Source organism: Chenopodium quinoa, unplaced genomic scaffold, assembly GCF_001683475.1.
Source record: "Chenopodium quinoa cultivar QQ74 unplaced genomic scaffold, ASM168347v1, whole genome shotgun sequence".
Lineage (NCBI taxonomy): Eukaryota > Viridiplantae > Streptophyta > Magnoliopsida > Caryophyllales > Amaranthaceae > Chenopodium > Chenopodium quinoa.
This window is the reverse complement of record NW_018742244.1, coordinates 2,205,974-2,342,073: the sequence shown is the minus strand read 5'-3', so window position 1 is coordinate 2,342,073 and position 136,100 is coordinate 2,205,974. Positions and strand designations below refer to the sequence as shown.

Sequence of the window (136,100 nt, the reverse complement as noted above, 5' to 3'; positions counted from 1 at the left end):
CTTCTTTTTGCCTTTTTTTTTAATCCATACTTTTTGCGTTTTTGACTTTGTCAGACAGTTCCTTAGGACGTTAGCCAACCCCATATCATTTTGGGACTAAGGCTTTATTGTTGTTGTACTTCTGTTTGCATTGCGTGTCTCTTGCATTTCATGTTAGTCTGTGTATGTTATTATAATGTTGTTTAATGTATTGTATACCTGTTTCATTACCCCATTGTTAACTCTGGGAGGGTAGAAGTGCTTGCGGGAAATAACATGACTGATTGGTTGTCCACTGTGTCTATCTGAGTTTTAGTTGCCACCACATGTACCATGATTAGCTTTCTTGGAATCTGTTGTAAATATAGAAAATAAGCATCTATTGTGTGTTAACAACTCCTTGGAAAGGCTAGTAAATGCATTTCTAATTTTTGATATATTTGTCAAAGGTCCTACTTACTGAGTTGAGTACTGCTTTTTTTTTGCTGAAACTGTCTACAACATTCTATTTCCTTCATATTTGACGTGTTTAGTTGTGTTTTTCTTATCCTGAACATGTTGCTCTTTTTGTTTAATTTTCTCCTAGGCATTCTCCATGCCTGTAATTTTGGTTGAGAACAGTGGGCGATGCAATAAAAATGAAAGTGGTGAAAAGGTCAGTTGCTTACCTATTCAGTCCTGGTACCATTCTTAGAATTTGCGATCAGCTTCTTCTAGTACTTTTACAACTTGGCATAAGCTCACTGGTAATTGCTGCCATCATGATAGGTTCTTCCAAACGGAATTTCATGGATACCAAAGTTGGTGAAAACTATCATAGATGTTGTTTCAAATGGAAGTAACGGTATCTTGGTTGACAAGAAGTTGATTGAGGGACCTAACCCAAATGAACAACACAAATGGTGGATACCCTTGATTGCAGCAGCTCAAGTAAGTTTCTAAATCTACAAGATTAGCTAACATATATGTGGCTCTGTTATTGTAGTGGTTTGACATAATTGCTTTCAGGAAAATTCTTTAACTGAGTTATCTCGTGAAATGAAACATGCAAAATTTGAAAAAAAAAATAATAAAAATTAATAAAAGTATAAAACATGCAAAATTTGTTGGCTGTGGAAGGCAATAGTAATGTGTAGATCGTTCCTTGTAGTGTTGAGGAAGTACATTTTGTTAGCTATATTTCCATCTTCTCGATATCCAAATATAGTTTCTTTCCCTTTTACTCGAAGTCTATAACTTGTCAAAGCCTTTAGGTTGATTTTTGTTGTTTTGGGGAGGGGGGTGGGTTGTGACTTGTGAGGTGGGGGTCAAAAACTATTCCGTCCTATTAAATAACTCATATTCTGGATAGTCTTCACTGGAATTGCTAGCCACTACAGAAGTTTTTGACTGGATACTCATTCTGATAATTTCAGCAGCATCTCAACAATGTGATGGTTTGTTATCAGAATGAGTATACAGACTATTTTGTCTCCTGGCAACTTTCCTACCCTATAAGGCAGTTCATTAGTTTGCTGAAATTGAAGGGCCCAGACAGAACATTTATGCTGTGATTTGACCTTTTTTTTTTTTGCTGCAGTATCTTTTGGTACAGAAGATTCGTGGTTTGATCAAAGATGATATCGCCAAGGAAAGTAAAGCTGCATGGGAACTTCGAGATATTGGTGCAGCCAAGCGCAAGTTCTAATGGGCTCTCAACTGTGTTTCTCATTACTTCTATAGAGGTTGTTACAGTCAGCGTAGTGGTAACCTTCGGCAACTTGAGCGATTTTGAGTATCTAAGAGTGCTGGCTCTTTTATCTATCTATTCATTGTTTTTTTAGTATTTGAGCAATGAATCACGCTATATTATTTTTTATTTCAACCTGGCTTGATAGAACTACTATTGTATCTAATGAAGTACTGAATAATTTTCACTTAATGAGGAAGCTGTTTTTGTAAAAAAAAAATGCAGTATTGCTGTGGCATCTGTTATCTCTGTTTTTGTGGTTGGATCTTGGATGTGCTTGCAAAAAGGGAAAAAAAGAAGGTATCATATTTCACAGAATCCCCTTATTTATAAAGAAATACATTTAAGTTCGCGCTTAAATAAATTCGTTTAAGGGTAATTATTTGGTTGAACTAATTTCCTCATAAGCATATAGTATCCAAGTTAGGGAAATAAATCAAATAATTGGCATTGAAGGAAATAATTAATAAAAATTCATGATTATACAGAGAATTAGAGAGATAAGTTAGGCCCATTGCTATACCATGGACCAAACATGATACTAGTAATTGAGTTATTGCGTCAAAAGGCAGTCCTTTTGATCCTCAGTAGGGTGGGTAAGATTGTGTCATAAACTACTCATAATGTCATTCTCAACCAACATTAGCAATGCTAGTAAATTAACAACTAGTCTCTCACGCCGTCACCAGTCGGATTATATGGTTCGTTTTAGTAGAATTTTAGTATAGTTAAATTGGATTTTAGTATAGTTAAATTGGAATGCACTCTTTTATTTGATTATAAATATCGCATGTTGAGATACACTTCATATAATATAGTCGTAACTATATGAAATAAGTTTCGGTCATATATGAAATAAGTTTCTGTCATTAGCAGTTTAGTCGTAAAAATTGGACGTGACAAAGAAATATGGACAAAAAGAGATAGATTAGGTTGAGTTGCTATCCATTTCATCCTTGGAAGACTCTACACAGTGCTTATAATTTTTGGCTATGTGAATCAGATTCATTGATAATTGTCATCTTCTTTTTTTTAAGTGGAGTATCCTTCTTGTTATTGTCAATTTTATCTATATTGCTTACATTTGTTATATTCTACAAAAAAAAAAAAAAAAAAAAAAAAAAAAAAAAAGAACTTATCCCATTTACATCCTAGGAAACCTTTTTTCTAAAGCATTATATCTTTATAGTAAGTCTTGTCAATCCATCCAAGTAATCTCAAAGATCATATTTCTATTATGTCGTTTCATGTATAAAAAATTATGTAACTATCATATAAGGTCATACAACTGCAATAGCATAATCATTGTGAAATGGTCATTGCTTTGTATTTGTTTGGAGGACTTTCCTATAAAATGACTGTGAGCAGTTCTTTGTAAACCACCCTCACAAGCTTCTAGCCCAGACCCTCACACTTCCATGGGATCTCCAAGTCAAGGTTTCGAGTTTTGGATAAATGTATCACACTCACCCAATCATCCACACCTCACATTTTATGTAGCTTATTGTCACGGGACAAGTGCAAATCATCTATGCAGCGCCTGAATCCCCGAGGCTGATGTAGGCCAACCTTCTCCATATGCGTAACAAGCTAATAAATAAAGGAAACCACACGGGATGACACTAACCTGCACCACAAATACATGCATCCGTAAGACACACAGATAAAAGGAGGTTGTCTCATATGGGACTTGTTGTGTGAAGGCATCGGGGAAACTGTCAGCACGTGACATTATGCTTAATAAAACTTATCTAAATGTTATTTTATGTCAATGATTAATGCTTGAACTAGTAACTTTTATATTTTGTATTAGACAAATTTAAATCAATAGTTCAATCACTTGAAAACCGTCAATGATTCGACCCTTAACCAATATGAACAATCCATTTAACAAATTCAAATATACCACTCAACCAACTAAAAACAATCACTATCTAATCAAATTGACCCAATTCACCCACACCCAATCTAACAATCCATTTAACAAATCCAAATACTACGACACTACGTATAATGACCAACAATGAGATCACTCCATTGTCAACCCTAAAACATAGAATCTCCACCATAAAATTTGGTGGTAGTCTAAATTACCCCTTTTGAAATTCCACATCCACGTGTCTCATCCTCAGACACTTTCGTGTCAAAACACTTCTCTTTCTCTCTCCTCCTCTGTTCAGCGTTTCACAATCAAATCACCCACATTCATAGTATTATAAAAGCAGGTCGTAAGTAAGAGCACGAGGATTAGCTGAGAGTTTCGCAAAAAAAAATAAAAAAAATATCACAAGTTACACTCTCTAAAGTTAGCTCTTCATTAAAAAAGTTTGCAAATTGGGCAATTAATTGACCAAAATTAAAAAAAACTAAATTCTGGGTTTTTCTGGGATTTCTTAAAAAAATTTGTGGGTGTGAATTAATTTTTAAAAAGAATAAAAATTGATCAACCAATGGAAGGAAAGAAAAAGGTGTTGGAAGGAGGACAGGTAATGGACGGTTCAGATATAATGGAGTTGGTTGAAAATAAGGAGGTGTTCAGTAAATATGTGGATCACAAGTTCAAAGAACTTGATGTTGATAATGATGGTAAGTTATCTGTGAAAGAACTTCAACCTGCTGTTGCTGATATTGGTGTTGCTCTTGGTCTTCCTCCTAAAGGCTCTTCTTCTGATTCTGATCACATCTATTCCGAGGTCAGTTCGTCTTTTCTACCTTTTGAGTACATGTTAATATGTTATTGATAGATTATATAAATCGAGAGCTTTAACTATTGTTAATTTGTTATGTTATATTAACTGGTCTGGCCGTCAGGCTAACACATGTATATGTGTGTGTTAATAATGTTATAACCGTATGATGAGTAAGTTACAAAGGGTGGTTTTATAATTGTCGTTATTAGGTGTACGTCTAGTATCTAATTTGTACTTGTATTGTGTTCTTATCCGTTTTCATGCAACAAAGGTTATATGAAAATCTAATACCAAAGAAGTGAACAATTTAGGAAATGACCCAAATGGGTGTGATTGTGTGATTCTCATTCTGTCCACAAATAATCTTTGTGTATTTCTTATTGGATGTCCACAAAAAAAACTTCTAAATCGTCATGTTATTTGTGGACGGAGGGTGTATGTTATTGGTATAGTTGGATTATGTTATCAATTCTAGTTTTATTGACTTTGGACTAGGTAGTGGAATGGTGAAAAACGTGGGATATTATTTCACACTGGTGAATTATTAGATAAGATAAAGATTGTCTATTGTACAATTGAAGCTCACAAATTCTTCAATGTGGACAAATTTTTGGTCCCACAGTGTAGTAAAACTAAGTGGTTTTGAAGAATTGAAAAAGATTGTAAAAAAAAAAAGAATTGAAAAAGAGGGGCCATAAATTTTCGTTTTTATTGCTTGGTATGTGAAAAGATCCAATTTTTGATAGTTTAGGTAGTTTAATTAGTTACTTCTTGATAAGATACTGAAAATTGGTTGAAAAAAATCTGTTTGAGTTCCTTTTCTAGATAATTAGATGCTATCTTTCTTTCAAAAAAAAAAAAAGATAATTAGATGCTATAGTCTTTAAGAGTTTTTACACCTATATGTCAATTTTTTTGCATCGTCATGGACCCAATAGGAAAAGTAATTTGAAGGATGATTGTCTAGAAATTGTACTAGAGATTTGGATTTGAAAATGTCGTAACAAAATCAATTGTCGGTGCCTTTTTAGCTAACAAAGTTTGAAAACCATGAGTATATGAACGATTTTGAGCGGTCTCATCATGCATCCAAAAAGGATACAAACGAGGGTCTACACGGTGGGCAGGACCCTGTAGGGTGTCTACAGCCCATGTTTATCATGGTTTTCATCACATTGCCTGTTTTAGAGAGGTTTTAAGAAGATTGCGAAATATATAGGGATTGTACTATTGTGCGATTGTGTCATTTGTTTCTTCTTCGTGTCTTCCTCTCAAGTGACTAGGGACTTTTATCTGTGTGTTTCTACTAGGAAGTTATATTTCTCTGGTGGTAGCTGGTGTGGGCTATTTAGCATTTTAGCAGCAACATTTTAACATATTTGGAGGCGTAGTTGTTACTTAGTTCATCAAGGAAAACCGTATTTAAGAATGGCTCTAGCTAGATCATTCTACCAAGTACCGGACTTTGACATTAGGAAACTCATTTTAAAATTGGCTTTAGCTGGATCATTCTATCAAGTACCAATCTTGACGTTAGTAAATGTTAGCAAATTGGTCCTACATGTCACTCATACTTAATTCATAGCACTTATTATAGATTCTGACTTTATGGTTACTCATTAGGATGAAGTTTCATGTCCTAATAAGTAAATTTAGAGAAAAAGTTAAGTTCTTGAAATAATTCTCAAATAGCTATAAACCTTATGCCGAAAGGGGGATAGTATTATTGTGATTGATGAAATTGGTTGACTTAAGTTGTTGATAGAAAGGGATGAAGTTGATTGAGCAGAAAAGTATAAAATCGTTTTTAAAATTTTTTTTTGGACAGCATTGCTTAATTGTTAAAAAAGGTCTGCATAATTGTTTAAACCTTAGCTTTGTAGATTGATAGTTGCTTAATACATATTAAATGGCAAAAAAAGACAGAAAAGTGACCGGCCTTAATATCCTGCTTTTTCTTTTGATCTTTTGGAGTCTCTTTCTGAAAATAACTGCTACACTGGCTAAAGAAATTACCACAAATACAAATTTTCTGTGGTTTTGAATAAATCGGAAATTGATGATCCTTTGAGCTTTGAAGCTTAATTTTGTACTAGTATATTTTTTGTTACTGTCAGTTTCCAATTTATGCTTCAAGAAGCATGATTCTGCTACTTGATTGATTCAAAAATTTTAATGCAGAAGATTGCAAATCATAGCTATTTAGCTTCCTCTAGAAATATTGTAGGCTCCTACTCAACATGTCATGAACATTTCTCCAGCCGGCTAGACCTTTCTCTTAATAGAAGAAGTCTCTAGTAAACTTGATGCTCAAAAGAATCTTATGTTTGTTTATGCAGAAAATTAAAGATTAAGTAGTTAGATAACCGCGAATAGTGGCAGACCATCCTACCAAATGATCCCTATAATGACCTAATTTATTTTTAATGAGTTCAATATAATATCCTGCAGACCAGCCAAAAAGTGGGCCGCCAGAAGCCTTTTTATGTTGATAAGAAAAAGAGCATTTTTTATATCATACCCACATCACCTTTTCAGCACTAAGTTTCCCAGAATTTGGGATTGTGGGAATGGGGGAGGAAAAGTTGGAAGGGGTTTGGCTCTTCCTTTTCACCTTTTGTAGGTAATAAGGTAAAGCATAAGCTGTGCAAGAGAACCAACTTGATCCTGTCTCTAATACATAGTTTTGAAATTTCCCAAGTCGATTATTTGTAATTCATAATGTTTGATCTATCGTAGTATATTAATTGACAAGAGACCTAAATAGGATCGGTCTATCAATCTATCATGACTAAATTGTATACCTCATCTTTCAAATATGACTAGATCCAAACAACCGATTTGACACCTCTATTATGTAGTGTGAAGAGTGGTCCTGTACTCCTGTGTTTATCATAGTTATTTTAGGCAACTTGCAAGTGCTTATGTAATGATTAAGACTTCAAGCAAATAGCGCATGAGGCATTTGAAACTATCCTGCTTTGGCCGAAAGTGCTCTTTGGAGTGGGGACCTCCAAGAGAGTTGGTAGTCAATTATCACTGGTTGAAGAGGCAAGCTGAAAGTCTAACTGGCTAATACAAGAGGGGGGGTGAATTGTATTTGAGGTGAAATCTAAAAACTTTTTGCGGAATTTAACTAAATGAAATAGTGACGAGAGAAGATATAGGCTTTTCTAAATTTCCACTAAGTAATCAAACTCTTTACAAGTGAAGATTCAAACCCGTTAACAAGTTCCACAAATTAGGAACTTGTTCCCAACTCTCACAGAAGACTTCAGCAACGAAGCTTCCTTGACCTCACTTTACAAACTCACAATCCCAACCCCTAAGTACTTGAATACAATCTGTGATTACAAATACCTATTGCACTCAAGAATATATGAAGGAAAATAACTCTCTTTATGTTATTAGATGACTACTGGAATTTTTATGCTCAAGAGTTATGTTTTTCTGAGATAGTTTGCATGAGTATTTATAGAGAAGGCTTAGTCATTAACCTCCACCATAATCACGTCCACATGTCAACAACCCACTAACAACTTGTGGAGTTATCTTGACAGATTGTGATCATGAAGAGGTTTCCTAGCCTTATCTAATTAAACCACTATCCTAACAACTTGATAACCATTAGCCGTATAAAAGATTTTCTCACAGAAAAACCACTTGCTAACTTTATCAAATATTTATTTAAAAGATTATCAAAAGTTTGTTTAAAAAGATTTTATTTGAAAAGATAAATTTATTATTTATTAAAACAACTAGATAATTATCTTCGATAATTATCTTTATTAAAACTTTTACAAATTATCTTTTCTTTAAGAAATTATCTTTTAAAACTAACTTTTATTCCAGTAGTCTTTAACATAAGTCATTGAGTTCCTTTCCGACTTTATATTATTGAGTGCTCACAATTAAAACTAGAACGTGAGATTTGCACGAGGCTTTTTAAAGAATGCTACTCCGCATCCAAGTTCCTACTCCGGAACGAACTTTGCTTGAACCCTTTATTCACCAAAGACTCAAAACATTCATTAGTCGAGTTTGTCAATTTGTCCATCAAAATCAAAAGGCTCAACAAATTCCCCCTTTTTGATGATGACAAACATTGACAAACTTAAGTAAATAAAATCATCCAGGCATGCAACAGAAATTTAAAGTAAGACATGAAAACAAAAAAAACAGAGTAATTAAAGAACTTAAAAAAAAGCTAAAAAGTATTTATTTTAAAAAGACTGAGCAAAAGAGAAAAAATTAACAAAGACTTTAAAATCTTAGAAAAAGTTTAAAAACTTAGATTACTAGGACTTTATTAACTTAGAAAAGTTTGTACCTTCGATGTGTGAGTTCCTTGGTAAACACTTTAGCCGCCATGAAGTTTGTCTTTTCCCCCTTTTGGCATTATCAAAAGATTGAAAAAAAAACATTTTGCTATACTCCCACTAGACTACGTAGGGAATAGTGAGCTCAAATAATGCAAGGCAAAAATAAGTTAGGTACTAAATCATCAGCAACCTCACACAATCATATGAAAAATACGAGCCAAGTTCCGATTTAGGAAATAGAAGAGGAACATAGAGAATGTAGCAAAGGATAAAGGCGTACAAACCAAAGTTCAGAGAGATTAAACAAGACCAAAATAAAATTGTTCAACATATGAAATTAGAATAAGTGCAATCAAGGATTTAAAAGGCTGCATTGGTAGGATCAAGGGTTGGATTTGTGGGATCAATAGAGTCTTCCTCGACTTCCTCAAAGGCTACTCTGTTGATAGTTTCCAAGATCTCCTTGTTGCCTTCACTAAACTTGCCTTCAGCCTGGGCAAGCTTTGCCTCTACGCCTGCAAATCCGGTTGCTTGAGAATCTGCCAGAGCCTGCACCTGGCCTTTAAGAGAAAGCAGTTCCGAGGCCATTTCCTCCAGTTTCTTGCTCACCAGAGTAGTCAACTTCTCCATATCTGCTTGAACCTGTTGAAAATCATAAACAGACACACGAGTTCCAGAGAAAGCAGCAAAGCCAGTAGGCTGAAATGGAGGAGGAGAAGGTGAATGAGAAGGCTGCCTAGTAGGTGAGACAGGAATAGAAGAGGGTTCAGTGGAAGAGGGAACTTGGGTAGGTTTGAAGGTGGAATCAGATTTGTCTGAGGAGCTGATGGTTTCTACAGTCACAGGGTGTGTAGTAGAAAGGACAGGCTTGACCACATTCCTCTTACTCCTTCTAAGGCCCCCTGTAAACACAGGAATGACAGGTGGTCCAGCTGTGCTCTCAGAGTCTGTGGTATGTTCCCTCTCACTTTGATCAGTTCCCTCCCCCTCATGTAAGTCAGATTGTCGAGCTTCCCCCTCAGAAACTTCCATATGTTCCCCCTCAGAATCTTCCTGTTTTTCTCCTTGCACATCTCCCTCAAGTATTTTTTCTTTGTTTTTCTCTCCGTTAGAACTTTTTTCTTCTTCCTTATCTCCCTCAGAATCACTGGAGGTGGTAGCACCCTCACTAGCCTCCTCACTACCCTGGTCACTGCTTGCATCACATTCTTCCTTAGCTTCTTTCCCTTTCCCTTTCTTTTTCTCCCCTCCTTTCCGAGGCACAAAACATACTTTGCCATTTGTAAGCCTAAGACTCAGTCTAAGTAATGATTGTTCAGAGAGGATATTATCGGGTTTGAGATATGTTGGGGATTCACATTCAACATCAATACCAAAAGATTTGAACAACACAGTAAGGAAAGAGCCATATGGAATTGTGGTCTTTTGAGCATAAAAATTCAAGTGTTCAATCATTAGAGCAGGGAAATTAATCTGTATTTTGCATGCAAGACAGAATATGAGGGAGGCATCCAAGAGTGATACGGTACTCCGTTTTTGTAAACGGGGTACTATACCCTTCCAGGTGAAGGTAAACAGTAGCTTATGAAGGGGTGTTAGGGCATGATGGTGAGTAGTTTTCACTTTCGGATTTCCTCCAATAAATTGAAGGATTTTGCATTCATCATTATGGCCAATGTTTACAGATTGTTTGTGCTTTAAATAAGAACAATAGCCTTTAACAGGAACTTGAAATAGATTTCCAAGATAATTGGCATCAAACGAAATTGGAATATCATTAACTACGGCCGAGCACACACCATTATCACATTGAAAGGTATTTTTGAACTCATAAATAAATTTAGGATAAACAGGGTAATGAGAACAATTCTGGAACAAGTGAGTCCATTTTTGATAATCAATTAAAGAAGTAAATTCAGTGAACTTACTCGCCACACACCAATCATAGTTGATGTGATATCCGAGAGTGTAATTCCATGATGGGAATTTGGTGGTTGCGCGCCGTTTCCTGTCGCCGCCCTTCACAGCCTTAGCCTTCCTCTTTGGCTGAGCAGATGGATGCACCACCGCAATTGGCACCGGTTGTGGAGACCCCGTGTTTGAGGAGGGTTTGAATGGTGGTGATCGGGTTTTTGGGGTGGTGTTTCGGTTGGTTTTCATGGTGTTGAAGATAAAATGAAGGGAAGGAGAAGATGAATAGTGTGAATAGGAAGGAGAGAGAGTGAGGCCGGTTATGGGAGTGTATGGGGAATTTAATTGATTTGATAGGTGAAGGTGGAGTGAAAAGAAGAAAAAGAGTTTAATGGGGAGGAGTGAGAAAGAAAAGTGACGGTTTAAACTGTGAGGTAGTGGGGTAGTTTTAGAGGTAGTAGGATTTAATTTGGTGAAATAATTGCACTCATCTAATTCAATGTTGATAAAATAAAATCGTAAGTTAAGAAGTTGATATACATGCTTCTTATCTTACGTAGCAAATAAGATCTTTTTGTATTTTTGAATTCTATGAGGAATAGAAAAATTCATCATGAAAAAATAAGGAAGGAAAAAGATAAGAATAAAAAATAAGATAGAAATAAAAGATAAGAAAGAAAATAACAAGAAGAAAAATAAAAAAAACGAAAAAGATAAATGAGAGCAGATTGATTGTAAATTATGATGATAATTTACGTGATCATGATACAGAGAGTAAAGAATGATGAAAAAGGAACTTGAAACAACATGGCTCAATACTTTTAACATATTAAAAGTATGTATAAGTGACTTTTCAATACTTCACAAATCTTTCCCCTGGGTAATTTCAGCTGTGTTATTCACACAAGATTGAGCGTAGCATTGTTAGTTACATCCGATTTTACCTTAGGGGTTCCAAACAAAAATCACTTGAGCCGTAGCATCCCCAATTCCACACGCATCTTTTCAAACTTGTCTCTGCTTAAAGGCTTAGTTAAAATGTCAGCAATTTGAAATTCAGTAGAAATAAAATCTAGCTTAATTAAGCCCTTTTCAACATTATCTTTCAAAAAGTGATGCCTTATATGTATATGCTTAACTTTAGAGTGTTGTACTGGATCTTTAGAAATGCAAATGGCACTTGTGTTATCACAATGAATAGGAACGCACTCTAAAATAATGCCATAGTCACGCAACTGTTGTTTTATCCATAGCAATTGAGAGCAACATGCAGCAGCAGCCACATATTCTGCTTCGGCAGTGGATAGAGCAACAGTGTTTTGTTTCTTGGAACTCCAAGAAACCATGCAAGAGCCTAAGAATTGGACTATACCTGATGTGCTTTTACGATTGACCAAATCTCCTGCATAGTCAGCATCAGCATATCCTTTTAGGTCAAACGAGTCACTTTTTGGATAAAACAGACACAAGTCTTCCGTCCCTTTCAAGTATCGTAGAATTCTTTTGACGGCTGTTAGATGCGATTCCTTTGGATCCGATTGAAATCTAGCACAAAGACCTACACTAAACGAAATGTCAGGTCTGCTGGCAGTTAAATATAACAAGGAACCAATCATACCTCTGTATTTTGTTTGATCCACACGAGTTCCCTTGGGGTCTTGGTCCAACCTTGTGGTTGTTCCCATGGGAGTGTGGTTTATCTTTGTGCTTTCCATACCGTATTTTTTTAATAACTCCTTCACATATTTCTGCTGATGGATCATTATTCCTTCGTTAGTTTGCTTAATTTGGAGCCCAAGGAAGAAGTTGAGTTCCCCCATCATGCTCATCTCAAACTCACTGCTCATTAAATCAGCAAAGTACTTGCACAAGGATTCATTAGTTGCACCAAAAATAATATCATCAACATAAATTTGTACAATTAATAAATGAGTTCCTTTTGATTTTAAGAACAAAGTTTTGTCAACTTTTCCTCTTTTAAAATCATTTTGTAAAAGGAATTTTGAAAGTCTTTCATACCATGCTCTTGGAGCTTGTTTTAATCCATACAGTGCTTTATCAAGTTTAAAAATATGGTTAGGAAAGTTTGGATCCTCAAATCCAGGTGGTTGTTCAACATAGACGTCTTCCTTTAAAAAACCATTTAAAAAAGCACATTTGACGTCCATTTGATAAAGTTTAAAACCCATAAATGCAGCAAATGCAATTAAAATACGAATTGCTTCTAATCTAGCTACAGGAGCAAAAGTCTCCTCAAAATCGATACCTTCCTGCTGATTGTAGCCTTTAACAACTAATCTTGCCTTGTTCCTTACAATTGTGCCATGTTCATCTAGCTTATTCCTGTATACCCATTTGAGACCAATAACCTTTTGATTTGTTGGTTTGGGTTCAAGGTGCCACACTTTGTTTCTTTCGAATTCATTTAATTCCTCTTGCATGGCAACAATCCAATCAGCATCTTCCAAGGCTTCTTTGTGATTTCGAGGTTCCAGTGTTGATAAGAAGGCGTTGAATGCACAGAAGTTTCTCAGTTGGGATCTCGTCTGAGTTCCCTTGCTTAGGTCACTTATAATTTTATCCAGGGGGTGTGACCTTTGATGTTTCCATGGCTTTGGTTGGAATGATTGAGCTGGTATAAAAGTGTTATTTTGAGTTGCTCTTTCTTCCATTTCTTCATGGTGTTCTGCTTCTGCATTTGCTTCGCCTTCTGTATTTTCTGTTTCTTCTGTATTTTGATCAGAGGCTTCAGTATTATTTGGAACTTCAGTAGGTTCCTTATTAGTATTTTCAGTAATTCGAACATGCTGCTTTCTGGGAATTAATTCTTCATCTTGGTCTGTTGAACGAGTGAGACCAATTTCAAAATCTCCATCTTCATATTCCTGTATACAACCATAATTATTAGTTTCATCAAAAATCACATGTATACTTTCTTCTACACACATAGTCCTCTTATTGTAAACTCTATAAGCTTTACTATTAGATGCATATCCTAAAAAGACTGCTTCATCACTCCTTTCATCAAATTTTCCAAGATTTCTTTTATCATTATTGTGAACAAAACATTTGCATCCAAAAGCTCTTAAATGAGCAATATTAGGTTTTCTCCCTTTTAACAGTTCATAAGGTGTCTTGTCCAACATTGGTCTGAGCATGGCTCGGTTGACGATATAGCATGCTGTGTTGACGGCTTCTGCCCAAAAATTTCTTGGAAGCCCACTTGCTATTAGCATTGTTCTTGCCATGTCTTCCAATGTTCGGTTCTTCCTCTCAACCACACCATTTTGTTGTGGTGTTCTTGGCGCTGAGAAATTGTGACTTATTCCCTGTTCTCTGCAAAATTCATCAAACTTGGAATTTTCGAATTCCGTACCATGGTCAGTTCTCATATGAATAAGTTGATTACCTATTGATTTTTGTGTCTTTTTCAAGAAAGTCATAAACATATCAAAAGTTTCATCTTTACTATGTAAGAATATGACCCATGTAAATCTAGAATAATCATCCACAAGAACTAAGACATATCTTTTTCCACTTCTACTTTGAATTCTAACGGGGCCACACAAATCCATATGAATGAGTTCCAATGGTTTTGTGGTGCTTACCATTTTCTTTGATTTAAATGATGATCGAACATGCTTTCCTTTGATGCAGGCTTCACAAATTTTGTCATTTAGGAATTAGATAGAAGGTAATCCGATTACCAAGTCCTTTGACCTTAATTTGTCAAGCAATGAAAGACTAGCATGTCCAAAACGTTTATGCCATAGAAGTGGATCATCCTCAATAACACTTAAACAAGATAGATTGTATTTTGGAACTTTGTTAAGGTCCACGGTATATGTGTTCCCTTTACGAGTTCCTTCCAAAACGATTTTACCAGTGTTATTGTTGATGATTTTGCATTTTTCAGAAGAAAAGCTTACAAAGTTTCCTTTATCACAAAACTGAGAAATACTGAGTAGATTATGCTTCAAACCCTCGACTAAAAATACATTGTCAATTGCATGGGAACTTGACCTTCCTACTTTGCCAACAGCAACAATGTTGCCTTTCTTATTGTCTCCAAAGGTCACTGTTCCCCCTGTATAGGCCGTCAGTGAGAGAAATCTGGATTCATCTCCTGTCATGTGCTTAGAACAACCGCTATCGAGGTACCACTGGTTGTTCCCCCTCACTTCGACCTGCAAAAGAAATTAAGAGTTAGTAGTAGGAACCCTTTCATTCATGGGTTCCTGTGTTGACACATTTAAATCAGATTTCTTCTGCCAAACATAATTCACATTCTTATTGTACAGATTTGCTTTCTTAGTACATTCTTCACTGCGATGTTCCTTTTTACCACAGAAAGAACAAACGGTCTCACTAGGTAAGTTCACATATTTCTTTTTCTTTCCAGTGGACTTCTTCTTATGAACATAGCCTAGACCTTCTGTTCTTTTTGTCTGAGCTTCCTTTACCCACTTGGGAACACCCGTGCTTGCTGTATTTTTACTTTTTCTTGCAATTTCTAGGTCCTTTTCTAGTTTCTCATTTTTATCATTGGTTTCCTTTATCTCTTTCTTAACATGCTCTAGTTCATTATTAAACATGATTAAAGGAACTTCAGTAGACCTGCAAGAATCAATGTTAGTACACAACATTTTATATTGAGTCAATTCAATATTCAGCATGATATTCTCACTCTTGACTCTTTCAAGGGATTCTTTTAGCATAATATTTTTATCTAACAATTCAAAGAATCTGCCTTGAACATCATTTCTTAAGCTATTCAGATACTTAACATGATCTCTACAAATTCCAGTTGCCTTTTCGGCTTGCCTTAGTTTTGCACATAATTCTTTATATTCATCTAAGGTTTCTAACAATAAAGAGATTAATTTATCCTTTGAGAGAGATTTCAAATAATTAGGTTGAATGACTACCTCATCATCATGCTTTGCCATTAGACAGAGATTGGCTACTTCATCGTCTGTGTGTTCCTGTTCCTCTTCTTCGGAACTTGATTCTCCCCACGTGGAAATCATTGCTTTCCTGAAATTTGTTTTAGAAAAGTTAGGCTTGGAATTTCTGCTTTGATCAGCTTCTTTTCCCTTGCCTTTCTCAGATTCCCATAATGGACACTCTTTGATGAAGTGGTTGGTGCTTCCACATTTGTGACAAGAAGACTTGGCTTTGGGTTCCTGATTTCTTTTACTGTATCCTTTCTTCTTGTCTAAAAACTTGTTGTTACGGTAGAATTTTTTCAGCCTTCTCACCAACATTGCAGCTTCTTCTTCATCGATGTCAGACTTCTCTTCGGATTCTTCATTAGCTCTTAATGCTAGCCCTTGACTTTTGACAGTCTCCTGAGTCCGATTGTTCGACTGGATCTCGTGAGTAATGAGGGAACCCGCAAGATGTTCCAGATTGAACTTGGTGAAGTCTTTTGATTCCTGCACCGCTGCAACCTTTGCTCTCCATCTGTCATTGTCTGGAAGACTTCTTAAGACTTTTCTGACCTGCTCATCTATAGGAATTATCTTGCCAAGACACGTTAGTTCGTTAGTAATACCTTTAAATCGAGTAAACATGTCTTTAATGGATTCTTTGTTTCCCATTTCAAAGCGCTCATACTGAGACAAAAGAATGTCTATTTTGGAACGTTTAACATCTGACGTTCCTTCATGTGTAACTTCCAGAAGATCCCAAATTTCCTTTGCGGACTTGCACCCTTTGACACGAGTATGTTCATCGGGTCCAAGTCCCCAAATTAAAAACTTTTTGGCAGTAGCATTCATTTCAAGTTTTTCAAAATCAGTTTTTTCATACTCATCCATAGGTTTAGGGATTACCTCATTATTAGCATTCGTTTTCGTAATTTCGTAATCTCCTACTTGTATAATTCGCCATACCTGATAATTCTCTGCTTGGATAAAGATTTCCATCTTATCCTTCCAATAAGGATAAAATTTGCCGTTGAAGTATGGAGGCCTTTGAATGGATGTACTCCCGAATTCCTTTTCCTCTGTGTAAGCCATTTTCCAGGAACTTACTCAACAGGGTTGCCTGCGTGTTCTGAGTTCCTGCTCTGATACCAACTGAAAGTCTAACTGGCTAATACAAGAGGGGGGGTGAATTGTATTTGAGGTGAAATCTAAAAACTTTTTGCGGAATTTAACTAAATGAAATAGTGACGAGAGAAGATATAGGCTTTTCTAAATTTCCACTAAGTAATCAAACTCTTTACAAGTGAAGATTCAAACCCGTTAACAAGTTCCACAAATTAGGAACTTGTTCCCAACTCTCACAGAAGACTTCAGCAACGAAGCTTCCTTGACCTCACTTTACAAACTCACAATCCCAACCCCTAAGTACTTGAATACAATCTGTGATTACAAATACCTATTGCACTCAAGAATATATGAAGGAAAATAACTCTCTTTATGTTATTAGATGACTACTGGAATTTTTATGCTCAAGAGTTATGTTTTTCTGAGATAGTTTGCATGAGTATTTATAGAGAAGGCTTAGTCATTAACCTCCACCATAATCACGTCCACATGTCAACAACCCACTAACAACTTGTGGAGTTATCTTGACAGATTGTGATCATGAAGAGGTTTCCTAGCCTTATCTAATTAAACCACTATCCTAACAACTTGATAACCATTAGCCGTATAAAAGATTTTCTCACAGAAAAACCACTTGCTAACTTTATCAAATATTTATTTAAAAGATTATCAAAAGTTTGTTTAAAAAGATTTTATTTGAAAAGATAAATTTATTATTTATTAAAACAACTAGATAATTATCTTCGATAATTATCTTTATTAAAACTTTTACAAATTATCTTTTCTTTAAGAAATTATCTTTTAAAACTAACTTTTATTCCAGTAGTCTTTAACATAAGTCATTGAGTTCCTTTCCGACTTTATATTATTGAGTGCTCACAATTAAAACTAGAACGTGAGATTTGCACGAGGCTTTTTAAAGAATGCTACTCCGCATCCAAGTTCCTACTCCGGAACGAACTTTGCTTGAACCCTTTATTCACCAAAGACTCAAAACATTCATTAGTCGAGTTTGTCAATTTGTCCATCAAAATCAAAAGGCTCAACACAAGCTAACCTTTTGGATCACAATTTTTATGAGGATCTTAATTAATCTCATAGTTTAGGCAATAAATATGGACAAGGACCACAATTTAGGAAAATATATTAAGATAAGTACACCTAAAGTTATGGAGTATACCAATAGGATGGTTTGGTCGGTTTGGGAAATGTCTCTATCTGCCAATTGAAACTGCAGATCATATAGAGCTCCAAAAAATGGCAGGTCTGTGAGCTGTTTGGGTTAAAAGAGGTCAACAACTAACATATTAGTTGTGAGATTCACGATTTTAAAGGATGGTGAAAGGTGATATTAAGGTACAAGTCATCTGATAGTTCAAAGATGTTAAAAATGAGAAATTTATTAACCATGTAATCCATGACTTTACTTGTTTGATGGCAAAGAGGGTGGCTTGTATTGAGTGTTTGGGGAACTAAAATATACAAATAGCACTAGATACAGATAATGATGCTGTAATAATTTATTTATTTCTGGTGTCTATTATAGGTTCTGAATGAATTTACTCATGGTAAAGAGGAGAAAGTAAGCAAGAGCGAGTTTAAAGAAGTTCTCTCAGACATCCTTATAGGCATGGCTGCTGGATTAAAACGGGACCCCATTGTCATCCTCCGCATTGATGGTGAAGAACTTCATGAATATATTAGTAGTCCTGCTTTTGAGACGGATATGGTGTTAATTTTTTCTGAGACTGCAACTCCAAATGCAACTATGTGTGATCACATTGTCAAAGCTTTGCAAAAGCTTGGTGTTGATCAGGGGTTGCCCCCTATTTCAGATTCTTGGGTAATATAATATTTTCCCTTACTCCTCGTCTCATCAATTATTTCAAGTGCATCATTGACTATACTCTTACAGTCATGTGTGATGTTGTAGGTTATGAGCAATATTGTGGAACCAGCTTTGGAGTTGTGTACTCAGGACTGTAGTAACGATCAGCAACTGATATCATCTCAGGAGATTTTCCTGGAGGAACTCAAGAAAGTACTTGAAAAAATAGTTGAGCGTCTTAGAGAGCAACCGGTGATTGTTGCACACACTGAGAACACTTATGATGGAAGTGCCATCAAGACTCTTTTAGCTAATAAGTTTGAAACAGACAAGGTAAATCCGTCATCTTTTGACTTATCAGTAATCACTTGTCACACATATGACATATCAAACCTCATAATTGTCATACTGGCTAGATAACATCTCTTACAATATTACTCAGACTCTTGTGACTTATTACACGTGTCAAACCTCATACCTTTGTTGGATCCTTGATATCCGATAGCTGAGTCTGACGCTCTGCCATAAACCTGTCAAATATTTGTTCCCAGGTCCATGAACAAAGTTAAAAATCTTAGAATCATTGTGGAAAATTTTGGCTTCAGACACTAATGTTATTGTATGTGGATGATATAACTAGGTACTGAATGCTGTGCTGGAAGATATACCTAGAGATAAGAACGGAAGATTGTCGAAGGAGTATCTTCGCTTGGCATTAGATTCATTGGCCCCGTCTGCTGGTTTGCCTCCCTATGGTGCTATTGCTGAGGTATATCTAAGCTCTTTTGAAGTTATGCTAGTTATGTCTCTGTAATCTTTAAAGTTCTAATACTTAAGTTCTTAAGTGTAGACAAAATTGTTATGGAAGCTGTCTCTCTGTCTTTCATTATGTTTATATAATACTTTACCGTTAGTCATAGCTGACATAGTTAAAAATACTATGAACAGATGGACAAGGTTACTGATGAAGTGTTTAAGATGGTAGATGCTGATGATGGAAAGCTAGTAAAAGAAGAAGATTTCAAGAAGCTCTTGCTGGAGATCTTAGGGAGTATGATGTTACAATTAGAAGGTAACCCTGTATCAGTTTCAACTAACTCGGTTGTTCATGAGCCCCTTGCCGATCCTACTTCATTTTTGCAGACGGCCTCATGATCTTATCCCACATCACTGATATTGCATATAAAAAATAAACGAAAGCCTATATCCTAATGTGTCTTAAATCACTTCTGTATTGGAAGCAATTTCAGTTCATGGTGTTAGTAAATCTTGTGTTGTTCGGCTTCCTATATATGTTTTTGTATTTCCATGTAGCTATTGTAATACAGTAATGTATCCCTGGTACTGGGAAGGATTACTTTGCATAGTGTTATCTGCTTGAGAAATGTTGATCAATCCATTTGTTACGCCTCGTTCACACCAATGTCCTTGAGGATCATGACGGTGTATATGCCAATGTCCTTGAGGACCATGACAGTGTAAAACTGTAAAATGGTAGGTAATCCTTCATTTACTAGTTTTTTTTATGCAAAAAAAATTCTTCATTATGTAAAATTTGAAATGCTAAGTTATGTGGCAAAGCAATTCATGTTAATATAGTTATATCTTATTTGGACTTATGGAGAGCTTATAAGATGTACAGGATAAGGAACATATGATGTCAAATGATGTACCGATAATACTACAATCGAATCTGTTATTTTCATCCTAATATGGTTTATTTATACATCATTTGAAAGTTTTTGCTCCCACATACATGTAATAAAATTTAATCTTATAAGATAAATGCATCTAATAATTTTCAAATCATCATATTACAAATCTTGTTTAGAAAGCAAACATTACAAAACTGTTTGCTTTCTCATAATATAATTTATTTATCAACAACATCTTAGTATGTATTACAAACTTGCATATGCTTGAATGCTTGATACAGTATATTCCAAATACAAATTTTAGGCTTATTCTTTAGCTATCCTTGCTTTGAAATGCTCAAGTGGAAGGACCATACTATACAGATAAAATGCAAAGCAAGCTAGTATAGGCCCAACCCAAAAAACCCAATGATCATTCCAAAGATGCCCCCCTCTCACAACTGCAGGCCCAATACATCTTGCTGGGTTGATAACTGCTCCAGTGTAGCCCTTCTTGGTTGTCACTGTGGTGGACAGGTACATAGTCAGCCCAACCACGACACCGGTAATCGAGCACATCACAAGTTGACCCAAGGCCTTCGCTCGTTGTTGATCAAAGGCCATCCACACCGAGAATAGGAAAATGAATGTGTAGATGATCTCGGCCCAAAGACCTTGTGCTGTCTCAATCCCGATTGTGGTGAGGCCTTCTGGGCCGGGGGTGGCCACCGCGAGTGTACACCCCCCTAACAAGTAACTATTTGTTATAGAGTCTTTAACCATTGCCTGAAGTGCCCATGCGCCGAGTATAGACCCTATGCATTGGGCTATAAGATAGATCATGGCTCTCGATAAGGATATGAGGCCCATAAAGGCCGCGGAGATGGTGATCGTTGGGTTGCTATGGCCACCGGAGATGGGATGTGTAGCAAGGCGAAGAAATGCTACTATGAGAGCAACAAAACAAGCAAATACAATGTTGGGTGTTTCATGACTTATCTTAGAGGATATAAAAATTGTATCTAACATGAATACTAAAATGGCTGTGCTTAGGAGTTCTGCCACGGATGCTCTCCATACCTAAAAATTGGTCGCACGTTATAGTTATTAGCATTAAACCATTAATATAAATACATATAACAAAATACCAAAAACAATTAGCTTCAAGCGTCATTTGATTAATTGATTTGCTACATGTGACAGCCATTACGAGTATTCGATTTATGATCAGCGCGTGAGGACGGAACTTTAAACTCTAAAATTAGAAACCATGTTTGTACTTTTGAATTTCAAATTATGCAATAATATCTTTGAAAAGGATTTCATAATAGAAGTTTTTTTTTTTTAACTTGATTTCACATTATGTAGGAACACAAAATTAATTTAAAATTACAAAAACAATTCGCGTATTAGAACGTTAAAATGGTGACAATACCTGTGAAGAGAAAATTTCTTCGTAGCCTATCCAATGAAGGAATTTTGCACTCCTCCCAACTCTTTTCTCCTCCATAGTTTCCTCCTTTTGGTACCTAAAAAATGTTGTGTTAATATTAGTGACGCAAATTTAAAGCCCTTATAATTTGAGTCGAGTTTTGACCGAGTGAGTTGCTCAACTCAATTAGCAACCCTATGTTTTTTTTCATCAATTTTCGAGTACCTTCCCAATTCGAAAAAGGAAAAAAAAATGATAAAGAATAGTAAATTACCAGGGAGTTGAAGCCTTTGAAGGGGGAGTAGCTGAAACTGGAAGAATTCTAGTATTTGTTGCTCCCTCATATCTATTACTTTGATTTTCATTATCTCTATCAACAACAATACTATCAACCATTATTGGAGCAACCAAATTTATGCTAAAATACTACGTATATATGTATGTAGAAGCTGCTATTTGTTCTATTATATGCTATTTAATTTTTTTTTTAAGAGGATTTGATCTATGGTGCTATTACTACAACTATTTGTTACATTTAGACTTGTATATATATAGGGCTTCCTATGTCCCACTTGCTAAGAGTGATAGATATGATAGATATATACTTCGTATTTGTATGATATTTTATTTTACTAAATTTAAAAAGTCGAAAATGATACTTAAAAATTGGGGAAAAAAATGATTAATTTAGTTATAATTAATAAAAGAAGAATTCTTATGGCCTGGTACAAACAATGTACAGAACTACATGCATAAGAGATATATAGTCCCTTCACATATAATTAGTTGTTCGTTCACTAATCAAACATGTTTAAGTATAAATTAATGTTGTACGAACTATTTTTATGTAGTAAGTAGGAAGAGTTGTATAATAGATCCGGAATAATCTCTCATAAGTAGTCCATCTGCTCTAGGTTATTTAAGACATTTGTATTATTTAGACCTTGAAAATTATGTCAATGAGATAGTATGAGTCTAATTTCAGTACTACGACTCTACAAGTAGTAACAATTTAACAAGTTTTATTTGTTACGTATTTTTAAAATACACTTATACACATTAAATAACATAGGGTGTCCTTAATTGTCTCTTTCCGAGTCTATATAGATTGTGGATTACGTAAAATCTTTATAAGTACTTGGACTTAACAATTGGGTTGTCATGACTATGACAAGGAATGAAGATCTCTATTGTTGTTAGCCATTGCCCTTGGGCACTGGTTCATATAGCATTTAATGAGATATGTTGTTAATGAGATATTTAGCAATAGTATGTTGTAAACATGATTTTTCTGTTTCATGATATTTTTAAGATATTATTTACTATGATCAAAACGTAATTAAATATACTAAGACTAATAATCAATTGTTAATGTGTAACTTTAAAATTTGCGTGTTTAAAAAATCTTATTTGTGTCATCTTAATGGTATATTGTATTGTTTTAAGAAGATTTAATTGATATGTAGATGAATCAAATTGAATGGAGTACACATATATTTTATTATTAATGTTGTCTGATCCATGCATGAACAAAATAGGATACTATTACTTGACATCTTTTCACGTCTTAAACGAATCAAAATGAAGACTTAATTGGTCAAGTAGTAATTCATTTTCAAAAGTGGGGTAATATAGATCGAACATTTTCCTGCTACAAAACTTAGGGTTCATGACTTAAGGCTATATACCAACAATATTTTGGCCAACAAAATAATGCAATAAATAGATGTCCTCTCATAAATCTCTTTCCTTTATCCAATTATTAATTGTACATATTCCATGCACGAAGGGCAAGCTATTTCGTCCACAATGACAAATTCTTTGTGTGATGGAAATTACTTTGCATATTCTTTAATATTATTCATATTTATGACCAAAAAAAGAGACTAGTGTGTTCTAGGAATGACTCGTGGAAATGGTTCGACATCATGACAATAATTTTGTAAAAAAATTACAAAGGACAAAAATGGATCGAATTTAAGTATCATACTAAAACGAAACTTGGCCAGTGTAATATTATGCAATTGTAAGGTTTTTGATTGTGATCGACCAGATAGGCCATAACCAAAATTGATCTCTATTAGGTGGCAAGTGTTTGCAAGGTAAGGGTGCCGAAGTTGGATAATCTGGATTTGATTTGAATGTTTAATATTTTGAATTACATATCTGGTTCATCTTACTTCATAAATAATGATCCAGTTAATAATTTAGTCCATCCACTTCGGACAAAAATAAATAAATATTAAATTGAAGTATCATATCATAATGAAACCTCACTAGGGAAGTATGCAATTTTGATCTTTCTAATTTGATTCTACATGTAGTGATTGTGGTCGATTGGCTAACACTTATGGCCTTATTCAGAATTGATCAGTAGTAGTCATCCAAGTGGCAAGTGATGGCAAGCTACAGTAGTTCAAGTTGGATAATTTGGATCTAATTTGAATGTCCAGTATTTTGAGTTGGATTCTTGGATACCTAGCTAGTTCATCTAACTTCATATATAATTGATTTAGTTCAACATTTTGGTTCATTCCTAATTAGTACTATGTAAGATATGATTTACATTTTAAAATACAATGTTATTATTATTTATTTATTATTTTTTTTTGACAAAAGAACTAACAAGAAAAAAACAAACTACAACATAAAGAAACAAACTAGAACTGAAAAAACAACAACTGTCGTCGCAGAGCGCAACCAGCTAACCAGTGAGCTGGAGAAACCCATGACCGAGGAACCTTACGAATTTGGCATACCAAAAATGACTCTACAACCGCCCGCAATTCTAGAATGAGCCACCAAACCGAAATGTCCATTGGACCTGAATTCAGAATCATAGAAAGGAGGGTCGCACAATCAGAATGAATCCGAATCTTCAAGAAACCTTTACGAACCGCCGCTTGAAGTCCCCACAAACAAGCTTGTAGCTCAGACTGTAAGGCCGACCCGGACAAAAAGGCCCTACTACCTCCACCCAAAACCTCCGAAGAACAAAGGTCACGGATAACCCAACCTGCCCCAGCCCTACAAGTGGAGCAATCCCTACCTCCATCAACGATCAAACAAACTGTGGGGGATATGTCAGGTAATCCCCTCAAACACAACCATGGATCCCCTGAAAGCACATGCGAACTAGGCGAACAAGATCCCAATACAGATTTCTTCCAATCTTGAGATTGGACACAACGATGGAACCAATCCTCAGCCAAACCTTCAATTGTCTGGGTGACCAAACCGCATGTCTGAATCTTAACTGGTTCCGAGAAAGCCAAATAGCCCAAAGGATAGCAAATAAAGACATGATACCCTTCCAAAATTTTTGAGAATAGAACCGAGAAATGGTGTCAGCCAGCCACTCCCCGAACTGGGGGAACTGCCAAAGATCCCAACAAACCCCTAACGTTCCCGATTGCCATAAAGATCGCACAGCAGGGCAGTCTCTAAAGGTGTGCGACACCTCCTCCCACTCTTGATGGCAAAAAGCACATACCGGGTCAACCGGAAAACCACGGGAATGTAGAAGGGATGCCATTGGAAGAGCACCATGTAATATTTTCCAGCCAAACACTTTCCACCGAGGGAGAATAGGAAGCCACCAAACCTCCGCCACCAAGTTGGAGTCAACCGGCTACCAAAACCAGGGGTCATAGGGGACTGGCAAAGAAAGGCATAAGCCGATTTGGTGGAGAAAACACCATCTCTAGTGAACTTTCAGTATACAAAATCATCCATTTGCCTCCCCGGCCGATCTAAAGAAAGAATCCTAGTAGCCGATAAAGAGTCAAAGAACCTATGAACAATCGAAGTATCCCACGCGTAAGAACGCGGATCAAGTAAAGAAGATACAAAAGTCGGTCTAACCGCCTCTGACGGAAAATCCTTAAACTGAACCTGTCCACCAGGAGCCCAAGAATCCTCCAAAATACGAACCCGAGAACCGAACCAACCTTCCAAACCAAACCCTTAGACAAAACAAAAAGTCCTGAGAGAAGACCCCGACAACCCCAAGAAGGGCAAGAAACCGAGGACGTAACACCCCTTGCTAAAGAAGGGCATTTAGCAAACAGAAGACGAGAAACCAACAGCTGCGGGGATTGAATGAGACGCCAACTCTGTTTTGCTAATAAGGAAGAATTAAACGGAGTAAGACTACGAATACCCAAACCCCCTAGTCCCTTCGGGAGGTGCAGTAACTTAGAAGAACGAAGAGCCATCCCGCGACTCGATTGCGAAGATTTCCACCAAAACTTGGCTAGCAAATTGTCCACCCTAGAGCAAATAGAATCTGGAATCTGGAAAACAGATAAAATATGATTGAACGAGGCAAGGATCACCGAGTTAATGATGATCAACTTCGCCGCAGGGGAGATGTGTAATGCAGCAAACACCTCAAGGCGTTTAGCCACCTTATCTACAAGAAAACCAAACTCGGAACACTTACTACGACCTAAATCGACAGGAAGCCCTAGATAAGTACCAAATCGTGATTCAGAACGTAGCTGTAAACATTTAGACAAATATGCCCGATAATCCTCCGGAGTATTCGGGCTAAACTTTACAAACGATTTCTGCATATTAAGCATTTGTCCCGAGATAGCACAGAACTCAGAAATAATATTCATCACCTGTTCACAAGAAGTAGGAGAAACTTGAAAGAACAATAAAGAGTCATCCGCGAAGAACAGATGTGATATAGATGGTGCTCCCCTCGAAATTTTAATACCATGAAACAACTCCTCCATCTCAGATTTCCTCAGCATCGCAGAGAGCACTTCCATGCAAAGAACAAACAAGTAGGGAGAAAGAGGATCCTCTTGACGTAAACCACACTGAGGACGGAAAGACTCGGAAGGAGCACCATTAACAAGCACTTGATATGACACCGTTGAAACACACTGCATAATTAAATGAATCCAATAGGGAGGAAAACCAAAGACTTGAAGCACCTGGGATAAAAACTCCCAACTAACACTATCATAGGCTTTGTTCATATCTAGTTTGAGGGCTGCATAAAAACGTTTCCTAGCTTTGGAGGCATTCATGAAAGAAATCAACTCATGCACCATCAAGCAGTTATCTAACATTAGCCTACCAGGAATAAAGGCATTCTGGTAGTCTGAGACTAAATCCAGAAGTACACCGCGCAATCGATGAGAAAGACATTTAGTAATGCATTTATAGACGACATTACAAAGGCCAATAGGACGGAATTGAGAAATAAACTCAAGATGATCAACCTTTGAGATTAAAACCAAGAACGTACGATTCCAGTCCTTTAGTAAATACCCATGAGCAAAAAAGAATTGAACAGGCGTGATCACGTGATTTCCTACCTCATGCCAATAGGTCTTGAAAAATGTCGAAGAAAAACCGTCTGGACCTGGAGATTTGTCATCTGCAATGCTAAACAGAGCCCGCTTAATATCGTCAGCTGAGAAAGGAGCTAGTAAGAACTGGCGATGCGTATCAGATAAAGATGGCAAATGAAGAGAATCCCAAGAAAACCGAGAAACAGAGGATTGAACCGAGGAAGGACATTGTGAGTCCCCACTATAAAGAACCTTGTAGAAATTCAAAGCAATCGAACGAATACCCCCCACATCTGATACCCAAGACCCATCAGTATCTCGCAAACCCAGAATATAGTTTTTCCTTCGCCGAACCTGAACAGTTGAAAAAAGTAGTCGGGTATGCTCATCACCAAACGCATCCCATTTCAATTTGGCTCTATGTTTCCAAAAGAGAAAAGCCGCCTGGGCCTCAGCAATCTTCTCCTTTTGCATTGTATGGAAAAGGCAACGGTCGTAACGGGAGTTAAGAACAACATACGCTTGAGAAACATCAGCAACCAAAGATTTCCAATCAATACCCCACATCTTCTTGTGAGTAACACACCAGGCTAACAAACGATGACGAAGAATACAAAGCCTTCGAGATAATGAAAACATATGAGAACACGGAACATGAATTGCAAAAACAGACCTCACCATGTCTGCCACAACAGCAGATCTGAGACACCAGTTCTCAATTCGGTATGGCCGTTTACAACAATGAATTACAATGTTATTTTTTGTTTTGCCTATTGTTGTAGGTACTAATTAAACTAGCATTTAAAACTATTTCAAATATATGCATATGAGCATATATATTATTGACCAAAAAGGTAAATGTTTCATAATTCGTTGTAGACCTACTACACAAAAAACTATTCCTTTTATAAATAAGCTTAATGCTTATTATAGAAAAAAAAAATAGAAACAAAGGGGAAAAAACTTATATTTACGTAGATTTTTCAATGTTGGAAGGTACAATAATAGGTTTTAGACTTTAGTGCTTTATCCCTCTCTTATACTAAAAAAAAATGTTTAATGCACTAAAAAGTTCTCTATATCTGTTTTCGAAAAAAAAAAGTTCTCTATATCTTCTTCTTTTTTTTTAAACTACATTCTCTATATTGTATCTTTTAAATCACAAAAAAAACTTGCGTGGACCTGATCCACAATAATGTTATTGTGGATTATTGTGGACCCAAGGTTTATACACACGCAACTGACTTTATATTGAACATAGTGACCCTTAGTTTTACATAGTAACCTTATTTTTAACATAGTAACATTTATCAAAACTAGTATAACGTTTAATATTATTGTGAACTTAAAGTACAACGTTATGACCCTAATTTTAACATAGTAACCTTTATTATTCATATTAACCAGTATATAAAATATTTCATTAAAAAAATTAACCTCTTATAGCCTATATATTACCAAAAATGACTTTTATTTCAACATAGGGACTTTTTTTCTATTATAGTGACCCTTTTTTTACTAATAAAACAACCATAATTTCTTTAATGTTAGTGGTTTATAATAAATTAGTGTGAATCAGGTCCATTTAAGAATTTATATTTAAATCAATGTTAGATTTAGAAAGAAAAAGAAAAGGGTGTAAAAATAAAATCAATCGATGAGTGTTTAAAAAAAAATCAATAGAAGAGTTTATGGGCCCAATTCCTAGCATGAAGTGATTGGACCAAAGATTTGGGCTGCCCAATTTCATTATTGGGCTAGTACTAGCTACAAAACCTACCTTTCGTTGTAACAGAAAGGCCTTTTAGGCTGTTTGTTACTACACAAAACACAATTCACACTAGGTCACTCGGTCCTATCAGTCCTATGAGGCTATGAGTCCTATGACCTTAAAAAAATATGATGGTTAGAAAATGGGTAATTAATGAATAATGATACACATCAAGTGATCAAGGTGATTAACATAGTATTTCTCACTTGCCACACTTTCTCTTTCACACAAAATTGGTCCTATTCAATTCAATTGACTTATCTTAATGTGCACTTTGTATTAAAAATATTAACATATTAATACAAGTACAATATTTTTTTTTTTTTTATTGGAGAAGATATCTTGACAAATCTGAATCTAATCTCTCGTGGCGTTTAGGTCAACTTAGTTTGGGTTTGTGCTTTAGCATACAATGTTAAACACAAGTACAATACAAACCTATTTACTTACTCTCTCTATATCCTTTTTTTTTTTTTTTACTATTATTATTTTGTAAAACCGTGTTCATTGTTTTTAGAAATAAAACAAAATTATGCAAATGGGTCTATGAGTAAGATTGTAGATATAAGAGATATAGAGAGTAATAAGTGCGAAAAAAAGTTACCATATAAGATAATAAAACCAAAAAAAAAAAAAAAACAAAACAAAAACAAGACAAACAAAAGGGATGAAAGGAGTTGGAAAAATCTGGATGACCCTTCAATTCCTAACCTGTTGCAAAATTGACTCATTTATCATACTTACCTCCGTTTTCTTAATTGACACTTATTCATTTTTAGGAAGTTTATTTTTAGTTGACGCATTTTGTTTACTATGTTTATACATTGCATTTATTAATACACTCCAGTTGCTTTATTATCCTCTCTCGCCTTCTTATTATGAGTGCATTTTTTTTACAAAATATAATCGAAGGAAGGATTTTATAATGATTCAAACATTCAAAATTCCAAACCACTCGAATTAAATGACCCGAAATCTAACACGAATCCGACTAATCAACGTGGATTAATTAATAGATCTAGGAACTCATCCCTAAAGACTTGAAATTCGTGTGTCTTGAAAGTACATAAAAAAAAAAAAAAACACTAAAATGACAAAAATACCCTTGATATTAAACCTCTCAAGTCTCTTCATTCTTACGCAGCGCCTCCACTAGATAATTACAGTTGCCGTCTTTTATTCTCCCTTCAATCTCTTCAACTTTCCTCTCCGGCGAACTCCCCGTCTCTCCGCCGACGACGGCCGGAAAATCGACGTCGTCTTCAAACTTTTTGCGAAATTTAAGGTTAAAAAAGAATATTGGCACTAGTTTTACTCTAATAACTGTGACGGGATTAGAGATCCATAGAATTGGTCTCTCTGAGATTAGTGAGATATCCATTGAAGCGCAGTTGGCGTGAATCTAGTTGTTGTATCCCCCATTGAAGCAACTTCTGAGGTAAGTTGTTTGTATTTGTTATCATCATATCAAATATCCCTATAATTATGAATCAAATTTGGTTGCTAATGTATTGTACAACACTTTGATTTTAGGATTTAACTATGAAATCATAAAGAATATTACTATTTTGAAGTTTAATTTCCTATTATTTTGCAACTGTTGAGTTAATGTTGTGATCTTATTATTTAATTTTTATAATAGGGTTGCTTGTGATTGATAATTGAATGTAAAAAGGATTATAATTTGGTTTATGTCACTATCTACATTTATATAATTTCCTGGAAATTTCTAGAGTGTCAATTTATGGTGGTTAATTTATAATTTTATGATTTTTTGGGGGAAAAAGATTTGATGTGTTCAACCTTGACTATGTATTGTATAGTTGATTATTGTGGTTATTCATTATTGTAGAGTGTAAACACATTGATTGCAATTGCATTAACCAAAAACCTCAAGATGAAGGTGGTTGCTTTGGTCAGCGGCGGCAAAGACAGTTGCTATGCCATGATGCAATGCATCCATTATGGCCATGAGGTGCTTTAACACTTTTATTTATTTATCTTAAGATACCTTATATCTGTTATGATTATGAATAACTGAGGAGTTATAATGATCAGATAATATGTATGTCGGGTTTAAATTTCTTGTCACTTTTATGTAGATCGTGGCCTTGGCTAATTTGATGCCCGTGGATGACTCAATCGATGAATTGGACAGCTATATGTATCAAACTGTATGTCTCCTCTTTCATTCTGTACTTGGGTTTTATGTTTTGTATTGAGACTTCATGCCACTGGATAAGCGGATTTGTATTCTCTTCCTAGGTTGGGTTTCACTTGGGTTTCACTTGGGTTTTATCTTTTGGATTAGATTAGGCCGGTTTGCTAACCTAGAATCTAAAAGGCCTAAAAGTTGAGGTCAATACAGTTATATTACTTTGTATATGGTCAAGATGATATATACTTCATGTATCATATGATTTTTAAGGCAGGGGATTGCTTTGGAGTTCGTTCAACTATATTTTTAGTTTATTGGTATACAATATATTGTTTAGGATCTCTCTCTCTCTCTCTTTCCTTTTTTGTTTGTTTGTGTGTGTGTGTGTAGGGTTGGGGGGTTGGGTTGGTGTAGTAGAAGTGTTTTTCGATTTGACTACAAAGAATAAGGAATTGAGCTACTTTTCCTCCCTTCTTCTGTGCCCCCTTCTTTCATCCTCTCTCTTTTTCGTGCTTTATATCCTTATTCTTTCTTTGTTCCCTGGATAAGATTGGATTACCTGGTTTGCATTAATTTTGTGGTAGAACCTTTGTTTCGTAATCACTAGCGTGAGTTCCATCATCACCGAAGAATATACTTCTATGATTTTTCCAAATGTCATAAGATTCTTTAATTTTCTAACATGGAATCCTCTTTCTTAGTTGGTTCTTATAGAATCAGAATTTACTAAAAGGTTGTTATCTAATTCCTGACATCTCTTTGATTCTTGGATAAATGGTTGTAGGTGGGTCATCAAATTGTTGTCAGCTATGCAAAATGCATGGGATTACCACTATTCAGAAGGCGATTACAAGGATCCACCAGGCAAGCTCTTTAAACAGGATTGCTTTTGGTAACTTAATCATCTTTTTTCTTCGTGCTCTTAGCTAAAGTACTCTCTTCGTTGGCTAATAGGCAATGTTTTACTTTGTTTTATTTGAGAATCTTGAAAATGGCCTTATTATCATTTAATTATCCTCTTTCCATGTGAAAATCTATGTGTATACCTGTATATCTGCAGTTCTGCATGTTTATAAAAGGGGTATCAATCAACAAACACGCAAACAAAAGGGGTGCTTGTGTGTGCAAGATTCCCATTTCTGCTCCATGTATCCACTGTGCCGTTTTGATTTTTTTTTTTTGGACAGAAACGCTGTTAATCGTGTCTCACTGTCTCGGAGGCTTCTAGAATCTAGAATATAGACTTTGTTTTAGCTATTCTATTACTCCGTTCATATATATCTGTATATATAAATTGAACTCTGGATGTACAACTTAAGTAGAAAAATCTTTTTGTTACTTTTTACTTGTACTTTCTCTTATAATGCATTGTTTCTGACAGTTGTGGATCCATTCTGGGTTGCTGTTTTTCTTGGTGATTGAACATTGGTGTTTCTTTTTCTTGTGAAATGCTGAAAGTCAATATTGAGGTTTCAGATGAATATTTTGCACTTACTGTGAGTTTGGAGTAACTTGTTTCTCTCTGAAAGGTGTTTTTATTTTTCAAACAAACATTATATGACTCTGTGTATCATGTAGATCATTCTTGTAACTTCAATAAAGCACCATTGTCTGTCTTACGTGAAACCAAGAAATATAAAGGATAAATAAATTTTTTTAATTACTGCAGTGGTTGATAGATGATGGAAGCAACTCTAAATTGCTATAGTTTGTGACTTAGACAGGCACCATGAACTTAGTTACAAAATGACTCCTGGCGATGAAGTTGAAGATATGTTTCTTTTATTAAACGAAGTGAAGAGGCAAATACCCGCTATTGCAGCAGTTTCTTCAGGTGCAATAGCATCAGACTATCAGAGGCTACGAGTTGAAAGCGTGTGTTCACGATTAGGACTTGTGTCTTTATCTTATTTGTGGAAACAAGAGCAGTCACTGCTCTTTCAAGAAATGGTAACTTGAGATAGCCGAAACATTTTGAATTTTTTTCATAAATCTCAGCTCTGTTCTACCACTAATTTTTGTTTTGTGGTCCAATAGATATCAAGTGGGATCGTTGCTATCATAGTGAAGGTATGGTTTGCATATTCAAGTCTTTCTGAATAATGTCATCTTGTAACATACTGGAAACAGTTGGAATATTTTGGATTCAGAGTGCTAAGAATTTTTGTTCTGTTTCAAATTATAGCTATCAATGAGAGTATTAGTTGAAATGTCATTATTTAATATCTTGTCGGAAATGTTCCATAACTGATTCAATTGATGATGTTTCATACAAAGATGACGTTAGTTCTAACATACTAGTGTACATCATTAATGATACTAGTCATTGAAAAGTACATATGCATTAGCTATTACCTGTAAGTACCCAAAGAGGTTTGATTCTTTTGGCAAGCAAATTGATCACAGATTTACAGTAGTCCTTGTCGAGGGTCTAGGTTAAATTACGATTTCATTATCAGGGTTTCATTACTTCTAAAAATGAGATTTATGACTATATGTTGTGAGAAACTTTCACTTATTTCACAATATTGTGAGAATTTGTTGAAAGTGATCTCCGATTGAAGTGCTATGTTTACATACTTTATTTAAGCCTTTTTTGTGGTTTTATGATTCTGACTCTGTTGCCTTGACTCAAAGGCATCAAAGCTTTATGGCCCTTTGCCTCCAAATACAAAGCTTGTCAATCTGTTTATTTTGGAAATACAAGGAAAAGTTTGGCGCGTATGTAATGCTAGTTCGATCTGTTCACATTTGTAGGTTGCAGCTATTGGATTGCACCCTGCAAAGCACTTGGGAAAGGAGCTAGCTGAGTTGCAGTCCCATCTTCATCATTTGAATGGGTATATATTCAACTTGACAACTTTTCTCATATTTTTTTCTTGATTGTACTAATATAAACTATGATTCACAACTTCACTGTACATTTTGGTAGCTTGTATGGATCTAATGTATGTGGTGAAGGAGGGGAGTATGAAACGTTGACCCTTGATTGTCCCCTATTTAAGGTAATATGGTATTTTCCACAATTCTTTTTGTCAATAACGATAATTACTACTTGGCAGTATGCAGTACAGCATCATTTAAACAGGAATTTATTCCCCTACTTTGAATTAGTGCCATCTATGCTTACTACCTAGTATATTCATTGCCTGAAGACTGGCAATTGGTTTGCATTTGTGTCTTATACATTGCTTTCGGAGCATTCCTCTTGTCTTTTCCTTTTCCTTTGCCATTGCCATTATCTTGATTTATAACATCCTTGACTTAATAAAATTCAAGTATGCAAAACTTATGGGCTTTCTTGTTTTTGAAATTTACAGTTTGCTCGAATTGTGCTGGATGATTTTCAAGTTATATTGCACTCTCCAGATTCCATAGCTCCTGTTGGGGTTCTTCATCCTTTGGCTTTTCATTTAGAACCAAAGGGATTGTCTACAGATTCAAGTGACAGCAATCTTAGTAATGGGATATCTTTGGAGGATATGGATGGTGTCTATGAAATTCAGGGAGATAACACATTGTTACCTGCAGACCCAAGCCAGTTTTCTGACTCTCTTTCTGATCTGATTGCAAATACTTCTTATCATCTGCAAATGTCAAAAATAGACAGGGGGGATACTTTCTCCATCTGTTGCTGGTTGCAAGATTTGCACAGATTATCGACTGGTAAATGATGCTGTGCATATGATAAGATGGTCCTGTTTTTTAAAAAAATTGTGTAGGACATTTTTGTCGTGAAATTTAATTATTCTCCTATTGCATTTCCAATGTTAGGTTTGCAGACTGATCTCAAAGTTGTTTTATCTCATCTTGAATCACAACTCATGCAATGTGGTTTTAGTTGGGAGGATGTGCTCTATATTCATATGTATATTGCTGATATGAATGAGTTTGCTGTGGCAAATGAAACATATGTGAGCTATATCACCCAAGAAAAATGCCGATTTGGTGTTCCATCACGCAGCACAGTAGAGTTGCCTTTATTGCAAGCAGGGCTAGGGAAAGCGTATGTTGAAGTTTTGGTGTCACGGGACAAAACTAAAAATGTTCTACATGTACAAAGCATTTCACGATGGGCACCTAGTTGTATAGGGCCCTACAGTCAGGTAAAGTGTTTATATGTATTCCTGTATTCAGGTTATTTCTAAAGAGAGATTGATTTTATAACTGAGAGGACCTAAGTAGACCTAAAATAGAGCTGAATTGATCTGGGTTTGTTTCTTTTTTTGAACTACTCTTGTGGCTTGCCCAATCTGTCTATAAAGATTTTTTTTTTTTTTTAGATTTGGGAATTATGACTTTGACTGCTTATTTATACCAGTGGCTGTTATAAAATCATGATATTCATGGTTTGGAATTTAGGATTATTAACCAACTTCATATTTTATGTTCCCAAAACTATTGTGTATCCCATTTTGACAAATTAAAAGATTTGCCTCAAGATATCCTAACAAGTAACCACTGAAAACCCTTGTTGATTGTAATTTGTATTAGACATGTCTGATGCTTGGTCACTGTTCAATTCATTCTTTCTAGTTCCCTTTATTTAATTACACTTGAGGATTTTAATATTCTGGTAGATAAATTAAATAGCTAATTGCTTTCAGTTACCATTCTGAACGTGCTTCGTGTAGATGTGTAACACTTGTAGAGAGTGTCAGTCTGTCAGATTTGAACACTGGTTGTTTAGAATTGGTCCCAACTCCCAAGGACTCCCAACCAATGATCTATAGTTAGAAAGCATGAAATTCTCAAGAGATGTCATTTTCAGTTTGGTACACGCTCAACCTTTTTTTTTTCCCCTCAATCCTTGTGGGATGTAATGACTTGTTCTAGGTAGTTTCCATCGCATTTGAAATTTAATCCTTTTCAATTATCTGAAGAGCAACACAAACCCAGTTTCCCATCGCTTCCCCCCCCCCCCCCCCCCCTTTTTCCTTCCACTCTTCCCCTTCTCTCTCCCTTTCCCTCCTTTTCTGTCTAAATACTTAGATATATCTTCTATGAGCTTTCTGCCCATGATGAACAATTGTGTTTTATGTTCTGATCTCTTTTAGGCAACCTTACATCATGGAATACTTCATATGGCTGGGCAACTTGGTCTTGACCCTCCAACAATGACCCTTTGTGATGATGGCATTATTTCAGAGCTGGATCAGGCATTGTTGAATAGCGAAGCGATTGCTGATAGCTTTCGTTGTTCAATATCTTCCTCTGCAATTTCATTCGTTGTTTACTGTTCAATACAAACTGTATCCTTGAATAGGGTTGATATGCAGGACAAGTGGGAAGGATTTCTTGAGCAGTTAAAGAAACTTCATTCAGCTAAAAGAAGTGGATTTAAAGTATTTGATCCAATTCTTTTGTTTGTCCTCGTCCCTCAATTGCCGAAGAGGTGCTTTCCCTATATCATTGTCTGGTCCTACATTCATTTTGAGCTGTTTCAAATTGGCTATACTATATATGTCGAATATCACTGTCATCAATGTATTGCTCTACTAATTATCTGTACTCACTAGATGTTTGTTATTCTTCTTTATCTGTTTTAAATTCAACCTGATTTCAGCATATGGAGTATGTAGTTACTCACTATTGCATCTCTGTCGACTTTCTATATAGTCCTGGTCTTCATGTTCTAAAGTTTGTTTTTCTTAAACGCCATTGGTCAAAGATATGGCTGTGGTTGTCAATGAACAGAGAACGGCCTGGGACCTGGGGAACGTGGGAGGCCTAATCAGTGCTCTCGCTGAACCTATTTGGTATGTGTCCCAATTTAGGAGTAAAGGATTCTTATTTAGCTACTTAAGTTGGTCTTTACAGAGTTGCAATGTCCTTCATAAAGTGTGCAATTTTCTTGCTTTTGCTCTGCCATATTCTTAGAGATTCCGGGTTATGCACTTATGCCTGAGACCAATTTTCATTGGAAAACTGGTCAGTTTTAATTTATTTAAGTTTATGCCTTCAATGTAGTACAGGTTAATATGCAAACATAGTTCTTGTTTTTTTATTTTTTTTAACAGTAAAACTCTGCTCTTTCGATGTGCATGTAATAGCATCTATTTTCCTTTTTCGTTTCTGTGGGTGCGTATTTTATTCAATAACTCTGAAAAGACAGGAGTCCATGATGATAGCAAATGAAATAGCTTAACAATGCTGTGCAAGACTTGGCTCCACAAATTTTGGAATACTGATATATATACCTCTATTTTTTTAATATTGTAGAGCACTTGTTGAGGTAAAACCAACACTTTTCATTGTGGAGGATGATTCTGATACAGCAAGTGACACAGATCAACCAGATGCCAGTGATGCTACTCCACAAAGTTACTGGGGGTTTCAGGAGGATCCGTGGCATGAATCTTGCCTTCAAAAATGCGTTATGCTGAAACATATATGTGCAGTTATGCTAAGCATTACAAGTGAAAATATTGCAAAGATTTGCGATGACTCCCTGGTTTCCGAGCATTCCCTTTCCGAAGGACAAACTGAAAAGGTTGCAAAGTTCTGCATTTATCTTATCAACAAAATCCTCACCGAAAACATGTTTTCCTGGGAACATGCAATGGTAAGTCGATTCCCTATATTTTGGTTTCTTGTTTTCAGCTCTTTATTCTATTTTAGTGATGGTTTTTTTTTTTTTTTTTTTTTTTTTTTTTTTTTTTTTTTTCGGGACTGTTTCTATGTTATATTTATACATCTCCTCTAATCCAGTACTTGAGGATTTACTTTCAAACTGGTTCTTTGGTGCAAATGGAGATGTTATCACTTACATTCAGCCAAGCATTCAAAGAATTCGGAAAGATCAACCCAAAGTTTAATAGTGGCCAAGCCGATCCCATTTTTAACCTCATTCCTGTCCTCGGCTCTGGGAGGTCAGCATTGTCTATAGATGCAGTATTGACATGTGAGTTGCTAGCTCAGAAGCTTTCATCTTAGATTGGTGTAATCCTTATTTTCTAGAAAGACACAAGGTTTGGTTAATGAAATTGTAGATTAGTAGAAACAGAAAAACGAAATTGTTAGCCAGTTATTTTTTGTTCTTATTACTATCTCCATATTGTCTTTAATTTGTATGATTGTCTGAGAGATAGAACCATTATTAGCGTGGAGTTCCTCGTGGGCGCGCAGGCGGCAGCCAGCAGGCCTGGGTGGCGCTTGCATTTCATATCTTATTTTCAAAAGATTTTATTTTGTAATTTAAATTTAAACACGTAGACAATAAGACATTACGTGTCTTGCTTAAATGAATCAAAATTAATTGTAGTTATGTTGGGTATGAAGCATTTATTCATTTGTTTAATTTAATACAGTATAAGGTATGTGAGATTCATGCAGACCTATATTATAAGGTATGTGACTATGTGAGATTCATGCATAAATATAAGTTCATCATTGTTAAAGTAAAACTAAGAAAGCAAAAGATAATGGAGTTGCAAGTAGAAATATGATCAAGGGAAACAATAAAACCAGCAATTTCAACACCTTCTCATTTAAAACACCACAAATTATCTCTACTAGACCAACTTTGCCCATTATATTATGTGGTTACCAATACATGTTATGCTCCTATTGAGTAATGTAATGAAGATCATAACATCATTATGTCCATTAATGATACTTTTGCTGCGCTAAAAGAGTCTCTAACCAAAGCATTGTCTCTATACTACCCTCTTGCCGGTAGACTTGCTCCTGATGAATCTTCCATCAACTGCAACGACGAAGGCATACCCTTTGTCGAAGCTCGTTGTGATTGCACTCTTTCGGCCTTCCTCAACGCTCTAAACCGCGTTGAATTTGTTTGGCGTTTCGTACCTAGCATCATCCCGCCTTCCGCTGATCTTTATCCGCAAACTACTTTCAGGTTCGTTTCACTATTTCATGCTTTCTTTGGTTAGGCCTTAGGCCTAGTTATTTACGCAGTATTCAGCTTAATCATTGGCTCGTACTTCCTCCGTTTCATTTCATATTAGTTGCCACATTTTTTTAACATGTTTGCAACACATACTTTTAAGTTTAATATCTTTAATTATGTAATTGCAAAATTTATTAAATTTGATGTTTGAAAAATAGACATTTAGACTAACATAATATGACTCGTTACAAATTTTTTTTTTCCTTGATACTAAATCACAAAGAGAAGTCAAAGTAATGCAAACTGTATATAAAGTCAAAAGTTGTCAAATAAAAAAAAAATGAATTACTCCTTCCATCCTTAAATATAGTTTCAATTTGACGGCTGTAGAGCTAGTTCCACTGGTGGTACAACGTATAAATGTATAAATATAGCTTGTATAATTTATAAATGTATAATGTATGTAGGTCATTGATGGCTGTAGAGCTAGTTCCACTGGCGGTACAAGTAACGGTCTTCAAATGTGGCGGGGTGTTAATTGGGACCAAGGGAATACACAAAATCCTTGATGCAACCTCATGTGGTAGTTTCTTGAAATGTTGGTCCGACTTTGCAAGAGGACATCAAGTAGTCAGTAAGCCGGAATTCGCCTCATCCGTGTCTCTATTTCCTCCGTGTACTTGGGCTGCTATATCGCCACCTAGGGAACCCATGCCGTTATGGATATTGGATGGCAACAAGATGGATGGCACAGGATGGATCGTTAAGGTGTTTCACTTATTTTTTATTTGCTGTAGTAGGATTGTTTTTACGGAATTATAATTATTTTTGTTAAATTTAAATTATTTTATTGAATCGAAATTATTTATACTAAACTTAAATCATTTAAACTAATTCTTTATTTTCCCCTTACAAAAGTTGATTGTTTGACATCGGTTTTTGTTATAAGTTTGTTATAAGCTGATATTAAAAATAAGATGTTTCCACTTTTTTTGCTGTCACTTTTCAAAATTATCACGATTTTAATACAGTAATGTCAAACAAATCAGGGTTTTGATTTTGATTATTGCAGGCCACAAGCTTCTAAACATGTTATTTTACCAATAATACCCGTATTATTTACACAAACTTTGAGTTATTTTCTTAGATTCTGTTTTTTTTTTTTTTTTTTTTTTTTGGGTAAATAAGAGAGTTTTATTGCACCAAAAATGGAATACACTCAAGTTTTCCAAAAAATACAAGCTACATAGGCGGAGCAAACAGCCTAAAACAAACTCATACAGACAAAACATCTATACAACTCCCTATATAAGTAGATTTTCCAGCCACTCTCTATTCAGTACACTAAGCTTTACACTATTAAAACTAAGAAGCCTAGCTTTCAGATTCTGTGTTAGGGTCTGTTCTCATTGACCGAACTCAACTAAACTGAGCTGAACTGAACTGAACTGAACTGAATATTTTATAAGAGAAGGAAATTAGGAGCTGAGCTGAACAGAACTGAACTAAACTGAGCTGAACTGAACTGAACTGAACTGAACTAAACTGAACTGAACTGAACAGAACAGAATTTCAACGTAAGATAACAGGCCCTTAGTTTGCTTTAAATTGATCATTTTTGTACTCAAAACCAATTTATGTGTATTCTCACTCCTGTGGAGAGAATTAAATATTACATAAAAATTATTGTTAAGTGTATGAAATGTTCAAATTAACACAAGAGAGCTTTATATAACTAAATGATTGATGTTGAATATAAAATACAGCATGCATGTATAAAATAATTAACATGTGATTACTTAAAAATAACATATACGTAGTATATAAATTGATATATATATATAATAAGTTCACATCAAATAACATGAACAAATATAAAAAAACAATATTCATGTATAAATTAACATGTACTTATTTAAAAAGGAAAATGCTAACGAACGCTCCGGGGTTTTGGATAAGATAATTAAAAGTAGAAATATTAAATTAAAATTAACATTAATTACACAGATCGATGCGTGATTTTGTCATGATTTCCCAAATTAATATCACTTTAGGTAAGATTTTAAATGTTTATCCAACGCCCCAGGGACGTTCATTAATTCTCTCAACACATTAAAAAGTTTTCATCATACACCCTCCTCCCTATCCTATGCGTCGCTTACACTTTAAAAAATTTCCCGCCACTTTGTTGTATGAAGTCATCAATTCTTTTTCTTTTTTTTTAAAAAAAAAATACAAGTTGCATATCAAATCTATAATTATACTAACGTAATTACCGCTGACATTTCTACTGTCATACGTCAGCTTATTAAAAAATTTCCCTCCAAACATTTAAATGACATTATTTTTTTCATTTCAATATAAAAGCTAATGTTTGAAAAAGGTAAGTTAGTTATAAATTTTCCTAACAGCTTTATGACTAAGTTTATTAATAAGTTGATATAATGCTAACATTTCATATATTTTATTATAATTATGAGGTTAATAAGAATATTTAACATCATTTTTTTAGCTCAATTTATCAAACACCATTATTTACTATTTTTTTTTTATAAATTATTTAATTTATATTGCGCTTATAAAAGCAGAAGTTTTAATTTATTGCTAAAACAGTGCATCGCACGGGACTAACCTAGTAAACAACTAAAAGCGCGGTTACACACGCAAAAATACAAAATGTTGCTAAAAAAAGCTTGTTTTTTAAATTATGTCTTGTGACTTTCTATTATCTTATGATTGGAAAATTTTAGCTTAGTGGACTTTATTAATTGAAAGCCTTAATAGTACTTTTATGTTTTCCTAAGTGCGCAATTTTAATACATCTCCTCTAATCCAGTACTTGAGGATTTTCTTTCAAACATTCAAAGAATTTGGCCTGGAAAGGCAATCCGAAGTTCAAGAATGGCCATGCCGATCCCATTTTCAACCTCATTCCAGCATTCCTGTCCTCCGAGCCAAGGACAAGAATGAGGTTGAGCATGCATTTCGTACACTAGTACTACCTCCGTTTCATATTTTTTGCAATTCATCCTAGATGTCAGGGAGTATCAAATTCCTTAGCGGAAAGAAATAGGTATAGGCTAATGCTAATAATCCGTATTTTAGGATACTCAGCATCCACAATCCACATGGTTAACTCGACAATGCTAATGCTCACGGGGCCACTCTATGTACCTAGTAACTAAAAATAACGTGGAGTTTATTATCATTATCCAACGGCTGAGTTGGATATCCATTATTAACCGTAAATGGTTAAATCAGGAATTCATCAGTGTTTGGACTGGTTAATTGCAGCCATTGCAGGCATGTTTGTTCTTTTCGTATAAATCAAACCACTTTTCTCTCATTATTTATATTCTATGTCGCGTATTATTTTGACCTATACGCAAACATAGTACAGAGTATTACAGTACTACCTCCATTTTTTTTTAATTGATGCGTTTTGACGTTAGTTCTATTCACACATTTTTCGAGATGTTTTGTGTTTTATATGTAACGAAAAATATAGTCATGTGTGATCTTATTAAATTTGTCACAATATATATTTTCAAAATATCAATTTTTCATAATTTTTGTTTATTGATAATTAAAGATATGAATGGTTGAAGTTGTGCATTGAGAAACGTAATTAAAGAATTGTGTCAACTAAAAATAAACAAATGAAGTATATGATTAAGTGATTGGCATTTTAATGCCCCGATCCCACAGTTTCCCAATAATCAACAATGTTCTTGGTTATGTAGACGAACATATCTTACCACCAACAGTTTAATTTCCCAAGCTGTATTTATCTTTTTATCATGATTTTACTTCCTTAGTTACAACACTTTCTTTATCATTCATTTCTTAATATATAATTGCAACATTTTCTTATTTAATACGTATAAAACCATTAATATTTAATTATTTATCTCTCTTTAACCTTGCTTGTATTTTTTTTTTTAGAAAAATATTATACATAGCCTTAAGGGCTACATATATTTAGAGGCGGAGGTAATGAAGGACCGTACAAAATCAGCTGCATTCATCTATCGCTAAAAATATAATTATATTTGCAGATATGCTGATACCCCAAACAAAGAAAGAAGTCGAAAATGGAGTTGCCGGTGGAAATATTGTCAAGGGAAATAATAAAGCCAGCAACTCCTACACCACCTCATCTCAAATGCCATAAATTGTCTCTCATGGACCAACTTAACCCATTAAAGTACGTTATTTCCATAACATGTTATGCTCCTACTCCTACCGAGGATCATAGCACCATCACTGTTGCTAGGCTAAAGCAGTCTCTATCCAAAGCGTTATCTCTATTCTACCCTCTCGCTGGTAGGCTCGCTCCTGACGAATCTTCCATCGATTGCAACGACCAAGGCATACTCTTCGTTGAAGCTTGATGCGATTGCCCACTCTCGTCTTTTCTCCTTAATCCAATTCACTATGAGGCTTGGCGTTTTGTACCCAGCAGCAACATCCCACTTGTCGGAGAACTTACGGAGCAAAGTACCAATAGGTTAGTATATATAACTTTTCTCATCAACCATAAAACATATTCTTTGAGAGTGAGGGATATATAGCTCAAGTGGTTAGAGCTTCCTTCATATTCCAAGAGATCCTGGGATCGATTCTCACTCCTGCCTAGACCTGGTTATTGGGCGGGTCGGGTCAAGGTCAAAGAGGGTCACATTTTATAGGGTCAATATAGGGTTGGGACAATACGGGTCGCGGGTTGATAATGGGCGAGCCTATAAAATATTAATTAAAATAAATATTGGACAAAGCCATTATTAAGTGCATATGAATACAAATTAATCTATATAATTATTTTTATATTATGTATTTTCTTTATCAACTAAATTGGAAAAACATGTTGGTCCTATATTGACCCTGTCCATTAATAGTCTTGTCCATTAAAAGTCCTATAAGCTTGGCCCTGATTGGGCTACCCTGCCCAATAACCACCTCTACTCCTGATTAATGATTACCTTTTATAATACAGGATGTTGAAAGCAGAAGAATTAGTTCTGGTAGCGACACAAGTAACAATCTTCACATGCGGCGGGGTAATGATTGGGAAAAAGGGAATACACAAGATCATGGATGGGACATCAGGTGGTAGTTTCGTGAAATGTTGGTCCGACTTTGCAAGAGGAGGAGATCAAGTAGACAATAATAATAAGCCCGACTTCACCACGGCCGCCATCTTGTTTCCTCCCCGTCCATGGGCAGCATTAGTGCCACCTAGGGCACCTCTACCATTTTCGAAATTGGATGGAAACAAATTGCCTACCGGCTGCGTTGTTAAGGTGTTCCGCTTTAGCCCTCAATGTGTATTAACTCTCCAGGCTAATGCAAGGAGTAGTGACCGCCTACTCAAGCCTACCCGCCTTGAAGCTGTGTTCGGGTTCATATGGAAGCATGCCATGGTTGCTGCGGCCAAATCCAAAAATGCGCCATCTATTGGTGAGTTTAATTTGCTACGAGGTTTTATTCTACTACATCTGCTAAGTGTTAAGTGCAACTTTGGAATATTTATTTTATTATATATACTTAATACTAATATAACCAAAGATTATTTAATTGCTACATTAAACTTATGGGTCATCCTATAACTTTTTTTTTTTTAATTTTTTTAATCTTAACCCTTTATTTATAGAGAAAATCTTATCCATTTATTTATTAAACTAGTGACGGAGTCACATAGAATAGATTTGGGGACAACTTTTACCATCCATTCATTCGTTTCTCACCCTAAACAAGTGGGATCCCTAATTTCCCCTTACTAGTAAGGGGATTCTATTTACAATTTAATACAATTTTTAGAAAGACTATTCAATGACACATTTTTAATGTAGCCACTGTAACTAAATTTAATCCCAATTGTTTAAATATTAACCATTAATTGTATCCATTAAAAAAATTATCAGTTGTCACTGTTATTGATGAACTTCTAATAATTCAACCTTCAACCTAATCTCCATTAATGAACAATCAACATGGATAGGATTAAAGTATAGCAAAAATCAATGGAAAAGTGCCAAAAAGCAATAGATCTTATACGACATTGGATAAGTTAATACGAAGCACATGGATAATTAGATAGGATCAATTTTACTCTTGCACTAATTGATAAATTTCTTTTTATAAGTGATTCTCTCTTCTCTCAACAACACCCCACACTTCTATCAAATTTTCCCCATAAATCTCATGAATTAGGTATGTGATGCTCATTTTCGATAGCAATGTCAATGTTCAATGATAAATGCAAATTCGTCGGAAAACATTAAGTGTCGGAAAGTTCTTCAATTGCAAAATTTGCAATATCTTCCTTTTAGTTGACAATGGTGCGTAATCTTTCAAGTGGATTGCGTTGGTTAATCATACATTGCAAAAAATCATTAATGGAAGATTGGAAGTTGTCGTAATAGTTTCGTTTTTAGAGGAATAAGGAAAAATAGTTATTGAAAACTTAAATCAATTGGCCTTATTTACATATTATAATCAACATTGTAGATTTCGTTTTTATAATGGCTACAATTTTATTAATAATATGAGGGTCATGAGTTTTTAAAATAAAATGTGAGGATCATGAGTCTAGAGCGGAGGGGAAAAACAATGCATTTTTTAAAAAAAAAAATTAAAGAAAAAACAATACTCTCTTCGTTTCCTAATAATCGTAATAAATTGACTGACACACATGTTATTGTACAAATTTCATCATTAATATTTGTAATTACATATATCATTGATGATAAGCAGGACCGTCAGTTATGACACACGCTGTAAACATACGGCCTTGGATTCGTCCAGAACTACCACCAACTACCTTTGGAAACATGGTCATCCATGCCTTCGCTTAATACAAAGGGCAGGACGAGGACAACGAAGCTAAGATATCATCAGTGCCTGAGCTATCGGACTTGATTAGCGAAATTTCAAGAGCCTTGGCCTCGGCTAAGGATGTCGAATTCTTAAACAAGTTAAAGGGAGAAAAGGGGAGCGAAAAAATACGTGAAAACAAGCAAAAGCTAGCAGACTATAGCAAGGATGATGCTAATATAAACGTATATAGGTGTACTAGTTGGAGTAAGGTTGGTTTGGATTATCCTGATTTCGGATTCTTGGGGAAGTCCGTTTGGAGTGGGCATAGTGGTGTTCTTAAGAATCAAATATTATTTATCATGAATTCGAATCAAGGAATTGAAGTCTCATTGACATTGGATGAAAAAGAGATGGAATGTTTGCAGTCGAATTCTGAGTTCCTTCAATTCGCTTGCCCAACGTAGTATTAAAAATCACAATATGGTGCACGTAAAATGCTGTAATTTAGAAATAGACCGGTTGACGGTCATATCATTTACTGCACCGTGTGAGCCTCGCTCGGTTTCATCATTTGCGCATTGTATCTTTATGATGAAAACATGTACTACGTATATGTTAAATATTGGTAGTGGGAACGTTGTTGCCCATAATTTAGCTCGCTTTTGGTTGTGAACAAATTTGGGAGAACCAAATTTCTTGTGAGGTTACTGCGTATGTTTTGATGGATAATTTATCAATATAAGACTCCGTTAACTTGGTTTAAAAAAAAAGAAAAAGAAATACATATGATGGTCATATCATTTGCTGGACCTCACAGGTCTCGGAAACATCATTTACGCCTTGTATCTTTATAATATTTCTTTTCGTATTATAGCGCTTGTATTATTTTCCTTTAGGTAAAAAGAAATTAGTGTACTTTACCTGAATTGGTTGAAAAAATATAAAAGCATTATCATCAATAATTAGAGTATGTACTTGATTACTAGTACATGTTTTATTTATTTATTTTAAAAATTTGTGTGTACAAATAATCTAAGTGTACTTTTTCATAAACCCATTTACAAACCAACCTGGACCGTTTACGACCCAAATTGATTTAATTTGAAGCCCAACCCGCATTAACCTAGCTAAGTAAACCCTCTCCCGCAAATCAGTCTGTTTCAAATCAATTTAATTATATTATAATCCGAATTGTTTATTGTCAAAACCGTCTATAATCCAAATTGATATGAATCCAAACCCATTTGAATCCAGGTAAACCCATTCCAAATCGACCAGTTTCAATCTAAATTGTTTATAAGTCAAACCATTTACTAGCCAAACCGAATTAAAACCGTACAAAAATAAATCAAAACCAAATCGATAATAATTTAAACCGAGCCGAAACTGATTTGTTGGCCAATTGCACCGATTTAATTATCATAACCTTTTTAAAATGCAAAGAAGATAAAAATAGGAGTGTTATTAGTTGTCTACAAATCAACCTTTTAATTCGAAATTAACCCGATTCAAGTTAACGGACTAGACGCACAGACACACATTATTTTTCGGAATATTTAGTCCGCTTTCCTTCTTTTCAGAACTAGAAATTTTGAGTAGACGCTTACTTTTTCCTCTCTCTCTTTCCTCTTTGGGCAATCAGAGAAAACCTCCGACAGACGTCAATGGCGCCACAAGATGATCAACCAATTGACGCCGCCATAGATTCCGAAGCTCAGAAAAAACCTATTTCAACCATTGTTATCTTCATCGGTAATATCCTCTTTCTTCTTCGTCTTCGTCTTCAATTTTGCATTTCCAGCTTCATATATTTTGCGATTGATTGAAATTCTGACTGTTGAATTTTGGTGGTTTCTTTAGCTATGCATACCGAAGCTATGCCTCTGGTTATGCGGTTTCAACTCAAAGAAGAACACGATTCTTTGTTAGTTTTTTCGCCTCTTTTTATCTCTCTTCAATTCATTTGTGTTTTCGATTTCGATTTGCTTAATTGTACGTAATTTATCGCTGATTTTTCGGAATTGTAATCTGATTTGATTCTGAAATTGTTGTATTGTTTGCATTTGTTTTGGTCATTTTGCTGATAATTCCATAAAAATTAAGAAGAACACGATTCTTTGTTAGTTTTTTCGCCTCATTTATCTCGCTTCAATTCATTTATGTTTTCGATTACGATTTTGATTTGCTTAATTGTTCGTAATGAATTGCTGTTTTTGCGTAATTTTAATTTGATTTGCTCCTGAATTTGTTGTACTGTTTGCCAATTTTTGGTCATTTTGCTGATAATTCCAGAAAAAATTTAAAATAAAATTGTAGGTTTCCGAAAGGAGTTCCTTGGGTGCGCTATCATGGAATGTACAAGAATTTGCATATTAACATCGTGCAACCTGGAAAAGATCCTGCCCTAGGTGAGAGCTATCTTTCTTGATTGAAGATTTTTTTGATGTTCATGTTTCCCAGGCTTTATATTATGTTATCTGTATTTTTGTTCGTGATCACTAATTCAAGAAGTTGCTTAGAGAAACTAAAGAGGTTTGATGATTTCATATGAGTTACTACGTATATATCTTGTGTTGTACATATAATTACTCTGGTGGTAGAAAAGGTTGAAGGAAACGAAGATTTATTGGGCATCTGTGTTATAGCTGATATGTTACTCATTTGATAATAGGCTATTCATTTCATCTAATTACCGAATGAAGACTAATTGAGATTTACATTTGTATCACACGGTCTAGATTATTACTCGTATGTAGCTATGAATGTATCCGTTTCACAGTATTCTGGTGGTCTCTTTAAGGATTTTTTTTTTTTTTTGGGGGGTGGGGTGTCTTACTAGAGGACTCTTATTCTGTATTATTAGTGTATTACTGTTCTTATTACTTTATATACTACGTATAATCATATCTTTAGCACTATAATAATATCTTCTTTACTAATATTAGGGAGACTTAACCACAAAAAGTCAGATTTAATTACATTTGTAAATCTGTCTTTTAGCTTTGTTATCTTTTTGGTTATTTGTTGCTCATTTTTTTTTTAAAAAAAACTAAGCAAAGTCACCAGAGAAAAATTTAAAATAATTAACTCTGAACATTTGGTCTTTAGGTGTTGCCCACCTTTAGTAGTTATAGATAATATTCATACCTGGCTTGACTTGGATGTGGTTATGATACTTCTTTCTTAGCATTATGGGTTCATCAGCATATGTAGATGTTCCTTCATTTCTATCATGGTATTTTTAAATTTATTTCCTATAGTTTGATGACTATGTACATTGTTCCTGCTGAGTAGGGAATGCTGACCTTTTGCTATTCACGAACTTTTACATTCTAGGTGTTGATAGTGTTGGTACAGTCTCTGCGTCGCTTGTGACCTATGCAACTATTCAGGCATTGAAGCCAGACCTTATCATAAATGCAGGAACTGCTGGTGGTTTCAAGGTACATTGTGATTTTCTTTAGAATAAACTCACTGCATGCGAAGACTTGGGATTATGTTACTCAGTATTTCACTGCTTCCTAACTGCTATGAACATACTCAACATTGCTGTCAAACTTATATATATGAAGGCCTAACTCTTCTTTAAAGTGGGGATTTTATGCTTAGGATTTATGTTTATTGAGAAATTAGTATTTTCCCTCTAACAACTAATTTGAAAATATTTGTGTTCTAAAACTGCATCTCTTGACTGGTATAACTTTATTGATTAATAATTCTATTCTGTGCATTACACTATGTGAAAAAAGGAGCAACTGATATATTATTCATTACTTCTTGAAGATCAAACCCTTATTTCTTATTCTTTCAGGCAAAAGGAGCAGCCATTGGGGATGTCTTCCTTGCATCGGAGGTTGCTTTTCATGACAGAAGAATACCTATACCTGTAAGTGTCCAGTCTCTTGCACTTGACACTTTTTCAGTAACTTGCTGTTAAGGACATCTTTCATACTATTAGCAATTGGCCTGCACTGACAAAGTTTTCCTGGAACATAAAAAAGCCAGTGTTCGAGGCTGTGGCTTTTCACTTATGAGTTAGGTTGTAGTTTTTGTCGAGCTTCTTTGTGAACTAATTGCTTAGTGAGAATTTGTCTCTTACACACCATACCCTAACATTGAGACTAACCTCCTAGCTGCCATCATAAAACAAGCATAACCAAAATTTGAAGTACCAATTATAAAGTCATAGTTACTACTATTCTCCTAGCTACCATCATAAATCTAGGAGACCAAAATATATGTACAAACCATTTAAGTCATAGTATTTGCTATCCTCTTTGAATTCATTATCCTGCAACTCATGTGAAACTACCACTATGAACTATGAAGTCTTCCCTCTAGTGCTTAATGATGTAAACTTACCTGCAATCTGTGTATACGCATGATGTAATGGTTGGAGAACGCTGAGGGGCCTTTTTACAGGATCTGTTCTCATATCCCATTCATTGTAATTGTCTACACCAATACACTACACTCAGCTGATCTATTATGTTCTCCTTATTTCTCTATTTTGTTTCTTACAGGCATTAGGCATATTGTGGTTATATATTTATCACTGTCATCTTTTGGTCCAGTTGAAATGAAAATGAATTGTTCAAACAGCACCTAGACATGCTTTTCAAACAATGTGTTTAAGTATAAAAGCAGAAAGTGCTTTAGTTTATTTTTTGATGCAAAGTATCCTGTCGGGTTCAAATGTCCTGGTTGCGTTTCACATCACTGCTTGATTTTTTAACCAAAATTCTGTATACATATGCAGGTTTTTGATCTATATGGGGTTGGTCTGCGACAAGCCTTCTCTGCATCTAACATCTTGAAGGAGTTAAATTTGAAGGTAATAATTGATATTATTAGTTCTGAAGGATCAAACTAAGTATTAAGACAATTAGACAATAATGGATTTAAGATCTAATTGAAATCTTCTGTTCCTTACTGGCTAATAATTTATAGTTTTGCAGAAAATTTGCTCTTCAACTTGTCATTCTATTGTCATATTTTATAGGATTCTTGACACTTAGATATCACCATATAGCTCTGTGCTCACTTTTGCTGTTATAAATCTTTGCAAAGGGCTGCATTTTGGGAAGCAGGGGGTCAGATTTACTGTGTATCGGAAAATTTACCTTCCAACTTTTGTTTCAATATGTAGCATTTATCTATCTACTTTTGGGTTTGACTTGTCCAAGTATTGTAGCAAATGGATTTGGAGTTTACCTGCTTGGACACTGTATCATGCTAAGAATAGAGTTTACTTTTGCTTTGAATCCATCCATGTAGGCAAGGATGTAGTGTACTAGTGTAAAATACAAAATAATAATAAGTAAATAAGTAAATAAATAAGAGCAGTAAATTTTACATTGCTATGCGAGATAGGAGAGGGACCAAATTTTATGTCACATTCATACTTGTCTTGTTGAATATGTACAAGGTGGCTTTAGCTCCCCTACTGTCCTCCAAATTTGGAATTTTTTCCATTTTTTAGTTTTCCCAAGGTGCTGTTAATAATTCCCTAAAATGAAAATCCTATATGCATGTCAAATAGGCTTTGCAATAAATATGTAATCCTGTACATTTCATGTATTTTCAATGTTTTACTGTTAAAACTTATTTGAAACAAGGAAGTATGACTTGCATCAATCATTAACTTTTTAACACTGTGGATTATGCTCTGGCATAATTTGTCAGGCTAAAGTCACCAGGCACAAGGCCATCTAATGTGCAAAGGATACCCTTACCATTTGTTATGTACTCTGTATATAACAGTTGTGTTTGTGATCATTAGGATTTTAGAAATTATAATACTTGAGATGATTTCAGAAAAACTTCTAATGGGATCTTTCCTGATGTTTCAGCTTGGAAGACTGTCAACTGGTGATTCGCTAGACATGTCCCCACAAGATGAAGCTTCAATCACCGCAAATGATGCCACACTGAAGGACATGGAGGTAATCTCTCCTTGAAATTATTGATGTGTTATTCTAAATGGCACGATTTTTTAAAAAATACGCCTGATTATTAGATAATATAGATGAATTAGAAGACAGATTTCAATGACTTCTATTATCCCCCATCAGTATCTTTTATGCTTTCACGATTACAAATTGCAGAATCTGTGGTTGATATCATAATAATTATCCATTATCACCCTAGTAGCTTTGTAACTGGCTGCCCACAAATAGACAGTATGAAATTATGCAACCAGATCTTGAAAAGATTTAGGATTGATGATGGAGTAGGGAGGGACGTGAACATGGCTGTGGGATCACAGGACAATGACTGAAGCATCAAAAGCAGCCAATCTATACCTTTATTCAGTTTTTTCTGGATTGCAATTTCTATTTATAAGGCGTTCTCGTCAGTATTACTGAACTCTTGATGCTGGTTACAGGGTGCTGCTGTTGCATATGTGGCTGAGCTCCTAAAAGTGCCAGCTATATTTCTGAAGGCAGTGACAGATATTGTTGATGGTGATAAGCCTACTGCAGAGGAGTTCTTGCAAAATTTGGCTGGCGTCACTGCTGCTCTTGATGATACTATCGCTAAAATGGTTGATTTTATCAATGGGAAGAGTCTATTGGAACTCTGAGGTTTCCCTTCATCGCCATTCTTTGCAATTCCTTGACAGAAACACGAAGTTTGTATGAGCTCTCGTGGTAATTGTCCTATTAAGACAGCACAACTCAAAGGTGCATTAACTTCTAGTTTTTAGTGTTGGGGTTTAGGGGTTTGCTGGTCTTCAGAGGTGTTTTTACAGAAACTTTTCACCACACATAGATAAAGTAAAGTATACTCTTTTAGATGGTCCTGCAATTCAGATTGTAGTATTCAAAGTACATTCTCAGTTTTTACCACTATTACCAGTATGATGTTTAGTTGGTTTACTCGTTACAATATGATAAATCAAAAATGACATTGAACAATTTTTTAATATTGTCATACTCTATGGCCTTTGTTGTAATCAGTAATTGTCACTGGGCATCGCAGTGGGTTCTTCCTGTCAGTTCAACGTCTGGCTGGCACTGCCACATGTAGTGGTCAAGGCACCGAGCCTAGGCTGAGGTCAAACACATTTGTTTTAGACTTGAAAACAAATTTTGAAAATTATAATTTTTTTTTAAGAAGAATTAAGTTATTATCATTTAGTCAAAGGAAATTTTTTAGGCTTAATTGAAACAAATTTCTCATTTCTTATTGCTTCTCTCTCTTTCGGCCTATTTTATGTATGACCGGTTGTACTTTGAGTATGGCATAATTGTTGTTTTTTCTTTGTCCATGACTTATATCTTGCGGGCACATCCGTACATATTGGTCATAGGGCTAAACTTCCTCTGTACAAATAATACTACCTTCGTTACAGTTACAGGTTATGATCGTTGTACATAACCTGTAACGGAGGTAGTAGTTTAAAAAAAATTGTCCACCTTCAACTACAAAATTTTTGCAGAACCTAACTGCTTCACCAAAATCATACCTTCAAAGACACAATAAAGGATTAATTTGAAAGAGCACGAAGTTTATGCTGCTTAACCACTTTTTATATGATAATTACAAGAATGCAGACCTAAAAATCTTTCTACACCTCTCTCACAATAATTGCTTTACAAGAATTATTTACTTTATTTTATATTCTGAAGCCTACTATATATGCTAACTTTCGATATATAAATGCCCAGAACTCTTTCAAGAGATCAATACATTTTTCTAGAGCTTATTTATCAATTTTCAGATCACCTAGAGCTTATTTATCAAAAGCCGAAAATTCATAAGTTTGTGGTACTTGGTTAATTGAAGTATGGGAATACAAGATATCAAAATTGATGCAATGTCAAAGAAGGCTACCCCAGGAAAAGCAACCATTCTTGCCCTTGGTAAAGGTTTCCCTCACCAACTTGTAATGCAGGAGTTTCTGGTTGATGGATACTTCAGGAACACCAATTGTGATGATCCTGAACTCAAAGAGAAGCTTAATCGCCTTTGTAACTCTCTCCCTCCCTCTCTATCTCTTTCGACGTTACCATTTAATGAATGAAATAGTCGAATTATCAACAATAACTTAAAGAATTAGAATCAACCATAAAAAAAATGCCAACATAAATATTTCTTACGTCTGTCAATTCCATTTTTTTTTTTTTTTTTTAAAAAAATCACCGAATTTTCAAATTTGTATACTTAGATTACTTTTTAGCTGATTAACAGGGTTGAACTTGGTATATTGTAGGCAAAACAACAACAGTGAAAACAAGGTATGTTGTAATGTCAGAAGAGATCCTAGATAAGTATCCAGAGTTAGCAATTGAAGGCCGGCCCACTGTAACACAAAGGCTTGACATTTGTAATGAGGCTGTGACCCAAATGGCAATTGAGGCCTCTCAGGCCTGTATTGCAAAATGGGGCAGGCCCGTTTCTGACATAACCCACTTGGTATATGTGTCCTCTAGTGAGGCCCGTTTACCCGGTGGGGACATCTACCTTGCTAAAGGGCTCGGGCTCAAGCCCGAAACAAATCGGGTTATGCTTTATTTTGCGGGTTGCTCCGGTGGTGTTGCGGGGCTCCGAGTGGCCAAGGATATAGCTGAAAATAACCCAGGTAACTTTTTACTTTAAAGTTTGTCATACAGTATGTGCCTAAAGTTTAGCTATATAGCCATATAGGTGTAATGTTTAGTTAGGAAAAAATTGTAACATTTTTAACTATGTTTTGAGTCTTGACACGTTAATTTAACATAAGTTATAACACTTTTTATCGTCTGAACCTAAAACATCTACTGAGTAGTATTATGTGTTATTATGGATATAACATGATTTAAACAACGAATTTCATTGATAGGTAGCAGGGTCTTACTTGCAACTTCAGAAACAACAATTATAGGGTTTAAGCCACCAAGTGCTACTAGACCATATGATCTAGTTGGGGTGGCATTATTTGGAGATGGAGCCGGGGCAATGCTAATCGGATCAGACCCAGATCCTATCATCGAAAGACCACTTTTCGAGCTCCACACAGCCATCCAGCATTTCTTACCTGATACTGAGAAGATCATTGATGGTAGGCTAACAGAGGAGGGCATAAGTTTCAAGCTAGACAGAGCATTACCTCAAATAATTGAAGATAATATCGAAGATTTTTGTGGTAAGTTAATGGACACTATAGGATTGTCTAACAAGGACTACAACAAAATATTTTGGGCAGTGCACCCTGGAGGACCGGCAATCTTAAACAGGCTCGAAAAAAGGCTAGATTTGTCACCGGAAAAATTAATTGCTAGTCGACGTGCTCTGGCTGATTATGGTAATGCTAGCAGCAATACAATTGTGTATGTGATGGAGTATATGATGGAAGAAAGCAAAAAATTGAAGAATGAACCTAAGAATGATGAAGAATGGGGCTTAATATTGGCTTTTGGTCCTGGTGTTACATTTGAGGGTATTGTTGCTAAGAATCTTACTATGTGAACAAATATTATGTAACACTTAATAATGTGCATCAAATGCTGGACTGTTTATTGTTATAATGTTAAAGTCTGAAACTGCTAAGTTTCTGTATTGGTTTAATGTTCAATTTGCATGACAGATTGAAGTTGACTATATTGTGACAATATTGATTATAAATCAGTTCTTTGTACCCTTCACAAATCTATATTACTCCAAATATTATGTTACAAGACTTAAAAAAGTGGTGGATCCAAGAAAATAATAATAATAATAATAATAATAATAATAATAATAATAATAATAATAGTTTGTCTAAAGTTTTCAAATTTTTATACTAGTAAGAAAAATTATATAAAGTTCAAAATGAAGGTAATTGACCGTACAAGGTCAGATGTCATAATTTATCAGTTTTATTAGATTTGTTCTTAATTTCAACGTTACATTTTAAAATAGGGAAAAGATATACACAAAATTTCCAAAAGAACCTCAAATTTAATATGAGTACATTATAATCAAAATTCAATTCTAAATCCGATACAATTTGAACACGATTATAATTCAAGCAAAAATAATAAATATGGAGCATGAAATTAAACAATGGGGCACATCAATTAGCTGTTAAAGATTTGATTTGTTGAAAAAATCTGGCTTCAATATTTTAAAATTTTGTCTTTCATGTATCCACTATTGGTCTATTACACTTGTAAATTTATTTTGTCCAAATTAAAGTGGTGGAAGCAAAATGGTCCCAATGACCCATATTTGCATGTTTTATTAGTCAAATGCAACGTTCTTTAGTAATCAGCAGTAAGTGAGTTAGAAAGTTAGAAAGAATATTCCATTCAAGCAATTAATGTAAAATTCAAGCAACTTCCTTTACTTTTCTTCAAGTTGACTTCATAAATTAATTTGATCACAGTGTAAATAATGTGTAATGAATCTAAGATGTTTTGAGTAATACGAGGATACATCAATACATAAAACGACCAGATATATACTCAATTATTAATCAGACATATTTCTATTATGATGTAGTACAATGCAATATAGATTTGGACTGTCTCATTAATCTAATACTATATGGTATTCTATAAATAGGTAAAAAAAATAAAAATAAAAAACACTGTTCAAGTTGATCAAGTTTATAAATCGACGACGATTATAATTTATATTTTATACTGTATGTCGCTGTTATTGTATTGGTGCGATCTGTTATACATTTTGTGAACCCTAATCCACGATCCAACAAGTATATATAATTTGATTTCTCATTCACAATTGCTTTGAAATTATTGAACCTCCAACAAAATGGTTAATGTTAACGTACACAGATCTAATATAAGTCTAGAACATAGTGTAGAAAAATAAATTTATCTCTCGGAACATATATTACCAAATACCAATGCAATCTAAGCAAGTAGCTAGAATTATCTGAATGAAAAATTAAAAATTGTAGGAGTATCAGGCTAGTCGTGTTAACTGACATTCAAGTATAAATAGATACTTTAATATAGTACAATGTAAGAATGTAGCCAATGAAATTAAGGGCCTGCTCACATTTACTTAATTTCAGTTCAGCTCCAATTAGTTTAGTTCAGTTCAGTTTAGTTCAGTTCAGTTCAGCTCAGTTCAGTAAATGTGAACAAGCCCTAAGTCAAATTCTTTCATTAATCTCTCCCTTCCCTTTGTTTACTTCACTAATATCAATCATCATTAAACAAACTAGATACAAAAAACTACCCTAGAATATAAAAATCCCATTTGTATTTCCACCTACTTTATAATCATTAAGAAATAAAATGAGTAACCACTATGTCAAAATTTGGTTGTGCAAATGCACTGATAGAGTATAAAAATATATTCTTAAACCTTAACCATCAATTTAGAATTTTGATTAAGTTGATCCGTTAACAGAATATCAAGAGCCAAATTGATATAAAGGTCACGAGTTCAAATCTGATTTGAATCGCCGCTTAAGTTTTTTTATTGAGTTGGTCAAAGAACACAAACAAATACAGCTTGTATTAAAATCATGAAACCTACATACAACGAAATGGATGGGCATATGCAATGCTGTATTTGAGTGGTCTACAACTTAAAAAAGAAAGCAATGTAACAATAATTAGATTTATATGATCTAAGTGCCTTTTATTTTTGTACTCGTAACTTTGTTTCAAAGATTCCATCACATTTCTCACATGCTATATGTCAGGCAACTAAGAATTTGTACAAATTGCTAGACAAAGTTAAATGGGGTTCAGAGATAAAAAGAAGTACGGAGTATTTGATCGACAACAAAAAGGCAAAAGAGATATTCACTCATATAATGCTGTCAAATTTCAAATCGAAATCGTTTAACTGCCCGAAACCGACCGATCCAAATGAGAACCGAACCGATTAAAAACCGATTTTGTAAAACCGAAAACCGACCCGAACTGTATTTAAGTAAACCCGAAACCGAACCGATCCGAATAATGTCAAACCGTATAAGAACCGGACCAGTTAACAAACCGAACCAATTCTAAACCGAACCGAAAGCAAACCGAACCGAAAAAGAACCGAACTGTTTCTAACCCGAAACCGTTTTCAATCCGAAACCGTTTGAACCGAGGTAAAAATCGTTTACACCAAACCGTTAACAAACTGCAACCCGTTTGCATCGAACCGTTTATAAACCAAACCACTTACAAACCGAATCGTCTATAAATCAAACTGTAATTTCGACGTCACAATAACTCATCAAATCATGATTATGACACATCAATTAGTTGATTGAATAAGAAGCAGCTAATAATGTGATAGTAAAGCAACAATAATTCATTAATACACTAAACTTTTATAATCTACGTTAATTCGTAATAAACTAGTAAGATCAATATGACTAAACATCAAATAACATGATATGTATTTTTGAAATCGATGAGAATTTGTATATAATATAATGCCTAATGCCTAAATATGAAGTGATGAAGTTTCGGCTTGATATAAAACTTGTTAACCAGCAAAAGGTTAGCAAGTACTATGAAACTTCAAACCAAAATCGTTTAACTGCCCGAATCCAAACGACCCGATTAAAAACCGACTTTTTTGAAATAAAAAACTGTTCCGAACCATAATTTAGTAAATGTGAAATGGAACTGATCCGAATAACGTTAAATCGTATAAAAGGCAAACCCGTTAACAAACCGAACCAAAATAAAACTGAACCGAAAAAGAGCCGAACCGTTTCTAACTCGAAACCGTTTCCAACCCAAAACTGTTTGAAACGGTATAAAAACCATTTACACCAAACCGTTAACAAACTGCAACCCGGCTGTACCGAACCATTTACTTCCCGAACCGTTTACAACCCGAACCGAATTAAAACCGCTCAAGAATAAACCGAAACCGAATCGAACCGATAAGTATTTAAACCGAACTGAAACCGACCCGCGAGACACTTAAACCGATTTCAAACCGACCCGATTTAATACCGAATCGATTCCAAACTGAACCGAATCCGAACTGTCAAACCGTTTTGACATTGCTACACTCATCATATGTTAATATGTTTATGTATCACTTTTTTGTCTCCTCTTTGCTTTGAATATAATTTAGAGGTGTCTTGCAAAAAGATTATTCTGCCCATCAATTGAACTTTGCTAGATCATCATATGTAGCACCACTACTACCCTTTTGAACCATATTCTCTTTGCTGTAGTAGTGTCACTTAAGTCATCTACGGAATACGAGTGCATTATTACAGTACACTTCAGAAATCAAAGGATCAAAGGGAAGGACGAGATTTGAATCCATAGTTATTCATATCGGATTTTGTATACTTGTCTTAACCAAATGATTAAGGTTATGATAAAATGGTCTTATATAAACAACTATTCCAAGATTGCATGTTTTCACTATCAATCCAATGCAACATAATTTCGAAATAGCCACATAGTTAAACCCAAACTTGTTCTTGGAATTTTATAGATCTATAGATAGGCCTCTTATGGTTCCAAACTAATTTATATAATCCTAAGAGACACCCCACACATTTACTTTCGGGAAAACTTTTGAAATTGGCTCAAAAGCATGGATTATGCATCAGTTTTGTACAATTTTGGAGTTGTACAGACACGAATATAAAAATATTGATGGTATAATGTTGTTCATGGACCCACAACATCCTGGCATGTTAATCCATTTGGGTGGTTTTTTTGTCTCCTTAGTGACCAAGGATACAAAGGTACAACCTATAGAAGTGATCCTACACAAGTGTGGTCGTTGGGTGGTTGAAACTAGAATTATCAATTCGGGTAAACGGGTCATATTTGGGTCGGTAAGAGTGGGGGGTCAACTTGGATCGGGTCAATTCGGATTAATTCCATAACCTATGCGAGTCGGGTTTGGGTTGGGTCATGCTTGAGTCGGGTCATGTCGGGTCATACTTCTTATCGGGTTTAGGTCGGGTTAATAACATGTCGGGTTACATTCGGGTCGGATGAACAATAGATCAGGTTTAATTCGGGTTTTCACGGGTTAGGGTAATCCTCAAGTTCGAGTCACGTTCGGTTCAAGTCAATAATTTGCGGGTTAGAATCAGGTCGGGTTATTCTCGAGTTTGAGTCGGGTTCGGTTCAAGTTAATAATTTGCTAATTATAATCAGGTCGGGTCATTCTCGGGTTTAAGTCGGGTTCGGTTCAAGTCAATAATTTGCGGGTTATAATCAGGTTGGTTCATTTCCAAGTCGGGTCATTCTCGAATTCAAGTCGGGTTATGTTCAAGTCAATAATTTGCAGGTTACAATCAGGTCAGGTCATTTCCAAGTCAGGTCATCTTCGGGTTCAACTAACTATAAATAGATAATTATCATTTTTATCAAGCTAATTATAATTTAGGAAGATAATTATATCCTTTGACCATACAACAAATATATACTATATTTAACTCTTAAATTTGAGGATGATGCTCCTTTCTTTTGCTATCCTGGACCGACTTGGTCTCCTCAAAAAAAATGCTTTGATCAACAATAATAAGGAGGTCTAAATTGAATTTAAGGTGATTTAAAATCGGTCAGGAGCAATTTGGGTTGAATTTAGATCGGGTCAATAACAAGTCATGTTAATTTCGAGTCGGGTTAGTAACAGATCGGGTTGAATTTTTGGGTCGGGAAAGTAATAGGTCTGGTAAAATTCGCGTCGGGTCAATAACAAGTCGGGTTGATTTCGGGTCAGGTTTGTAACAAGTTGGGTTATATACGGGTCGGGTTAGGAACGGGTCGAGTTGAAATTAAGTCAGGCTAGAAACAAGTCGGGTTAAATTCGGGTTTTAACGGGTTAAAACGGGTTAGGGTCAATTTCGTTTCTAGTCGGGTTCGGTGCAAGTTAATTAAATTGGCCGTTGTAAACCGGTAAATCAATGCAAGTTGCAAACTGATAAATTGGCCGTTTAACAGCAAATTGGATGGTTCCAAACACCTAATTGGACTCCCGTAGGCCCGTAGGGTATTAAGGACCATGATAAACATTTAGCCAATTTTTATTTCCGGGCAAAAAAAAGTCAAAAAATTCCAAAATTGAAGGCTAATATACATCCACGCTTTTTGAGAATTTTTTGAGGTTTCGATGCCTGGTGTACGTCGAAAAATCTTGAAATTCTATGGAATACATCTCGGGGTCATATTATGCCGTTTGGAACCATATATGATCATTATATGTTGTCGTCATAAAGTTCGTAGTATGCTTGAGTTCATAAAATTCGTGCAAGTTATAAACCGGTAAATTAGCCGTTTAAAGGCAAAAATTGGATGGTTCCACCAACCCAATTGGACTTCCGAAAGGTATTAGGGACCATGGTAAACATTTCAACAATTTTTATTTCCGGGCAAAAAAAGTCAAAAAATTCCAAAATTGAAGACTAATATCCACGTTTTATCCACGTTTTTTGAGAAATTTTGGAGGTTTCGGGGACCGGTGTCAAAAAATCTTGAAATTCTAGGGAATACATCTAGAGGTCATATAATGCCGTTTGGAACCATATATCATCATTATTTGTTGTCATAAATGTTCGTGGTAGACTTGAGTTAATTATAAAATCGGTGCAAGTTATAAACCGGTAAATTGGTCGTTTAAAGGCAAATTTGATGGTTCCACCCATCCAATGGGACTCCTGGACAGTATTAGGGATCATGGGAAACATTACGGAAATTTTTATTTCCGGGCGAAAAAAATTCAAAAAATTCCAAAAATGAAGGTTAATATCCACGCTTTTTGAGAAATTTTTGAGGATTCGGGCCCCGGTGTTGAAAAGTCTTGAAATTCTAGGGGATACATCTCGGGGTCATGTAATACTGTTTAGAACCATTTATGATCATTATATATTGTCATAAATGTTCGTAGTACCCTTGAGTTAATGAAATCTGTGCAAGTTGTAAATCGGTAAATTGGCCGTTTAAAGGCAAAGTGGATGCTTCCACCAACCCAATTGCACTCTCGGAGGGTATTAGGGACCATGGTAAACATTTCAACAAAAAATTTTATTTCCTGGCAAAACAAGTCAAAAAATTCCAAAATTTAAAACTAATATCCACGCTTTTTGAGAAATTTTGGAGGTTCCAGGGCTCGGTGTCAAAAACTCTTGAAATTCTAAAGGATTAATCTCAGGATCATATAATGCCATTTGGAACCATATATGATCATTATTTGTTGTCATCAATGTTCGTGGCAGACTTGAGTTAATGAAATCGGTGCAAATTGTAAACCGGTAAATTGGTCGTTTAAATGCAAATTGGATGGTTCCACCCACCCAATGGGACTCCCGGACGGTATTTGGGATCATGGTAAATATTTTGGCAATTTTTATTTCCGGGCAAAAAATAGTCAAAATTTTCAAAATTGAAGGCTAATATCCACGATTTAGAGAAATTTTGGAGGATTCGAGGCCCGGTATCGAAAAGTCTTGAAATTATAAGGGATACATCTTAGGGTCATATAATGTCGTTTGGAACCATTTATGATCATTATATGTTTTCATAAATGTTCGTGGTAGGCTTGATTTAATGAAACCGGTGCAAGTTGTAAACTGGTACATTGGCCGTTTAAAGGCAAATTGGATAGTTTGTTCAACCCACCCAATTGGACTCCCAGAGGTTTTGAGGGACCATGGTAAAAATTTTGCCAAATTTTATTTTAATTTCGTGCGAAAAAAAGTCAAAAAATTCCAAAATTGAAGGCTTATCCACGCTTTTTGAGAAATTTTAGAGGTTTGTGGCACAGTGTTGAAAAGCTTTGAGATTTTAAGGAATACATCTCGGGGTCATATAATGACGTTTGGAACCATATATGATCATTATATGTTGTCATAAATGTTCGTGGTAGGCTTGATTTAATAAAATCGGTGCAAATTATAAACCGGTAAATAAGCCATTTAAAGACAAATTGGATGGTTCCACCCACCCAATTGGTCTCCTAAGGGGTATTAGGGACTATGGTAAAAATTTGGGCAATTATTATTTTCGGGCGAAAAAAGTAAAAAAATTCCAAAAATAAAGGCTAATATCCACGCTTTTTGAGAAATTCTGGAGGTTTCGGGCCTGGTATTGAAAAGTCTTGAGATTCTAGGGAATACATCTCGGGGTCATATAATGTCGTTTGGAACCACATATAATGTCGGGTTAAATTCGGGTTTTGACGGGTTAAAACTGGTTTGGGTCAATTTCGATTCAAGTCGAGTTCGATTCAGGTCAATAATTTACGGGTTACATTCGGGTCGGGTCATCTCCAGGTCTGTTCATGTTCGGGTTCGGGTCTCACATACTCGGGTCAACTCGGGTCTAGGATTGGTTTCAGGTCGGGTTTGGGTCACCATTTTTCCGGGTTCAGACGGGTCGGTTAATAATCGGGTTTGAGTCGGTATTTCTGGTCAGGTCAACTTTTGACAGCTCTAGTTGAACCTTATACTTTGTTTTTATAATTCCTTCATTAACTCAATGCCACCACGAGACTTTATGTTTGTAATCTTGTATATATAACTGATTGATGGTCATTTATATATGGTTCCAAACAATATTGTATACCAGTGAAGAGCGAGGAAATGAACACATGCATACATATTGAGCTAGGCATGTGATATGAATTACTTGAATTTGTTTATGTCATAGTCCTCATAGATTTATGGCTCAATGTATGGGATATCATGTTATTATGATATTATCTGCCTTAGATATTTAATTTTTGTCATCACAAAATAAAAAACTTTCGGTACAACGAACAGAATACAATAATGCCAAAAAAAAAAAAAAAAAAAAAAAAGAACAATATGGGAGAGAATAACTAAATAACTAATGTATATACAGAGTTAAAATTATGCCATACGAAGTTGCAAAAAATTTGCATAGGGTCCTTCGTCCACTTGATCACTTCAATTCCCACTAACAATTGGTTTAACTAAATGTTCATAACACGAAACTAGTGTCCTTTTAATTAGTCTTTTAACCTTTTGATGAAATAAAGAATCAAGCTAATCTCACTGACCTATTATTTTGGAGATATTATTTAATTATCTATTAATTAATGACTGAACAACAAGAAAGTTAAGATTGTTAGGCCAGTTTGTCAAAATATATAGTACTACAATGTGTACAGTGTACTATAGTTGATACATTCACGTTCTTATCATCTCTCCTTTCAATTCTAAGCAATATATTGTTTGCTCAATTAATTTACAAGTTGTCGTACACCTATACTGCTAGTTCAAAGAACTCTTTTTTATAAGACAATCACCGTCCAAATAGGAAGATCAAACTTTTACTGTACGTTTCCATAAACGTGTCAATTAACTTCAGTACACTACTTTTAACGAGAATGTATGAAAAAGACGTATGCACAATAATTAAGACGGAGAAAAGTTTGTTTGAACGAACTAACACATATCTCATTATTTCAACGAATGTTACAAATGAAAAAGAAATTTAGTACAAAGGGATAATAATTGCTACTCTTATTTTTGAGTAACAGTAAATATAAGCTTAGCTTAATTTAAACAAATTAAACATAAATTTAAGGGGTAATAATTGTATTAAATTAATTAAGGGCACTTGCGTTTGCCATCGCGAGTGGTCAAACTAGCATAGCATTCACATTTATCGTAGTTGCCGTAAGTACCTGGTGGCACGCAGTTGCACCTTTTGCAACAACTTCCACACGCTCTTTGGCATAGATTTGGCCTGCTTGATTTGCTACACCTTACTAAACATGCTGCATCACAATCTGTCAAAGAAAAAAAATTTACGTTTACATTAGATTTTTCTCAAGGTAGCAAGATACTGATAGGTAAGATAGCTAAAAGTTGAAATATTAAACACTGGATAATGCTAAAGGAGATGTGTCACTTGTATTAATCGAGAATGTACTATGTAATTATTACATTTTGATACAATGTTATAAGTGTAATTTTTAATTCGTTTGAAAAAAAAAACCGTGTCTTGTGGTGAACTTAATTGATTAGTACTTTTTTTTTTTTTTAGGGAAAAATGCATGGATCTAGCAATAATATTATGAAGGAAAGCCGTCCAAATAATAAATTATGAGAACATACTACGTATATACCTATGAATCCACCGGGTGCCGGACTTATAACGCTACCAGCAGGCTGCATGGTCAAACAAACGGTAAAATCAGTCAAACAATAACAGAAATGCAATTGTTACTCATTTATGTATAACCAATACTATTTTTTCTTTTTTAAATCCGTTCAATCAATATTAAACAATAATAAATGTTTTCAAACATACACAAGACAAAATCATTTGCCAAGAACTCAGTTTTAATCAATTAAAATTAGTTAAAATGAATAAGAATGCCTTGATAATCTCTGTACAAATTAAATAACATGCATGTAAATAGCATAATTAAGTGGATTTAAAAAAAATATGCTGTATTTAATTTGTTCATCAAAATAAACTAATTTGTTTTTGTAGAAAAATAGTATACAAAGTATTCATTAATCAAAGAAAATAAAGATAAAAATCCATTTCTCACTTGTACCTAAGTTAAGAGCTCTCTCAAATGAGAAAAATGCTTTAAAAATAACTTTGAATGTACCATACATATAAATATGGCAAAAATTTATCTTACGAAAACATATATGTGTAATTATTTATCGAATGTCCCGTATAAAACTAAATATTAAAATAAACGAAGTATGTATCATACATGCGTCTATAAAATACATGTATAGCATACAAAAATAACTTTTAAGGGTAGAATACTTACCGCAGGTGTAGGTGTAGTAGCTTGGACAAATTGAATAAGGAGAGTTGAAAGAAGGAATGAAGCAATTAAAACCTTAGAAATTGCCATTGTAATAAAAAGATGCTTAATAAAATAATTAAGCAAAGAGCCAAATTAATAGAGAGTTTAGAGGAGAGAATAGTTTCAATTTGTGAGTGATACAAAAAAGTGAGCAAAAGCATGCTTATTTATAGCCCAATTTTGTTGGGGCTACTGAGGACGGTACTACTTAATTAATTAGGACGGTAGGTGACGTACTCTAGTTGTATTTTTAGTTAATTACTTAGTTGTTACTAATAAATAATTTATTTAATAAGTTCAAACTTATCTGGATTTGAGAATGTGCACATAAATCGTGTGTACCTTTACAGCTCCAACATTTGATTACTTATATCACATTGGTGTTTTAAAAAGTGTTATATTTTGACTTTTTTACACTATTTACATAATGATTTTAATTTAATTATTTTACTAATACGTAGTATATAAAAAAAATAAGTGTTATTATATATACATTGTTGGATTCGTTACAATGTATAATTTCATAATTTCAATTTTCCTGCAATTTTACTAACATATAATCAGATAAATTAATGGTCAAAGTCGTATCTCGACAAGCGTGTTTGGTCGAAATGTAACACCTATTAAAATACTGAGAGAGTATATTAGGATAAGAGAGTGAGGGATAACTCAAGTAATTAAAGTTTCCCTCCCGGTCTCAAAAGATCTTGAGATTGATTCTTATCACATGCCCTAATGGCTCTATATTAAAAAAAATTTAAAAAATAAAAAAAATAAAAAAAGCCTATAATATAAAGCATATTAATGTTTTAACTCTTGGCCTATAGTGTTTATGCAATATATATATGCCTAGTAATTTAAAATCTATTAGATCCAGACTAATTTGAATCTGAGTCAGGTCAAGTTACAATTAGCTAAAGGTAAAACTCTTGTAACAAGCTAAGTGATATCGTGTTTTTAAGTCTCAATCTTAAGAGTTTGGTTAAAACGAAACATCTCCTTTACTAAATAATCGATTCAATATTTCGATCAGACACTCCTAACTTTCTAGGTAGATATGTTCCTCATTCAAGCATACCATAGCATTATAGTAGATTAGTAGCACTAACTAGTTGGTAAAACTCTTTAAAAAAAAATGCTATCTAAAGCAAACAAAAGGCGGCCAATAATAGATTCTTTGAACACTAAATAAAGTCAAAGAAAGTATTAGTAAATTGAACAAATCCAGCTATACGATATTGAAGCACACAATGCAAGTTGATTCAAGGATACTTGTACTACATTCATGTCATTTTCTTGTCCAAATTAGTGAGGACAGAATATAGATGATTATCTTTGATTTTCACAATATTATACTAGTATAAATCTTCTTAAGAAGTCATCCTAAATGTAGGTGTGTGTTATTATAATTATCAAAGCCAATACATAGACTAGAGGTCAATCCAAAAATTATAAACTTAAATAAAATGAAAATGTTGATCATTTCTTTTTAATTTTCTTTATTTAGTTGTGTATTTATTATGAGTTTTATGAATAGACCCTAAGTTAATGGATATATTATAATCCAGCTAATAATATACTTTCAGTTACTACTGTACTCATTATGTATTGTATACAACATGTGTAGAGTGTAGTTATTTCAATCCATTCATACATAACGGATAAATATGATCTGATTTCAAGTATATATAGTTGTGCACATTTAATGAATCATCTTCATCTTCATGCAATTACTCTTGAATTAGAGTTTTCTGAGTTGGCCACCACTTTTTCTTGATTGGTTTATTGAAACACTCTATCATAATTCATAACTCATAAGTACTATTTGTAGCATTAGCCATTTATTAGTCTTGACTTGAATGTAGTATGTACACTAGTAGTACTCATTATTTCAAACAAGCAATCCCATCTAATTATTATATTTGTACTCACTTTGCAACTCTTTTAATCAACTCAACAAAGTATCTCTTCCTTTTTCTACCATGTACCTTGTCAATTTGTCATGGATGCCTTTCTTTTCTCAAACATACCAAGTCATACTGTACTACAATTACGACATCATTATAATCCTTTGTATTCACCTTATCTTATCTAAACTTATTAGAAACAGAGTAACGTACATCTGTACAAGTCAAATGACGTGTTTGTCACCTCTAACACGGGTTCGTACACTAACAACCATTGCATCAAGTAGAAAATATTGATGATGGAATATGAAGTTATCGAGATAGAGGTGGGAGGGACTTTCCAGGAATATTGCAAGCTGGCAAAAAAGAATTGATTATCTGGAGCTTAGCTGGAAAATGTAAAACGAGTACCAACAAAATAAGAGTGAGTAATGAACAATTTCTCAAATTTCAGAATTCCAAGCCCCCATTCTTCCTTCCTACTGGCCAACTGACCTACTCCCCCACTTCTTTATTGTGTTATTAGTCAAATGATCACTACTCTCACTAATGCACTGTCTGACTAAATTTTAACAAAAAAATAGTCTTAATTCCAGATTTAATACCATTTAATTAATTTACTGGTCCAATTTGGATTTTGCTTGGAATAATGTAATTTCAATGATTTTTTAGTCACAACTTGTGTTTTTCATTGCATTATATATTCAACCATTTTATACATTATGAATATGCACGGCATGCACAGTACATATAACATATACAAGAAGCTAATTAAAATTGAAAATAATACGTGAAATAATATACAGTGATCGATACTTGAATTTGTTATGTATATATTACAAAAGTCCGTAATAAATAAATATAAGGTACACTATTTAAGATCAACAAAAAATTTTAAAAAAGGTAACGTGAACTATTTACTCCCTTTATATATTTTTTATGATCTTATGTGGAATGGTACATAGAAAAACTAGAATATGATTTATTTATTTTTTTTCGAAAATATTAGGATGAAGAAAATTATTTACTTAGACCTTGAGAATCAAGTAAGGAGTACATAAGTGGATGATTTACAAAAATATAGCTTTTAAGAAACTTATTTAAGGTTTTGCATTGAAATGAAACTTATTTACGAAAATATAGTCCACGTAGGCTTGGAGATACATTTGGAGGTAATTTTTTTCTTTAGAGACAAACCGCGGTTATAGTCTAAAACCGCTACTTGAGGTAGCGGTTTGTCATTAGTACTCTAAGTAAAGATACATTTAATCAATTTATGAAGGGTAAAATCGCTACCTCAAGTAGCGGTTTTACTTTGAAAAATAATAAATTAAAATAAAATCTTATCCGAGCCTACGTGGACAGTAATTTCGTAATTAAGTTTCATTCCAACGCAAAAGTATAAATAAGTTTTAAAATAACCATACTTTCGTAAATCATCCTACATAAGTTAATTCAATATAAATTAAAGTCATTTATAAGGGAAAGGGTCGAAGTTGAATACTTGAAGCAATAAATTAAAACAAGAAAAGAATAAATTGAGCAACACCGAAATGATTCAATTCTCTTGACTTGAGTCACACCTAAATCAAATTTAGGTGATCATACTCAAATCATGTTTTTATGGTTAGTTCACGTCAATTGAAGTTAGAGATGAATATCAGTTAGTAAGCCAAGTTGTCATTAATTAATGGAAAAATTGTCCGAAATAATCCCATCTTTGAGCCGTCCGCTGAAAATAATCCCACCTTTGGATTATTTTTAAATAATCCCACCTTTATACCCATTCCGTTATAAATGGTCCCATTTTACTTGGAACCGGTTGAGCAGGTAAATTTTTTTTTAAAAGTAGAATTTACACGTGTCACTCCTTGATTAGTAAAAAAAATAAAAATAAAAAAGTAGTAAAAAAAACCACCACCGCCACCTAAGCCACCCCAATTCAGCCACCACCACCCAACCTAAACCCTAGAACCACTATCCCACCCACACCTGAAACCACCAAGCTGACCAGAATCCCACCGAGCCAAGCCAACCTAAACCCAATTACCCATTAACCCAACCCCTTAACCACATTAACCATTTAACCCAACCCCTCCTCTGTGGACGACGACGACGACGCGGTTGGAAACGGTGGAAGGGGGAGACGCGACGCGACCAGAATCTGGGGATGGGGGAAGTCGGCGCGTCAGAGCTGGGTTTAAGGGAGTTGGTGGGTTTTTCGCGGGCGGAGCCTGGGTTTAAGGGCTGGGTTTTCACAGGGGTAAGAGTGAGGGAGAGGATAGGTGGTTCATGGGAGGGGAAGGTAAGCCGGAGCTGCGTGAATAGGGTTGGCCGGTTGGGGGTTGGCTTGGTTTCGTGAGGATTCGAGGGTGGTTCATGTGGAGGTTCGTGAGGGAGGGAGGGGTTCGAGGGTGGTTCAAGGAAGGGGGTTCGACTGTGGTTCAGGGGAGGGGTGGCAGGGGAGACGGGCGCATCGGGATTGGTGGCAGGGGAGGCCGACGCGCGGTGGTTTGGCTGGTGGGTGGTTTCTAAATTAATTAATTGTTATTTTTAATTTTTAAAAAAAAAATTATTTTTTGGACTAATTGGGTGCCGACACGTGGCTAGTAACTTGCTATAACAAGTTAACTAACCGGTTGGGACCAATAAAAAAGATCGAGAGGTAAAGGTGGGATTATTAAAAAATAATCCAATGGTGGGATTATTTTCAGCGAACGGGCAAAAGGTCGGAATATTGCGAGCAATTTTTCCTTAATTAATTTGTTTATTTCAAATTAGATTAGGATCATATTTAAACACTATTAACAGCTAATGTATCATTATTGAAAAACACCGAATTAAATTTAATCATTTTCTCTAGCAAAGTTTTTTTATAAATCGATTTTCTCAATTCGATCAGATTGGTTTATAAAATCATTTTTTCTAGCCAATTCAATTTTTTGGAGTCTAAAAATTACCTGGTTTATGTGCAAACCTATGGGCACTTTTTGTATGTCCATCTAGTATTTACTATTCCCTCCATCCCTTAATACAATGCCTCTTTCTCTTTATTATGTAAGTGATAAATGCTCGAAAGAGGCATTGTATTAAGGGACGGAGTATGTACCAAGGATAACACGTGGCATAGTCACCCCTACAATATTATCATGTAAGATATAACTTAAAGATAAAGCCTAAAGCTAAGGAGAGACTTGAATCAACTTAAACTTATTGTTCTAATAAATCTTTAATTAGCTAACCAATTTGCAACTCTAATTCCTAACACACATGCATGTTTAACTAACCTCGACATGCTAATTTTGATTTGTTGATAAATTCCTACAAGGTGTAAGAGTGTAACCACATTGACCTCCATATGTTTATTAGTCTTTTATTGGAATCACAATAGTTTTTTTTTTCTTCTTCTAATTAAAGTTATTCGGTGTAAACTTAAAATGAGAGAAATGATTTTAGCACACCTAAACTGATTTTGGCACAATTTTCTATGCTCCTCTTACATAGGGGTGTGCCAAAAATAAAAATCAATTACTCCGTACTATATAATTCAGTTATTCCATCAGATTTTCTGAGTTATTAATATACCATCTGTCTATGAATAGGATATACCAAATTATAATAAGGTACTAACATCTTTGGTAATTTCATTGAGATGTATCTTAATTAGGCAGTGTATGTGCAATGCTAATTAAGTTGCCTTTTGTCGGTGTTAACGTACACGATATTGAGGGTTTAACAAAAACGTTTTTGTAAGATAAAAATAATTTGCAAAATAGGAACGTACAACTAACTCATTCCTTGCTTTGGTTTTATACTTTAATTGGTGTACATTCTTATAATTTTAACTTTGCATTAATTTTTCCAAAACTTTTATTCTTTTTTCTTCATTGCATGCTTTGGTTTACCCAGGAGCGGAGCTACATTGGTGCATACTGGTATTACAACCATAATTAATAAACGATAATAGCCTCTAAGTTTGAGGAAACTCGATCCAATCGTAAAGTCAAATATGGTCTAATATGAGTAGCTAGATAGTAAATAAAGCTCTTTGTAAAAATGTTCTTATGCAAATACTTCTATAATTAATACATGAAGCAATCAACCAATGACTACCACTAGTTTTGCCAACTAGTGATTGTGGCTCTTAATTGTTTATACAACTCATACTAGCACTCTATTTTTACATTTTGTTGGTACGTAACATTGGATTTTTCCATTGATGTATGTCCTGGGCCTCCTGGCTAGGCTACAATTCTAATTTAGACAAACTATAATTTCTTTGTCAAAAAAATTGACATATTTATAACATGTCATGCATTCATGTCTAGATATTTCCATCAAAAGCGTTAGGCGTAATAGCTTCGGTCCAAATTAATTTTGGGGGGTGGAATTTATCTTGTAGCTAAATTCATAAAAGTGTACGTACAAGTAGATAAGGACTCATTGATGATAAGACTACCAATCGATCTTTGATTTTTGGACCATATTTATACTTGTATTTAGTTGTATTTAACTAACTTAGGCTAGGTTGCTATGTTAAATTGCTCACTCGTAAACCAAATCAATCAATAACTAGCTAGTAGCTATTTAGCCAGCTCATCAGCATATATCAACGGTACCTTTTTTTTTTTTTTTTTATAAAGAGTTAGGTTAGATAGCTAACAATAATATAATATAATTTAATTTGAAAGCGAATGTACTCTCCTTTGACCAATATCACTTAAATATTTACTACATATATATTAAAATATAATAAATACATTGATATCTCCCTAACTCGCTGGCTAGATGTTAGTTAATCATGAAGTATTTGTATCATTTGTATTTCTTTGGTACAAAATGCTTCAACCATCTATATATCTAAGGAAATAAAATACTTGTAATATTAATGGTCATAATAGTAGATTAGATGATTGTAATCCTTATTATGTTAGTTGTGCAAAATGTAACGTGATTTTGATGAGTATGTACTAACCCGTAAATAAAATTGTTGTAAGCTAATAGTAACGGGTGGCTTGTATGTCTTGTTTACTATTGTCCAAAAAATTGTATGTTGGTACATGCATGTTGGATGCTTGGTATATTTAAAAGTCTAGCAACTTGTAAAAATTATCTCTTTCAAAATTTTGTAAAATTTACAACCAACATCATCACATTACAACATGGCCATAATTACTTCCCAACCATCCACCTATAAATAGACACCACTTCCCTACTCTCATTAGTCACAACTTACAATTCCAATTTTCCTCCTCTCTTTTATTATTACAAGCAATTCTTCTGCTATTATTAAACTTAAAAATGGCTTTTTCCAAAGCTTTAATTGCTTCTCTACTTCTTTCTCTACTTGTTCTTCAGCTTGTTCATGCATTTGAACCAGAAACAATCTCAAATCAAATGGTATGTTTTTTTTTAATGATATCATGTAATTAGTTTACTAATTAGTTAAATTTTCTCTATATTATTACATGGTTATATATATATATATATATATATATATATATATATATATATATATATATATATATATATATATATATACACACACACATATATATATATATACATATATATATATATATATATATTAATACAAAAGTTTATGTAATACTATGTTTCAGACTCGCCCTGGAAATGTCTCTGAAAGTAAAGTGGGTAAGTTTCTCTAATCTAATCTTCATAAAAAGCTCCCATTATTTGGTTATTTTATGCAACATTTACTCAAGGAAATGAAAGTTTATGCTCATTATTTTCTAGGAAATTTAGTAATATATATACATATAAAATAAAACTTAAGTGTTGTTCAAAATTTACATGTTATTTAATTAGAAAGTGCTTAGGCTAAGATTTTCCGTTTTGATCTTTCTAAATAGTTATGTAATGCATGATTAATGTTAATAAAAGTATGTAGAATGTTACTTCGTATATGATAATTTTTTACATAGTAAATGTAAATAGGGTCATGAGTAACAACAAACCTCATATACTAGTATAAATTTTTAAGAATAGCTTCTTAAAAAGATTATTATTATTATTATTATTAAATAACAAAAACCTACAAAGTCAAAAGATTTACAAGAAATTAGTGGGGAGACGAGATACAATCTGGGCCACCACCCCTCTAGCTATAGCGAACCCAATCCTGTTAAAGATGTGAGCAGCCGCACGAGCTTTATTATTATTATTATTATTATTATTATTATTATTATTATTATTATTATTGTTATTATTATTATTATTATTATTATTATTATTATTTTTTCTTTTTTTTTTTCTTTTTTTTTTTTTTACATTTTTGTTATATTTTCCTAATCGTTGGTTGGCCATCATTGTTTTGGCCAATTGGGAGCATGATTTGCATGGTTTATTTTTTACATTATAATTGCATGTACTTCAAACTTTCATGCTCTAGATTTTCACAATAACGTCCTATAATTGATGTTTATATACGAGTATATATAATAGTAAAGATAAGAGATGTTTTTTTTTTTTTTTTTTATTCTGAACTATATTTAATTACTTTGCATTATATGTTATTTCGGGAATATATTGAGGTACGTTATACTCTTGGATGCATTAAAATTCACAAATGAACTACTCATTCGAGTTTTAAAGGAGATTAGGAAAGTTATTTAGTATTTACTTACTCGTAACAATGACTCAATGAGGGACTAAGTAAGCAAATTGTTCCATTTTGCCAAACTTCACTGAAATTGCAACTTCTTTGGTAACAACGTGTAAGTCGATGTCAACCAATTGATCATAAATGTGACAGGAAATATTGATTTTTACTCCAACAGAATTCTGATGAAAACAATAAATAACTTTTACTGAGCATTTAGTTATGAAAATGGTACATGCAGATTGTGGGGCAGCATGTGCAGTGAGGTGCAGCGCCACAAAGAGGCCAAACCTATGCAAGAGGGCGTGCGGAAGTTGTTGTAGCAAGTGCAATTGCGTACCACCAGGCACCTTTGGCAACTACGAAGCCTGTCCTTGTTATGCCAACTTGACCACCAAGAATAAAATGCACAAGTGCCCTTAAAGATACCCGGAATTGATTTCTATGTTTAATTCGGAAACAGCAAAGCCTTAGTCTTGAAATGATTTGGGATCAAAATTCTATTTATGATATTAGTAAAATAAATCCATTTTTTAGGCACGTTGTAATTCTTATAGCTAGCTAGCTGGTGGTATGTTTAGTTATGTTAAGTGAGTGTAATCTAGATGGAAGTTTATGTCGATTGTTGTACTATTTTGTATAATAGCGGAAGTAGTTTTTAGTAATCTACCATTACTGTATTTTAATTGATGTGTATGGTATATTCCTTTTCAAGGGAATTAATGCTATGTAATGTATCACTGTTTGAAAGCTACTTCGTAGTATGGAATAAATCCATTGAGATTATATATTTTTTTGGTGATGTGATTAATTGTTATTTTGTTGCTAAGTTAATGCCAATTTACTTTATCACTAGAAAAGGATGGTTTCAACCATATTATTTTGTGTTGGAACAATTTAGACGTAATAATTAATCCAATTTCTAAATATAAATTCGACATTGCAGATTAGGTCGACTCTATCAAGTCTACCTACCAAAATTTACCGTGTTTATAACAATTTAATAATCGTCTTAGCATTATCAATGCATTCACACATTCTATTTTATCTTAGACCAATTCTTTTTATCCTTCATTATAGTTAGGCATATGAATTCAAAAGTGAATGAAAGTTTCTAAATTATCTCATCTTCATTGAGACATGATAGGTAATGCTCCACATATAAAAAGCTCCTTTCTTAAAACAATCCATTTACTTTACCAATGAAACTAGCTTCGTCTATTAGTAATTAGAAACGATACACTCCTTGAGGCAACGACTTAATCATATGTTACTGTGTTACGTGGTCGTGGCTTAATCTGCTGATTAGGCTTAGAACAATCATTTACTAAAACTTGATTTGAAGGCCAAAAAATCATTTGTTGCATCCACAAAGCTTTAATGCTTGCTCTTAACCAACATTGCTTAAGGCAATTGCTTCTTCTTCCCTTCCCTCCAAATTTGAAATTCTTCCAGAAAACCCAGAATTACCACCCTTTTTCTACTCTATCTTCTCTCTTAAATCTCTGCAATAAACCCCAACTTCTCAAGCAATTCCATGCTAGGTTAATCCTCCATGGCCATCACCAAAACCTTTCTCTTACCTCTAATCTTATTGAATCCTATGCTAATTTGGGCCTCAATAGCCTCTGTTTTCATGTATTTAATTCAATTTCTTACCCAAGTTGGGAAATTTACAACAGGGTTCTTCAAATTATTGCAAATTCTGGTGAATTTAAGGAAACCCTGTTGTTATATGATAAAATGGTATCAAATTCTATGTACCCAGATGAATTTTCATACCCATTTGTTCTGAGGTCTTGTAAGCATGTCTTGGATGTTGATCATGGTAGAAGGGTTCATGGGCATTTGGTGAAACTTGGTTTTTACGTGAATGAGGAAGTGAGGACGGGTTTAGCTGAGTTTTATGGCGAACTTGGGGAGATTGAGAATGCACGTCAAGTGTTTGATGAAATGCCTGTTAGAGGGTTGGATTACTGGAATTCTCAGATTGTGGAAAGCTTACAAAATGGGAATGTTAGGGAGATTATTGGGGTAATTAAGCAGATGATGGAGGTGAATATTTGGCCAAATTCAGTTTGTTTGATCAATTTGCTGAGAGCTAGTACAGAACTGAACTCTTTAAAATTAGGGGTATTGGTTCATGGTCTAATTGTTGTTAGTGGCCTTAGTGAAGATGTATCTGTGTGCACTGCATTGATAAATATGTACTCTAGAATAGGTAACCTAAAGAATGTGTGTTTGGTGTTTAAGATGATGCCTGAAAAGGATCGTGTGGTGTGGAACTTGATGATTTCAGCATATTTTCGCCGTGGGCAATCAAGGAAATCCCTGGACTTATTGGTGAAAATGTGTAATGAAGGAATAAGAATGGACCTGTACACTGCACTTGCAGCATTACCGTCTACTGGTGAGTTGAAATCGCTTGAATGGGGGAAGCAAATCCATGCCCATGGCATCAGAAATGGCTTAGATCATCAGGTTTCAGTTCAGAATTCTTTGATAGATATGTATAGTAAATGTGATAGTGTGGAAGCTGCCAAAAAGGTTTTTGACTTGGTAGTAGAGAAGACTGAGGTTTCGTGGAGTTCAATGATTAAAGGATTTGTTATTCATGAACGATATTTTGATGCCCTATCACTATTTGCCAGAATGAAATGTGATGGATTTTTGGTTGATTCTGCTGCAATTGTGAGCATCTTGCCTGCTTGTGTGAATGCTGGTGCATTTGAGCAGTTGAAATATATTCACGGGTGCACCATCAAGTATGGTCTGCTCTCTACACCTTCTGTAAATACAGAATTACTGGCAAGTTATGCTAAATGTGGTTGCATAGACATGGCGAGAAGGCTGTTTGATGAGGAAGAGATTGATAATAAGGATACTATTACTTGGAATTCGTTAATAAGTGCATATTCTAAACATGGAGAGTGGCAACAATGCTTTCGTCTTTATGAGCAGATGAAAAAGACATATTTCAGACCAGACTCAATAACATTTCTTGGATTACTGACAGCTTGTGTTAATTCTGGTCATGTTAATGAAGGATGGAAAATATTTAAGGAAATGACAGAAACCTTTGGTTTCCAGCCTAGTCAAGAACACTATGCGTGTATGGTGGATCTGTTGGGTAAGGCAGGGCATATTGATAAAGCTAAAGAGCTCATAAACTCTATGCCCATCAAAGCAGATGCCCGTGTATGGGGTCCGTTGTTAAGTGCTTGTAAAATGCACTCAGAGACCGCAGTTGCTGAGTTGGCTGCTGAGAAGCTGATTGAAATTGAACCAACAAATGCAGGGAACTATGTACTGATGTCTAACATATATGCTGCATCCGGAAAGTGGGACAAAGTAGCAAAGATGAGAAGTTTTCTAAAAAATAAAGGTCTGAAGAAGACTCCTGGCTGTAGTTGGCTGGAGGTTAATGGAAAAGTGCACGAGTTCCGAGTTGCTGATAGATCTCACCCTAGATCAAATGAGATTTATTCTGCATTGCAGTATATAGAGCTCGAAATCGAGGACATCATAAAGGCAAGCCTACCAAAGCCGTGGGTTATTGAAGATATTGAACATTAGATAAGAGTAAATAGGCTTTCCTTAGCACTAATTCATGGATTGAATATTTTGATTTTATCATTGCCTCTATGTACTCAAATTTGGAGCAATATAAAGAGTAAATAACAAGTATTTTCCAACAAAACAGAAATAAAATCCAAATCAAATAATTTATTGCAATGAATGGGCTCATGCCTGTCTGACTGTCTGTTCTTGTTAGAATCTTTGTTGAGCAATCGAACATTATTTACAAAAAGACTATCAGAAGTTTCTTAAAGACACTATGTCTCGTAAAAGCCAGAACAAAAATCAGGAAAATATCACATTCTTCTTAATATTCTTATTTTCTTTACATTCCTAAATTTCAACCCTTGAAAAATGGGCTGTTGAATAGGTATCATCATAAATGTCCACAAATTAGACAATAAATTGGGCATGATCTACAAAACTAAGTTTTGCACTTAAAGTTCAACATTTAGTTGCACACAAGATATGGTTAGGACGCCTCTGGGAGTAGTGCTCACAGGTGATGCAGAACTTCAAAAGATAAGACGTACAACAAAGATTCGTTCTTCCACTTTGGACAGTTGAAACATCATCTAGGAGCACATACTTTCAAGCGTACCTTACAGGTTCTTAAGCAAAGCAGGTTCATTACTTCAGAGTTCAGACTACCTGCAAAAGGAAGAGAGGAGATTCATTTCCATTACTTGATAATATTTCTTTTTCAGATAAGAAATCAATATTAAAAACTCACAAACCTTTTGTACAAAGCTTTTACATCTTTCCTAAGCAGAGGATTCTGCAAGAAAATATCACAACAGTCTTCTAAATCAATGGATTTCAATTCTAAATCCTTCTTCTTAGAAAATTCATCCCACTCGAACCACATTTTTGCTATTATTTCTTTCTTAAAACAAGTTCTGTGGTCATCCTCTTCAGGAGAATCAGCTGCAACCAGTCTATAAGTAAACACTTTTTTCAGTTGCCCTGGCCTAAATGCCCGGCATACTGCTTGCCAAGAGACAGAAGGGTTTGGATGAACATCAAGTATCAAAATACGTGATGCTCCAACAAGTGATATTCCTTCCCCACACGCTTTAATCGATCCCAAAAATACTCTAGCATTAGGTGAGCTATTAAACTGTTCCATGGACCATTCACGGTGTTCTGGTGTTGTTTCACCTGTTATCATGAATATTTCCTTGTTGATAGCCCAACCTTTGTGATGCACTGCTAACCGCTCTAAAAACTTCAAAGGCAAGAGATACTGACTGAAAACTAGCAACTTTTCTTGTGCAATTTCACATAAACGTAGCATATTGAGGAAGAACATGGCTTTCACCCCATCAATAAGATTCATTTTCTTGATCATTTGATCCAAATTCTCATCACTCATAGTCCGATTTTCTTGATTGCTTTCGTTACTGCTCCCTGAGAACTGCTTCAGCTGGGGATGCAAATATACTGCACTTCCCAAAGAACTACTTCTGAACTTTCTTTCCTTCAATTTCTTCATCTCATCAACTTCAACCTTTTGCTTCGGGCTAAGATTGAGCAAGACCGTAAAGTCATTGAGTCCTGGTAACTCATCAAAAGAGTCACCTTTATAATAGTGAAGAACTTGGCTTGTCATCTCACGCAAATCTTTTATGATCCCAAGTTTTCTTTGTTCATTATCATCATCAGTCAGTGTATTTTCCACTAATTCATAAAAAGCAGCATCCCCTGCTCCAGCCAACTGTTTTCTGACCCCAGAAATCTTAACTTTGCTCATAATACGCCTTACTATTACACGATTTTGCTCTAACTTCAGAAATTTAGGTTGAACAAGGTTCAGAATGTTGAAGACTTCTACAACATGATTCTGATAGAGGGTTCCAGATAGCACAACTTTCCGAGGTGTCTGAACTAGAGTTAGTGAGTGCAGCGTGTCAGTGTTTTTATTCCTTGGTGTGTGGCCCTCGTCCAATATCATAACTGTTGGAGCTCTCACCAAAATTTCTTTACAGGCGGCCTTTTCATTGCTAGTAACATCACTGGTCACAATGGAAGAGAATTGCTTGTACCCTAAAAAAAGAATGCTCTTCTGCTCAGCCCATTGCTTCAAGACATTCAGCTGCTGTGAACGACTGGCTGCCTTCACCGAGTAGAAATCATACAAGGGAATATCATCAAGTTGCCACCTCTGAAATTCTTTTTTCCATGTGCCTAAAATTCCTTTTGGGAGGATTACTAATGGTCTAGCAGAAGGGTACTTAGCGAGATAGCTTTGCATGAAACATATGATCATAAATGTTTTTCCGGAGCCAGGGGCATGGGCCAAAATGCAACCATGTGGATTCTCAGTCACCAAATTTCTAAGCAGGAAATTAAAGCCCTCAATTTGATGAGGTTTCATCTGTTTAATGTGCTCTGCATGAGCTATAACTTCAAGTACACTTTGATCCATGCTTAGTAGGTTACACCAGTCAGGAAGACTGTCAACTGGCTTGTTATCTTCAGTTTTATGGGATTCATTATGGTAACTAGACTTCGTCCTTATTCTCTGTATCAAGAAGAAAACTTAGATCAGATAGTACTAGTTTGCAAAGATGTAGCGGCAGAAAAGGATCAGATGCACAAGAAATGGTTTTTTACAATGATGGTCATTTCGAAATTAGTCAAGGCTACAAGAAATGGCCTTTCACCACTACCCAAAGAACACAATATTTACTGAAGGTCATAATAGTAACCAAAATCCTACATTACACATACTATAAGGGTGCATCTTGGTCAACCAAGATATCAAGTCACAGATAAAGTTTAAATGAACATGCAAACAAAGAGAAGAAATTAGAAGTAGAACACTGGAAGCGTGGATCTGACTATTAAAATAACAGGTTTTGCACCTTAAGTCAAGCTCAAATGCTCAAACTATATGCAAATCCTAATCAGAATTACCAACATAGTGTTAAAAGAAGAAGAAACATGAAGAACTTTGTCTTTACCTTCGGATAAAGAAACTCAAACATATCTTGTATTCCCTTTTGCACAAGTCCACAAACTCGGCAAACATAGCCAATATCATCCTTTAAGATATAAGAATGGTCGCAGTCATCTTCATCTTCCTTTTTTTCTTCATCGGAAAACTGATTCTCAGGAAATTCCTAGAATCATATAAAACCAATGGGAATCATCAGACTATAACTACATCTATAAATGGTCCTATCCTCTTATCTAGAACGGTACTAATCCCATACACTTGATACTCAGGGTTAAATGCTCAGTCAGTAAAATACTTAACAAAAGCACAAGAATACCTTACAAGATTCCATTGCAAACTCCATCTCCTTCCATATTGTAGCAACATTCTCATCTTCAGAGTCATTTTCAGATTTGTCTTGAGTTGCAGTATCCTCTTCAACTCCTACGTAGATTCCTTTCTTCATTTCAGGAGAGGTATGATTTACTAACTCCTCAGAGTCCTCACAGGGTGTAATGGCCCCTAAACAACAGAGAGGAATTTCAATGAAATACATTTGCTTCTATATTGAAGTCTAAAGAAACACCAACATGAAATATGTTTGTGCAATGTATGTTGAACTCCTGAGAGTTCAGAGCAATAATTTAACCATTTTCTGAATAAGACTGTTTACCATTTCGGTTTCTGTCTACCTGCAAAACTTCTCTTAGATACTCGATATTTTAAAAACCAGCCAAACCTTGTTCTTATCTGCTAACTTGTTGACACTAAGAGACAAGTCCAGAACCTTGTTTGCTAACACTTATAAAAAGGACTTAGAAATGCAGAGCATCAACAGAACTAAGCACTTCATAAGATACATAAGTCCAATGCTTTGTGACCTTCACAATAACCTTCTTGGATAAAACTAAAGTACACAAACAATTCAGAAAAAGGAGCTGATGCTGCTCTGAAGTCATGATAAAGAAAAATAAAGCACAGCCTTAACAAGACAGGAACATTTCAAAAGAAATTCTACCTGCAATAACTGCATATTCAGCAAAATGAAAGTAATTTGCTTGAAATAGAAGTTCTACCTCCTTCAACTTCTACTTCTCCTCCCGTGTTTGAATTGATTTTGTCAATGAACACTGGATGGTTATCTTGCTGACTGCATCCAATGCTGTCTGTAGGAGGATGCCAATCCATCCTTTTTTCGCGTAAAGCTAACATCCTCAAAAGTCTGGCTTTTTTTTGCATTAGTGCATTTGGATCACTAAATTCAGCATCTCCATGATTAACAACTGCTTTTATTTGACTCAATAAGGACAACCTTGCAGGTTGCATCTGCTTCATCTTTTTTTGACGAATTATTTTTGCTCTCATAATTCGAACAGTCTTGTGAAATTGTGACTTTAAGACATTGTACTCACTTTTGTCACCATTCATCCTGTTATGCATGGTTTATTGCTCACTGGAAACCTACTAACATGTGAGAATGATCTTCAGTAAGTCATACAAATATCATATTTCATACCTCATATTTCATACTTCATACTTCATATTACTTACAGTACATACTACATAATGAATGTAAATCTCAAGTAGTCCTAAAGACTAAAGTAAATATGATGTACAATAATATGATGGAAATGTGAATACAAAACCACAAAGTGTTAAGACTGTTAACAATCTTAACATAGTGATTATTAAATGATGATTAAAAAATTAACAATAACTGTCTCAAATCCTTAAAAAAAGTCTTATAAATCAAATGAGGCACATAGACATAAGATAACATATACTGGACTCTCCTCCAGGCAATCAAATTGACAAAGATACCTTAATTCCAAGTTACCAAGTTTAAAAATCAAAGGGTTAGTGACCTTTACATTGAAATTAACTAGTACTCGTATTAATTTATCGTATTAAAAGAAAAATAAATCATACGGGGTACTATGTATCTACGACTTTCCCCTCTCTCTCTTTAGTAAATCTCATGAACAACCATCTTATTTCCCGAAAAATCGGGTTTTTACCACTTCCAAGGATCACAAGAAGCATAATTTAAACATTCAACCAAATGACTACTCGTACTTATCAACTCACACAATTACATGATGTACGCTAACACAATGTAGTACCAACCAAGGCATTGTTTAAAACTTACAACATTTGATCATAAAATTCATGACATAATTGACATTGTTTTTTTTTTTTTTAACAAAAAATTCATGACATTGTTGAGGACGATAGTTTAGGTAAACCTAAGTAAAATATGGTAACTTTATAATTTTCATTACGTATTAACAAAAATTTATGGACCCCATTATTCCATGAAAGCCAAATTTGAGCAAACCCTCAATGTGAGTCGAGGGTTTGAAAAAAATTGATTCTTTGAACACCCATTTAAGTTGATATGCTAATAATGCATCACAAGGTACAATTTTTAAACAAATAAGCAAAATTCGTTGATTGAAAATGCTGAAAAAGTTAAAGAAAAAAGAGAGAAATTAGAAATCTTCACTCACCAATAGAAATTGCGTCAATAATTAACCAAATGCTTGTTGTTTTCGAGATGATTATAACTTTTAATTAGAGATTAAAATTTTAAAAAAAATGTGAATATTGAATTTAGGAAGAAATTCTCGAGGAAGCCAAGAAAAAAATTCAAAGGAACGTCAGTTGACGTAGGTCAATATTTAAGTGACCCCCTTTTTTGTGCTTCTGAAGTTACACGTCTTACAGCACCACGTTTTATATAACTGTAGTACTTTCAACTTACTAAAACTAGAGCTGTCCATTTGGGTAAACAAATTGGGTTTGGGTCGGGTAAGAGTGGGTCGGGTCAATTCGAATCGGATCAATTTGAATTAATTCCATAATCTACGCGGATTGGGTTTGGGTTGGGTCATTCTTGAGTCGGGTCACGTCGGGTCATACTTCTTATCGGGTTTGGGTCGGTTTTAGGTCGGGTTAATAACAGGTCGGGTTACATTCGGGTCGGGTGAACAATAGATCGAGTTTAATTTGGGTTTTCACGGGTTAGGGTAATTCTCGGATTCGAGTCGGGTTTGGTTCAAGTCAATAATTTCCGGGTTAGAATCAGGTTGAGTCATTCTCAGGTTTGAGTCAGGTTCGATTCAAGTCAATAATCTGCAGGTTACAATCAGATCGGGTCATTTTCAAGTCGGGTCATTCTCGGGTTCAAGTCGGGTTCGATTCAAGTCAATAATTTGCAGGTTATAATCAGGTTAGGTCATTTCCAAGTCGGGTCATTCTCGGATTCAAGTCGGGTTATGTTCAAGTCAATAATTTGCTGGTTACAATCAGGTCGGGTCATTTCCAAGTCAGGTTATATTCGGGTTCAACAAACTATAAATTAATAACTATCATTTTTATCAAGCTAATTATTTCCTTTGACTATAATATATATGGCAATATACTAGGGATCTATATATAGTCTATAATTTAGGAAAATAATTATCTCTTTTGACCATACAACAAATATACACTATATATTTAACTCTTAAATTTGAGGATGATGCTCTTTTCCTTTGTTGGCCTGGACTGATTTGGTCTCCCTAGACAAAATGCTTTGATCAACAATAATAAGATGGTCTAAATTGCATTTAAGGTGATTTGAAATCGGGTCAAAAATAATTTGGGTTGAATTTAGGTCGGGTCAATAACAAGTCGTGTTAATTTCGAGTCGAGTTAGTAACAAATCGGGTTGAATTTTTGGGTCGGGTAAGTAATAGGTCTGGTAAAATTCGAGTTGGATCAATAACAAGTCGGGTTTAATTTGGGTCAGGTCAATAACAAGTCGGGTAGATTTCGGGTCGAGTTTGTAACAGGTTGGGTTAATTTCGAGTCAGGTTGGGAACGAGTTGGGTTGAATTTAGATCAGGTTAGTAACAAGCCGGGTTAAATTCGGGTTTTGACGGGTTAAAACAGGTTTGGGTCAATTTCGATTCAAGTCGGGTTCGGTGCAAGTTAATTAAATTGGTCGTTGTTAACTGGTAAATCGGTGCAACTTGTAAACCGGTAAATTGGCTATTTAAAGGCAAACTGGATAGTTCCACCCAGCCAATTAAACTCCCGGAGGGTATTTGGACCATGGTAAACATTTCGGCAATTTTTATTTACGGGCGAAAAAAAGTCAAAAAATTCTAAAATTGAAGGCTAATATCCACGTTTTTTGAGAAATTTTGGAGGTTTCAAGGCCCGGTGTCGAAAGGGATTGAAATTTTTCGGGATGTATCTCAGGGTCATATAATGCCGTTTGGAACCATACTTGATCATTATTTGTTGTCATAAATGTTCGTGGTAGGCTTGAGTTAATTAAATAGGTGCAAGTTGTAAACTGGTAAATTGACCGTTTACAGGAAAATAGGATGGTTTCACCCACCCAATTGGACTCCCAGAGGGTATTAGGAACTATGGTAAAAATTTCGGCAATTTTTATTTCCGGACGAAAAAAAGTAAAAAAAAAAATCCAAAATTGAAGGCCAATCCACGCTTTTTGAGAAATTTTGGGGGTTTTGGAGCCCGGTGTCGAAAAGCCTTTAGATTTTAGGGGATACATCTCAGGTTCATGTAATGCCGTTTCGAACCATATATGATCATTATATGCTGTCATAAATATTTGTGGTAGACTTAAGTTAATGAATTAGCGCAAATTGTAAACCGGTAAATTGACCGTTTAAAGGCAAATTGGATGGCTCCACCCACCCGATTGGATTCCCGGAGGGTATTAGAAACCATGGTAAACATTTTTGCAATTTTTATTTACGGGAGAAAAACAATAAAAAAAATTCAAAATTTGAAGGCTATATCCACGCTTTTTGAGAATATTTGGAGTCTTCGGGGCCCGGTTTCGAAAAGTCTTGAAATTCTAGAGAATATATCTCGGGGTCATATAATGTTGTATGGAACCATATATAATCATTATATGTTGTCATAAATGTTCGTGGTAGGTTTGATTTAATGAAATTGGTGCAAGTTGTAAACAGATAAATTGGTCGTTTAAAGGCAAATTGGATGGTTCCACCCACCCAATTGGACTCTCGGAGGGTATTGGGGACCATGGTAAGCATTTCGGAAATTTTTATATTCGGGCAAAAAAAAGTAAAAAAATTCCAAAATTGAAGGCTAATATCCACGTTTTTTTGATAAATTTCGATTGTTTCGGGGTTCGTTGTTGAAAAGCATTGAGATTTTAGGGGATATATCTTGGGGTAATATAATGTCGTTTGGAACCATATATGATCATTATATGTTGTCATAAATGTTCGTGGTAGGCTTAAGTTAATGAAATCGGTGCAAGTTGTAAACTGGTAAATTGGTCGTTTAAAGGCAAATTGGATGGTTACACCCAGCTAATTGGACTCCCAGAGGGTATTAGGGACTATGGTAAACATTTCGATAATTTTTATTTCTGGGTGAAAAAAATCAAAAATTCCAAAATTGAAGGCTAAATATCCACGCTTTTTGAGAAATTTTGGAGGTTTTGGGTAGAGCTGTCAATTCGGATAAACGGGTCGGGTTTAGGTCGGTAAGAGTGAGTCGGGTCAACTCGGGTCGGGTCAATTCGAATTAATTCCATAACTTATGCAGATCGGGTTTGGGTTGGGTCATGCTTGAGTCGGGTCCAACGGGTCATATTTCTTATCAGGTTTGGGTCGGATTTAGGTCGGGTTAATAACAAGTTGGGTTACATTCGGGTTAACAATAGGTCGGGTTTTCACGGGTTAAAACGGGTTAGGGTAATTCTCGGGTTCGAGTCGGGTTCGGTTCAAGTCAATAATTTGCAAGTTAGAATAAGGTCGGGTCATTCTCGGGTTTGAGACGGGTTCGATCCAAGTCAATAATTTGCGGTTTATAATCAGGTAGTGTCATTTTCAAGTCGGGTCATTCTCGGGCTCTAGTCGGGTTCGGTTCAAGTCAATAATTTGCGGGTTATAATCAGGTTGGGTCATTTCCAAGTCGGGTCATTCTCGGATTCAAGTCAGGTTATGTTCAAGTCAATAATTTGCAAATTACAATCAGGTCGGGTCATTTCCAAGTCAGGTCATATTATGGTTCAATTAACTATAAATAGATAATTATAATTTTTATCAAGCTAATTATTTCCTTTGACTATAATATATATGGCAATATACTAGGGAACTATAGTCTATAATTTAGGAAGATAATTATTTCCTTTGACCATACAACAAATATATACTATATTTAACTCTTAAATTTGAGGATGATGCTCCTTTCTTTTGCTGGCCTGGACCAACTTGGTCCCCTTAGACACAATGTTTTGATCAACAATAATAAGGTGGTCTAAATTATATTTAAGGTGATTTGAATTCGGGCAGAAACAATTTGGGTTGAATTTAGGTCGGGTTAATAATAAGTCGTGTGGATTTCGAGTCAGGTTAGTAACAGATTGGGTTGAATTTTTTGGTCGGGTTAGTAATAGATCTAGTAAAATTCGGGTTGATTTCGGGTCGGGTTTGTAACAAGTTAGTTAAATTCGGGTCGGGTTAGGAACTGGTCGGATTGAATTCAGGTCAGGTTAGTAACAAGTCGGGTTAAATTTGGGTTTTGACGGATTAAAACGACTTTGGGTCAATTTCGGTTCAAGTCGAGTTCGGTTCAGGTCAATAATTTACGGGTTACATTTGGGTTGGGTCTTCTCCAGGTCAGTTCATGTTCGGTTTCGGGTCTCACATACTCGGGTCAACTCGGGTTTAGGGTTGGTTTCAGGTTGGGTCAGGTCGTGTTTGGGTCACCATTTTTTCGAGTTCAGATGGTTCGATTAATAATCGGGTTTGAGTCGGTATTTCGAGTTGGGTCAACTTTTCACACCTCTGACTAAAATCCTGAACATATTTGATTATTGTAATTGATTCATTTCTTGTCTTTATTGTCACATAATTTTCAAAGAGTGGTCCATTTGGAAAAAAAAAATCTCATATATATATATATATGTATTATTGGATGTCAACCTCTTGTTTCAATTTTAATTATGAGTAAAAATTTAGTTATTAGACTCTTTAGTTTTACAAATAGGACAATTTTTTAGAGACAAAGCCGTTTGTAGAGAAAGAAAGGAACTAGTAGTGAGTGGTCTATAAATTCACATTCGTTTTGATCGTAGAGAGTAAAGGATAGATCAGTTAGTATTTCTCTTCCGGTTCCAGGTAAATTCTAAGACCGTTTCTAATCACACCAGCCCTTGTGGCTAACTAAACACCCAAAAAAAATAAAAAAAATCCTTTCTAAATTGAAAAAACAAAAAGTAAAAATATAATTATCATGACTTTCACATTAGATGGTGGAACTGATACTTCAACCATTCATAACTCACCAATCAAAGGGTAAAAAGTCTACTTTAAATAATCTGCGAGGACAAAGACAAGAAATCCCAAAGGTAAAATTTGAGCTATATGATTCCATATTTCCATACATGAAATACAGGCACAAGCACATAAAATACAAGTGACGAGAAACAGTGTTTTAATTGCTCCAGATACTCAGTTATCTATGTTTCCGAGTTTCTGATGCTGTAAAATTAATGTAATCTTCCAGATAAATAACGTATGATTCAACATTAATCCAATGTTCTCCTTTCATCTCTAACTTTTACACAGCCCTAACTGGATTGGGCTCATGATAGCCCATCTGGAGTGCAAAGACGGTTAAATAAGCATAATTAAACCACCATTGAGCTTGCAAAACCATTTTCTTTGGTGCAGCCTCCTATAAAATGTAGTTTACACAACACCGGAGGGAAGGCGTAGGACAAGTTGCCCGCCAAAGATGCTGTAAAAGCCACAAAATTGAAGAAGTCATGATATGTTCAACAAAAGCAATTAGACAAATAAGACCAAATAAGACTGGCAAAAGAATGCCAACCTTTGAACATAGTAATAACAGAAGTCTGCCAAAATGAAAGTTTGCACTATCTCTGAGATAAGAACAAATGATGGCCATAGTCCATATCCCAAAGCAGTTAGAAGGTGCCCACGACTGTCCAAAACCTGGTGAAGATTGCAGAAAACAGTCATTGCTTGAAATATATGTTCAAGAACCTTCAGAAATTATGCATTTGCTTGAAGTTTGCCACACAAATGCATTCATAAGTTTTTTGATGGAAAAATGATTGCTGTTTCCTGTTTGTAGTGCCTTCTGACATTTGCTAATGATAACAAGCAGTTCGACAACTATATCTTAATCATTTTCCCTTTTAATTGTCTCTAATTCTCAAGAATTGGATGCCGAGAAAGAGAAGGGGAAGTTTATGTGAATTTCTTCATTATAAATTCAAAGAAGTTCAAGTTGACATCAAACCTGAAGAACCCAATGGGCACAGCTCAAGAACCTTGCTACTCCAAGCGCAAATACATAATGCGCCGTAAATGGTTCAACGATCTGAAAATAAAATGAAAGAGTTAGGATCAAAAACATCTAATCAATGAAATATTTCGGTTAACCTTTTCTGAGATACTGGACCTTAGTATTTTGCATAACCCGAAGTTGAGGAAGCACTGAGGAAGCTTCTAAATATACACAGAATGCCCACGAAATTCTGTTTAAGATGTTGTGCGAAGTTGATGGATGAACCAAAACTGCTAAAACAGCACATGGTACTAGCTGCAAAATATTGGATAGAGAAAATTAAAACCATTTACAGCAATAAAAAAATGGGGAAAATGGGACATTGATGGAAAATATATATGTCAGAGTACATTAATTCAGCATAAAGTAAGTGTGGCAGGAAGACTTGGCTTACTAATATAAACACCAAAGGAATTATCAAAGTCCACAAATACATCAAAAGCATTTTGTTTCCCAAAAGTGTCAGATCATGCCACAATGGCTGCGAAGCAAGTGTCACACCTCACACCCCCTAGAGAGCTGGAAGGGTTGCATACCCTTCCTAGTAGGGTTGCATACCATTCCTGGTGTTAATACAGTTATTATATAACAAGAAATAGGAGTTTCGTGGGAAAATGCACAGGGACCAAAAAAAATATCATCAAAGATGGCTTCAAAGATACATTTGTATTATATTAACCTTAAAGAGTAAATAACATTAATTAACATTCCGTTTGATAGGTAGTGGCGTAGTGCCATAGCTAGCAATAGCAATAGCCTCTAGGTGCCCTAACACTGTCCTCTTGTGCATTACTAGAGTCTAGGTAGCTGGCCTACAACACAAGACTACCAATTATAATGGTTGTTCTGATCTTTTAAACAAGCACATAACTGACTAATAATGAACATTTTACCATCAAATAGAACCTTTAAAAGAAAGCGCAGAAGAAAATGAGAAAGAAACAAAGCAGAGCAAAAAGAAATATAAAGACAACTGAGAAAAGTTCAAGCAGAACATCTAATTGGAAAACCAAGATCAAGCCCCTGTGATGTGAGCTGTGGCTGTATAAAATTTTACTGGTGATTTGGTTTAATTCAAGAAGTTAAAATTTCTAGGATATTGGGCAGAATGTTACTCCTAGCAAGCCCATCTTACCCAATAAGAGTGTTTACAGGATATTGCTCTGTTGCACAACCGACTAAACAGGGGGTGGGGGGTACCTAATCTTACTATGGAATACACCACTTATATCAATAAGGTCCTTTGACTGGCAATTCTCACGCACTAGTCCTTGGAGCTCTTCAAAATTAAAACACCAAACACCCTTGATGGAAAAATTCAGCATTTCAGCACATCCAAATTCAATGAACAGAAAATCTACAGGACTATCTTGATCTTCTAATATCCATATGCTCTCATCATCACCCTTTGGCTACTATCACCACTACTACATCCAGTTACGACATGAGAAGGGGGGGGGGGGGCTTTACGAAGTGGGAATTGGAATTTGGGAAGGGATGAAAGAATATTATATATTGCCATTGAAAAGGAAAAGAGTATTAGTAAAGGGTATTAAGTAATTTATTCCCAATATGTTCCCATCCAAGCCAAATAAGATAATGATAAAGTAATAATTTAAAGATCATCAGGATAATGATGAAAAGAATATCAGAGTACTTTCACTCACCACATAATATAGAGCAAAGTTGTCCTTGTCCTCCATATATGTTGACCTCAAGTTAAATCGAATCATATAGATGACCCACAATGTGAAAACCAAGGTAGCTGAATCAAGCAGCGTGTGGATATCATATTCCATGACAAAACTGCAATACAGCCTAACTGCTAAAAATATAGCCGTAAGCTCCTGTGACTTAAGTGAGAGTCCTGCAAATCATCCAAAGTGGAAAAAATTTATTCAAGCATCAGAAAAGATAACTTCACCGCACAAGATTGTAGCTACATCTATAGAATACAAAGACAGCAGTGTCATTTGGTATTTTAAAATAAGGGAATTCTATTAGTTGGAGAAGTTATACAAAGTTCAAATTGAAATAAATAATTCATAAGCAGGTATTTAGCTTCAGCCATGAGTCCTCAAAGAGAACTTTTAGGAAACAAACGATGGCCTATTGCCAAAAACAATCAAGCCTACTTTGACAATAAAGAGATAGCGGAGATACTAAAGTAATACTACGGACATCATAAATGTAATTGACATAATCTAAAATAATGGCACAAGTGCACAACACATTGTACAAACACACCAATATGGTATGGTCTTAATTCAAGCAAAATTTAAAAGCTCAGCTAATTTGTGAGTTTTCAATACGATGCAACCAAAATCCAATCTCACTCCTCTTCTTACTGGTTCTATCATGTTAGCCCAAAATCAACACACTATTTATATAGTTGAAGAAAAATTGCTGCCATTTATTGCCTTCATCATCCACCATCTTCATTTTTTTAGAAAATTTCACTCCAGATCTAAAATACATGATTAAGCAAACTAAATGAAATACAAAGTTCTACATACTATATTACTATATCATCAGATATCATCTTAAAGACTTAAAGGGACAATTGAGAATAAATAATACTTTCATCATCAACCACCTCCATTCTCATGAAAATTCACCCCCAAATCATACACAGAGTCAAGCACCCTAATTGCAATTAGCAACACAACTACTCCACACAGATAGTTACATTTATTTTCGTTATAGCCACAGACAACAAGAATGACACATTGCCTTCATCATAAATCACCTTCATTCTCTTGAAATAATTTCACTACCACTAATCATATTAGATGTACAATTAATACAAACATCCAATCAACCTTATTTCAATACAGCTTATAGCCGAGTTATAAATACTAAGCACATTTTCTTTTCATCATATCTGATATGTTATCAAAGGAGGGCAACTAGAATGATGAATTAACTCGAACTTGCTCTTCTCCAACTTACAACAACATATGGAAGAATCTTAAATCAATCCACATCCTCCCCAAGCAACCGCCCGTCTCCCAACCCCCTTCAACAGAAGGATCCCTATGATACACAAACAAAAATCGAGACAAAAACGCCACAAAATACTTTCTTTTCCAAAATCCACCTAATTGAGAAAAAGAGAACACCATATAAAGCACCAAATACTTAATTCAACACAAATCCTCTACAGTAAACTATAAACAATTTCAATAACAATTGCACAAATTAAACTACCAAATCCCCTAAATAAGAACCTTCAAATTTAAACAAAAACCCAATTTGATCTTGTAATTGATGAACTATTACAGCTAATTATACAATTCAACATCAAAAATCAAAATTAAACTCAAATTATAAGCTGAATATTCAGGCAAAAAGAAGATTACCAGCGCAAGTTTTCTCCTTTGTGAGTTTATAGATAAGAACAGCAATTCCAATAACATGAACAGCTTCAGCCGCAACAAAGAGATTATCGTGGTCACGAACCACCGCTCTCAGCAACACCAACGCCGCCATTCCGGCGACCACCGCAAGAAACGCCTTCACTTTCGGCGGTTGCCTTCTTAACCACGCCATAATCGTATGGATCGTCTTTCTCTGAGGCCTCATCTTCTCTCAATTTCTTCAAAGTTGGAAACTTTTTCTAGAAATTAGGGTTTTTTTGCCCTCTTTGCTGTTATAAATTAATCAAGATTTGATTTTGATTTGAGAATTGGGAAGGTGGTGTAGTAATGGAGGTGATGAGAGAGAATGGTGTGATTAGCTAAAGATTTTCCATAGAATTGAATATGAATATTAATGAAAAATGAGGAGAGATAAAGAAATTAGCTTATTTTTCTTTTTTTAAGTGGAATTTCTTGAGAGATTTATGGAATTTAAGAATGATTTTTTTGACTTTGTTGGACTAAATTAAATTATTTTACGATTTTATACTTATCTATTTTGTAGGAAGTGAATATGATTTTATCAAATCTTAATTATAATTGGATTTTATTTTTATTCTTTTGGTAAATATAAATAGGGTGAAAAGTATATTTTAAAAGAAAAAATGAATATGATTTTGTAAAAAGGAAAGAAAAAAGTGATTTTATAACTTAATTTTTTTTCTTAAATTAGATTAAAAAAAACTATTGGTATTAAAATAGAAAATCAACATAGCCTTTTGTTTATATTGGTGAGGAGTTAGGATAGTGTGTTTATGAACTATGAGAAAATCTCAGTGAATTGTATAAATTTTAGGAATCCTTGGTTATAGCAAGTTTCGTTTTTAAAATAGAAATTTGAGTAAATATGTGTGGATCACTTACAATGATTACGGTAAGTTTCCTTGTAATTATCAATTCAAAAATGGAGATAGAAAAATTTGGAAATTAAGCAAATCAAAATTCAATTTAGGCAACATCTTTTCTTGTATTTTCACATTTAAAAACTTAAAATGGTTCAACGATATAACACACGTGTATATTTTCTTGTGAACATTACACAAATGTCACCTCTTTCTTGTTATTAGGGATTGAGTTGGACACCAACTCAACTTCATATGTTGAAGACTTGAAGTTTAGCCCCTAATCATATTTAATTGAGGCATCAGATGAGTAGTAGATATCTCCTTTATGATAAACCAACTTTTAATGACAGTTTTCTTAAACCTAAAAATTTTGCAAAATTGTTGAAACTATCAAGGGGTAAAACTACGAGTCATGTAGGATTTTTGCTTGGCCAACTTTGTAACATAGAGTGAAACCTTGAGACTTTCACAAAAATCATTTTCACAAAACAATTGTATCAAAAAAATTGAAGGTAGATGTAAATTAACACATTATTGAATTAATGATATATGTGATCATAAATTCAAGAACAAATGTAGATTGTTTCATTCATCATTCACAAATAAAAAGAAATGGCCAAGACTGGAATACTATGTCAAATCTATATTTCGAAAAACAATTTTATTTCGAGGCAATGGCCTTTATCCTTCCAGCTAATTTCACCATAAATCAGTCGTGTGTATACCTATGAACCAGGTGCAAATAAACATTATGCACCTCCAATGTACGAGTTACATGCACTCGGCCATCTGGTGTGTGTGAATCGCATGCACTATGCACCAAGTAGCATCATATAATTCGATCACGACCAATCATGGGGAAGGGGATCACCTAAGCAAGAAATGTGCATGTACAGAAAGGCATAAAGCAAAGAAATCTCAATTCCTGGTGTACAGTGAGCTAGGTTCTACACCCTAAGCTAATTAAAAGGAACAATTCTTGAATTAGGTGGTCCAGGAAGCTGATCTTCTCATGACAGGCTTCGTCTGTTTATCTTCCTCCAGAGAGATCATACCCAAATGTGAAGGATCCTCTAGCATCATCTTTGCCACTAGATAACCAGCAATGGACCATGTCTGACACTTTCGGGCTTGCTTCCCAATGTATCGCCCTTGCTTCCCGTCATAATACTCAGGCCAGTTGTCTTTCAATAACCGTGACTCTGCAAGTTCTATGGCCCGTCTTGCTATCAGTGGGCGTCCAGTTTTGATGCATGCAGCTGTAAGGAGCCATATGAGCACTGAACCACAGAAGTTTGCAGTTTACGTTAGATGCACCATTACAGAGCTCAAGAAGAGTAAATCTTCCTTCTAAAAATAGTTAAAATCCCACCACCTAGTATAAATCTTGTTATTTTCATCTAAGAAGGTTAAGTTTAACATACATTATTTTCTCTCTACATTGTCTAGGGGACCAATAACCCACTTCGAAAGTGCATATACTTATTATATATACTGGCCTTCGCAACATCATGCCACAAACAGAGTTGTACTCTCCAGGCCAGATATCTCCTGCACAGTATGAGAATAGTACTTTAAAATAAGAAAGAAGAAGAGTGTACCTGGCCAGGATCCCCCATTGTGATAGCTCCATCGTGTATTCTTAGGATCACATCCTGTAACAATGCGCCAATCATGGCTTTCAATGGCTGGGTAGCAAACTTTTAGTGGCATCTCACCAACCAATTCTTCCCACCTTGCTTCTATAAGATCCATGATAGCAGTGGACTGTTCTGGTGTGGCCATGGATGAAAGGATTGCAATACAGTTCCCCAAGCAGAACCAACGGATATCCATTTTTGCAGGGCTGACATTTCCTATGAAGTAGCCACCGCGAGTAGGCAAGAAATCAAAGACCCATTCTGGAAGAGAATCTGGCATCACATTGAATTTGTTTACTGCAGTATGAGAGTATTCTTCTGTTTTGTATCGATATATATCATTAAGCTGCTTGAAGTCCATCCAATAATAACTTCTCATGTGAAAGCTCAAAGCATTTAGACGTGTGACAATCCGCTCAATGAACTCCTTCCCCTCAACATCTTGCTTTAGCAAAACTAAAGCACACTTTAAAGCCATAAAGAACAGGGCTTGGATTTCAAGTGGATATCCATAAACACCCTACGCCACAGCATTTGCAAGTTAAAATGAATATCAGGATTCATAGTAGAAACACAGTATAAACAGTCTGAAAACAAGTCCTCAGATCATGTATAGCATATCTGTTCTGTATAGAATAAACTGAGTACAATGATGTATTTCTGCTATTTCAAAATTTGTGGCAGTAAAATCTGGAGAGAATATGGAAAGTAAAAACAGTATGGTTCTCCAGTTTTTAAAACATAGCTTATATTGATGTTAACATCTGTTGAACAAACTGTCAGTTCTATTATGTGATAAAGTTTGCCTCTGTGAGAGCTATGCTGATTCTAATTTCCTACTTATAGCTCTCTATGTCACATATGACTTTGAGTAGGCTTATAATAGCAAGTAAATAATTCAGGACGGTGACTCCAAGACAAAGAAAATACCAATCGGTGAAAGATCCAAATTAATTATTGACAGGACTCAACTCTAACCAACTTTGATATGTGGTGGAAGAACATGAGTGACTAGTAATTGTTACAAGATTTACAGTTATCTGATTTATAATACCAATTGGTCGATTCTTATTTGACAACAGGATATATTGACAAACTGACAATTCATGGAAGCTCGTCTATTTGACACATCAAACCAAGTATGGAACTAACCTAGTCAATTTTCATCTCACTCACAATACACCACTCTTACTAAATGAGCTCATATTCATATGAAAACTGCGCATTTCCTCATTCCACTAACAAGTTTTTACAAAGAAGTCATCAATCATACAATAGAAAAACAGTAATATAATCATGACAAAAAAAGTCAATAGAATCAGCGTAGAGAGGTGTATGAGTGAGCTTACCATTCTGCGATCTATCATGCAGCAACCATCAGAGCAGAGGAGAGTCGGAAATGTATCAAAACCCTCAGAAAGACACAAACTGAGAATAAGACGCATACCCTTCTGACAATCCGGCATTTCAGCTAATGAAGTATCTCCTGTACTTTTTGTGTATGCTCGAAGCAATATGATCCACCAGAATCCAGAATCAATAGGGGCAACTCTTCCTATTGCACTTTCGCCAAAGTCTGCGATCAAAGTTTCGTGATTTCTCACTGGGTCATGGAAAACTTTAAAGCTAGCTGGCATCACTCCTTCTCCCAGTTGAAACCGGTCTATCTTTTTCTCCCATGATTGCAGGCGCAGAGTTTTCAGAAGAAAGTTTTTAACAATTTCTGGTTCCCCATTCATCAAAAAAGCCAAAGCACTTGGAACAAAATCCCTAACAAAGACCTAAAAGAAAGAATGCAATTAGACCTTTTCCAATTACTAGTGGGCAAACCTTACAGAAAATTCACTTCACCTAGATTCAAATATTGTTAAAGGTAAGGAAGTGCACCAGAATATAACAGTGACACATGTTTAAGCACACTTTTTTTCAGCATGAAATCATCAGAACTCAATGTAATTAACATAGATTCCAAGCTTCAATTTAGAGGATCAATTATGAGATTTTCATTATTCAGCAACCTGATATATGGCTCAACATCTTAAAGGATGGAGATAAAATGACAAGATAAAATTAGGAATTTACCTGATCATAGTTGCATTTTTCCTCGGAACTATCTAAGGCTGCAATAGTCCCTACAGGTTGACCACGAAAGTGAACCAAAGAACGTCTCAATGCATCCCAGGCTTCACCAACAATCGGGTGAGGCTCAAAGCTAGAACGTGACCTAGGGGTACTAAAACCAGACCTTGGGGTGTTGATACCAGAACGACGACCAGAGCAAACAATATTTTCTAGATGATCTGCTAAGCGGCTAATATTATCAGCATTTTTAGTTGAAACCCGAGGTGACGTAAGGAAGTCATGAAGAGACCTTTCATCGAGGGATCTTTGTCTGTTCTCCAAAGTCAAAGTCCTTGGCTTATCTAACAGCTTTGAAAAGTCAGAATCTTCAGTTTCATCTAGTGCATATGGAACATCGAGTGGGCTTATATTTCCATTCTGGGGAACTTCAACTGACATCCCAGACATTCTTAAAGGCAAAAGGTTCAAGTGTAAAAGATCTGGTGTCGTATTTTGCCTCTGAAATCCTGCATTCGGAATCATAAAGATAAACCTTACACACACCAACAAGCAGGACAGTCCGGATATGAAAACATCAACTACACTACAGAAGCAAATTAAACTCAAACAGGTGATCCACAAGCAGAACTCGAGAGCATTTATACATTGCCATACATTGTTGATTAAAACCAAATTTTTTGCCTACGATGCTCTATAATTCAGGACAAATGGACCACTTTAACAGCATATAAACAGCTTCCACTGACAGCAAAATCAGCAATTTCATTTAGCTTAGCTACTGCAAAACTTTCACTTAGTTTTTCTGATCAATGTTCCTCTACTATCAGAACCAAGAACATTGTCTTCAAATTGTGTACAACTATTGCCTTAGTGGCTCCTAATGCACCAAAACAACATTAATTGTAGTTTGCCATTTCAATAACAGATACATAACCCTCGTGAACCCTTACACAAAGTTATAAATTATTACTTTCCTTATTCGAAATAAGCCGGTCCCCAGCCAATCATCACTCGACAGCTCTGTCTTTTTTATAGGTAAGCGCGACTTCAACTAACTAAAGTGTGATTCCCGTGAGGCCCTAACACTCATTCAATTACTTCACTTCACCAATCATAACACCATAGTCACACACTCAAACTCATATTCTAGTTAAGTCAGCATGAATTTTGAACAATCAATACAAATATTAGTGTTATTGATTTAGTTAAGTCTGCTCCAATTTCCAAACAACCAATACTAATATAAGTGTAAATGATAACTTTTTTAAAAAAAAAAAAAAAAAAAAAAAAGTGTTAATGATAAGTATGAATCTCTAACACCCAGAACGGTCCTAACATACATGTTATAACACAGGCCATACTCAAATCCTCATTTTGTAAATTCTGGCATCTTCAGATTTAAAAACTGATTAAATTTGTTAAATTTTACACTTTTACATCATTTTTAACGAACAATTGAATTGACAATCCCTAGAATAAAACATCAAAATATAAGATCAATAATATTGAGCATCGTTGTTAACAAGAAAAATCATAAATGACATTAAAATTTGCATGAAATCATGAATAACAACATACCCAAATCATAATGAAACAAAATAAACACAACCCAGGAAATAATTCTGCATGATTTAAATACCCAGAAAAAGAAAACTAAAATCAAGTGTCAAAAAATGACTGAAATAAAAGATGATTGAGACTGACCTCGTATAATAAAAACCCACAACTTCACTGGAGCAATAAATGGAGAGAAAAAAGAGACAGCTCCCACCAAAACAAGGTTATTATTAGATATTTATATTTATATAATTATAATAATTATATGAATAATAATCCCAGAAATTATTCATATACAAAAATGGGTAATTAGTAAGTTTGATCACAAAAACTAAAAAAACCCAGAAATGACCGGCTAAGCCGGTAAAACACAAGAAATGACTGGCTGCTAAGTTTAGTGAATAGAGAGTTTGGTCTATACGAAAGGACAAATCAAATCTGAGCATCATCAACTCAATTTATTTGTATTTGTAGGGGTCTCACTTTAGTCTTAAAAAAAATGTTTGTTTTTAGAAAGACGTCTTTAGATGGAAAGTGATGTGAGCTTAAAAAAAAAGAACTAGGTTTAACAAATAATTGATAAAAAGGACATTTTTAGTTAATGAATTTTTTTAAAAGAAGGTGCTTGTTTTTCATATTGCCCAACTGGTCCAAAGTATTGATTACAAATATTCGTTTGAATAATTCTTATGGAGTGTTAGGATTACTGAGATGACTGATGTATATAAAACAATTAGCATTACGTGTTTTGTTTGTAAGAATTAAGGTGTTGTTGATGTTAATAATAAAAATTATATATTTTTTTAATAGCAAACTAATTAATGTTAAGCTTGGCTTGATTACATATTTAATACGGAGTACTATTATAGTCATCCATGTTGAAAAACAACTTAAACTCAAATCTTGTCTCATTAATACTATATACATCAAAATAATACAACTTATGTATCTTGAATCTCTTTTCATAAGGTTAACAACTCAAGGTTATTCTCCATCAACTTGTTGGTCCTAATTAATGGCATGTTGATATTCAATTTTTGTTGGGTAATTGCAAGTTTCTATATTCTATATCATCATGCAATTAATGTCAAAAATTATCAAGGTATCTAAGGTGTTTTTATAAGATTATCAAAATGATGTCAATGATTCCTATAAGACCGAATGTTGTATCATTGAATGATTTACTATTTAAACTAATCATAAGACTCCTTTTAGCATAAATGTTGTCTAAGATTATATATATTACTGTACTAATATACATTATTTTAAATTATGCTGATTTTGCCAATCAAAGTAAACCCTCATTCAAGGTACGTTATTCCCACCAATTCGTGCTATTTTGAGTAACCATATCCAAGTATGTTAAACATAAGTCAATAATTAGTTAAATCTCTGCATAATACAAGTATTGAAATGTTTTTAAAATAAATAAGAATTGAAGGCGTTAATTACTTTAAACAAAAATGTAAATTCCTTCTAAAAAAACAAAAAACATGGAAATTCAAATACGGAGTAAGATGATTTGTTATAAGCGTTTTTTTTCCTTGATCTCATGGAACCGATGAGAGAGAAACTCTATCCACTAGAGTTATCTCTCACTCCCATAAACAATCTTTATAAACAGTAAACTAAGAGCTTGTTCCGATTGACTGAACTCAGCTGAACTGAGCTGAACTGAACTGAACTTATTAATTAGTGATTTTTAACTATGGATTAGTGATCTTTAATTATTTATTGATTATTTATTACTATACATATGTGTATATACAAATGTACATATTAATAATAATAATAATAATATTATTATTATTATTATTATTATCATTATTAATTATTGATGATTATTATTATTATTATTTATTGATTATTATTATTATTATTATTATTATTATAAAAAACAAAACGTACAGAGTCAATCAATTTACAAGAAATTGGTAGGGAGCCGAGATACAATCTGGGCCCCCACCCCTCTAGCTATAGCGAACCCGATCCTGCTGAAGATGTGAGCAGCTGCACGAGCACCAATATCCTGAGTCTTAGCGAACGCCTGAACCCGCTTCAGCAACGCAATAGCATCCTTCTCTAATTCCCCCAACGAAGAAAAGGAGAAAGGAAGAAAACCATAGCCAATAGCCCTGCAACGCGCCCCATACTTGTCCCGCTTCCGCTGAGCCGCCGCCGACACAACACGACCGGGAACGAAGTCAGACAACCCCGATTGTGTCAAAGGTGAAGACCCCGTCAAATCAACACATACATCAAGGCCTCTATCCCAGGAATAAAGCAGCACATCTGCAGGTCGTAGAGCCCCGTCGTTTCCTCCAATCAACCCAATGTTAACCTCCTTTCGAGCAAAGATTCCAGACCGAATACAAATATCAACAAGGGTGTCACGAACAACATTGTGCCGATGTTTAATACCCACCATCCCAGCACAAGACACTGCATGATCCCCATAAATATCCCCGTCAAAAACCCTAGAGCAAGCAGAACACGGTGTTGAAACGGAGAACAAAGGAACACCTAACCTGTAGCAAAGAACACTACGGTAAGTCTAACCATTCATAGTTTGACCCAAACCCGATATCGGGACCGTCCGCAACCAGGCCGAAGAGTGATCCCCCTGTTGGGACTTCCATAAGGCTACCTGACGCGGAGTTAAGGAGAAAGTGGAATCCGCAGATGCAGTGACCTTCGTGAAATATATATCTGCCAACTTTTTCATGAGTTTGGGGGCAGCGATCTCACTAGGGTTACTCAAAAGGTCGGTCTCCGCAGCGCTGTTAAAAAGACTAAGAGCACCATCGAAGGCCGGTCCCGGACCAACAATACCAGAATGGCGAAGAAGCGTAGCCTGGAGACCAGAAGACTGCAGACGCGATGCAAGGAAAGCATAAAGCCGAACATCACCCGCTGAATAGACACCCAAACCACCATAAGAAAAAGGTAAGGTGGCAAGTTGCCATTGCCAATCACCAAAGCCAGGCCCCGAAGCTGTTACAATGCACTCCAAAGAAGCCCGAAGGGCCAAGTCAAAAGAAACTTGTGCTGTTTCAAAAAGACGAGGAGGACAAGTGCGCATAGCAAAGTAGAGTTTTGAAACCCCAGTACACGCACGAAGAAGCGACAACTCGCATTGGGGATCATCGAGCTTAGCAACAGCATCCAGTAGCACAACGGTCTTCGACACTCTCTGTGAAACAAGCTCACCACAGAAAGAGGAATCAGCACTGACAGGGCCACCCAGTAACTTAACACCATGCACAGGATGACCAATATCCGGAGGAAAGACACCGACGAGACGACTACGAGGGTCCTCCGAGGGCCAGAATACTTCTGTTTTCTCAACGTTGACATGGAGTCCGAGACGAGGTCCTTCCGCCAAAATCAACTCCAAAACCTTTCCTACCACTAAGGTGTCACCAATAATAGTGCCATCATCTAAATACCAAGCTTGCAAACATAAGTCAAAAGAATCCCTGATTTGGCACACTAAAGGATGAAGAACCAAAGCAAAAAGCAAAGGGCCTAGAGGATCACCCTGTTGCACTCCCTGACATGACCATAAGGTATGCTCCCCATAAAAAAGCCTGGCTGGAGTAGAGTAACAGAATTCAACCCAACGCGAGAGAGCTGGACAACGGAGATGAACCTCACGCAGCATAGCCGAACGGTCTACCAAATTAAAAGCATTCTTAAAATCCACCAACAACATAGAGAGACCAACATCACCACCACGCGCCTCAACCAAACGATTAACAGCATGAAGAATAGCCTCACCACCCGCCGACACCTAGATAGCTTCCCAGACGCGAACCAATTAAAGCAGCCCCAACCTTTGAAACTAGACGCCTCCAAACTGTACCTACAGCAATAGGCCGAATACCACCTCCAGGCTTAACAAGTGGTGTGAGAGGAGCACTAGCAATATACTCTCCCAACTCAGCAGGACATTTCCCGGCGAGAAAAAGATTAACCACCTGCGTAATAGAGTCCACCAACTCATCTGAAATAGCAAGTGCAACACCACTCAAACAATCCATAAGGTGTTGAGCACGCAGGCCGTCTCTACCGCATGACGTACCTCGTGGAAAACCCCTAATCTGATCCAAAACAACAGCAGGAGTAGCAATAAGGTGCTGATCAACTGGAATATCCGGTAAGATAGGAGCCGGAAAGGAAGGGTGCTTAGCTTGCAAATCTACAAGAGTAGCATCATTGTAAGGGGCAAGACCAGAAGACGAAAGAACCCTAACCGCAGCAGTGTAATGCCCGTCTGAAATCTTTCTCTTACACTGCTTAATATTACGCTCGGACAAATCATGGTCCTCATCGGCGTCCAACAAAGGTGGAGACACATCAGCCAACGTGTCTCGTACAAGTTGCACAGAACCACCAGGCTCACACCAAGAATGAATAGCACCGGTGATACTCTCTTCCTGCCGCAGTCGCCTGACACCCGAAGAACACTCTCGACTACTCCTCGGAGAAAAGGTTTTAAGGACACATAGAGGCAACACAAGCAATTGAACCCAAAAAAGAGATGTCATCAGGCTTGCCAATCACCTTATCTAGGGCCCCTTTGAGAACCCGAGAAAAACCCAAGCAACACTTAAGAGGGATAGATTTTACCGAACGAAACCGCTTAGATAGCAAACTATCTATTAAAGCAACATCAAAAGCAAAATGAGGCTCACTAGGCACCCTAGGAACAGTACCAGATACAGTAGGACCCTGCGGTTTAGGAAAACCATAAAGAACAAACCGAACAACACCATCCCCAGAATCAGGAGGGGCCACGAAGTCATTAGAACCCGTACCATGCCGACACTTCGTACGAAGAGAATGTGTCTTGAAACACTCCCCACAAAGCCAAATGCCCATACGACGAAAAGTTGACTCCGCCTCTAAGAAAATTGCCAAATCAGAAGTAAATGTATTTTGAGTCAAATCCCGCGCATTCGAACAACAATGGCGGTCACGGAGATGAGTGATCAAAGAAGTTTTAGTGAGCCCATTACCCCTACCATCTTGACACCCATTAAGTCCCACGAACGGGCAATGAAAGAGAACACTAGGAGGCATAACCCCCACCACAACTTGCCACAAGACAACCGCAATACACCACACGCAAACTGCACAAAAAATGCCCCAAAAACGCAGCAAAGCAGCACCAAAAGAGACCAGAAACTTGCACCCAAAAAGCTCCCAAAACAGCACCCAAACTGACCAGAAAAGCACACCAAAAACGAACCAGAAACTGCAGCAAATATAGAACAAAACACGCTTGAAAACTGACCTTAAACACGCCAGAAAATGCAGTAGAAACAGACAGAAAACTGCACCCTAGAGCAGCCAAAACTGCACCAGAAACTTCCACAAAACACAACCAAAAACACACGCAGAAACAGCCTGAATTTCGCCTCAAAATCGACCAGAATTTAGCCTGAAAACAACCCATAAAAAGCCCCAAAAACCAGCCTAAAAAATGCCCGGAAACAACCTCGAAAACGCCGCCAAAAAACTGCCAGAAACACGCCCAGAAACTGCCATAAACCAACCAGAAACTCAACCAAAAACAGCCCGTAAAACCGCCAGCCAACTGCACCGAAACAACCCCTAATACTGCCTTAAAAATCGTCGGCGGAAAACACCTTAAAGCCACTTTAATTCTGCCGAAAAGCCCCCTTGAAAACCACCTTAGAATCGCACCCAAAAGCCGCCCAGAAACAACCAACGAAACTCACTGAAACTTGGCCGGAAAATGCTTGCTAAACGCCTAGAAAATGACGAGCACAAACCCTGACACCTCGCCGGTGATCATGCCGGAAAAAAGACGTGGAAGATCGGAAAATCCTAAACCTACCCAACCCTAATCGCCCCAAGCCGAGAGAAAAATTAAAATAACATTATTATTATTATTATTATTATTGTTGTTATTATTATTATTATTTATTGATTATTATTATTATTTATTGATTATTATTATTTCAATTATTATTTCAATTATTATTATTATTTATTATTATTATTATTATTATTATTTATTTGATTATTATTATTGTTGTTGTTGTTGTTGTTGTTGTCGTCGTCGTTGTAATAAGAGCTTAAAAGAATGAAATTTGGTTTTATATCATTAGCAATATCATTAGAAGTAAATTAAGAGTTGAACTGAACTGATCTGAACTGAACTGAACTGAATTTCAACGGAAGAGAACAGGCCCTAAGGGTTCGTTTGGCACCGCTGTGGTTTTCTTTTTTTGGTTTTATGTTTTATAAAAGTATATGGTATGTGTCCCATAATGAATCAAAAATTATAAACTTGTTAAAATTATGATAATTTTGAAAACTGGCAACAGAAAAGTGGAAACACCTTTTTCTTGTTTCCAACAAGCCCTAACATGTATAAGAGAATATCTTATAAATAAAAAAATAGTAATATTCCAAAAAAAAAAATCAATAAGATAAAATAAATTCCCATTAAAAATTATCAATTGACAAACCCCGCATTTGTTGTAAGCATATTGACCATTAAAAGAATATAGAATCTTTCTTTAATTAATTAAATGAGGCAATAAACCTTTTTAAGTTAACTTTTCATTTTGGGAAAAAGATAATGACAAATTGGTTGGTTAGGAAATTACGTACCAGTATTATATAAGGTAAGATGGGTTTAGGAGGAAAGCAAGATGCATGTGTGTTTGATACCAATAACACTAGTACTGTCCTTTTCTTTTTTAATTTTATGTTTATTACTTATTAATTACAAAATTACAAATAATTAATTTAATAACTTAAAAAAAATTACGTAGTAATAAAATAAATAAAAAAAAAAAGAAAAAAAACTGAGAATTGGAGTATATTTGGAGGTAGAAACACGCACGTGTACGGGTACATTGGATCCAATAATAAAAATCTGACGTGAGAAAGATAGCTATGTATAGCTGCTGCATGATACGGACTACGGAGTAAAGTGCATCAAATTTTCAGTGTGTTTGTTGCATTCACTATGTACAGTTAAATTTACGGCGGTCTATTTTACACCTTTGCCTCACGACTAGCAAGTTGCAAAGGCTTGCCGTGATTGGCTGATAATTATCGACTTATCGTACTTTTTTTGTTTCAAAATAAATCACTCATTTTGACGAAAATTGCCAATATTACATGATTATGTTTAATCATGTATTGATGTATATAAAACATAAATATTGCCGAAGTGGAGTACGTGACTAAATTAGAATAAGACACTGATTTTGAGTTTTTGACAAAAAAATAAATAAATAAATAAATAAATTGGGACAAGGAAATTTTGACAAACTATTTATTCAAAGACATCAATAAAAAGCAAGGAACATAAAGGCTAAAAAAAATGTGCGCACACACACAAAAACAAAACATTTACAAGTTGTTCATAATTAAAAGAACATGAACCATATTGAAAGGAATATAAAGTTTAAAGAATATAAGGTGCAATTTATAACTGGGTGCACCCAAAAGTACCATCTAATTTGCGATATTTATACAATGTCAAGATTAATTATAGGAAAATGATGGCGTGACATGAAGATGTCGGTATGGTTCAGCAGGTTCCTGCCTTCTTGCTGCCTACCGTCTAAAGGAGATGTGGTTCCCCTTTATAGAAACAGAGTTCGCTGATGAATCCCTTTAAGAACCTCCCACACATGACCTGTCAAGGGATATATACTCCATATGCTCGAGTTCCAGTTTCATTTTCTACAGAGTTTGATCCATATATCTGAGACCTGTTGATATCTTTCTGAAATTCAAACCTTGAGTTTCAGTTATGCTCCCAGGGGTAGGGCACTTTGGGAAAGGTTTGATAAAATGTCATCTTGGTAACAAGTTCAGACTACATATTATATTACATCAAACTGGGAATCAAGTCATAGTTAAAAAAAAAAAATTGTGATATTTCTTTCAAGATAGTACTATAGTTCCAGATCTTACAGAGCATAATTCATCTACTCTACATTGTTACAAGTTACAACAATCAAGATGCTACCTTTTTACTCTTCTTTTTGGCAGTCTTGGTAACGGCGTCACAGGCCTCTCTTTTCCGTTTAGAATTATTAATATTGTTTTCATTGTTATCGTTATTGTTGCCACCCATGCTTGCTGCAGGCTTGCCTTGAGCTTGCAGCGCGTCTTTTACAAAGAATTTTAGCCTCCATAATGTAGATTCACTCTGAGCAACAGAAAGCCATGTCAAATGTAAAAATCTTACATTTATCTGACCAGATGCTAGCCTGTGGGGCAGACAATATATTATGCAAACTAGATAAGGAAAAGGGTACCTGAGCATCTATATCGAGGTCCACCTCCTCAGCATTTGCTACAAACCCAGGATTGCTCATGGCAACAATCTCTAAAGCTCCACTGAGGTCATCGGTGGATAGTCTTGTGAGGGCTGTGCCAAGCTGCCTTTTCTCTTCGGTTGACATTTTCCTGACGTTTGATGGTTCAAATTCACATTTAAAATTGCAGAGAGCACATAGGCCAATGTTCAGGCAAAGAACCAAAATAACTACTAAAATACTCTAATTAAAGGTTGCAAACAAGTCGTTGGATTGGGTGCAATGTGGTAATAATCAGCAAGTTTGAGTGATTAGTCATTTAGTTTGGTTTTAGATTGATTCAGATCGGAATATCTACGTATCTTTTGTCAATTAGACATTAATTTTTATTTTGGGTTGGATCAATCTCAATTTGGACTAGAATAAGGTCATGTAATTTTGGGTAAAACTTGGGTTAGAATCAGATACACATTGCTAGGTTTAGTAGTAATAAAACAATAATAGGTTAAGCAACTACAATTGATACATATAGGACAATCATTGTTTACCTGCACCTTTGAACCAGTTGTTCCCTAAGATCTTCAAGGTGAATGTCTGCCTCAAAAAGCTGAAAATAAGATTAAGAGGAAAGATAAGGGTAAAATACATATCTAAAATTATTAACCCATAGAATAGCGTTTTATATAATAGATAACAACAAATACATGAACATTGCCTGAAGGGAAAATGGTTGAAGTTATAAGAGCCATTTACCCTGATAAACTTTATATTAGTAAGATATTTGTACCACATCTCTACTTGACAATAAGCCAAATTTCAGTTTATTTACTTCACAAAAGAATGACCGAGATGTTCAGAGAATTTCTGATATGTTGTACATTAATCATTATTACAGACATATTAAAAATAAATATGGTGTTTCAGGGATAACCAGTCCTGTAACTGTCAAAATAGTGATTGTGAAATTTATTTAGCTGCATCAAGTTACTTGAGTCACAAGGTAACTATGGACTTCTGAAATCATAGTTGGAAAAATAACCTTCAGAAATCATAGGTGAAGCTTAATTCAAAGTCAATTTCAGTTAGGAAACAACTAGAAATTAACCAGAAACACAAGAAAGAAATCATTTTAAATGGCTGTTTGAAGAGAGAGACATCAGGTTATATTCTAAATGAGAAAATTTCAAGCAGTATGGACATCCTCTGCATATTCATAAAGGGTAATTTGCTTTAAGTGCAACTTACTGTCTTACCTGGGTTAGTAATGGAATACTTATAGTCTATTCATTTTGAGAGTACTTTGGGCATCAAATTTGGAGTAGTTTGCAATGGTTTCAGAAAGTATTTCTGTTATAATAATACAATAAAATAAAAAATAAACATATATTTTTACCTTAGTTATCTCATGCATCATGTTTGACAGGCACATTGATTGTTGGAAAATTGCTAAAAATATTCTAAAAGTTTCACAGAAACAGTCCAATCATTCCGAGGAAAGAAACAAACCTCAGTGCTTATTTCCCTAGCCATTTTGGCATAAGTAGCCTCTTGAGCTAGCTGCATGCTAAGCTGTACATCAGCCTCCTCTTCTTCTCGTCTTTTTTCCTGCAACAGCAACCTGCCTTTTTCAATAGTGAAAGATTGATAAAATATGAAAAAACTGTAATATAACAAAACAACTAACAACTGTGATCACACAAAGAATGGTCTAATGATCACTGGAATCTCACCTCTTCCGCAACTTTAGGCAAAAACTGTAGCCACTTCTCTTCAAACTTTGCCAACAAGGTCCTTGCCATGACATGGAAATCATTCTTTTCGTCATTATATTTCATTGCATTCTTGAAAACCAACCTCACATCTGCACAGATCTCCCTTACATGTCTATATCCACTATCATCCTTGGCTTCCATTTGTTTTTTTATCGTACTGAAATCCATAGGTTTTTCAATGATCTGGTAGAAACAGAACAGTTGAGTAGAAAATTTCCAGCAGCTAAAATAACTCAAAAGGCAAACAAAAGCAGATAAGTTGGAGGAAACAGTCCGTAAAGGTTTCACAACAAATCAAACATCTCTTAGATAATGCAATATCATTGTCCATTAATAAATATTCTAACTTCCTATTTGAGATTTTGTGCTCTCCAAGATGGAACTTTGACAATCAATTTCTCCAGTAATAATTAGAAAGACGAGAGGGAAGATACAAAGACAAATCTAACAATAATATTCTTACAACTTCTAACAAATTAACGGATAACAGTATCAAACTTTGACCAGTAAAGATTAAGCAGAAAGGTTTTAGGAAGAGCAAAGAAGTGTTCACAGTATAAAACGAAAAGAATTAAACAAGTGAATAAAATGAGAAAGGATTCAACTTTACCTCATAGTAATCATTCAAACCCAGGCCTTTGACGTCTACAGGTTCCATAAAAGGCCATGCCCACTTGTGTTGAGTGATCTGAAAAGCACAGGGAAAAATTGCGGATTATCAGGACAATTATCCAATTTGAAGTACGATTCTATAGATTGCGGCAATTGACCAAGAGCGTAAGAACAAGGACAGCCGCCATGTATCCAGCCATTGGTAGCAATTGAGGAGGTCCGCATGTACAAAGCACATCAAACATCTTAACAGGAAAAAGGAAGTAGTGCAGGCAGCACTAATAAGTGAAGAATTTCATCCAAAATTCAATGGTTTCTCCTCGTCACACGCACAACCAAATGGATGAAGGACACATCCTAGACATTTCAGCAAACCAAAACTACTTCACCCTTCTTTCAAATACCAAGCACCTTTTTGGCACTGCATAACTGAAGCAAACTCTACAAATCAGATATACTTATTCCGTTTCTTTTTAGATGAAACATTTCTAAATCTACACAATATATTTGTACGGAAAAACATAGTCATGTGGAGTTTGGTTAGATTCACCTTGATTTATACTTTCGAAATATCAACTTTCTTTATACCTTTTACAAGTTGACAATTAAGGATATTAACGACTGAAGATATGCATAAGCAAGAAAGAAGTGTTTAATCTAAATAAAAACGGAGGAAGTATGTGTTTAGCAATAGTTGAGAACTCAAGGGCAATATAGGTTGGATGCAAGCTCCACTGACTTCGTAAAACATGTAAGGCGGTAAGCTACATCTTATGCAACAACCTTGTCCTAAATCAGCATATAAGTGAAAATGTTCAAGGAGACCTTATTTCTATATAACAACTCTAATGTACAATAACCTACAACTTCTTAAGAGCTGCAAAGGAATTAGCTTGAGAGAGTTTGACGAGATCATTCCAAAGGTTCCTGTTGCTAGTTTGATACTGTGGTTGGTAGTTTGGAAAGTGAAAATAATCAGATTGTTTAGTTGGCTCAACTGAGAACCTGCCCACTTATCCAGCACTGTCAGCTGAATGCCTCCTTATGTTTTCTGTGGTCTCTCCTCTCTGTTCTAGAAAATACCACAAACATCTAGGTGAATCTTATGCACAAAGGCTATCGTTCAACACACTTGCAGCATCTTTTTATTGTTGAAATCTACAAGGTTTAGGTAGGCTTTTGGGTTGCAGCTCAGTTTTTGGTTGTCCATAAGAGAGCTGCCAACTTAATTCCACAGTCCAGACACCAGAATTTGAGTGAAATGGCACATCTCCCTCTCAAATACAAATTTAAGAACAATATGTCTTGTCTCTCACCTTATCCAGAAAACCTACTCTCCTACTTAACCACTAACAAAATAATCACTCCCATTCACAGATGACTTATTGAGAGGAGAGACCCAGACCTTCTCTGCCCCCAAACAATCTCAAAAAGAGCTTTAAAGTCCTATACTTCCCATCTAAACATGCCCATGTTCAGCTAATTCAGAGTCATTATGCTACAAAATTACCACAATAGTACCAATTCATAGCTCATATTTACTCAAGACAAGTGAAGAAGATTCTAGAATCAACACAATATATAGTTCTTGACGACTTGACGTCAATCAAGCAAATACATGAATATCTAGTGTTCAGAATAATTGGGAGAAGAACAGCTATCAGAGGTTTTGTATCACTCTATTGAAGAATTCATATGCCCACTATCACCCCAAATAGACTTCATACCTAAAAAGCATAAGAAAACCATGGTTTACAGAAAACACTCGTGTATACTTTGCCATATTTGCAGTGCATCAATAACTCCATGAAAAGTAGACAACAGTACCCAGAAATGAAAGGTACTTACCAAAGAAATAATACTTGAGGACGCAACTCACGGAAGTACAAAACTGTTTCCAATATTTACTCGTAAAAATGTTATTTAAACAAGTATAAACAAAAGATGAGATATAACAAAAAAAATACCTGATTTAATATTTTGCCGAATTGACGTATCAGCTCCTGCATTCTCTTTGACGCAGCTGTTTCCTTGCTTGTTGCATCCTGCTGCTGCTTTTTGGCTTGAGTAACTTGTCTCTCTTTATCCTTGTCTTTGTCCTTAGAAGCTGAGCCACCTTTTGAGCTGTTAGCTTGCTTTTTACTGGTGTTCAGGTAGAACTGCTCAACCTCACGAACTTTTTTCTCGATCTGCATACATATAAGTATATAGCTCATGTTATTATACCTCATACAGACAATAAAGACACATTGACGATAAAGGAATAACACACTCCCAGACTGGTCTGCAAGAAAGTTAACATTGGAATATATTTTAGCGTGTAACATACTTGCAACAAAGAAAGCATGCTTGAACGCGGAACACCTCTAAGTCAAAATCCCGGGCCAAGGCGACACTTGCTGCCAGCCAGGCAAGGCCAAAAGCCAAGGCGTCACTCATATCACATGTCACATCCCAAAGATTACTAATTGCTGATGCAAATGCAATACAGTATGCAACAGATATTGACATGGGAAATTTTGCATCAAATTACACACAAAAATACTTCTAATTAATTCATTTACCTTATACCTCATGGATTTTTATTGTTACGAACAAACAAGCTCTTTCAACCAAGGGTAGAATTGCCATGTCATGTATTGCAATATGCATTCTTAATCACACTGAAATGCAACAACATTGGACATGCTTATGGTGCTATATTCATGCTAACAACTCTTTACAAATTTTCTTTTACTTTAAAAGATCAAAGTGATCAATCACCAACAAGATAGGAATACCCTAAACTAGCAATTCACACAACTCCAATTTCAGAAGCAAACTCACCGTATTGACTTGTGACAACACAACATCAACTCGATTCTTGTAATCTTCCATTCCATAATCACCCATTTTCAACTGTCAATTCTCACCCTCCATCTGAAATACCAATTGCACAAAAACCCCAGTAAAATTTAAGGGTTTCGCAACACATTAGTAACCAAATATGACTCAATCATCAAATTAAGCTTGAAAAATCAAATAATATTCTACTGGCTTAAGAATATCAACTCAAATTGCACAAAGTAAAATTCTAGCAACAAAATCACTGGTTATAGTTTTTCATAACTTGGGTAATTCTAATTCATAGTTCAACTAATAAATCTACCTTAGAAGAAGATAGTTTGAAACTAAAATCCTATGATTTAAAAAAAAAAAAAAACTTACCTGAGAAGTTGCTTCAATGGAGTAGAGAAAAGATGAGAAGCTGAAGCTGCTTCAATGGAGGAGAGCAAGATGAGAAGCTGCTACAATAAAGAACTCAGAGTAAGCTTCAATGGAGTAGAGAGAGAAAGAGGAGAGCAACTTAAAATTGAAAAGGGACAAAAAATGGCAAAAGAGGAAAGCAGCAATTTGCAGTGTCTGGAAGCCGACTATGTTGTAACTAACGGCGGTTTAACTCATAAGGGCTTTTAGGTCATGTAACTCGTGATCGATGGAGCACAAGCTTGGCGTGGTTGGTTAGAAATTCACCTAAAAGCATTGCCACTTATGGGCATTTTTTTGGTTGCCCAATCTCTCTCTAATCACTTTCTCACTCCTCCTTCCCATGGGCATTTTCTTGGTCATTTTTTTTTCTACACCAATAGTCAAAAATTATAATCCCCACCATTCTCTCTCCTATTTTTAACCCTATACCCCACCAATATTTATCTCTCCTACACATCATTAAATTTGTAATTTAGTATTTCTTAATTTAGTATTTGAGCTTGAGGTTGAGCTTATGGAAAACATTTTCTGTGTTTGGTTTTTGAATGTTTTGGTGTTGTGGATCAATTTATGGATTTCACACCTTTAAATAAGAAAGTTTTTCAGTGCATGTCCTTCAGCTGAGTGTGAAAAGACTACTCAATGTATAGTAAAAACAAAATACATGACTACTCAATTCTTAATAATCAATACCAATGCTTGTCATACGGTTCAAGTTATGTATGAAATGACTACTCAATGCTTGTATAAAACAAAAACTACAATTGGACTTGACTACTTTTTGGGATTTGACAGTTCAATGGTTGATAAAACCAACCACTTGACTCATAATTGTATAAGACAAATCTACACACACTAGCTAGTACTTGACTCATAATTGAACAAAATATATGAAAATGTAATATAAATTGATTAATTTTTGGATTAAATTAATAATAAAAATCATAATGCATAATAAACTACTCTACTTTCCACCATACACTTCTTGAATTAGTTCCTCCTTCCACGCTTCTTCAGCTGGTGTAAGTGGCGTCGTTTTTGACATAATGGCTTGCAACATTTCAAATTTCATCTTCTTCTCTTGTAATTCGACCTGTTTGTTTTTCCTCTTTTCCTTTTCCCTTTCAAGGTCCAACCTTTGTTGCCGTAAATTTTCCTCAAAGCTTCTAACTTCAGTACAAGCCTGTATTTGTTCACCAATACTTAAAATTGCACTATCATGAGCAATAGCTTTTCCCTTACGCTTAGCCTTTGCTTTTTTTACCCCGTCGGGTCTGGGTATACCTCCTGATGAAAACCCACCAACGAGAACATCTCCTTCAGCTTCACTGTTAGTTCTCGATCTCTTTTCACTTCCACTACTATCCTCGGTGTCCCCTTCCGAACGCACTTGAGAATCTTGTCGTTCCTTTAGTGACAATGCCCATCTAATCTTCGGCCTCCACTTTGGGTCATTCTTTATCATTTCCCAAGCGTGGGGAAAAACAAAATTGTGTGGTGGTTTGGATGATATATGGAACAACTTCGAGGCCTTTTGAATTCGATCAACTTCGTTGAATCCACTTCCAGTTAACGGACCCGCTTCATCGTAACAATTTGTCCATAACAGTACATCTGTCGCCATCCTTCTCCAACGGTTCTCCAAACTCTTCGGATTTCTGGGTGGTAGTATTTCTGGCTGCCTAGCTTGAACCATGTCGTACGCCACAGATATTTGTCGCCAAAGTTCAACTGTTTTCATGCTCGTACCCACTATCGCATTTTCACTGTATTTTAAATATAGCCCAATAAGAGCTTCATCCTCTGCGACTGACCAAATACGACTAGCTTTAGCGACTCGTTGGTTGGAACCCACCGGCATTCTTTGAGTCGACGGAGGGTATTGAGGTGTCTCAGTCACATTTTCTTCTTGGCTATCATCGTACGGAGAGTTACTTCCTTGGTAGACAGGAAGTGATTGCTCGTAATTAGTGTTTTCATTTGTGGAGGTATTTGTTGTTGTGGAGGTATTTGTTGTTGTGGAGGATTTTGCAGAGAGGTGTTGCTTATTCTTTGTAGGAAAAGTTGAAATTGAGGTTGATTCATGAAATTCTCATCTAAATCATTACAATTTTGAGAAAGTAGTGAGTAAAAGGGGTTATTGGGATCCATATCTATTTTTTTGATTAATTTCAAAAACTAACACAATAATAACAATAATAATAATAACACAAATAATAATAATAATAATAATATTAATAACAAAAATAATAATAACAACAATAATAATATTAATAACAATACTACTAAAATAATAACAATAATAATTATACTTCCAATAATAATAATAATAATAATAATAATAATAATAATAATAATAATAAAAGGATGACTAATTACGAGGGAGAAATTTAGAGAAAATGTAAATACAACAAATTTATGTGAATTTTGAAAATATGAAAAATAGGCAAAATGGGTCTCTATTTGTAGGGATTTTTTTTTCTAGCCGTTGGTAAATTTTTTTTTTTTTAAATTTTAAAAGCACAAAATAACGGTTACAAAAATATAACCGTTGCAATAATCAGGAATTTCCTGATTGGTCCAAGCTCCCTGACAGGACACGTGTCAGCGCCTGATTGGGCGTGCTGACGCGCCTGTCAGGGGTGCATTTAGTATTTTTTTTGCTTTTCCTTTCCTCAAAACGTTGCGTTTTGAGGCGTGGTGAGCAAAAAAAACGCTATTGCCAGCATCACTCGTGGGGCCCACTCATTCTTGGTCTGATTTAAATTTTGCCCAAACTTTGATAAAAAAATGTTTTGCCCATGGGCATTTTTTATTTAGCCCATTGATGGGGACTTTTATTTTTGGATTAAAACCCAAAAACTCCCCATGGGCATTTTTCTCCCCATTGGTGAGAGTGCTCTAGCGGAGTAATAAATTTCGGGTCAAGTATTTAAACCCTCTCAATTAGCTAAGGAGCGCTTTAAGGATATAGTCCACCTATTTTCTTCTCCGTTTCTCAATCTGGTATTCTGGCCCGTCTATCATACTCCCTCTATTTTTATATAAGTGCCATATTTTGAATTTGACACTATTTACATGCATAGATTTAACTTTTATGCGTTAAATTAAATACAATCAATGAATACTTATTGAGTTTGGGGGATAGCTCAAATGGTTAGAGTTTCCTTCCCGGTTCAGGAGATCCTGAGATCGATTCTAAATACTAGTGTACCAGTCAAACTAAGACACTTAAATAAAAAACGAACAAATTGTAAATTTATAATTTTTACTTACAATTTATTGACGGAGTAATAACAAGAAATTTCAAGTTTCTCCTTTTTTTAATTTTTTTTCTACAAGAAATTTCAAATTTCAAGTAATTAACAAAATAAGTCATATTGTTCTTTAAGGAAAAAAAAAATCAAATTGTAAATACGAAGTAAATGCATTCATTGGTCTAATTTATAGAGGTTTTGCTCTAAGTAAAGGTTTTGCTTGTAATACGTTGTATTAAAAATGTACTACTTTTTAAATTTAACTAGCTTTTTGGCCCGTTCAATGCACGGGTTGTTACTTGAGTTAATTATTTTCATATGTAGGAAATTGTTTCATTTCTATTTTTTTTTTTAAAAAAAAAGAGAGAGAGAGAGGGTAGAACCGTGAAAGAAGATGAAGGAATTTAGTTATTAGATATATACACGTGAAGATTGTGGGATATAAAATGACATATTATTTTAAATTATATTTAAAGTCTAGGAGTTGAAAAGACAAATTTTATTTTACTTTATATGTTAATTAATTAAAATATTATTTTATTATGGTGGAAATGAAACACTTCATTTTCTTACTTGAATTTGCAATTTGTATAATGCATAAACACTTAAAATATTAAGGATAATGATATGTGGCATATGGGGTGATGAGTGACTTGTGAATTGTGATGCCATGTGTCATATGAAAAATTTATGGTTTGTATTTTTTAAATACTAAGTATAGATATAGATATAGATAATAAATTAATTTGAGCAGTTTCCTCTTTTTTGTTCTTTGTTAAAACCCTGTAAAACCCTTTCCTCATTCCCCACCCCCGAACCAATACTTTGCAACCTTGCAGCTCCTCTACCATGGCTGGCTCAACATCAACTAACAACGATTCAATGAAGAAGAAAAAGAGGAAACTCGCAACTTCCCAAGACTTACCTAAACCCTCTAAAACACCTCGCAAATTAAACAATACAAAAGATGAAGAACAATGCACAGTTGCAGAGACGCAGAAGCTGGAAAAAGTGGAGGTTGATGAAGAAATTCCGGGGATTTTTGTAGGGCCGCACTTATGGAGGAATTTAGACCTCGCTTTGGCAATTCAAAACAATGAACTCAATGAACACAAGTAAGATTTTGCTGATTTTATCTTATGTTGTTGAATTTATGAACTGGGTTATGTTTGATTTTTGTAGATTATGTTGTTTGTTAGGTGTAATTTACTGGGTTTTGAAGTGGGTTTTCTGGGTGTTATTTAATTTTTGTTTACACTATGAATAAGTAATTGGAAAATTTACACTACTGAATAGAATTTCTGGGTTTTATTCAAATTTGCTATTTTTATCAATTTTATTGCTCAAGTTATGAACAAGTATTTGGGAAATTTTATTGTTTACACTATAAACAAGTGAGATTATTGGGGGTTAAAAAGTTAGTGCCTCTAGCATGGTGAAAGAGCTTAAATTTAGGTTTTATTGTTAAAATGTGTGGATTGCTTGATTCGCCTAGGTTGATTGCAATCATGGTCTTTGAATATGTTAAGAGGAATATGGATAGTGTTAAACCAATACAATGTTTTAACTGCAGGAAGGTGGAGTTAATGTTTGAGTTTGTGATTTCGAGGGCCGGTAAAGGATATGATGACTCTGAGAAGGAGTCCAATACATTGAGTATTTCAAGATTAATAGAACGCATTAGTGATCGGATTCAGTCATTGTTGATCACCTCTGCAAAGAAAATTAGGGCCGGAGAAAAGGAGTCCGAGGGGCCACATTTTTTCATGGATTGTAGATGCTGGGAGATACTCAAGTTTTGCTTGAAGGAGTCTGAAAGGCTGCATGTTTCATTAAGATTATCACGGGATCTATTAAGGGTTATTTCATGTGTGGCTAAGAGTGTGTTGCATTCATTTAATATTGCAGACGCAGATGTCATGGAACCCACTTTTACTAATGTAGAAATGATATTATTTAACACTATAATTGACTGCTTAAAGTTGATATTTTCCTCCAATTGCCGATTGTTGAATGAAAATCTCGATCTGTGGGCAGTGGCTGTTAGCTCGGTGCTTGAACTTGTTATTAGAATGTATGATGACATTAGTCAAGATAGTGGTGTGCGAAACTTGATCACAGAATTCTCGTGTTTGGTGCTTGAGCCGTTCTCCAAGTTCCTGAGGTTGCACCCTTGCCGCAAAAATGGATTTCGTGATTTTGTAGATAAACTCCTTGAATCATTGTTGCACCTGCTTGGTTTGTTGCATGATCAGATCAGGGACAGAAGTCCTGCTCTGGTGAAAAATTTAGTCAAGCTGGCAGAGGAGATTCTTTCTTATGGATTGTTTCATTCAATTCACCTTGATGAATATCTTAGCTTAAACGTCACAGATAGGTACAGTTCAGCTGATCAAAAACTGGAAAGTGCAAGAACGGCCATCAAAAGCTATCACAGACACCTTTTTGACAAAGTGGAAAATCTTGTTTCCGAGAGAAAGATACAGGCTTTGTCTGGTATAGGAGAATTGTTTCGTTTGTTTGTTATTAGTGTTAAAAAATTGAAGAGGGATTCGCAGGATTCTGGAAGTTTGAGGACCATTGAAACTCAAGATAAAAAGCATCCTTCAAAGGCTAGTAATTTGGCCTCAGAGAAGAGTCATACGTCTTCGACTTCTGCCTCAGAAACAAGGAAGTCGTTTTTTCGATTTTTTTGTGCTTACCATGGAGCCGTTGTTACTTGATCTTAGTAAGAATCTCCAGTCTCACCTTCAATCTGGAACCTCCTTACTGAATGTTTACCACACTCTCAAATCTGTAAATAGGATTTTGTCTAGCATGGTGTGTGAAAGCGCCTATCTTAGAACAGAGGATAGTTCTGGAGGGGCTTGTCTGAATTTCTTCAAGATAAGCTATGGTCTATTGATGTCGTGTTATGCTGAATTTAATCCATTCTTTCTGTCAACATGGAGCTTAGTTAGTTTTGTGGAAGTTGAAACATTGAACTCATTGGCCAAAGAGTTCATTCTTGTAGTTGGAAACTTCCTTGATATTGAGTATGGAGTCATTGGTGATGACTTGGTTAGCATATGGCTTATGATTCTCACCTGTTTAGCATCAGAACATTCTTCAGAAAATGTGTCACAACACTGCAAGTTGTATCCTGTGACAGTTGACCTTGGATGCCGACTAATTAATCTCTATAGCGAGCTTCGCCAGGTTAGTGCAAGTTTCGCTGAGCATTTTGCTTTTGTTGACAGAGAGTTATGTGAATGTGAATTGAAGCTTTCTAGTTGACAGATCAAATTTGCTCTTCATTTCTGTAATAGGTCATTTTTGATGAATTGGCCTTACTCCCCACCTCCAAAACCCCTAATTATGTTATTGATAATCTGGTTGCAATAGCTGCTGGAAGTGTTCCATCTTCTCTATAGTCCTTATGGTACATAATTACGCTGGCTGTGCTTGAAACTGCTGTCTTTTCCCGCCTAATACATCCTAGCAAGTTCCTACAGTACTTGGTACCATTTTAGCAGGATTTTTTGAATTAAGCTGCATGCGTTTAAATTGCTGTCTTTTGCCACATAACACATTATAGCACAATTTATTTACAAGTATTTCTTTTTTCTAAATTGAGGACAAGTAGTGTTTACAGCTTTACACATTTTATGTTCCATTGATTGATCTGATGATTTATTATTATGTAGGTGGATCGTGCTGTTTTTGCACTGTGTAAAGGACTGAGGCATATATCATTTTATCAAGGAGATGTTGACATCTCCTCCCTACATTATGATAAATTTTCCAAATCAGGTTGTTTGCTATTGTTTTCTCAAAAGTTTAGGCTTGCTATTTGCAATGTGATTAAATCTATACCTGAAGGTCAGGCTGTTGATTTTGTTCAAATTTTGTCTGCTGACGTATTGGATTGTTTGGAGTGGATGAAAGTTGGCAACTCTGTGGTAGATGAATATGAAGTTGGAGATGTTCATTCTTGTAGAATCAGCGCTCAAGCAAAAATTTTGGGTGTGGTCTTGTCTGAAATTTATACTCTAGTCCTGGATTCACTCTCAGTTTCTGCCGGTTACAGTTACCGTATGGGGGAGTCTATAGAGGAGCTGATAGTGGTTTTACGTCCCAGCATGAGGCATTTGACTACCCTGGAGCAAGATGGTTCTGATGAGTTTGTTTTCTCAGTGCTGGGAATAACTCAAAATAAGAATGTGGAATGCAAAAATGATTTATTAAATAAAGTTTCCTTGTATCTCCAATTCTTCTTTCGCGTGTATGTATCCTGTCGAAGCTTGTATCGCCAAACATTGAGCCTCATGCCTCCTGATTCATCAAAAAAGATGTCAAATGTGATGTCTGACTTTTATACAGCTTATTCTGGCAAAAATTGCATGGAGAGGACAAAATTTAAAGATAAAGGATATTTTTCTTGGGTCAAATCTTCAGTTTCTCTTCTTAGTATCATGCAACATTTAAGGGATAATATTTTCCAAGAAGGTTCCACAGATTACTGTTGTTTGATTTATGTAATGCATATGATGGCTTTACAAAGACTTGTTGATCTAAGTAGGCAAATTCATTGTGTAGAGTATCATTTGTGGTGTAGTGAGAATGGAAGAAATGGCAAATCGGCGGATGATGCTGATAAATCACTTCTATGTAAAGATGAAGGAAAACAAGAGAAGTTGGAGAAATTTTTGTCGGCTTTAAAGCAAGAAACATCTGGTCTAACGAATTTCATCATGAAATATCTTTCCACAGTGGACGAGAATGAACAGCCTACCTTCATTCCTAGTGGAGCAGCTAGTCCAGCCCCACAGTATGTGCTCTTTGACTCTTGGGATTTGGGTGTCTGTACAGTGAATGAAAAAACATTACCTACTGCAATCTGGTGGATTATTTGCTACAATATTGATTTATGGTGCCATTATGCTACTAAGAAGAAGTTGAAGTTGTTCCTTTCACTTTTAATACTAAATTCACTTCCATATAGAAGATTTGGGGAGTTCGAGAAGCAGTATGAAAATTATGCCGGCGAGGCAATGAAAGTTACCAAGCATCAAATTTCACAGGAACTTCTTCGTGATACCAGTTTCTATGATCAAAGAGTAAGATCACTACAATTCTTCTTGATTATTGATATTCATAGTTATTTATTTTTTATTTCTTTAATTAAAAAACCGGACCTACTTTAGATTTCAGCTGTTGTTCCTATTTCTATTCGTCTATTACTTCCCTGTCCCTAAATGGTAGGTCACATTTTATTAGGGTCATTTTTAAGGAATTTTGTAGCAGAATTGCACCACATATCTATATTTTTGGCAAATGACATCATCTAATAGATTGATCAGCCCGCAAATATGTCTCTTTTTAGAACAGTAATCTGTTTCCCTGGGAATTTCTTAGAAACTCCCTACTTCCTTTTACATAATACATTTATCTTTGTTTACGGAATTTGCATCAACGATTCCACTGCTGTGGTGCAGTCTGACAAGGAGACGTTCAGCTTCTTCCTGCCTGTTTTATCTTCCTACTTAATGATTAAGTGCTAATAGCCTATGATAGTATGATGTCTATCCTTATTATATCATTGGTTTTGATATGGGTGGTAAGGCAATTATTTGGTGTACTCTTGAAGTCTCTTGTTAATGTAACATCTATTTTGAATCATAAATAGACAGGGACTGGAAAAAAGAAGCATCAACATTGATCTCTCTCTCTCTCTCTCTCTCTCTTTTTTTTTTTTTTTTTTTTTTTTTTTTTTTTTGGGGGGGGGGGGGGGGGGGTGGTAATTTGGGCGAGGTTATGGAGATTTGAGGATGTCTTACTGATGTTATGTCATCGTTGTTGGTTCAATTTTCAGAATTTATTTGAAAATTAGAGATAAAAATATGAAACTAAAATTATTTTTGAGATTTTTTTATGTTCGGTTATAAGTCAAAATAAATTGTCTTCACTCCTCAGACATGAGTTGATTAGAAAATCCCAAGTAAATTGTCCTAAGTGGCCATGCTTGTCTGTAAAAGACCTATGCATCTCAGTGGAAGTCTCTGGATGGATGTCTCTACCTATATAATGTCTTATTTGATTTGGAATTTTTAATAGATGCTTGTATTTATTATCAGTATTGGAGGGTTGTATAATTTGGAGGGCAATGTCTGTAAGAATCAAAACTTAAACAAAGTTAGTAAATGACCTGGGTGGTAGAATATTCATCACTTTTTTCAGCTTTGAAAATCATTGTTCTGGCTGAGTTGTAAACATCTTAAAGATGAGAAGTTGATCTTCAATACCTCAGCTGCTTCATCAAGAAAGATTCTTTACTCCCGAAATCTGAAGAATACTGTTAATTAGGAACAAAAATTGATCCTTTCGTCTCTTACTGTTTAATCTCCAAGTTGTACCATCTTGCTTGATGCCTGAACCTCATATCATCTTGTCAATGTTTTTTCTTGTGCTAAGTGATAGGTTTGAGATAATACATGATCATGGTCTATTCTACTAGTTTGTGCGCAGGTATATGCCATCAAGGGTTTGCCATGTTTTAAAGAAGTGTATATCTCGGTTATTTAATGATTCGACAAACGCTGGTGCTGAACTTGGTTCCTCTGATTGGACCTATGCTCTTGGTGTGCTTCAGAACTCTGCCCTATTTGCGAGGGACAAACTGATTACTTCTTGTCGTGGTCATGGTGATTTAGTCAATAAACAAAGTGACGAAGGAACGTCATTTACTCCAACCAATGACCCTCTTGCTGGTTGTCAAAGTGTGCTGAACCTCTTGTGCAAGATGTGTGAGATTACATTAAGCTTCAAATCTTTCTCACACTCTGTGATTTACTTAATTAACTTTGAAAGGTTATGTTGAGTTTAACTTTTCTTTCTCATGTCTACTTTTTTTTTCCCCCTCTTCCCTTTTTATTTGGGTTGTAATTTGCAAAATTATGTGTAACCAATCCTAATTTGATTTTTGTTATTCCTTTCCAGTCTCCTTATTACTCTTTGATGTTCTTGTTTTCTCAACCTTATCTCACCTATGACTGCTAGCTCATCTGAAATGTGTCTTCATTGTCCAGGCTCATAATTGGCTGCTTACTAGGTACTCACAGATCACCGTATGTTCATGACCATCATGAGTTCCTTCGACTACTGGTTTCATGTCGCCGAGCTTTAAAATATATATTAATGGCATTCTGCGCGGATAAAGCAGAAAATTGTATTCCCACAAATATTCCAATACTGTCAGAGGTTCCATCATCTATTCATTGGCTGTTGGAATCTGTGAAGATTGTCAGTACATGGTGGAGTACATTGTCATCACAGAACAGTAGTAACTGTAGTGATTTGATTGTTTCACTGAGGGATCAGACTTCATATGTGTTTGTCACTCTGTGCAAGCACCAATTTTATACAGCAATTCAATCAATTGCCAGTCCCACAAGCACTGGAAAGTCTGGTTCTAATTGTGACGACAATCTTTCAAATGAATTTAATTTTTCTGAGAAATTATCAAATGATGTCGAAGTTTGCAAAGGTGTGATTATGATGGTTGAGGTATTGGAGGAAGAGACAAAAAAATCCCTTCTTTCTCTGAAAGAGGCCTTCAGTGATGGAGATATGGAGGTAGATGGTCGACCTGTAGATTTGAGTAAATTGTCCTCTGTTATATCTTGCATTCAAGGATTGCTATGGGGATTGGAGTGCGCTTTGAATGATACCCTTGCTAGTGGTGATGATTTGAAAGTAAAAGTGATGAAGAGTAAAGACAACATCATGTCTAGAGTAGTCAGTTTTATGAATCTTGTTATGGAGCTCATAGGTAAGTCCTCTCGGATTTTTCTTCACAACAATCACCCAATCAAAATGTCTGATGGCCAGGGGCAGCTTAAGAATGGAATTGATACTGAACTTGAGAATCAAATTGGGAATTCAGGTTCTGAGTTGACGACCTTGGCTACATGTGATCTTTCAAATGGTTTTGTTTCTAGTCGAAAGAAGAAAAGGTTGAAGTCAGATAATTCTCACTCCGTTGTTGCAGAATTTAGCTCGTTCAATTACAACTGTCTAAAAATTGATTTGTTGGGGAGCTTCTTAAAAGGCCAGAATCTAGAGGCAGCATTTTTCTTGAGAGGTTTATTTATTGTTTCTTCAGCAATTGTGAGACTAAGCGTGCTGATTGATTTTCCTTCCTTGTCGCCTAACTTGGTTCAAAATTTTCTTGGATGCTCTGAAGTATTGTTGACAAAATTCTCGGAAATGCTTGATTTTCCAAGTTCATCTTCTTTTGTTTGGTTGGATGGTTCTGTTAAGTTTCTGGAGGCAATAGGGAGTTTATTTGCATCAACTAGTTCCATCGCAACTAGAAATGTCTACACCAAATTGGTAGAGTTGCACTTGAAAGCTATTGGAAAATGCAGTTCTTTACAAGGAAAAGGAGCTAGGCTAGCTTCTCATATTGGGTCAAGTGCCAAGATATATACTGAAGGAAGAGATTATGAATCAACTGTCAGTGACCCTCTCTATGGTTTAGACAATCTCAAAGCAAGGTTGAGGATGTCTTTCAAATCTCTCATTGAGAAGCCATCGGAACCACTCCTATTATCTGCTTTGCAAGCTCTAGAACGAGCACTATTCGGTCTACGAGAAGGATTTCCAGTAATCTATGAGGTAAAAAAAGATGGTACTGCCGGAGGTAGAGTCTCTGCGATGGTTGCAGGCTCTGTTGATTGCTTGGACTTGCTTCTTGAATTCTATAAAGGTACTTCTGCTCAAAACTTTCTAAAAATGCTTTGTAAGTTGATTTTTATATAATGCCTTTACAATACTTGAGACCTTTTTTGATTGTTGTTGACTTATCATGGCCCTATTTATCACTGAAAAAAGTTTACTTACCTTAACTTGGGTTGGAAAAGTGTGATAAAAATGTGAGAGTAATGTATGTCTGATGAAGAACTGCAAGGTATGTAAATAGTTCACCTGCTAAATTAGTAGAAGTTTGGTTGTATTTGTTCTGCTGAGAATTAGCAGAAGCCTGTATAAAATCAAATTCAATTAAAAGGCATACTGACAGTTGATGCAAGCTCTGTTACTTCTCAAATCGTGTCACTCTTTTCTGTCCTGTTATGTTTTACGTTCTTATCAGTGCTAATATTCTGGTGATAGGCATTGCTTAGCTATATGAACAGAACATGAACATGGCTCTAACTTCCTGTTTATTAATCCTTCAGATAGCTTGGTTTAAACATGCTTATATGTTGATGCAATGACTAGTATTTGTAACATGTTTGATGTCTGATTCTGTTGCAGGGAAAAACCAATTGAATGTCATTAGATCGCAGATCAATAGCCTTTTTTCATCATTATTTAATATTATTGTACACCTACAAGGGCCCTCAGTATTCCACACAAAACCAAACAGTGTTGCAGTAAATAAGAATCCTGACTCGGGGTCCATGGTTCTCATGTGTGTTGAGGTATTAACCAGGATTTCTGGAAAACGTTCTCAATTTCACCTAGATTCCCATCATGTGAGACAGTCTTTGCGTATACCAGCAGCACTTTTCCAAGGCTTTTGCTTCATCAAAGCAGGCAAAGATTCTCATCAAAATTCTATTAGATTGGACGGCAAAGAGTGTGAAGAAATTGAAAGTTACTTTTCGGTTGACAGGCAGTTCTCAGTTAACTTATATGCGGCATCTTGTCGTTTGTTGTGGACAGTTGTTAAACACCGCAATAGGTATATATTTCTTATTTTTTTTCATGACATTCTTCTTGCTTTCAGCAACTTTTGTATGCATGTCTACTAATCATATTGTAAATTTTTAGTGAATGTATACAGTGTATTGCTGAACTTCAAATTTCACTTCAAGCACTCCTCTATTGTCTGGAGATTATTAACTTTGACTCAGAAGACCGAAAGGCTTACTTTACTTGGGTTTTGGAAGATGGTGTAAAATGTGCCAGTTATCTGAGAAGGGTTTATGAAGAGGTATGTGTTAAGCTAACAGCTGTTATCTGCCTTTCATTTCATTTTGGTCTCTAGCTCTCTATTGCTTGATAATAATCATGATTATCTACATTGATGTTTCTTTTAAAGTTTTTTCTTTGCAATTAGTTGAAACCCAATTTCTTTGCAATATTCCCAAATTTCCATTGATTTCCCATGTTGAATTTCTTTTGTGGTTAGTTGGTCCTTTGACCGTTTCTTTACATGAGAAGTGTACTGGTCTAGACATGGGTTCTTTTATACCGAGGACATGCACTTTTCTATCAGTCCATAAGGTTTCTGACCTCTCTATCATAGTTTATTATGGTGAACAAAAAGCGGACAATATTACAATCACCCTCGAAGGATGGGCTTGTCTTCTAGACAGGGCCTTCTCAAGCCCAGGGGTTTACAATTGGTGATTTAGAATTATAATATTCATTATACTTTGGGTACTTATTCTGGAACTAATACCGGTGCAGTACATTAGTTCAGGGAATTTAAAAGCTTTCAGCTGGATATGGTTTTTTTTTTGGAACTTTATCCTAGTAGAATTCTCGTAGTTACTACATTTGGAGCTGGTCACTGCTAAGTAATACAATTTCAGTGGTGACCATGCTTGTAGCCATAAGATAATCTTTCTTTAGGACATTAGAGGCCTATGAATTCACTTTTGGCGTTGTTATTACTGATGCGCATTGTTGTCAGTATGAGTTGATAGCTGTTCATAAATGTTATTTAAATTTCTCATGGACATCTATATAATATTTACTTTGGAACCTTAATTACTAGATTCTGTTACACTCCCTCTTTAATTTCATATTTTGTCTTGTGTGTCATTTTTTTGTAGATTGGACAGCAGAAGGATAACTTAGGTCAACACTGCTTTATGTTCTTATCAGAATACATAAAGGTTTATTCAGGCTATGGTCCACTGAAAATGGGAATCAAAAGGTAAATTTTCTTTTTGGACTTCTGACGAGTATTATATGGTTACTTATGTAGTTGTGCAAAAATTTTACAATTTTCTCTTGTATGTATTTTTAGGGAAGTTGATGAAGCCCTTAGGCCAGGTATCTATGCTTTGCTAGATGTTTGCTCAGCGGATGACCTTCAGCATCTTCATACTAAATTTGGAGGTAAGCAACTAAGCAAAATATGAAACCTGTCAAAAAAAAATTGAAAAATTCCTTGCATTTAATCTCTTATAAATAGTTGGAGGATTTTCAAAAAAAAAAAAAATTGAATTTGTTAACGCATATATTTCTTAAATTGACAATGCACAAGTATATAAACAATCGTGATGGATCACAGTGGTTTCCTAAGTCTGACTTTGATGATGTTTTTTGTTACAGAGGGTACTTGCAGAAGCACCTTGGCAAGTTTGAAGGATGATCACAAACGTCAACAGTATGAAGGAAAAGTGTGACGAAGGAGACAGCATTCTGTATTATCCATCTCTAATATGATTGCCGTTGTCTACATGATGCTACGGCAACAATTTTGAAGCCTTGCGTTATGCATACTAGATGCACCTAGCTGCACACAAATCTTGTGGCGGCAATAGAAAAGCACAGTATCAGCTCTCTTATCGAAGTCCTCATTGATGCACTGCAGGCCACAACAACGAACAGATTCAGCTGAGACGAATTGCTTTCAAGACGGCTAGCTGTGCTTGTCTCAACGAGAACGATACCGTGGGAAAAGATGGGGGGTTTTAGGAAAATAGTTCAATAATTTATAGTCAGGAACACAGCTTTTTCAAATTGTTACAGTTATTTTAGCAAATCATAGTTTTCACATTAATTACATAGGCAATCTGATTGGATAATACGAAGTATGACACTAATAACGACACAATATAGTGGCACATATATTAATTTAATGATCAAAGAAGTCCAATCATTTTGGCCCAATACATCAACCCATATCCACGGCACTACACACTACACAGGTCGGCAGTGCCCCACTAATGAAATTCCATTTATGAGATAGACAAAATTATTCAAATCCTGTTTTTTTCTTGCAAAAATATCTTCATTTTGCTTAGGAAAACTCCAAAATAGCTTACAATATTACAAAAATACCCTTGATTTTTGTTCCTTTTATCATCTCAATATTGAATGTACGATCTTTTAATATACGTCATGATAACCCCATCTCAGAAATAATCCTAAACACAAACGCGCACACACAATAAATTAACATCTTTATGGACGGGCAACTTAATTCTCTAAAACACCACTCTTCTTTGAAATAAAAATATGGTAAACTACTCATATCATCAATGTTATACATATCCACCAAGAAGAAGTCCCTCTATATTTGATGGATTCACTCTAAGACCTCTTCCTTATCCAGTTCTCCTAATCCTGTTACTAATCTCTTTTTTTCTTGGCATAAAATTCTACTTTGTATCTCAAGAAGCTGCTGAGGCCGTCGAGTTTGAATTCAATTGGTTGCTCTTGATCACCCCTTTACTCATCATCTTCGCGGTTAAAATCATATCTTCTTTCCAAGGCCGACGAAAGCCTTACGGTGTATGTACCGCCGGAAGGTGGGCCCCAACGGGTTGTTATTGCTACAACTGCCGTGCTTATTGAGTTGGTTCTTGTACTCCTATGATTATAGTAAGTTTTTAATCATATGTTATTTGATAAGTAGCACGATATTATGTTGTGTAAATGGATTTCATAGTGTTTTAATATGTTTATTACAACATTTCAAAGGGTGTAAGTGTAATATAAGTACTTTGTATTTCGTATAATACGTGTATGAGCTTTTAAGGCTTGTAAATTTTGTAATTGTTGTCTAGATAGTAGATATAAACACTACTTGATATAATTTGATTGTTTATGTGACTTGCTTTTACAGTAGATTTTTTTTTTTTTTTTATTTATTTATTTATTAACTAGAAATTTAAGCTAAGATAATCTAGTGATAAATTGATAAACCAACAAGATATATACATGATTTACATTTAGGAGTTATAATAACTTTTTTTTTAAAAACAAATCTTCCTTTGTTTTTATATTATTTTGTGTAATTTGAAAACTATTTCCAATTTACAAATTAAAGATTTTTTTTTTTTGAATAAATAAATTTAGGAACTTGTTATTAAGAGAATTTCGCCAACAAAGGCGGCTGTGTTTGGTTGAGCCATGCCACTATGCCAATACTCCAGTAGACTACTTTCTAAGCTATACTTTTTTCATTGAATTTTAGAAAGTGTGATGATTAGTGGAGAAATTGAATTGAAGACATAAGTAACTTACTTTTTCTCATACACTTTTTTTTTTTTTTTTTTTTTTTATGGAAAATTTTCTCATACACTGTTATTGTCCTATAGTTTTGTTTTGTGCTTCATATACGGAGTAATTCGCACTAAAAAATAAGAGTAAATAAAAATAAATCGTATAATACCACATGCATACATGCATCAACGTTACTTTTAATTTAGTGGAGTCACTTCTTGGTATTTTATTTTTGTAAAAGGGAAAATAAAGGGACCACTTTTACGTATATATTAGTTTGATAAGATATTTTTGTAATCGCTTATAATTCCAATCACACACACCTACTTGTTACTTATCCTCATCTCAACCAACTTCAATTCATTTTCTCTCATTGTCTTATTGATGTTAGGTACACTTTAATTTAGTGATTTCACTTTCACCTCTAAAATAGTACATATTTCACTTTCAATGGGTAAAAAAAATAAGATTGTTGCAATTCTAAGTAATTAAATGGATGTAATATACAAGTACATATTTTGTCTTTTGGACGTTTGGATCTAATTAGAGGATAAATTATTAATCCATATAAACTTGAATGACTTTTTGTACATGTATATATATAGAAGGTTGGTTTGGAACCATATATGATCATTATTTGTTGTCATAAATAGTCGTGGTTGGTTTGAGTTAATTAATCAGTGCAAGTTGTAAATTGGTAAATTGGCCGTTTAAAGGCAAATTGGATGGTTTCACCCACCAATGGGACTCCCGAACGGTATTAGGGACCATAGTAAACATTTTGTCAATTTTTATTTTAGGGAGGAAAAAAAGTCAAAAATTTCAAAATTGAAGGCTAATATCCACGCTTTTTGAGAAATTTTGAAGGATTCGGGGCCCGATGTCGAAAAGTCTTGAAATTCTAGGCGACACATCTCAGGGACATTTAATGCCGTTTAGAACTATATATGATCATTATATGTTGTCATAAATGTTCGTAGTAGGATGAGTAAATCAAATCCGTGCAAGTTGTAAAACCGGTAAGTAAATTGGCCGTTTAAAGGAAAATTGGATGGTTCCACCAACCCAATTAGACACCCGGAGGGTATTAGGAACTATGGTAAACATTTCGGCAATTTTTATTTTCGAGCGAAAAAAAAGTCAAAAAATTCCAAAATTGAAGACTAATATCCACGATTTTTGAGAAATTTTGGAGGTTTCGGGGTTCGATGTCAAAAGGTCTTTAAATTTTAGGGGATATATTTCAGGGTCATACAATGATGTTTGGAACCATATATGATCATTATTTGTTGACATAAATGTTTGTGGTAGCTTGAGTTTATAAAATCGGTGTAAGTTGTAATCCGGTAAATTGGCCGTTTAAAGGCAAATTGGATGGTCCCACCCACCAATGGGACTCCCGGACGGTATTAAGGACCCTAGTAAACATTTCGGCAATTTTTATTTTTGGGCGGAAAAAAAGTCAAAAATTTCAAAATTGAAGGCTAATATCCATGCTTTTTGAGAAATTTTGGAGGATTCGGGGCTCGGTGTCGAAAAGTATTTAAATTCTAGGTGACACATCTCAGGGTCATTTAATGCCGTTTGGAACCATATATGATCATTATATGTTGTCATAATCGTAGTAGGCATGAGTAAATGAAATACGTGCAAGTTTTGAATCGGTAATTAAATTGGCCGTTTAAAGGCAAATAAGATGGTTCCACCAACCTAATTAGACTCCCGGAGGGTATTAGGAACCATAATAAACATTTTGGACATTTTGGCAATTTTTATTTCCAAGCAAAAAAAAATTCAAAAAATTCCAAAATTGAAGACTAATATCCACGATTTTCGATCAATTTTGGAGGTTTCGGGGCTCGGTGTCGAAAAGTCTTTAAATTTTAGGGGATACATCTCGAGGTCATATAATTCTATTTGGAACCATATATGATCATTATTTGTTGACATAAATGTTCGTGGTAGCTTGAGTTAATGAAATCGGTGTAAGTTGTAAACCGGTAAATTGACCGTTTAAAGGCAAATTGGATGGTTCCACCCACCAATAGGACTCCTGGACGTTATTAGGGACCACAGTACACATTTTGCCAATTTTTATTTTCGGGAGGAAAAAAAGTCAAAAATTTCAAAATTGAAGGCTAATATCCACGCTTTTTGAGAAATTTTGGAGGATTCGAGGCCTGGTGTCGAAAAGTCTTGAAATTCTAGGCGACATATCTCGGGGACATTTAATGCCATTTGGAACCATATATGATCATTATATGTTTTCATAAATGTTCATAGTAGGCATGAGTAAATGAAATCCGTGCAAGTTGTAGACTGGTAATTAAATTGGCCATTTAAAGGCAAATTGGATGGTTTTACCAACCCAATTAGACACCCGGAGGGTATTAGGAACCATGGTAAATATTTCGGCAATTTTTATTTTCGAGCGAAAAAAAGTCAAAAAATACTAAAATTGAAGACTAATGTCCACGATTTTTGAGAAATTTTGGAGGTTTCGGGGCTCGGTGTCAAAAAGTCTTTAAATTTTAGGGGATACATCTTGGGGTCATATAATGCTGTTTGGAACCATATATGATCATTATCTGTTGTCATAAATGTTCGTGGTAGGTTAGAGTTACTGAAATCAGTGCAAGTTGTAAACTGGTAAATTGGTCGTTTAAAGGCAAATTGGATGGTTCCACCACCAATGGGACTGCCGGACGGTATTTGATAACTTGATATTTGGTATGATTTTAGGGTACTTTTGAACCTTGTTTTCGTGATTATTCGACATCAAAGTTCACTATTTATCCTATTTTTATACAAATTTTGTACCATCCATACTTCACGGGTTGTTTGTGTTTTTGATGTAATGTAGCTATTTTTAGCACTATATATGGACGTGATCAAGCATTAGGGCTGTACAGAGTTTGGTCTGGACCGTAACCAAACTAGACCAAACTGCATTTTAGCAGTTTAGTTTGGTTTACGGTTTGGAAAAATACGGTTTGGTTTCGATTTTTTGGGAAATACGGTTTGCGGTTTGGTTTGGTTTTTCAAAAATTATAAACCAAACCAAACCGTAAACCAGTAAACCGCATTTTTATATTTATTATTTATAAAAATTAAAATAGTTATTATATATTTTAAAAAAGAAAAAAAATAATAAAAAACATGAAAAATCATTAGAAGACGGTCAGTAATTCAGTATAATACTATACTCCAAGATCAGTTTAGCTCCGACAATCATTGATATCGCATAATGTAGCCCCTGATGTTGTCAAGTTGTTGCCAATTATTAAAAACTATAATGTAGTATGAATTTTTTTTTGGACAAATGTATTATGTTTTTTTCCACTGTAATTTGTTATGTATTATTTTTATTATGTGTTATTGTGTTAGCACTTGATTAGTTGGTTGTTATTTTATTAAATCTTTGTAGTGTAATTTATTCCGTTTGGGCGAATTATTTGAACTTTATTATAATTAATTAATATTTGACAACTTTTAGGAAAAAAATGTCGTCTCATCATAAACCGCAAACCAAACCGCATTATTACGGTTTGGTTTGGTTTGGTTTCAATATTAATATGGTTTGGTTTGGTTTAGAAAATTGACCAAACCGTATTTTGCGATTTGGTTTGGTTTATACTCAAACCGCACCAAACCAGACCATGTTCACCCCTATCAAGCATGAGTGAACAAGGAGAAGGGAAAGCTTGATTGATAGTGCAATTAAGGATGAAGGATGAGTGCCTTAAAGAGAAATGAAAAGCTTTTGAAAAGTTTTGGAAGGATTTTTGCACTAAGGTCAACTTCAACTGATCATAAATTTTGTTCCACTCAACGTGTTGAAGTGATTCAAATTGGAGATTAAATTTCATCTCAAGAGCTTTCCAACGACTGGTCACATGCCTTATTCCGATGAGTAACAAAAAAGTTATGACCTTCCGAAAATAAGTTGTTTCGCCAGAAAAGAGCTGCACGTCCGTGCCAATAAGTGGCACGTCCGTGCAAGTCATTGCACGTCCGTGCCAAATGAAGCACGTCCGGGCAAGGTCAGGCAGTAGCTATTGGTCGTATTTTAACAGGTCTGCACGTCCGTGCAACCTTTGGCACGTCCATGCCGACCTGTAGACGGGCCGTTTCCTCATGTTCTCCGTCCTTTTACTTGGGGGTTATATAATACCTCTTTGGCTTCATTTGTAAGGGGAGATCTTCTTACAATAATTTTAGCTTAGGTTAGGATTTTTAGAGAGAGAAACTCTCATTTTCTAGAGAGAGAAAGTGTGAAAAACTTGTTGGAATCTCAGAATATGAAGAATTGAAGGAAGAAGACTTGAAGATTTGATTATTTCTTGCATTATCAATGAGAATTTCTTACTCTCTCTCTTATTTTATTGCTTTAATTACTTATTTTTGTATCTTTTCTAGTTTTATTACTTGTTTATGTTAAATTAGTGTTTGGATTCATGTTCTTAGTAGTTTACTACTTTAGTTTTGCAATTTATAATGACGTGTGAGTAGTTCTTTTACTTGGGATGGTTGAAACCATTGATGAATTCACAATTACTTGTTTGCATGTGTTGATTTAGCTAATGTGGGATGTTAATTATTTAAGTTTAAGTGGTTTCATTGTTAGTTCTTGTAAGTGGTCATTGCTAGAACTATTTATCTAAGCTTTCTCAACGAAGGATTGAGAGATGAACTTGAGTTAGCTCCCTTATGCTTAATTGAATTGAAATGCCACGAGAATAGGAATTTCCAGTCAAGGGAATGTTTATGTCATCGTGATAATGCTTTAACACTTGTTTTATGCTTTGTAACCACGAGAGTAGGTTGTATTCATAACTCAAGTAATCCCTCTAGCTTGAGAGAGTAGTTGGGTGCCTTAGATGACTTCCCCTAATTTATCCCCAAATTGCTATGTTTTGTATGTTAAATTGTAGTTTGTGAATGAATTAATTGGTGGATACCTTCCCAAAAATACTTGACTTAGCTTATCACAAATCGATACTTGTTAGTGCTCCCTTTAGTCCTTGTGGGATCGACCCTTACTTGCCCTTTCTACCCATTAGAGAGACAAAGTTAGGTTTTTATCTTTGGTAGGCTCGACGACGGCCTATCGGTATTAGGGGCCATAGTAAACATTTCTGCAATTTTTATTTTCGGGCAGAAAAAAAGTCAAAAATTTCAAAATTGAAGGCTAATATTCACGCTTTTTGAGAAATTTTGGAGGACTCAGGGCCTGGTGTTGAAAAGTCTTGAAATTCTAAGCGACACATATTGGGGTCATTTAATGCCGTTTGGAACCATATATGATCATTATTTTTTGTCATAAATGTTCGTGGTAGACTTGAGTTAATGAAATCGGTACAAGTTATAAACCGGTAAATAGATCGTTTAAAGGCAAATTGGATGGTTCCACCCACCCAATTGGACTCCCGGACGGTATTAGGGGCCATAGTAAACACTTCGGCAATTTTTATTTTCGAGCGGAAAAAAGTCAAAAATTTCAAAATTGAAGGCTAATATCCGCGCTTTTTGAGAAATTTTTTAGGATTCGAGGCCTGGTGTCGAAAATTCTTGAAATTCTAAGCGACACATCTCGGGGTCATTTAATGTCGTTTGGAACCATATATGATCATTATTTGTTGTCATAAATGTTCGTGGTAGGCTTGAGTTAATGAAATCGATACAAGTTATAAACCAGTAAATAGATCGTTTAAAGACAAATTGGATGGTTCCACTCACCCAATTGGACTCCCGAAGGGTATTAGGGTCCATGGTAAAATTTCGGCAATAATTATTTCCACGCGAAAAAAGTTTAAAAATTCCAAATTTAAAGGCTAATATCCACGCTTTTTGAGAAATTTTGTCGGTTTCGAGGCCTGATATCGAAAAGCCTTGAGATTTTAGGGAATATATCTAAGGGGTCATATAATGTCGTTTGGAACCTTATATGATCATTATTTGTTGACATAATGTTCGTGGTAGGCTTGAGTTAATGAAATCAGTGGTGCAAGTTAAAAACCGGTAAATTGACCGGTTAAATGCAAATTGAATAGTTCCACCCACCCAATTGGAGTACTGGAGGTTATTAGGGACCATGGTATTAGGGAATGTGGTAAGCATTTCGTCAATATTTATTTTAGGGCGAAAAAAAGTTAAAAAATTCCAAAATTGAAATCCACTCTTTTTGAGAAATTTTTTAGATTTTGGGGCCTGGTGTCAATAAGTTTTGAGATTTTAGAGGATACATCTCAGGGTCAAATAATACTGTTTTAAACCATAAATGATCATTATATGTTGTCCTGAATGTTCGTGGTAGGCTTGAATTAATGAAATCGGTGCAAGTTGTAAATCGGTAAATTGGTTGTTTAAAGGCAAATTGGATGGTTCCACCCAACCAATTAGACTCCCAGAGGATATTAGAGACCATGGTAAACATTTTGGCAATTTTTATTTCTGGGCAAAAAAAAGTCAAAAAATTCCAAAATTGAAAGCAATTATATCCACACTTTTTGAGAAATTTTGTAGGTTTTGGGGCCCGATGTCGAAAAGTCTTGAAATTCTAGGGGATACATCTCGGGGTCATATGATGCTATTTGAAAACATATATGATCATTATTTGTTGTTATAATTGTTCGTGGTAGGCTTGAATTAATGAAATTGATGCAAGTTGTAAACCGGTAAGTTGGTCGTTCAAAGGCAAATTGAATGGTTGTTGCAATTCTAAGTAATTAAATGGATGTAATATATGATTACACATTTTGTCTTTCGGAAGTTCGGATCTAATTAGAGGATATACTACTAATCCTTATAAACTTGAATGACTTTTTTTGTACATGTATATATACAAGGTAAATTAACTAACTTTGATATGAAAGTGGTAAATTTTATGAGAAGTTTATATATTTAAGAATGTTTTTAACAAATTTAAAGCTATATGAGTAAATTAATAGTGTGTGTTATTGGCTATTGCTAGTCCATTTTTAGTATCATTGCCCATAAGTACTTAAAGAACTACCATGTGCTACTTTATTTTTTTGGTGGGTCTAATGAAGAAGTTGCTACTAGCTTTTAGATGATACAAAATTTGAAACTTTATCTGCCCAATTAAATTGTAATGTGCCAATCAATAAAGCATGGGTTCATCATGGTTAATTATATGTATGGGACTATGGTGCTACTTCTTTCATAAATTTTGATGGTCTATATATATATATATATATATATATATATATATATATATATATATATATATATATATATATATATATATATATATATATATGTCTCTCAATTAAAATTAATTAGTAAGTGATGGGAGAACATTCTTTTTAATTTTTAATTTTTTTTTATTTTTTTATTTTTATATTAGTATTCATTTTATTTATAATTATGAGATGACATGATGTACGTAGATTACAAGCCTTGACGACTAATTTAAATATAGTCAATTTTAATTGAGATCTTTAAGTTGATTTTGAAATTATT

General features: G+C 35.0%; 16 protein-coding genes across 23 annotated transcripts; 9 read left to right on the top strand and 7 right to left on the bottom strand.

Annotated features, from left to right (window-relative positions):
* The first annotated feature begins 3,766 nt into the window (after positions 1–3,766).
* Positions 3,767–19,921, top strand: LOC110739921. 2 transcript variants are annotated; one of them, XM_021920401.1, is made up of 5 exons: positions 3,767–4,401; positions 18,234–18,530; positions 18,621–18,848; positions 19,156–19,284; positions 19,464–19,921. In XM_021920401.1, exons 1-5 carry the CDS (start codon positions 4,159–4,161, stop codon positions 19,668–19,670), a joined length of 1,104 nt encoding a protein of 367 aa, XP_021776093.1. In that variant the 5' UTR covers positions 3,767–4,158; the 3' UTR covers positions 19,671–19,921. The 2 variants fall into 2 exon arrangements, with proteins under 2 accessions (XP_021776093.1, XP_021776098.1); XM_021920406.1 differs by lacking the exon at positions 3,767–4,401 and adding an exon at positions 17,873–18,043.
* A 332-nt stretch (positions 19,922–20,253) lies between these two features.
* On the bottom strand, positions 20,254–22,324 carry LOC110739935 (aquaporin-like). Its single transcript, XM_021920416.1, has 3 exons — positions 21,856–22,324; positions 21,585–21,678; positions 20,254–21,229 (listed from the first exon to the last, which is right to left on the bottom strand). Exons 1-3 carry the CDS (start codon positions 21,975–21,977, stop codon positions 20,477–20,479), a joined length of 969 nt encoding a protein of 322 aa, XP_021776108.1. The 5' UTR covers positions 21,978–22,324; the 3' UTR covers positions 20,254–20,476.
* Positions 22,325–29,725: 7,401 nt separating this feature from the next.
* On the top strand, positions 29,726–38,098 carry LOC110739892 (diphthine--ammonia ligase-like). Of its 5 annotated transcripts, XM_021920375.1 has the most exons (13): positions 29,726–30,102; positions 30,517–30,639; positions 30,767–30,838; positions 31,607–31,686; positions 32,547–32,772; positions 32,860–32,892; positions 33,580–33,662; positions 33,755–33,827; positions 34,143–34,488; positions 34,597–34,928; positions 35,880–36,217; positions 37,045–37,387; positions 37,534–38,098. In XM_021920375.1, exons 2-13 carry the CDS (start codon positions 30,562–30,564, stop codon positions 37,756–37,758), a joined length of 2,229 nt encoding a protein of 742 aa, XP_021776067.1. In that variant the 5' UTR covers positions 29,726–30,102; positions 30,517–30,561; the 3' UTR covers positions 37,759–38,098. The 5 variants fall into 5 exon arrangements, with proteins under 5 accessions (XP_021776067.1, XP_021776081.1, XP_021776073.1 ...); XM_021920389.1 differs by lacking the exon at positions 29,726–30,102 and having other exon boundaries at positions 30,576–30,639; positions 31,607–31,714; positions 32,543–32,772; XM_021920381.1 differs by lacking the exons at positions 29,726–30,102; positions 30,517–30,639; positions 30,767–30,838 and adding an exon at positions 31,204–31,430 and having other exon boundaries at positions 31,607–31,714.
* Positions 38,099–38,423: 325 nt separating this feature from the next.
* Positions 38,424–42,741, top strand: LOC110737203 (vinorine synthase-like). The gene is made up of 3 exons (XM_021917575.1): positions 38,424–38,683; positions 39,142–39,442; positions 42,733–42,741. Exons 1-3 carry the CDS (start codon positions 38,424–38,426, stop codon positions 42,739–42,741), a joined length of 570 nt encoding a protein of 189 aa, XP_021773267.1.
* Positions 42,637–46,350, top strand: LOC110737195 (salutaridinol 7-O-acetyltransferase-like). Its single transcript, XM_021917570.1, has 3 exons — positions 42,637–43,067; positions 43,671–44,134; positions 45,530–46,350. Exons 1-3 carry the CDS (start codon positions 42,769–42,771, stop codon positions 45,955–45,957), a joined length of 1,191 nt encoding a protein of 396 aa, XP_021773262.1. The 5' UTR covers positions 42,637–42,768; the 3' UTR covers positions 45,958–46,350.
* A 690-nt stretch (positions 46,351–47,040) lies between these two features.
* Positions 47,041–52,431, top strand: LOC110739875 (5'-methylthioadenosine/S-adenosylhomocysteine nucleosidase 1-like). 2 transcript variants are annotated; one of them, XM_021920357.1, is made up of 8 exons: positions 47,041–47,245; positions 47,354–47,417; positions 47,810–47,901; positions 48,830–48,936; positions 49,305–49,379; positions 50,253–50,327; positions 51,346–51,438; positions 51,882–52,431. In XM_021920357.1, exons 1-8 carry the CDS (start codon positions 47,158–47,160, stop codon positions 52,077–52,079), a joined length of 792 nt encoding a protein of 263 aa, XP_021776049.1. In that variant the 5' UTR covers positions 47,041–47,157; the 3' UTR covers positions 52,080–52,431. The 2 variants fall into 2 exon arrangements, with proteins under 2 accessions (XP_021776049.1, XP_021776057.1); XM_021920365.1 differs by lacking the exons at positions 47,041–47,245; positions 47,354–47,417 and adding an exon at positions 47,609–47,612.
* A 715-nt stretch (positions 52,432–53,146) lies between these two features.
* LOC110739866 (type III polyketide synthase B-like) lies at positions 53,147–55,105 on the top strand. The gene is made up of 3 exons (XM_021920349.1): positions 53,147–53,469; positions 53,712–54,080; positions 54,321–55,105. The coding sequence occupies exons 1-3, from the start codon at positions 53,286–53,288 to the stop codon at positions 54,944–54,946; spliced, it is 1,179 nt and encodes a 392-aa protein (XP_021776041.1). The 5' UTR covers positions 53,147–53,285; the 3' UTR covers positions 54,947–55,105.
* Positions 55,106–63,810: 8,705 nt separating this feature from the next.
* Positions 63,811–65,372, bottom strand: LOC110739855 (gibberellin-regulated protein 1-like). Its single transcript, XM_021920340.1, has 3 exons — positions 65,177–65,372; positions 64,511–64,553; positions 63,811–64,171 (listed from the first exon to the last, which is right to left on the bottom strand). Exons 1-3 carry the CDS (start codon positions 65,261–65,263, stop codon positions 63,990–63,992), a joined length of 312 nt encoding a protein of 103 aa, XP_021776032.1. The 5' UTR covers positions 65,264–65,372; the 3' UTR covers positions 63,811–63,989.
* A 6,941-nt stretch (positions 65,373–72,313) lies between these two features.
* Positions 72,314–74,537, top strand: LOC110739846 (gibberellin-regulated protein 1-like). Its single transcript, XM_021920332.1, has 3 exons — positions 72,314–72,522; positions 72,744–72,777; positions 73,986–74,537. The coding sequence occupies exons 1-3, from the start codon at positions 72,424–72,426 to the stop codon at positions 74,165–74,167; spliced, it is 315 nt and encodes a 104-aa protein (XP_021776024.1). The 5' UTR covers positions 72,314–72,423; the 3' UTR covers positions 74,168–74,537.
* A 299-nt stretch (positions 74,538–74,836) lies between these two features.
* LOC110739827 (pentatricopeptide repeat-containing protein At1g11290, chloroplastic-like) lies at positions 74,837–77,466 on the top strand. Its single transcript, XM_021920313.1, has one exon. The coding sequence runs from the start codon at positions 75,125–75,127 to the stop codon at positions 77,318–77,320; it is 2,196 nt and encodes a 731-aa protein (XP_021776005.1). The 5' UTR covers positions 74,837–75,124; the 3' UTR covers positions 77,321–77,466.
* A 137-nt stretch (positions 77,467–77,603) lies between these two features.
* LOC110739837 (protein CHROMATIN REMODELING 35-like) lies at positions 77,604–81,714 on the bottom strand. Its single transcript, XM_021920321.1, has 6 exons — positions 81,341–81,714; positions 81,158–81,160; positions 80,602–80,786; positions 80,290–80,448; positions 78,061–79,847; positions 77,604–77,974 (listed from the first exon to the last, which is right to left on the bottom strand). The coding sequence occupies exons 1-6, from the start codon at positions 81,702–81,704 to the stop codon at positions 77,971–77,973; spliced, it is 2,502 nt and encodes an 833-aa protein (XP_021776013.1). The 5' UTR covers positions 81,705–81,714; the 3' UTR covers positions 77,604–77,970.
* A 5,852-nt stretch (positions 81,715–87,566) lies between these two features.
* LOC110739818 (putative ER lumen protein-retaining receptor C28H8.4) lies at positions 87,567–92,458 on the bottom strand. The gene is made up of 6 exons (XM_021920305.1): positions 92,000–92,458; positions 90,305–90,504; positions 88,752–88,892; positions 88,590–88,670; positions 88,155–88,279; positions 87,567–88,061 (listed from the first exon to the last, which is right to left on the bottom strand). The coding sequence occupies exons 1-6, from the start codon at positions 92,220–92,222 to the stop codon at positions 88,013–88,015; spliced, it is 819 nt and encodes a 272-aa protein (XP_021775997.1). The 5' UTR covers positions 92,223–92,458; the 3' UTR covers positions 87,567–88,012.
* Positions 92,459–93,524: 1,066 nt separating this feature from the next.
* Positions 93,525–98,579, bottom strand: LOC110739809 (probable alkaline/neutral invertase B). Of its 2 annotated transcripts, none has more exons than XM_021920291.1 (5): positions 98,328–98,579; positions 96,624–97,129; positions 95,891–96,322; positions 94,503–95,061; positions 93,525–94,181 (listed from the first exon to the last, which is right to left on the bottom strand). In XM_021920291.1, exons 2-5 carry the CDS (start codon positions 97,068–97,070, stop codon positions 93,886–93,888), a joined length of 1,734 nt encoding a protein of 577 aa, XP_021775983.1. In that variant the 5' UTR covers positions 97,071–97,129; positions 98,328–98,579; the 3' UTR covers positions 93,525–93,885. The 2 variants fall into 2 exon arrangements, with proteins under 2 accessions (XP_021775983.1, XP_021775987.1); XM_021920295.1 differs by lacking the exon at positions 98,328–98,579 and adding an exon at positions 98,202–98,276.
* Positions 98,580–105,976: 7,397 nt separating this feature from the next.
* On the bottom strand, positions 105,977–112,475 carry LOC110739803 (transcription factor GTE1-like). Its single transcript, XM_021920287.1, has 9 exons — positions 112,087–112,475; positions 111,706–111,798; positions 110,847–111,068; positions 108,878–108,955; positions 108,226–108,450; positions 108,002–108,100; positions 107,044–107,102; positions 106,496–106,646; positions 105,977–106,386 (listed from the first exon to the last, which is right to left on the bottom strand). The coding sequence occupies exons 2-9, from the start codon at positions 111,769–111,771 to the stop codon at positions 106,192–106,194; spliced, it is 1,095 nt and encodes a 364-aa protein (XP_021775979.1). The 5' UTR covers positions 111,772–111,798; positions 112,087–112,475; the 3' UTR covers positions 105,977–106,191.
* Positions 112,476–113,092: 617 nt separating this feature from the next.
* Positions 113,093–113,989, bottom strand: LOC110737188 (glutathione S-transferase T3-like). Its single transcript, XM_021917564.1, has one exon. It carries the CDS (start codon positions 113,987–113,989, stop codon positions 113,093–113,095), a length of 897 nt encoding a protein of 298 aa, XP_021773256.1.
* Positions 113,990–116,034: 2,045 nt separating this feature from the next.
* Positions 116,035–127,277, top strand: LOC110739793. The gene is given in 11 exon segments (XM_021920279.1): positions 116,035–116,500; positions 116,959–118,063; positions 118,065–118,583; positions 119,072–120,484; positions 121,882–122,234; positions 122,453–124,134; positions 124,683–125,112; positions 125,202–125,364; positions 126,212–126,315; positions 126,409–126,500; positions 126,717–127,277. Coding segments are annotated over 11 exon segments (6,201 nt in total). The 5' UTR covers positions 116,035–116,234; the 3' UTR covers positions 126,791–127,277.
* The last annotated feature ends 8,823 nt before the right edge of the window (positions 127,278–136,100 follow it).

What these genes read in the sequence shown, in the direction of transcription:
- LOC110739837 (XM_021920321.1), bottom strand. Translation starts at nt 81,704, where the DNA reads ATGCATAACAGGATGAATGGTGACAAAAGTGAGTACAATGTCTTAAAG. An exon ending in TTGCAATGGAATCTTGTAAG is followed by an intron (nt 80,449 to 80,601) that starts GTATTCTTGTGC and finishes ATATGATTCTAG; the next exon opens with GAATTTCCTGAGAATCAGTT. An exon ending in TTGAGTTTCTTTATCCGAAG is followed by an intron (nt 79,848 to 80,289) that starts GTAAAGACAAAG and finishes TTCTTGATACAG; the next exon opens with AGAATAAGGACGAAGTCTAG.
- LOC110739818 (XM_021920305.1), bottom strand. Translation starts at nt 92,222, where the DNA reads ATGAGGCCTCAGAGAAAGACGATCCATACGATTATGGCGTGGTTAAGA. An exon ending in AAAGGAGAAAACTTGCGCTG is followed by an intron (nt 90,505 to 91,999) that starts GTAATCTTCTTT and finishes GATGATTTGCAG; the next exon opens with GACTCTCACTTAAGTCACAG. An exon ending in TGTTATTACTATGTTCAAAG is followed by an intron (nt 88,062 to 88,154) that starts GTTGGCATTCTT and finishes TGGCTTTTACAG; the next exon opens with CATCTTTGGCGGGCAACTTG.
- LOC110737188 (XM_021917564.1), bottom strand. Translation starts at nt 113,989, where the DNA reads ATGCCGGTGGGTTCCAACCAACGAGTCGCTAAAGCTAGTCGTATTTGG.
- LOC110739827 (XM_021920313.1), top strand. Translation starts at nt 75,125, where the DNA reads ATGCTTGCTCTTAACCAACATTGCTTAAGGCAATTGCTTCTTCTTCCC.
- LOC110737203 (XM_021917575.1), top strand. Translation starts at nt 38,424, where the DNA reads ATGTCCATTAATGATACTTTTGCTGCGCTAAAAGAGTCTCTAACCAAA. An exon ending in TATCCGCAAACTACTTTCAG is followed by an intron (nt 38,684 to 39,141) that starts GTTCGTTTCACT and finishes TAATGTATGTAG; the next exon opens with GTCATTGATGGCTGTAGAGC.
- LOC110737195 (XM_021917570.1), top strand. Translation starts at nt 42,769, where the DNA reads ATGGAGTTGCCGGTGGAAATATTGTCAAGGGAAATAATAAAGCCAGCA. An exon ending in ATACTCTTCGTTGAAGCTTG is followed by an intron (nt 43,068 to 43,670) that starts ATGCGATTGCCC and finishes TTTATAATACAG; the next exon opens with GATGTTGAAAGCAGAAGAAT. An exon ending in CAAAAATGCGCCATCTATTG is followed by an intron (nt 44,135 to 45,529) that starts GTGAGTTTAATT and finishes ATGCCTTCGCTT; the next exon opens with AATACAAAGGGCAGGACGAG.
- LOC110739855 (XM_021920340.1), bottom strand. Translation starts at nt 65,263, where the DNA reads ATGGCAATTTCTAAGGTTTTAATTGCTTCATTCCTTCTTTCAACTCTC. An exon ending in CTACTACACCTACACCTGCG is followed by an intron (nt 64,554 to 65,176) that starts GTAAGTATTCTA and finishes TTGACCATGCAG; the next exon opens with CCTGCTGGTAGCGTTATAAG. An exon ending in GGCACCCGGTGGATTCATAG is followed by an intron (nt 64,172 to 64,510) that starts GTATATACGTAG and finishes TTTCTTTGACAG; the next exon opens with ATTGTGATGCAGCATGTTTA.
- LOC110739875 (XM_021920357.1), top strand. Translation starts at nt 47,158, where the DNA reads ATGGCGCCACAAGATGATCAACCAATTGACGCCGCCATAGATTCCGAA. An exon ending in TGGAAAAGATCCTGCCCTAG is followed by an intron (nt 47,902 to 48,829) that starts GTGAGAGCTATC and finishes TTTACATTCTAG; the next exon opens with GTGTTGATAGTGTTGGTACA. An exon ending in CCACACTGAAGGACATGGAG is followed by an intron (nt 51,439 to 51,881) that starts GTAATCTCTCCT and finishes TGCTGGTTACAG; the next exon opens with GGTGCTGCTGTTGCATATGT.
- LOC110739803 (XM_021920287.1), bottom strand. Translation starts at nt 111,771, where the DNA reads ATGGGTGATTATGGAATGGAAGATTACAAGAATCGAGTTGATGTTGTG. An exon ending in TGTTGTCACAAGTCAATACG is followed by an intron (nt 111,069 to 111,705) that starts GTGAGTTTGCTT and finishes ATATGTATGCAG; the next exon opens with ATCGAGAAAAAAGTTCGTGA. An exon ending in CTAGGGAAATAAGCACTGAG is followed by an intron (nt 107,103 to 108,001) that starts GTTTGTTTCTTT and finishes TCTTATTTTCAG; the next exon opens with CTTTTTGAGGCAGACATTCA.
- LOC110739809 (XM_021920291.1), bottom strand. Translation starts at nt 97,070, where the DNA reads ATGTCTGGGATGTCAGTTGAAGTTCCCCAGAATGGAAATATAAGCCCA. An exon ending in GCATGATAGATCGCAGAATG is followed by an intron (nt 95,062 to 95,890) that starts GTAAGCTCACTC and finishes GCTGTGGCGTAG; the next exon opens with GGTGTTTATGGATATCCACT. An exon ending in CAATGGGGGATCCTGGCCAG is followed by an intron (nt 94,182 to 94,502) that starts GTACACTCTTCT and finishes TCTGTGGTTCAG; the next exon opens with TGCTCATATGGCTCCTTACA.
- LOC110739866 (XM_021920349.1), top strand. Translation starts at nt 53,286, where the DNA reads ATGGGAATACAAGATATCAAAATTGATGCAATGTCAAAGAAGGCTACC. An exon ending in AGAGAAGCTTAATCGCCTTT is followed by an intron (nt 53,470 to 53,711) that starts GTAACTCTCTCC and finishes GGTATATTGTAG; the next exon opens with GCAAAACAACAACAGTGAAA. An exon ending in TATAGCTGAAAATAACCCAG is followed by an intron (nt 54,081 to 54,320) that starts GTAACTTTTTAC and finishes TTTCATTGATAG; the next exon opens with GTAGCAGGGTCTTACTTGCA.
- LOC110739846 (XM_021920332.1), top strand. Translation starts at nt 72,424, where the DNA reads ATGGCTTTTTCCAAAGCTTTAATTGCTTCTCTACTTCTTTCTCTACTT. An exon ending in AAACAATCTCAAATCAAATG is followed by an intron (nt 72,523 to 72,743) that starts GTATGTTTTTTT and finishes ACTATGTTTCAG; the next exon opens with ACTCGCCCTGGAAATGTCTC. An exon ending in TGTCTCTGAAAGTAAAGTGG is followed by an intron (nt 72,778 to 73,985) that starts GTAAGTTTCTCT and finishes TGGTACATGCAG; the next exon opens with ATTGTGGGGCAGCATGTGCA.
- LOC110739935 (XM_021920416.1), bottom strand. Translation starts at nt 21,977, where the DNA reads ATGGTTGATAGTATTGTTGTTGATAGAGATAATGAAAATCAAAGTAAT. An exon ending in TCAAAGGCTTCAACTCCCTG is followed by an intron (nt 21,679 to 21,855) that starts GTAATTTACTAT and finishes AACATTTTTTAG; the next exon opens with GTACCAAAAGGAGGAAACTA. An exon ending in AAGAAATTTTCTCTTCACAG is followed by an intron (nt 21,230 to 21,584) that starts GTATTGTCACCA and finishes ACCAATTTTTAG; the next exon opens with GTATGGAGAGCATCCGTGGC.
- LOC110739921 (XM_021920401.1), top strand. Translation starts at nt 4,159, where the DNA reads ATGGAAGGAAAGAAAAAGGTGTTGGAAGGAGGACAGGTAATGGACGGT. An exon ending in CTGATCACATCTATTCCGAG is followed by an intron (nt 4,402 to 18,233) that starts GTCAGTTCGTCT and finishes TGTCTATTATAG; the next exon opens with GTTCTGAATGAATTTACTCA. An exon ending in CCTATGGTGCTATTGCTGAG is followed by an intron (nt 19,285 to 19,463) that starts GTATATCTAAGC and finishes TACTATGAACAG; the next exon opens with ATGGACAAGGTTACTGATGA.
- LOC110739892 (XM_021920375.1), top strand. Translation starts at nt 30,562, where the DNA reads ATGAAGGTGGTTGCTTTGGTCAGCGGCGGCAAAGACAGTTGCTATGCC. An exon ending in GCATCCATTATGGCCATGAG is followed by an intron (nt 30,640 to 30,766) that starts GTGCTTTAACAC and finishes ACTTTTATGTAG; the next exon opens with ATCGTGGCCTTGGCTAATTT. An exon ending in ACAGCTATATGTATCAAACT is followed by an intron (nt 30,839 to 31,606) that starts GTATGTCTCCTC and finishes AAATGGTTGTAG; the next exon opens with GTGGGTCATCAAATTGTTGT.